The 131,625-nt window shown below is 37.1% G+C and overlaps 1 protein-coding gene and 2 long non-coding RNA genes across 7 annotated transcripts; 1 reads left to right on the top strand and 2 right to left on the bottom strand.

Moving 5' to 3' along the window:
• Positions 1-8,718: 8,718 nt before the first annotated feature.
• AUH (AU RNA binding methylglutaconyl-CoA hydratase) lies at positions 8,719-119,210 on the bottom strand. Of its 4 annotated transcripts, none has more exons than XM_038170193.2 (10): positions 118,919-119,208; positions 109,809-109,876; positions 109,625-109,712; positions 86,984-87,070; positions 67,319-67,411; positions 66,771-66,827; positions 14,622-14,809; positions 12,829-12,879; positions 11,009-11,056; positions 9,139-10,347 (listed from the first exon to the last, which is right to left on the bottom strand). In XM_038170193.2, the coding sequence occupies exons 1-10, from the start codon at positions 119,145-119,147 to the stop codon at positions 10,270-10,272; spliced, it is 987 nt and encodes a 328-aa protein (XP_038026121.2). In that variant the 5' UTR covers positions 119,148-119,208; the 3' UTR covers positions 9,139-10,269. The 4 variants fall into 4 exon arrangements, with proteins under 4 accessions (XP_038026122.2, XP_038026123.2, XP_038026121.2 ...); XM_038170196.2 differs by lacking the exon at positions 118,919-119,208 and adding an exon at positions 118,589-118,823; XM_038170194.2 differs by lacking the exon at positions 86,984-87,070 and having other exon boundaries at positions 8,719-10,347; positions 118,919-119,210.
• On the top strand, positions 44,459-58,738 carry LOC106017763 (uncharacterized). Of its 2 annotated transcripts, XR_011805690.1 has the most exons (4): positions 44,459-44,584; positions 44,849-45,085; positions 46,675-48,975; positions 55,103-58,738. It is a non-coding gene; the product is annotated as an uncharacterized lncRNA (long non-coding RNA). The 2 variants fall into 2 exon arrangements; XR_001191423.5 differs by lacking the exon at positions 55,103-58,738 and having other exon boundaries at positions 46,675-50,162.
• LOC140000623 (uncharacterized) lies at positions 113,661-118,582 on the bottom strand. The gene is made up of 2 exons (XR_011805691.1): positions 116,011-118,582; positions 113,661-115,517 (listed from the first exon to the last, which is right to left on the bottom strand). It is a non-coding gene; the product is annotated as an uncharacterized lncRNA (long non-coding RNA).
• Positions 119,211-131,625: the final 12,415 nt, after the last annotated feature.

Here is a 131,625-nt window from a genome sequence, read left to right on the forward strand (position 1 = left end):
TCTCACTGCAAATTACACATTTATTTGGAATGCATTACAGGAATAATGTTACAGACTTAAGACCTGATCCAAATTCCATTATGTAAATGGAAAAGAAAATTTTGTTGTCTTAAAAGGAAATTGAATTTAGTTTTTAGTTCCCAGTTAATGAGATACTAATAAAAGCAAAGAACTGCAAGGAAAGTGATCAAAGAGAAATGCCCCCACCCCACCCCCCTTTTTTTCTCTTTTATTTTTTTTTTTTTTTCCTTTTTTCTTTTCATATTAAATACTTACCTAAACTGCAATTTATTCATATATCTAAAGTGGCTCTCAGATCCAATAGAAAAGCAAGCTGCAACTGACTTAATGTCATCCTTAATGAATGAACGGAAATGGGGCATATCACAGATTCTAAATGTGCAATTAGTGTCTAAGGATAAGCAAAAAGAGCTATGTAACCTGTACATGATCCATTGGTTATTCCATGCAACATAATCCTTTCTTCAAAATAATGTTAAGATTGTTGCTATTATTAAGGACATATCTTGTTTTGAAACAAACACTTCAAAGACTCCTCTTTCTTTTACAGATTGGACACTTTTGTGATTTCATTTCTGGTTGAACCTACTACAGTTGCTTACCTTAGTGAATGGAACCACCTAAACAGGCCCCAGATCTGCTAAATGATCTCACAGACAGGTCTTCTTCTGCTAAGCTATACATAGGGCAGTTGGCTACGTATAGGTCAACTGGTCTCACACTGTGTGCACATCTCCTAGCACCTGAATTAAGCCCCACGATCAAAGCACTGACGTTTGTCCTGCACAATCCTGAATGCTCTCAGCTTTTAGTGGACCCAGAATAAGCTCAAGGTATTCAGAAACCCAGTTTGCACAGCAGGACTTTTGTAGCAGAATATCATAGCCACAAGATTTTTGTTTCTTCTCTAAAGGAATAGGTACGCGCAGGGGACTATAAGTAATGTGAATTTCAAGACAGGAACAGATCCATTTTGATCTGCCAGCTTTATTTAAAATTAATAAATTCAGTCCATGTATAAACTATCCAGTCATATCCTGTAAAGGTTTAAACAGTGAAACCACAAGGGAAAATAAACTAACATCTCTTCCCTTTTTATCTTAAAAGTGTCTGAAATGAATTGGTTGCTAAAGAAACCTGATATAATTGTGACAGACTGTTTTGAAACCCTTAGCGCAGTTCATCTGAAACCTCAGCATAACAAGTGGCCTCTTATCTGCGTACTATTCCAGGAAGAAATGCATGGCATTTCGTCATCACAGCTGAAAGACTAGCTGGCTCTGCACGTAGGCTAAGCGAGAATAAGAGCCCTCAGCTATAATGAGGGCACGGTGGTAGCTAATGCTTAGTCAGAGGCTGTTTCCTTTAGCCTTTGCTACTGCTTGTAGGAGTTGGAATGCAGGAAAAAGCAAAAATTAAAGAGAACATAGAGAAGGTCAATGTTTACCTTCTCTGTTTGTTCTCAGTCAAGATTATTTTGGAAGAAGTGGAACACATGAAGTAATATAGCGACATCTTAAACCATCTTGCCTATTATAAGGACTTTAAGTAGTTTTATTTAGTGTGACTATTTGTGAGAAGGATTACTTACAGAAGAGAGAATCATAAAAAGCAGATGTATTTTTTTAGTCTGACATTTAAATGCAAATTAGTAAGCGGAAGTTTAATATAGTTATTTCCTTGTGAAAACTGATCTTGAATTTCCAAACAGGCAAACAACTTTCTCCTTAACAAAGCCATTGAATCATAGATAACCAGTAGCAATTATTTCAAAATTATTTCAAAAACAAGGGTACACCTTTGTAAGTGGAGGAATATGGTGAGGAACATTTATTTTTACAGGTTTTTCCTCTCTTCCACATCCTTAAGATCGTAACATCCACAATGCTCTGTCATCATGTTTTTGAACATGATGACGTTTTTGCAGATAAGAATCTGCAAAATTTGAACATGGAATGACTGATCAACAGAAAATGAAAATGTTAAATGGGAACGTGTAGTAATGTTCAGACTGTAGGTTTGAGAGCTGATTCATTCAGGACAGCATTTTGTTTTGTTATTTTGGCAGGAGAAATATCACAGCAACTATTGTGAATTTACTCTGCTATAACCAAGCTCATTTAAGCACATGACTGTATGCACTATAATACTGAACACACTGGACTGAGTCATTTACACTCATGCAGTCGCTGATCTAAATAAGGGCTAGATTTAACTTGCTCTGTTTAACTCACTGGCTGAACACTTTAAATTGTTGGCACGGATATTTCTCAGGAAACTCAAACTTACACAAGCAGAGGAAAAACATTGCGAATGAGATGCTGCTGTGTGCAAAAATTCATCTTGGGTAAAACTTTAAACCCTAAAAATAAATCTTGTGTGCAGTTCTCCCAAATAGGCTTTTCTGTTCAACTCTGAAGGTTTAAAGCAGTTGTTAATCATGTACTGTACACAGTGCTAAGCAGGAAAGTGTTCAGTTATTTCTGAAACACGTTATTTTGAGGCTATATTTGAATCTTCCATATTTATGTGATGAGAGTTATGTCACAAAGTTAATCATTCCCAGGATGCTAGCATTCAGGGTAATGAAAAACTTCTTGTGCAACCAGCCATTAATCAGTGAGTATAACATTGCATAATGCTTTCTGAAGCATGTGTTATGTGATCAGAGTACAAGGCTGTATAATACAGCAAAGTGTTTATGCCATATGCTGACCTTTTCTAAAGCAGAAACGGAGCCATGTGATGTGCTGCTCTTGCCAGCAGTTGCTTATTGCCAATAATTAAGTTTGACGATATGAAGAAACACAAACTTGTATTGCTTTAGAGTTCTAAAAGGAAGAAGCTTTGAAGTTTTTGGCACTGCAAAGCACAAAGATTGCCAACTTGGCTTGCATACACTACCGTTGTCCATTATAGGCACCGCCCATCAAAACTGGAATCAAGTGCCCTGTTCAAGTGGTTACTGGCATTTGTGTAAAGGAAAACATGCTCCGTCGTTACAGGACTGCAGTATTATCCAAAAGAGCACAAAGGTCACAGGAACAAAGCAGCCAAAAGCATGCCTGGTACCTCAAATCTCAGTACATCACAATAACATTTGATGTTCTTGTGCAATAGTGCTAGTAAGCAGCTATTACTTAATCTCCTACCAGTATTACACAAATGTATACTTGCGAAATACTTCAGATAAATATGCTGTAATTATATGAACTATAAAAGCATGTATAGTACAAAATGTTTTTGTAACTCAAAACACACATACCTGTGGAGACGTGGTTTTAATGAGCTATTTTAACAATGGGAACAATGCCTCAGAAGCTTCCATGAACAACCATAAAACTATGTGCTGGAAGCAGAGTGGACATACGGACATGCACTTTATATATTATGTATATATATACACACACCAAGTGATCAAAATTTTGCCCTAAACACAGTTACTTTGTGCTTCACTGTTGGCAGAATCAGGTTGCAAAGCTGGAATAACCAGCTTCGTACAACTGCTTTAGCACAAGCAACCTTTCTGGTAGTGTAGCTATGACATGGCTGCTCCTGTACCACCTCCTCCCTGACTTGCTTGGGTTTCCTTTCACCTAACTGATGACAGCCAGACTACTTAGGGGAGTGCGTAAAGAAAGAGGTAGCTAGCTTCCATAAGCATTACCACCTGTTGAGAGCAACACAGTTCCATCATGGGACCGACTGTATGTCAGCAGTGGTTGAAGTGATTCCTGATATACCTCTGCTAAGGAACTATTTTCAAGCTTAACTAACAGTCCTAAAGCACAAAGCAGTCTAGAAACACAATCACAAAGGTGCACATGTAAGAATAAGACTATGCGGGAGCTTAGGTGCCCAAGCCAAAAATTTATATTCTCAAAATTCCTGCTTAACTGTTGAGATTTTCCTTTCCCCTTTGAAGCCGTACTTCTGATGTATTAGACAATGGCAGCCATGCTGTAAGACCTTCCAGGATTTACGAATTAAGACTTCCACAGCTAAGGAATCTGAGTCAGAAGGTATCTTCACACTTGACAGACAGGAATCCACAGAGTACAAAGGAGATGTTGGGGCTGAGTGCAAAGCCAGCAGGATTCTATCCTTGCTCCACAATCTATTAATAAAAGTGTAATACTCGCTGCAAGACAGGTCTTCCCTTTCCAATCTAATAGGCTAATGGTCATTATTACTATGTCTCAACAAGACAAATGGCAGACTAAGTAATTAAAATAAAAATGTTTAATCAGGATTGACTGAGAACCTCCAGTGATCAGGTCAGTCTTGAAGGAGTGTTCAGACCAATTCAGTGAAAGGAAGGAGCAAAAATGGATTTGAGCTGAGTTTCACGAGTACTCCAACTATTCAGAAATTAGATCGACCAAATAAGTGAAGCATACCCTCTTCATTTTTTCAACAAAGGACTGATTTCAACCCAGGTATGAAAAAGTATGTAAGAACCCAAAATGAATTCGCTTTGTGAACCCAAACTGATGAAAGGAATTCCCTTCAGCAGAAGGTGGATAAAAAGAGCCCCAAAGCACGTCCATGTCTTCATTTATGAACTGATTAAATAGATAGAACCCTTCTCATTATGCTGTCTTTTGTGGACCCAAACTTTTTTCAAATACTATGTATAGACAGCCTAGGAATCATAAATGGACGTTACGATCTCTGTAAGTGATTAGGGTATAGAACTGGCTGAAACAAGCCAGAACAGAAAGATCTGTGGAGTTGCTCACAAACATATCAGAAATGACTGTGCTGAACTTAAACACTGCAGCCTGAACACACTATACAAACCATTGCTTCTATCCATCCTTACAAGACCCACTACATTTTAGAAGCATGGTTCTTGGCTCTCTCCTCCTTTCACCACTACTTTGAAGAGGAGGCTGGCCAAAATAACATATCTAAAACAATATTCAATGTTAATCTTTTTTCTTTTTTTTTTTTGGATCAGTCCTGAGTGGTCACTATCTGTGAATGCTTACATACGTTTATGTAAATAGTTCAGCTACATATGAGCTTTGGAGAGAACAGTTCTGGCAGTATGGACTTATTACATAAAACAAAACAAAACTAAACTAAACAAAACACAGAGTCAAACACAAGCACATATATGCATTAGTAACATTTATATGTAACGAAAACACAACCTTCAAAACTCTGTCCTTATAATTTAAATTTTAAACTTCGTCTTTCTAAACTACATGAAAGAGAAGCTTTTTAAAGAATCTGTACAACTGGCATCAGATTTTTGAACATGCTAGAAAGAATTGAGCCAAAGATGATATCAGAAAGTCCCTTATGCTTAAATGAAAATGTTAAATCAATTAGCAATTGCTAGAATAAAGAAGCAACTATTTGCTGTATGTTCCCTACAAAAAAAAAAAATCAAAATCAAAATCTTCATGTTCTTTTGAAAATGATTATATTATGCAACATGAAAACTGCAACACATTCTCACCTCTTTAATGTTATAAAAGCTTTATTAGCATACACTTTAGAAATTATAATCAAAGAGTAGTAGTCACTAACGAGAACTTTGAAGAGTCTACAAACATACATATACAGAGTATGCCTTTCAGGGTTAATGTATTATTTTGAACTGGAGTATTGCAATAGGGCTTAGCTTTGACACAGAATGTTCACACCCTCTATAATAAATTCTTTTAACATATTTCATATTTCTTCCCATGTGAATGACTGTCCTTGGAAGAATTATCTACTAGATAAAATTTGAAGATGAAATCTAAGTCTAGACTTAGAAAAAGGAGGAGGGGGGAGTGGAGACTGATCTTATAATCTATGACAGTTGTTGATTAATGAGCTGCTCATGATTGCTGTAGGCCTGTCCAAACTACAGAAGCAAATGGTTCTATAGGGTTGGGAGGAATGTGCTATCTGGTATGCCACACCTTTGTTTAAAGTTAGAAATCACTGTGACTTCTGCTACATTTATTCTAGCCTTGAACTACCAGATGTGCATGATGAAATATACGGTAACAGGCATGGATGTCCTAGCTACTTGACTGCTGTTCCTACAAAAGAATTTCTGTATTACAGAACTTCCACGCTGCAAGTATTGCCACTTGGAACAGTCACAGCACATACTTTATGGGGTTCAAGGTTTTGCTGGTAGTGCTCTTGCACAAATAAATTCCAGACTTCCTGGAGTACAACAGTACTACCACATCCTGGAGAGACTTGGTCTTATCTGACAGTCTGAAAAATTGTATTTGTATGTAAACCTATGTGCACACATACACATACATATGCATGCATACAACATGCCAATATATACACATATATATTATAACGCATAATAAATACATTGTATAAACACAGTGCATTCTGCCGAACTAAGTGAACTTATACTAAACTTCATTCCAAGGCTGAAACTGAACATGATTAGAATCTATAATAAAAAGGTATCTTAGCAAATCTTTGGTGATAAAATGATTATATGTAACCAAATCTCTCAAAAAAACCCTTTTGTTATAACTTCTAAAACTATTTTAACTTCAGTTATAAAACATCAGTGTTCTTAAGGTGAAAAAAAAAAATGTTGTACAAAAACAACATACAAATTATTAGAGGGGCACCCTGACCCCTGTTACTTGAGTTCCAGACTGAGACAAAATGAAAGCCAACAGAAAAAAGGGCATAGACATAAAAACTAGTATTTATAAGCCCTCAAATCACATAAAAAGAATTAAAGAAATTTAATTACCATTAGCTGTAGGTATGTCTTCTGTTGGCTTATCTGTTTGCAATTATTCTTTTTTTTTTTTTTTCTCATTTTTGGAGATGGTTGTCTTTCTAGAATTGTGCAGAAAAAGAACATCTTAAAATAACCACATTGTCATTATCACACAGTAAGTACATTAACTGTACAATCTTAGACAATGAAGCCCTATGAATTTTCAGTAGTGCCACTAGGTGTAATATGTGTAAAATCCCACAATTGAGAGATAGAAGCACATCTTGTCCAATTTACACCAAAAAAATACCAGTCGTATTCAATTCATTTATATTTTTATTGTAAATCATCTCTCTAACCTCAGTAGACATGTTTTCAGGGATTTGCTTACCTACAAAAGCAATGATACAAAAAATAAGTTGGTGATAAATTAAGATGTTTCAATTACTTTTTTCACTGTGCTTCTATTGGTTTTGTTACTGTGAAGTGGCACTAATACTACACCTTACATTACACCCTAAATTTCCCAAAGCCAAATTCAAGCTAGCATGATATTCTGCCCTCTCTTTTGTTGAAGAGACTGCTTAGTTTTTGTTACATTCAACAAATCTGATTATGATTAAATGCATCATAAAACAATGACCAAAGAAAAATATGAAACAGCTGCAAATGATACATCCTGGTGTTTACTGTTTTGAATGCAGCTGGTTAAAAGCAGTTCTAAAAAAGCACAGATATGAACCCTGAAGTAAGACTATGAGTAATTCTGAATAGACTGACAGGTTTTCAACAACTATTTGGCACAAATGGCTCCGCAATCTCATAGAAACGTTCCACAGAACGACATCCTCCAAGTGCTCTTAAGTGCATTATTACACAATCTCAGAATAAATAAAACATGGAATTTCTTTTCAGCAGGTGAGATACTCAAAGACACCAAAGTAACTGAAGTAATTCAGAAAATTCTGAAAACTTTAACCAGAAATTTATTAAACTGGAGAGAATGCAGAGCTACTTCAATATTAACACAGGGGAAAACAAAAACAAACAAACAAAATAAAAACCCAACGAACAATAAATGCTTTCCTAGATTAAAGCCTGAAGGCTAAAATGACATGGGTCATATAAATTGGCATATTAATTTCTGGAAGGATTTCTGGGTTATTTATTAAGTTGCACTTGCACTTACACTGCCAGGAGGCTCAAGGTAACTGACCTACCTGAACTATCACTTTTCAATATTCATCTCAGTATTAAAGTGCAGAAGATCTCACTACCCACTGGAGCTCAGCAGAAGCAGGAGAAAAAGCTGCTTATGCCTAGAGACCATGAAATAACCTTTCAGGAAACCAGCAGGGACCTGGAGGTCATCTACCCATGAGGTACTGTGCAGAAAATCATGGATTTACCAGGAATTGAAAGAGCTGATCCTAAGCACTTGAAGGAGGATTTGCTAGATCAAAACTTTCATAAGAAAAAGTCAGGCTATATAAGAACATTTCTGTTACAAATCACTCTCTCCTGGAAGCAGAATTCTAATATTGCTATTAATTATGAGCAATGAAGTCATCTTAATGCTGGTTACTTAATAAAAGAGACAGTAAGTGTTTAACACATCTATTGCTAAAATATTGTTCCTTTAGAACTATTCCAATATCACTAGATAGTACCTTTAGAAATTGTGCTATTGATACTCACTTTGAAATAACATTCAAACTCTTGACTTCAAAGAAGGGACTCAAATTGCTACAATCTGACAATATCTCCTCCTGAGAAAAGGAATGGAGAGACCACTGTGACAGCAAAATTATTTTCTGAGATCAAAACTACTAGTTAAAGGCACAAAACTACACAGTCTTGTGCCACAGTATTTCAAGTTATTAGACTTTTTTAAATAGACATTGACAGAAGCTACTGAATCAGGGCTTGTTAGAAAAACAGAGGCAGCTTAATAAGCAGACTGTATATCAAAGTTATGAAACACAAACCAGTCAGCATAGACTTAATATTTTTTTATCCCATTAACATAATTATTTCCTACTCAGTAAAAATGAAAATGACATGTTAGCATTTCAAAAACAGGAGAAAATGACCCTCTAGGCTTTATATGACTATCAAAACAAGCACCGGTACTTTATTTGCAAATTATCATGCATGAAATGATCGACTCAGCAAGTTTACCAGTCAACAAAGTGTGTGCTCTACCAGTTATAATCAATTTACATGTAATGATATGTCTAAATATGAATTTAAATGAGTTCCTGTCATTTCATGTTCAATAGCTGCTTTATCATCATACATATGGACACTGACCATAGTTAATGTTGCAGAAACAGCAGAGCATGCACAAGTTTCATAAGCCAATGGTAACCGAATACGAAGAAATTTGTTTTAATGTAAAAGATAGCCTCTGACTGCTAAGGCATGTTTATTTTCCAGTCAAGTTAACAAAAATAATTTCTAAGAGGTTGTTTTCAAGCATTTGTTGTATATGCCACAACTACATCAAATATACAATATGAATCACAACAGCATTCTCACCTTATAACCTACTGGATTTCTCTTTCAAAATATGAAAAGAACCCTGAGGCCACCACAGAATAAAGAACATTTCATTATCATCCCCATTGCATATAAATATACATTATTTAGACCCTGCAAAAAGGACATTCTAGGGATGAAGAGAATTCTAGTTTCTTTAACAGCATATCAGACACATCCCTGCGCAAAATATTTTAATACAATCATCACAAATTTAAAATAACCAGGGCAAGTGAAATCAAATTCCATAACAGCGGACAGTACTGATCAGATGGCATTTTGGAAGAATGCAAGACAAAGCCAAGTGTAACACACAAAAATGCATTATTAAAGGCTGGCCTCTAAGATGTCTTCATTTAATACAATTAAATGAATATAATAAGAATGACTTCATCAAAAGGACACCATTATGTATTACTCTCAAAGTTACTTTCGTTTTACTTGGAATAGTGTAAGTCAGACAAATAAAGCTTAATATTTCCCAAACAACAATCCTTTTCATCTCCCTTAACTTTATTTATAATGTACATATGCAGGTAGAATTCTCAAATGCATTTTTACTGGTATACAGAATCATTTAAATGCATATTTGGTGCAATTTCTTTTTTTTTTTGGTGTTCAGAAGTCACTTTTATTTTGATAAAATGATACAGCAAATTTATACTTAACATCACACATAGATTTTGACTATATAAAGAATTTATAGAGCTTTTTAATTGTGGAATGGTAAATTTCATACATATGAAATTTTAAAAATGCTGCATGAAATTGTGACCTTGCCAGTACACAGATCGGCCTTCAGAAACTGTAATGAGCATGAATGGACACACATTTCTATCTGGGCCCAGTACAAGTATGGACACATTGAAAATGTAGTAACATCAGTATGATTTGCTTTTACTTTGGTGGTTGTGATATTCTAGGCTAAGATGCAAAGTGCACCTTAATGGTCCTCATATCTGTACATATACCCCATTGTAGTTTAAAGGCATCAGCTTCTTTTATTCTCCCTTGTAGCGAGGAGGTCTTTTCTCTTTAAATGCAAGAAGACCTTCAATTCTATCCTTGGTTGGAATAGTCTGCAAAGGGTAATATGTAACATTTCATTATTGATACAAAAAAAAATACCAACAAAAATATTTTTGTACATATCCCCTTTCTTTAATATAAAATAAAACATAACAGCAAAATGAAAAGTGCAACATATAGTCAGATACGTGAAAGTACCAGTCATTTCATAGGCACAAAAGGAGGCAGAGAAAAAGCTTAGGAGAAGAAGGAGTATCTTTTCTCAGAACAGATGAGAGTGAGAATGAATCTCTCTAGGGTTTGTTTTGGGGTTTTGATGTGTTTGTTGTTATTATTCTGTTTTTGATTTTCTGTTTGTTACCTGGTTAGCACATATACTGTTAAGTTGCACATACTTGTGAAGTGTCCTATATGTTATTTTATGCTAAACCAAAAGAAAACAATAGCAAAGCAGTTCTTGGACTAGGTGCATGCATAGCAGTGTATGACTGATGAGGTATAGGGCTGGCAGTGCTTCATGTAGTGTCCTACACCTCATTCCTTAAATTCCTTATAGAAACAGAGTACGTAGAAGGAAGGCCTAGATCCAATGACAAAATGTTTGTAGAAGGAACCATAAAGCAATTTCTACTTGTATTTCTGCATGTGCCTCACAACATGCTCCAGCAAAGCCTCTTTTCTACATTTTTTTATTTAATCATGGTTACATACCTGAGCGTAACAAGCTTCTTCAATTGCTAAGCCTGTTACTAAGTCGACCTGAGAAAAAGAATTCAACATTTTAAAAAGCATATTTTTGTACATTTCATATACATTATTTCTTGACAGCTAGCTGTTTTTTCCATGTGCCAAATACTAAAACAGTTTACTTTAATGTTCTTCTATGGTACATTAACAAAGAAATACCTCGCTGCCATGTGGTGAGAGAGATTAGTGTTTCTGTAACAGTTTCTGTATTTGGTGATACAATTAGTATGTAATACACTGTCAAAACAATGTATGTTCTTCACTGTACATTTGTAATCATTTCAACTACTGCAAGGGAAAAGATTTACTGCATGATTATTTAAAATTTGTTCTGAAATAAATATATTCAAAAAATTCTGTAAGAAAATAATATACTAAAAAGTAAACATGGATTCAATTTTAAATGGATTTTAAAAAGTAAATTAGGCCAGTGGCAATTCTGCACTGTCATCTAGTTTTGTGAGTTGGTCTGAAAAGCTGTCCTGGCTTTAGCTGGGATAGAGTTGCTTTTCCTTATAGTAGCTGCTATGATGCTGTGATTTTGATTTATGATGAGAATGATGCTGGTAACACACTGATGTTTTGCTTGCTGCAGAGCAGTGATTACACTGAGCCAAGAAATTTTCAGCTCCTCACACTGCCCTACCAGCAAGGAGGCTGGAGGTGCACCAGGAGCTGGGAGGGGACAGACCCCAGCTGGCCAGAGGCATCCAATGTTGATTTTTCTCTTGGGGCTGCTGTGCTTGTTCTCAGAGTTGTGCTGTGTAACACCTTACTTGCGGTCTGTGCTCCCTGTTGTGCTGTTTGTCACCTCTGGGGGCTGGTTTGAGGTTATCATTTTGCTGTACTGTGCAACACTGGCTTATGATACAATAAAATTACTGGTCAGAGCAATTGCATTGTGCATCACTTGTGTTGTGTATATAGTAGTAGTAGTAGTAGTATTTTCTCTTCTTTTTCTGTCCTATTAAACTGTCTTTATCTCAACCCATGAGTTTTACCATTTTTCTGATTTTCTCCCCTATCCCACTGGAAGGGAGTGAGCGAGTGTGGTGCTTAGCTGCCTGCTGGGCTAAACTACAACAACAGCTGAAATGACTGTTCTCCTGAAGTGACTGAAATCATTTTCTCACCAGTATCTCTCTGCCTTTCTAGTGTCAGCTGCAACAGAATTACCAGCTCTCCACAAAAGGCTAGGGAAAAGGTTGTGGCTATGCACCACAAGTAGATTGTTAAGAGAAGATAAGCAACAGGGTAGATTACCACGGGAAGCCATGAAATCAGGAAATAGTAATCAGAACCAAATATGAAACTGGACTCCAGATATAATTTTAACACTAGCCTCTATTAAACTATTTAAAAAAATAGCATGCCTTTTGGCCTTTATTAATTACTAAATACCGAAAGCCTTGATAGACTTCACAGAGTATGACTTTGGTGATGTTTTTCTTTCCAGCACTTGCAATATAAGTTGTTCATAGCAGTGTGTGTTTATTTTCTCCTATCAGTAAATAGCTGAGTGCATTACACCTAGACAGATGTAGGACTCCTACACCTTGTTATGGAAATCAACATCATTCCTAGTCTCAACAGTATGAACTCAAAAAACACAGACATTAAAAAAATGCATTTAATCTTCAAAAAGGTTTTGACCAAATAGACTTTTAAAGAGTAAGAAACACTGAGAAACTAAACACAGTTCTAGAAAGAAAAAAAAAAAAAAAATCACCATGGTAAACCTGTTGCCAGCCTGACTTATTTTTATGGGAAGTACAGATCCTTACCTCCATTCCCTGATTGATGGCCAGCTTTGCAACTCTCATTGCTACTGGTCCCTGAAATGAAAGACAAAGCTTATTTACATATCACTAAATTCTAAAAGATTATGCAATAAAGAGTCAGCACATCAATGTTCTTATACTGGGACCTTTTAGAGTTTGGACGTGTATTAGATAGATACAAAACAGGTCAGTTTATATATTTACAGTAGCTATATTCTAACAAAATGATATTTTCAACATTGAGAAAAAATGAAAGAATCATATAATTTTCAGTATAGAGAACTGAAAGCAGTGTTCTGCATTTCTGTTTCTAAGGTGCTGAGCATATCCACTTTTGTCAAGATTGCTCAATTCCTTTCAAAACAAGGTTCAGAATGACCACCATAACAGGGCATCATTATAGGACTTTATAGATCAATCTAATTATGTCCTTATTATCACACAATGAAGAAACATAAAAAGATTAAACCAATTCAAATGGACCCATACAGCTTCAAACCTAAAATGTGCTTCTGCAAAGCCTGCAGTGGTCAGGTAATGACACTCTTCCATGAGCAGCTGAGTTCAGTAGCAAACAGGAGTTCCACCTTGGTCCTCCACAAGGAGGCATCTTTGGGAATCATCTCAGTCCTATGCCTATCATTGGCATCAGCTTCTGAATGGTAAGAGATTGCTTTGAAGAAGCGGCCTACTGTTTTGGGTAAGTCAAATGCAGTCTCTCAGTGGTGACATGGCACTGCCCTTGCATGAGTTGACAGGGCCTCAGAGCTCTCCATATGCTTTTGAACTGGTTCCAGTGCAAAGCTGTAACTATAAATCAGCCTTCCAGAACCACTGTATGCTAAAAACTTTAGCATATTTTTCAAGTTTGTCTTTCTATGAGGGTTTTCAAAACAATCATTTTACACATCATATTTAATCCATTTTCTATTTTGAATGCAAAGATTTTGCTGTTAAGCTTGTGATATGATACAGTGGTTTACTCATTTTGTTTAATACTACCACCTATGAATTTGCTACCTGGGGTACTTTAGTTAAAAAACAAGTTTGATGATCTCCAAACTCACATTTCTTCTCTGAACAAACAGCCTGCACTCTATGCCAGTAACAGAACAGGTAGCAATCAGCTAACACAAAGACTCCTGTAAGGGTCATAATTAAATTTCTCACTAATTTTTTTAGGTTCTAAAGCACAAAAATTCAGTAAATCCTATTTCAAGTCTTTTAGTAAAAGACGGAGATAAGATGTCATGTAGAATAAAAGACACAAGAGCATGATTCATTCATCAAACTTATACACAAAGGACAGAAATCAAACAGATCACTTTCCAGTAGTAAATGGGTTTTGCTTTAATACTGATATTACATTTAGTTTTATTTTTTCAAAACAAGAGCTATGCTGAAATACATTCACTTTCATAAGGACTTTTTTGTATCTCTTCCGAAGTATTCAACAGCAACAGAATAAGCTATTGAGACAAACAATTTACTAAAAAAAAAAGAAAAAAACAAAGAAAAAAACAACCCTTACACCATTTATTAGTGTTTAACATGTGAAAACCAAAATATACAATGGAAACACAGACCACAGCGCTATGATACATGGATTGACAAAGCGTATTTGCTTTACTGGGAAATATTTACCAAATAACACTTGATCCATGAGAAAAATTTCCATTGCTCTCCACATAGCTACGTAACTTCGTGGCAATTATAACCAGAACACAGCTGAGTCTCTTTCAGGCTTAATATTTGGTAACAACTATTAAGTTAAATAGCAAAATAATTAGTTATACCTGAGGTAAAAATTCTCTTGCCAGAGCTAGTGCTCTTCTGTATGCGGCATCCCCTGCTTCGTTCTGTTCTACCACATGGCTAATCAATCCTATTGATTTTGCTTCCTCACCATCTACAATGCGTGCAGAGAAGATTAGTTCTTTAGCCAAAGATACTCCAATAGTGCGGGGTAATCTCTGTGTCCCCCCTAAAATTTGGAAAAAGAGAAAATGCAAGTATTAGTTTCACATCCCTTTATCCCACAAGTGTAGATGCCTTATTCAGTTCAAATATTTTCAATTCCATAAACATTTATATGAAAATATAGAAATTACATTAGACAGTCCAAAGTGCCTTTTTCAGTTTTGAAACTAAATCTAAAAGGAAATCAATTGTTCTGTTTCTTAGAAAGACATGAAAATAGCTGAAAAGAGCTAACAGTAATAGAAATTCTGTTTGACTGCAAGCAGGATACCTTACTCAAAATCAGCCAAATACTGAAAAAAGCCAGTAAATGACCATACCCAAGCATTTTGCTTCTTTTTAACAATCTGTATATTTACATTATATTACCATCTTGAAAACATTTTTGAAGAACTACACTCAGGAAAAATATATACTGCAAGAGACAGAACGAGGCTGTAGCCAATGCTAAACTTTCCATGTATTAGGGACAGTAAAAATTCCTATCTAACATGAACTAAAGACAAGGTCTTTAAAAAATCATGGCCTTGTCTCTCCTTACTTTTGTCTTACTGTTGAAATCCAAAGCCTGATCACAAAAATTAGAAAAGAGCAATGATGGATGCAGGCCAGTGGAAAAAGGCACCTAACATTACTTAGCTTCTCCTACTGTGATAAAAAAATTTTGTTAGATTTTGAGGTCAAAAAGTAGTTACTACATTAACCAGACATGTGAAGATAGATTACTTGGTTATATGAAGAATTAGCTTTCTAAAACTGATGAACAATGATAACGTGAGTATAACCGTTATCAAAACTGAAGACATAGATTGAAATCACAGAAGCAGATATTTGTATGAACTAAAAAGAGTAGAAATGGCCTTCATCCAGGAAAAGGTATTTTGAAACTATACAAGGTACTGTTTTGACATGAATCTGAAACAAATATTCCATTGAGACACGCAGTCTGAAAGTAAAAATTTCTTTCCAAATAGAGCTATTTCTGCAACAGCATGTTAATATATTAAATTATAAATGTATGTATATATGCAGGAGAAATATTTACAGGTGTTCAAGGAGAGCTGGTACAACACCGGACAAATGCATGTTCAACTGATATAAAACATTGATTTCCACTAGGTAATTGTAGACTAAGCCAGTACTGTTTTGAAACCATTCAATTCTCTTAGTGATGCTTCCTGAAAATACTTTAAATATGTTTCTGAACCATGATCTTACTGGACATAAACAAAACCTTATTGTGATTCCACGATTCAGCTTTCAGATATTATTATTTCTTAATGAATCACAAACTTCAATACTACTGTATTCCTTTCCATAAAAACAGACCTCCCTTTGAACACATTGTAAGAAAATAAAGGAGGTTTGGGGGGATTTCTGCCTTATGTCTTCTAGAATATTACAAAATCATGATATAAAACAAAAAAGAGCTACTTTCTCCAGGCTGAAATTGAATGAATAAAAATGAAAATTCTTACACTCAAAATAGTTTTAAACATTAGCAAATACAAACACTGTGAACTTTCTACAGACCTACCATTCTGGTATGACTGTACTTAAGACCATCATTGTGGACAAGGAGGACAGGCAACAGAAAAATAAACTCATGTTTGGAAGTTCTGCTAGTTCAGCTAAGCAGGTGATAGTGCTATCAGGAAAATTTTGCAAACAGCTCCCACCAGAAGAACTGAGGAATCAGAATTTAAAGAAAGCTCCCATTATAGAATATTTTTATGACAGGAAAAAGGAAAAAGGAAAAAGGAAAAAGAACAAGGAAAAGAAAAGAAAAAACACCCAAACAACCCCCTTTTTAAAATACTACAAACCCTATTAGTCTTGGCTGCCTAACTGGTGAGATTCACTGAGAATGACTTAAACTCTAGCTATAAACATTTAAATCCCATCTACATGCCATAAAAACATGAGATGTATTTTCAAGAAACTTGCTGCTTATGATACCAAGCTGTACCACCACTTCCACACAGAAACATTTACTGGCATTTTTTTCATACTGAACATGTCTTCATTTCTCACCCAACGAAGCTGTCATACCCTAATCAATGTCTATCCTCATACACATTTACGTGTACATCAGAACACTGCAGATGTCTACTCTGACTCTTTAAGAACAGTTTTTTCATAAATTATCCCTTGCACCATAGTAATAAAATCCAGAAATGTATCAAGTTTGGCTTTTGATTAAAGAAAACTTTGTGTCCAAATCATAAGACTTGAAACCATACGAAACTGAATCTACTTATTCCATATCTTCTGTTCCTTTTCTGTTCGCTATGCCTCGTATTTTTTTCTGCTTAAATATCTCTCCTTTCTTTACTGCTTCATCTCTTCTATTACTGCTTCTACCAGGAAATGTTGAAAACAAAATTTAATTGTGCAATAATATTTCATAACTTTGACCAAGCAATGGGTATGTTTAAGCATGAAACACTGTTTATAGATGAAAAAAAAAAAAAAAAAAGTGTTCTTGCCAGTGTCTTACACAATAACGATTAAAGAGCAAAAAGAAAAAAGAAAAAAAACAAAAAACAAAAAACAAAAAACAACAGACTATAGTCTATGTTGTTTGGCTGCTTCCCACACAGCAAAGCCATTAAGCAGAGGAGCACGTACTTTGATTAATATTCACAGAATACAAGCCAACAGTTCAATGCATCAATCATATATATTCAGTAGTAGCAATAAGATATATGCATACACAAAAGCAGTAAGACAATTAATCAATTACAAACAACACACCAAAATACACATAAGTTACGTTCATTTATGAAGAAAATACAGAGTATGCTGCAGATGAATGTTGTGTTTTGGTAACACACAAAGAACATATAATGCCTGCCAACTACAATCAGAGCTAAAGGAAGTAACACCCAGTCTTCAAAGACATTACTTAACCAGGGCATTTCATCTAAATGTAGAGCAATATTTAATGGAAGAATAGTTGTTTCTTTTTCACAAACTTAAGAACATCTTATTTCAAGGACCAGTGATCTGGCATTACACAGTGTGTTAAAAAAACTTATTTGACACAAAGTTGCAGTGTAAATGCATTCTTATCTAAGGTAGTATATATTCAATGTTGTAATAACTGTAAACACCAGTTTTAGATGACACTCCAGTCTGTGTGAAAAGACGCATTGAATACAAGACTACAAGGTATGAATATTGTTAAATGTATTTTTTGCATGCCTTATTTTTTCTTAACAACCAGTTGATTTTGTATGACTGTTTATTTACTGACAGTAATTCATCAATTACAAAATATGTACACAACTGGTTTGGATTAAGGGAATTACGTGATAAATTCCCAAGCGTATATCCAACAAGATGAAGCAACTAGCTTACTGGAAATAGATTCATCATTCTGGCAGAGAAGATCTACAATCAGTAGTTTCTCATAGCTCAAGGCTCTGTCAAAATGTATTGGACAAAATCCTGTTCTGACAAAAAAAAAAAAATCCAAACTTTAATTTAGTAATATTCTTGTTTATTAAGTTAAGTAAAATGATTCTTTCTATCCTATTCTTTTCACCACAAACTTCATTTGGTTTGCATTGGATTGATTTAACTGGACCAGTATCTAGCTTTCTCTTTTTAACTACTGTATATTTCTAGTGTTTTATTAACAATAAATGGTGAAACCAGAGTCCATCAGCCACAAAACTTCTAATTACCCAATTCAGCCAAAAATGTCTTGTAGGCATTGTTGTGGTTCTTTCACAGAAAGCTGTGAGGAGTAGACTTTTTTCCTTTCCATTGAAAGATATGAAAGAATGGAATATGGGAACGTAGAAGCCTGCTGTTAATAACACCCAATCCTTGACAATAAGTATAGAGCTCATAAACATGGCTAAAAAGACTATTTTAATGTAATACTTTTCAGTCATGTATCTTGTATGTAAAAAGTATGTGTTACAAATGTCTTAAAGTACCTGACATCCTTTGCTAAATAAAGAAATTTTCAAAATACAAACATTCTGAAAGCTATCAAAACAATCTTTAACACCAATTCTCCAACAGATTATTTACTAGATCAGGCCTTGATCCTGCAAAGACACAAGAGTTTCAGCTCACTTAAATCCAGGAATAAATCCTTATGGGATCAGACATCCCAAATCCTTTCATAAAAGAAAACATGAAGAGCCTGCAACTGGCACAAACTAAGTAACTAACAACTGAAAACAGCTTCGACCAGGAAGGACATCAACAAAGATGTAGGACAAAGTGAAAACCACATGGAGATAAAAAGAAACAAAACGTTATCTCTGTGACAACAAAAAAGCACCGAATTGACAAAAAGTAGGCGAGGCCTCTCTCCTGTCTGGCCATGTAAGTTGTTGTTTGGAAAAAGAGTAGAGACCTGAATGAAGCGTGCCCAAGACAGTGGCCTGAGATTGACTTGGGAGTTGTGTTGGGGTCTGTGATAACTGAGGACAGAAGCTGTATCCAGAATGCATTTAGCAGGAGGCTGCCACAAGGGCCAGTGGGAGTTTATTTTGCCAGTCAAGCCAAAGAAAGCTCAGCAGTGATCTAAGTCACAACTGCACATGAGACTGGAGGTGAAGGATGACCCGCTACCTACAGCAGCATGGCGGCTGCAAACATCAGCTCCAAAGCTGCCAACCAAACTTGCAAATCAGTTCTTAATTTTCACAGTCTATTTTATTCATTTACGTCTGTAGTTTGGTTTATTTAAAAACCTATCTGAAAAATGCCTAGAATACATCAAAACTGCATGCGTGGGTGACTTGAAGGTGGCAGCTTGAGTCAGTAGAACATAGTACTTGGCTTGAAGATGTAACACTTACAATTCATGAGAGAAAGTATAAATATACTCTCAGAATTCACTAGCAGTTTAATGATCACAGCTTTTGTATGGTAAGATGAAATCGTTGGGTAATTTAGAAAACATGATTTATTTTCAAAGTAAGTAATCCTCTTGTAGATGGAGAAAGATTAAAAATTGGTATCCCAGCAGACAGTTGTATATGTGAAATGAATGGATCAAAGAATGAGTCTGGAACGTTATTTTTATAAAATGAACTCCACTTCAGAAGAGATTCTGTATCTAGTTATTTACTGCACACTTCCCTCATGACTGTTGGACATTCTGCTACGCATCCAGACCTTTAGCACTCCACTGTCAGACCAAACACTGCTTGGCAAGCACAGATCTGCATTATTCCACACGGACTCCCTGGACTCATGGCTTTAGCAATGCACACATTGACAATCCACTTTATCGCTTTCACATGAATTATTTAAGGAAGAAAAGAGAAGTGCATAAGGCCATTAGTCTAGTTATTAAATTTTACTTTAACGTAAACAAATACAATAGAAATGAGCACACATTCAGTAAGGCCACGCACCCTTCTTTTACTCCAGATAGAAACTTGTTCTTACTGTCCTTTGGGATAAAATGACAGAAAGCGAAGTTACGCAAAATTAGAAAGTACGTACACATTATAACATAACTCATCTTGCTGCAGATAGAAATTAATGGCCCAGGAGAAGGCATTTTCCAGTTTCAAAATTACACCCACACGTTTATGAAGTCATTACTCAGCTGTAACAACAGGTAGGAGGTTTAGAGCAGTGCTGTTCCATAGGATCATACTTAACAAATCATGTGGACTTTATGAGTAATATTAGGCAAAAACTTTTTTTAAAGTTGCATTTGAAATAAATAATTTTGGAGTCCATGCTCTTACCGTTTTGGATTGATTGTAGCAGCTAAAATTTGACTCATAAAAATCATGACATAAAAAAAAATGACATAAGAAAATCTATCATAAGTACTTAAGACAAGCAAATTACAGAAAAATGGGTTACCACAGTGGTATTCTATTCTTATTTACACTTAGAATGAGATCACAGTCCCAATTTGGGACACTTCCTTGCTTTAGCATTTAGTAGCCACAAAAAAAAAAAACACAAAAAAAAACAGTAAGCAAAGCAAAACCAGACTATTACGACTGAAATCTCCACTGCTTACGGGTGAGTTACTTGAATGTTTTCCCTACTTCAGTGCTTTCCACATAGAAATCTACCATCTCATCCTTCCACATAGCAAAGTAATACACTGCATTACTAACTCCCTACACCCAACTCCTATTCCTAACCCTACATCTTCTCCCATCCTGACTAATATCTGCTTTCAACAATTCTGAACACTGCTTGAGCAGTCCTAAGGAAAAAATAATCAGTCCAACTTAGAACGGGAGTCCAGGGAAAACTCCAAAGCCAAGACACAGCAACTCCTGGTTCAGCTGTCTAACCCCAAGTGACAGACTGACAGCAGTGGTGAACAAGGGAAGAGAAGCTGATGTCATCTACTCAGATTTATACACAGCCCCTGATACAGTCCCGTACAACATCCTTATCTCTAAACTGGTGAGGCATGAATTTGATGGATAGACTACTCAGCGGATATGGAATTGTCTGGATGGTTGCATCCAGAGAGTTGGTTTCAATGGCTCAGGTTCCAGGTAGAGACCAGTGATGAGCTTGTCTATCAGGGGTCTGTACTGGGATCAGAACTGTTCAATATCTTTGTTGGTGACAGAGACAGTGGGATTGAGCACACTCTCAGCAAGTTTGCAGAGGACACCAAGATGAACAGTGCAGCTGATACACTCTATACTCTGGTCCTTCCAGAGGAATGTTGGCAAGCTTAAGAGAGGAGAACCATGTAAAACTCATGAAGTGTTCAAGGCCAGGTTGAGTGGGGGTTTGTGGAACCTGGTCTAGTGGGAGGTGTCCACTGGGGTTTAAACTAGATGATCTGTAAGGTCCCTTCCAATTCAAACCATTCTATGATTCTATCTCTAAGAATAATTACAACTTCTATTAGGAATTAAAAATTAAAATAAATCCATCATAAAATATAAGAATGCATTCAGAATATGCTCTAGGATATTCTCCCTTGCTACTTCTGAGCACTTGGATATTCATGTGCCTGGCTTGAGACAATAAAAGATTTTTTTTTTCACTAAACATTCTTAGTGATTTCAGATTTCAGCTTCATGTTTTCATGCTCAGTGTCTCCAAAATACTGTAACTTGTGTCAAACTGGCCATCAAAACATGAAAAACACTAGTCAGTGAGCTGACACCTGAAAAAATGTCATTTGAGAGATCTGAACATATGAGGTTAGAATCCTCTGACACAGGCTGGGATAGATGATGCTTTTCCGAAGCCAAGAACACCCTTTACTGGCTCTTCAGAGAAATGAGTTATTAACTATACAAATACAATTCAGCCTCTACTTATATACTGAGAACAGCAGATATCCTCAAGACGATATAGAAGACCAGGTTTTCAAAGGTTGAAGGTTAAAAATGCAACATAAATGAAATCAACAGGAAGAAAATTCAAATTGCTTGTTTGTTCATGTCTCTATCAGGAAATCACATCTCCTTACTATTTTTGACTGACACTTGGCCCCATCTATTGCTGTTCAGGATGAACTGAGAGAGTGTAGACAGGACTAGCATACTGTTTTGAGGAACAATACATTAAAAGGATAGACGATTGGTATTACATTTAAAAGTCCTTCATCTTACTGATAAATACTATTTTGTTTAATTCACATTGTTAACATTTTATGAATGAGTTTTTAAAAAGCTTGCAATCCAAATTCAGGAAAAAAATTCACTTTAATTTCGAAATAATTTTCTGTAAAGATATACAATAACATTAAATGACAGTTACTATGCAACCAGTGGATCCACCCCAGTAAGTGTAAACACTGTAAACTGGATATTTTAACATTTCATTGTTTGGGATTATTCTGATGTTTTCCCTCAATAGAAATATGTAACTCTTCCAACACCTTCTGGTCAAGTTGTAATTAAAAAAAAAAAAAAAAAAAGGAATAAAAGCCAATAACTGACAGGAATTTAACAAAGAGCGAGCTGAAATAAGTGATTATTCCCAGATTGTAGCCATCTGACTGTTAAAACACTAATGAGAAGGATTACATTAAGAAAGGCTCTTTCATATTCGTCTCACCTGCTGCTGTGACACAAGTAATATAGAAAAGAATTCACCGCACACAGGATGCAATGCAAGAGGGCTGTATGCAACAGTAATTCTTCCCCTATATATGGAGAAGCTAGTGCTAATTAGATTCTTCTGCCACCTAATCACACACAGATGAGATGGAATTCATGGACCTTTACAGTTTTGAGGATCAAAGAAATTAGATATGAGTTTTACTTTCCTTACATCCCACTTGCAAATTACAGGAAAAGAGACATTTGGGGCTACATACGCAGGATGTAATGAAGAAATAAATTTGTATCAGCACAGTGACCTAGGACAGCAGCTGAGAACACTCCGCTTGATAAAAAGATGTATCTTTAATTAGCGTAAGTCATTAAGAATAGTTTACTTCAAACACTGAAAATAAACAAGGTGGGTAATATCACTCGCCTACCTCTCACTAGCTGTTTACATCAGGTAGGATCTTTCTGCTGCGAGCAGACCTTGGTGCTGAATGCTTTCTGCTTCTAGGTGCAGCTGCAGCCTGGTTGCTGCTCCTAGTTACGGATATCTCAAAGGAACTTTTACATGGAGATCCTTTGAACCTTCTTTAGCAACAATCCACCCTCAATGATAGAGCTCTCCCAAGTCCCTAGCAATTTTGTAACATTTTATTGGAGCCTGGACACTTAAAAAGAGATTTCAAAAGATCTCTTTCTGTGTAAGCCCTTTAGAGAAAACAAGGCACAACAACAAGGAACTAACTCAAAAATAGAATTCCTTTAGTAATGGACAATTTGCCCTTGAAATCCAGAGAGAATCATGGATTCTTTGAAAAAGAGAATATGCTGAATGAAAGCCCTTGTAGATTCAATTTGCCTGCAAGGTTTAGAATTTGATGAACAAGCATAAATCCACATCATCTTCTTTGCTCAGTCTCTTTCTTGCTCAGAAAAAGCAGTATTTTTAAAAATCATCTCTATCTGCCCTTTCTTTCTAATCCTGAGATGTATTTCACCCTTAGAACTGGTGAAACCCTGAGAGCCTCCTTTCCCAGCCAGCCTTCACTGAAGCATTTATTCTTTTAAGTGGACCACTGAAATGGAGCTCAGAAATTGAAAGCCTTTTTCAGATCTCCATTGTTAACTCTAACCAAGCAGGGCTACATCTTCCCATGTAACTTAAGGCCACACAGCAAAGTAAGTGTTCTGCGGAGACATCTGATCAAATGCCAAAAGCTGGATAAGCTTGCTACTTGTTAGCATGGCCCTTACACTCTTGATCATATAAAACCTAAATATGATTTGAGACAAATCTGTGTTGTTCTCTCGGTCTCTCTTGTCTGAGTTTCTTGTTCATGCATCTGTCTCCTAGTTTGCTTTGTTTGTTTGCTTTTTTTAAGAGCCTAAAATATCATTTCTGGTGAAACAAAATACTGCATTTAAACTGAAACAAAACACTTTGCTTATATGACTTGATTTTTGATTGATAATTTAGTTCAGCCACTCAACTGAACCTTCAATTATTTTAATAGCCCTGCCTACACCTAAAAATGTCTTACTAAGAAAAAATTTACCTTTCTTCACTAGTCTGCTGCTTGTACTCAAGCTACATACTATTTCATAACAGTGAGACTTCATGGAAAACAAAATTCCCTGACAAAAAATAAAGGAAATCAATGAAAACAAACGCATGACTTTGATGCCTATCTTATATGCTACTTTCACTGTACCTTTGGAACATTCTTGAGCAGCAGCATTTTTAATCATTTTGTGCCAGTAAGTTATAGCCCCTTTGGTATGCAGATCAACTCCTTACTGGTTCTAACAGGACAGAGGTCTAGGTGCACACCTGTGATCTCAAGCTGGTAGGTTCAAATCCCACAGACAACCTCACCCTGCGTATTAGACTAAACACTGCCATGATTCCTCACAGTATTGTTTTTTATCATTTCCTTCTCTTCCTCCTAATTATGAAAGCAACGGTGTTTTCATGCAGGTATGCTGGATAGGAAAAGAAACAACCACTTTCTCCCCAGAGAATAAACATTTTGCTAGTCTAAAATTTTTAATAAACATTTTGCTAGTCTAAAATACAGAGAGGCTGATGCTCAAGGCACACGTAATAGAAGACGGTATGGGGGGAAAGAACTCTTTTAGGGTAAAAACCCTGAGCAACTGAGTATATTGCAACTAAGTTGCAAGGAGCTGGAACATACCATTATAATTGGAAGTGGGGTTTGCAGTGACCCTTTGCAAAGCTCCTGAATTTCTTCTTTTTGTGGAAAGATCATCACTACATTTCTGAGACAAGAGGCAAATGAGGGCTTCCCCTAGCTTGTTTCCCTAGCTCGGCTCTTTTCTAGAAACACCTGGAAAAAAAAACAACCCCCAGAAGTTTATTATGAGGATTGCATAGTCCAAAGCTAAAAGGAGAATTACACTCCATATATGAAGAACTAACTAATGGCTATCCTTCTGGCAGGTATTAATTGTATTAATATATTAAGCTAAAAGGTCAAAATTAAACTATCTTCTTTGATCCTCTTTTAGTTTGGATAATTTAAATTTCAGTATAGTCATTCCCATTTCTTGACACTCAAATGCAAAATGTTAAAATATGACATCAAACTAAACCCTTGAAAGACTGAATTCTATGGGGTGTTTTTTTTTTGCTAAAAAACATTCATATGTATGCCAAATACATCGTATCCTCTGTTCCTATTTTCAAAAAACTTCCACAGCGTAAGTCATGAGAAAACTTAGATTAACTCAGTCACCGATTAACACTGGTTCCTTAGATCTCAAATTACATTAAACTATAAAAAACATTAATATAAAGCTGCAAAGGATTAGTATCTTTGAGACATTTTTTTCCTACAACTTCTTTTTTTCCTCTGTGTCTGAGAATCGAGGGAGAAAAAGTCACTCTTGGTCCTCTTGGTCATAACCTGAACATACCTGATGAAGAACAGAGGTAGAGAAGGAGGGACAGGAATCTAGTATTTCTGAAATTCAGAGATTTGTAATAGTTGGCTTAGATAAGTCTCCAGTGCCAGAGAGGCTGTGAAATAATTAAGGAAACAGCACTTCATAAATCATTTTACCCAACTTTCTTTGTGGTGAACTAACTTGTGCAGCTGTTCTTTTAAGGCAGACTACACAATTACCATTTCATTCATTGAATCTTCTGAAAATTGCTGAAAAACACCAGACATACAGTGAATTAACTATTAATTTGGAAGCTATTTTGCCTTCTAACATAATATAGTCATAACTGAATATGAAATGAAAATAATTGAACTCTGTATTATTACTCACTGATGATGGATCTCAAAATAAGTAAACTATTCAACTAAAAACTGACTTGCACTATTCATGTCTATATGAGTGATACATTTTTCCTTTGCTTCAAATGTAATGTTGATCATAAATAGAACTGATTTTGTCTTTACTTTGTATTATTATCTTGGCATGATATAGAGCCTCTACTCACTTGAAGGTTTTCAACCACATGACACCTGAAAATGGGGCCATATTTTCAGAGTCAATTAGTAAGCTGTGTTTTAATTTCAGAGAACTGTAGTCATATTTCATTCATCCTTTACCCCATACTTTGTGAGGGTTCAGCAGTTGGATTAGTAGTGTTTGCTGAGAAAACCATCACTAAAGTTCAATGATGAGAACCACACAATATACTTAAATACTGAAGATTGTGTTTCATATATTACAGTGTAAATGATGCATGACTGTTTTTTATGAGTATTCTAAATTCAGTTACTAAACCTCTAGAAGAGATCACTTTATAGCATAATCAATTGTTTTATTTATACTTTTATATCTTTTTAAAATGTTCACTTATTATTTTTTTCATCCCACCCTTTACAATGGCACCCACAGGTGCATGAATTTTCATTACATAGAACTGTGTGAGCAGTTGTGTTAAGTGTTTCCTCCTCGATTATTATTGAAGTGTATTCCAACTTGTTACTTAAATTGCAGTTTACTGAGGAGTGATTCCCCCCTCCACAAGACATTTAGTTTACTGCTTTGTAATTGTGGATATTACCAATCTATTTAAAGAATGACACCCATAAAACTCTATTTCATAACTTGCTTTTTATAACTCATGTCTGGACCAAGCTTACTTCGATGGTAATCAGTCCTCCCTCTTATCAAAATCACCAAAGGTCTGCAAAACTAATGGATTTAGCTCAAGGCTTATGTCCCTTTTGATTTCCATACCGCTTGATGGCTAACCATTTGATTTAATGACGCCTAATGCTGATGCTAGCTTTGCAGCGGAGATTTGATCATTATGAACAGTGGTCTTTCTCTTTTTAACTTCAACCCCCAACTCCCATTCAGCTACTCTAGACACTCAAGAATACAACTTTAAATATTTCATTAGGTTCAAGATGAAGAAAATTTGCTCTCTGGAAGTGCTCAATCCATTTGCAATACCACACATGCTTTGCTCTTCCTCTTAACCCTTCCTCTGTACAAAAAAGATCTATCTAAGAATAGGAAAAAAAAATGATTTTAATACATTTGACTTAAATAATGTGATGGATAAAAGGACACTATAGTAAATTATTTAGTAGAAACAAAACATAAATCTAGTATTTTTCATCTTCTGTGCCGCAAAACTCTTGAATAATAATGCTGCTAAACACAGAAAGTGTCCACTTGTGATATTAAAATAACAGAATGTGTTTTTTTGCTGTTTTTATTTATTTATTGACATCCAAGAAAGTAAAAGATTGAATATGCTAATAAAAGTATTCCTTCTACTTGTTTCCTCTCCCTTAGTAATAGCTAATTATTTTACTCAGAGCTCCCCATGCACAAAGACCAATATTTCTTTTGATCAAAGAGTAACATTTTCAAATTCAAACCAACTGTTCTAGCAAAAAGAAATAGGTTTTAAATTTTCATTTAGCTCTAACACATTACACGAATACCTGAGAACAAGAAAACTGAGATATATCAGAAAGTGTTTTGTAACTTCTGTAGTCATTACTAGTCTAAGTCTGGCAATCACTATGTAACAGGCTAAATTGGCCCTTCTAACAGCAGAAGGATGGAACCTAGCACGTTGTGTTACAGCAGGTACAAAGTTCCCAGTATTTACAAACCTAATTTCATGTTATGATTTAAAAACTACACAGGAAAAACATCTCAGTGTCTTGTTTCATCCAACAATCAGATTTTGTTTATAAACTTAAAAATATTATTTATCAAAATATAGAGAATAACATTTTTGTTAACTATTTAACATATTCTCTAAAGATAAACCATGATCAGGAGGTGAAGGAAGCTGTTGTTAGTTGGATTTTTACCTTGTTGACGGAACAGGACTATTTAGAGTCTTTCACTTCACAGGAGTTTTGGACAAATAAACTTAACATCTCCACAAAATGGGTGTCCTTTCATAGTTACTAGTGATGCTTTGTTTTGTTTTGTAACATTCCTGCAAGATTAAGTATTATCATCTTAACTTACCTGCACACAAAAAGGGAAAAATGAACAGTCATGTTCCCAGAATAAGCTTGAAGGATGTACAGTAAATGGGGAATTGTGTTTATTCTACATAATGGGAAACAAAATATACAAAATATTAAATAGCAGCTTATTAAAGAACCATCTATCATATGGAGGAGGATATCCATTAAAAAAAAAAAAAAGTGGTGATGTAATTTATCATGTTTCATAACGCTTATGTACAGAGCAGACAATTTCAGTCATGGGACATTATAGTGACAGTCAAACTGGTTACACTTTTTCTTATAATCATTGGAAAATGTGAATTCATCAGTAAGTGAAGTGTTTGGTATAAACACCCTTGTTTTCATTCAGTGGAACATAGGTGGGTTTCCTCTGAAAGCAGCTCTGTTTCCTGTCATTTAACATGCATAGCTCGATTACATCCACTAGACTTTTCAGCCTCAGAAGCTTAGCCATGATGAATGTCCAACCCCATACACTGCAGGACTCAAAAGCTTATAGCTTTGTGGTAGATTCACCAAGCAAAATATGCTAGGGCTAAGACTTGAGAAGCACTAGGCTGCCCAGTTGGCCACTGTACACCAAGTTCTGGCCAAAGAGGAAGTCCGAGACCAGTAGCAGAGGGAAAATGGTGGCCTAGGAGCTTGGCAGTTTTTCAAGTTCTCCTAGCAGAGGCCCCTGTATCTCTGGCCACTAGGTCAGAAGCTCCAAGGTCTCATTTAAGGTGATTCTTAGGTTTTTCATAGGGAGTGGGTAACCTATGCAAAAGGAAGGCAGGTTGGGGAAGCAGTCAGCCAAGCATCTAGACTTTATAACAGACTTTATATAATTGATTTCTTTATTTTTTCATTTCTTTCTAATTCCAGACTCAGATTTATTAGTCAGAAAACTTCCCATTCTTTTTAGCCATACCAGCTATCATTAAGTTATTAGGTTTTTCATTTGCCTTTACCTTTCACTCCAAAACAAAATAGGCTCAGTATACTGTATATAACTCTGTTTCCCTCCTGAAATTATTGTCCATTTTGTCTCCTCCAATCTGATTTCGTTATGAGATTAAGCTTCCATTGAAGGTTCAGCAGTTTTAAGTTGAAGGTTAGTAACTTTCCTGAGTTCTGACAATTTATAAGAAATGGGCTGAGGCAGCAATTTTACACCATACCACTCAAATTCTAGAAGTCAATATGAAACCTCTATACGGGGATCAGGTAAGACTAAGAGAGTTTGCAAAGGAGTACGTGTCAATTATCTCATTGGAGGAGGAGAAATATCTAAATGCTACTTGGTTCAATTTTCTAGTACCCCCTGCAGGTTAATACAAAGGAGTAGCATTTGGCTTCAAAGTGAATGGCATATACATCCTGGCTAATTAAAATGAAAATAAGACCAAAGGTCTTTCATGTTGTTATTAATATTTAATAAAATATTTCTAAGCTTCTGTGTGAAGAGAATACCAAGGGGAGTTCTGTCTCTCACCCATCTCTTAATTTCAGGAAATGATAGTATCTTATTCACATTACCATAGTACCTACTGTTATTGTTGGGATTACATTTTAACAGTCTTCCTTGTTTTCATGCTTCCTGACATCCAGATTAGGTTATCCTGACCACTCACACCACTCTGTTCAAACAGATAAAACAGACTGCTCATCAAATTTAGATGCCTCAAGTACAAAGTAATCTTTTTATGTTGATCGGGATTCCAAAACAAATAGGGAATATTGTGCATTCCCTGCATTATGCTGTTATATTTTTTTCCTTTTTTTTTTTAGTGCATCTTCTAACAATCTTTTCCTTTCCTATGCAGTGAGTTGTCATTTCACATCCACTTAGTTGCCTTTGTAGATACAGTAGGGTAAACAGATTAACATAGGTCTATCTTTTCTTAAATGCTAAAAAAGTTCAAAACTGTCTAATATTAATCTTTATAGCCTCTTGGCAATACGATCCATTTATATTTCTATTTATAGTCAATGCTGGTAGCATCTTTTTTAGTATCACATAAAATTTCCCAATATAAAGTGTTATTTTTAATTGACTGTAATTTCTCAAATGTTATTATTGATCTTCCTTTGCAAGTAGTGCCCAGCAAATGATTCTTTTCACTAGGCTGTTGATTTTATTTTTATATTTTTAATTCAGCCAAAACAGTACAGCTGTATGTAATAATGTAACTAGTGGAAAAACATGTTTTGCTCATAATAATAATTAAAAAAAAAAAATAAAAGGCTTTATTTTGAGTCCCTCTAACACCTCAGCATTGGCATAAAGAGTTAAATTTGGCTTGACATTGTCAGTAATGTCTGAGGAACATGTAATTTGCAATCCACAACATGTATTTGGCCAACATTCAGTCTTTTAAAAAACCTCAGTGTGAACAGCACTGGCAAACACAACCATGAAATGAAAGAATTTACAGAGTAACTCATGGAGACAAGCAGCAGGCTTAGAACTATGCAAGCTGTATCAAGCAGTTTTGTGCAAGGCTGCATATAACACTAGCAATTTTTGAGTGCTTCAATTTTCAATCCCTTCTTCCAAAATACATATTATGTATGCCTGTATAATAATACAGTGTTCTGCAAAGTACTGGTCTGCACTGTCTCAGATGCTACAAGGTAACAGTAACATATTCCTACAGCAGCACTGAATACCATGAAGAGCACACAGCACATGTGTAGTTGGGTATTCTCATGACACAAGAGTAATGCAACTTGGAGGATATTTGTATGGGAGCACTCAAACGTTAGACTAATTTATATTAAGGTAAGAAAGTTCAATTTCAAAATTAATTAAATCAAATGAAGTTAAGTTCATTTTAACTTAGAACTATGTACGTCCACATAGGAATTAACCTAGCTTAAGTAATACTACAAATAAGTAAATTTTAAATTTGCATCCCTCTTCCAAAATAGATAAACCTTTAAAAAACACTGGCTCTGTTCCCAGCTCTGGAAGGGGCTATGCTTCAGTTGGGTGCTGCCACTTCTGATATGTCACCATCCAAACATCAGTCTTTATATACCATCTGCCCATTTTCACACTCATCCTATGCCCTGTCCTTTTTCCCACTTGCTCTTGTGGGGTCAGCCCCATTCCTTTCCCCAGTGTTATGGCTCCTCAACGTGTTATGTTTTGTTGTTGTTATTGTTGTTGTGTTTCTTTCCATTAGCAGAAGGTCCCTTAAAATGTTGTCCTTTCAGTTCCAGGATCACCAATCAAAATTTTCAACTCGAAAAGCTAAGGCAACTCCTCCCAAATCCCCATTCCTTCTCCAGTTCCACTTCCTCATGAAGTGAATTCCCCATTGTCCCACTAAACAGATCCTGAGCTGTGTCGTCCTTCCTCATGCTCTGAATCAACCCTGAACCTCGGCAAGGTGCTGGGGTGCTCTGCAGCCACCCATTCACTGTGCTGCGGTGGGCCCTGCAGCAGGAACAGGCCTTAGATTTCTGCCCCAGTGCCCAACTTCAACCTCTGAATATAAGGAAAATGCTATTCATGTCTTACTAGAAAAAATAAATAAATATATAGCTAGATTATAGTTAGGGAGTTCCAGAAAAAACAAAAAAACAAAAAAACAAAACCAAAAAAAAAAAAAACACGACCAACCAAACAAAAAAAAAGAACTATTAACAGCATGTGAAAGGAGTCATTTCCCCACATATAACACTTAGTCAAACTTCGTGTGCCAAAAGATACCTCCTTAAACACAGGGTCCTCTGTAATGCCCTCCAACCTCCCCAGACAAAAACAGTTTGTTTTAACTAGCCCGTATTTCCATTTAAATTCTCACTAAAAAAGTCTTGAGATGGTTACTCAGCACTGGAAATTTCAGCCCAAATGGCTGGAACTGGTCAGTTGCATAAATCCATCTAGAGATTCCTGCCTAAGGAATGCTTACAAAATGTGCACCTTGTTAGGAAGCCCAGCAAAGCAAGAGCTTGCACAAGCACTATGCACTGGCATTGTGCACTGAATAGAGATAGTCACATATATACATATATGTATGTACATACAGAGACGTTTAAGTATGTATATACACACAGCACTCAACCCCAGTGTCTACTTAATAGAAATACTTAGCACCACAAGTTTTCTAATGTTATTTTCATCTTTCCAGGCCTAAATATAAAACAGCCTGAATAATAAACACTACTTAGTAATACCACTTCATGTATTTAAAAGTGTTCAGATCAGTGTTGAAGAACGGATGACTAATTCAGTAAAGTTTTGTTGTTGTTGTTGTTGTTTGTTTTTTTTCCTTTAATATTATTCAATAGATGCCATGCCATGCAGCTATAACCTTCAGATGGACTGGAGGAGTAGAAACGGACAAAAGTCTAAGCACACATCTTTGATTAAGAATAAAAAGCAGTTACCAAGCAATTCTGTAGCTGGTATGAAATATCTTCACTGTAGAAGACCTGCTGCAGGAATTCTTTTCCTATTAAACCACACTGAAGCCCTTAAGCTACTTTTAAGAAGCATATTAAATGAAGTCCAGGCTACTTATAGTACCGGGAGATTTTGAATGATGAAATCTAGGGCAATGCTGGTGAGATTTATCATACGTTTATATGTGCACGGGTGCAGCAAAGTTAGCACTCCAGAATCAGTGTACTTGCACAGTGGAGTTAGTCTGGTCATGTCCAAAGAATCCAACAAAGCTGGTGGGAGATAAAACTATTGATGCACAGTTTAGCCCCGTGTAGTCAGTAGTCACTTTTTTAGAAGTTGAGCAACCTGGGTTATCGAACCTCTGAAAATTATGCAGATGCCACAAAAACACAGGAAAAAACATATGCTTTTGCATAAGGTCAGATCCTGTAATATTACATCCTGTAATATATAACATTATCCACACAATGTAACTGTTAACCTTATCTGTACTAGAATGAAAGCCATTCCAGAGCTTCAAGCAACACTAAAAAACTTACACTGTGGTAAAACACATCACTTGGGTTGGAACTGGATGATATTTAAGCTCCCATCCAACCCAACCCATTCTATGACTCTGTGATTTGCACTGAGGGGAGGCTTGTTCCAGCTGAATTTCACTACACCTGTTTGTCAGAGGTACTTTGAACAGCCCATCCTCTTGCCTGGACTCTATTTTGTTTCTGAAATCAACTTATACATGCTAGTTTGCAAGGCCACAGAGACACAAAACAAAGCACAAATCTGATGTTAACAATGTCAAACGACGACATTTATAGGAGAAGCTCTTTACACTTACATCACTTGATTACTGCATTGTATGAACTGCAGTGCAAGTTTACCCTAAAAACTACAGGTTCTGCTGGAGATTATTTTTGCTTAACTAAAGTCTATTTGAAATGTTTTAATTTAAAACCAAAAATGCACGAAAGAAACAAAACGTTTATATTAAATACAATGTAGGAAATGATCATACAGTTTTCCCCCTTACTTCAGAACAGGTCTCAAATGTTTTTATTCCTAATTAGGTAGTAAATAGGTTACTTTTTTAAACAATAACCAGTAAAACAATATGCTCATCTCTTGTACTCTGCATCTCAAGGCAGACAGCATAAAACAGACCTTATTTCAATGTAACCACAACAATGAAATCTAGATGAAACAAACTGAGAGCTTACTAACGCAGAGTGCTCCACTGAAACTTAGCAATTCTCATCAGTGTTACATTTGGGTTTCCTTTTTTCCTTTTTTTTTTTTTTTTTAATTTGTATTCTGTGGGTTTGTGTTGTGTGTGTGTGTTTTTGGGTTTTTTTAGCTTCTTATTTGCTGCATGTTGTGATGTGGCAAGATATCATTTTGAACATCTCTTGCCTGAAGATTTCTTTCAGGTTTGCTGCCCAAATTCTTAAAACACTTTCTCTATCAGATGGCTTCTTTGTTCTGGGACCTTTTAATTAAACTGCTGAGTTTTATTTGTACTGATCACAGATTTATGATAGATTATTCCATATTTACTAAGTGCTTAAACAGCACTTACAATCCCTAATATTTTTCTCAATATATATTGGAATAAAATATGTTCAAAAAAGTTAGCAGAGGCCTCTTCCCCTTTAGGATAAGAAACCACAAAATGGAAAATTCTGGAGAATAGAGTGAGACAGAACTCCATGAATGACATAAACTTGTGGCAGAATGAAAGCAAGAATTTCCCAAGTAATCTCATGTCTCCCCATCCAGAGAGGCCAAGTATGCTCAACCTGCTCTTGTATTTCCTTCCTTACATAGTGGTCCTCTCTCATTCTGTTAACCATAGTACCATTTCTTGCAATAGCCTGCCTTCTTCTTTATAGGGGGAGAATGGAACCACAGCATTTTCTCTTCATAAGTTGCTACCACCAGAACCTGAGTGTCACAACCTATTCTGCAAAACACTTCAATTAAATATAGTATTTTCATTATGTCAGCGAAGCCCTTTCAGACACAGAAAGTTACAGTGAATAGTTCTTATTTACAGAATTCATTAACAGTGAAACAGAAGATCACTTCACTTACAGGAATATATTTTGAAACAACAGAGCAATATAAACATTAGAAAATCTATTTCATTTTTTAGCTTTTTGGGGTTGTATTTCCCAAGTTAGGCAACCACTGCTGCCACAAATATGTAATACATAGACACAGTATGCATGGATGCATATTTAAGTAGCCTTAACATAGCACTAACAACTATGTTTGCATAGAGCTCTTTCTTGGTTTCTGGAGTTCTTTGTGCCAAGAGGAAATTATCATTTTTGTTGTTATTCATACAAAAACAATGGCTTATGTTTGAAGTGAACGTTACACAGGGAAACGTAGCACTGAGTTTGTAGAAAGGCCATTAACCCTTGAATCCACAAAGTACAGGAGTGTATGACATGAGATGTATAGATCCACATCTCAATGAAACTGGTTGATACTGTATATTTAAAACAATGCTTACTTTTGCAAGTTGCTGAATTGAAACTTTACATTGCAACAGTAAAGAACAACTTTTCATCATGCCTGCTGCTTGACAGCACCACTGGTCTTCTTCAAACACTACTGACAGGCTGGTTCAAAATGAGAACTTTGTCGATCACAAACAATAACCAAGTCCTCAAATGGATTATAAGAGCATTCCAACTGGAATACTGAAAATGTCAACAAATACAGACTGTAATAGGCAAACTTTCTTCCTGAGCAGAGTACTCCTTTAGAGAGTTTCCTTAACATCCTTTAATGTAGAAATGTTCTCTTTTTAACATACGTGTATTTGTATCCATCTGAGCGTTTCACTTTCATTTCTGAAGCTGAGATGTAATGCTATGCTCCAAAACTTTGTAGTGTGATTCAAGACAAAAATAACACATACTAACGTCATATTTAAAAATACCAAGCCACTAGTACAATCTTGCCATATACTTATGTTAAAAACATGTATCTATTGGTTAAGATGACCTTTCATGCTTAAATTCTGTATGTGTCATTGAATTTATCAGCACTGGGGACTTTCCAGTTATTTTATTATTAAAATGAATGGAAATGGAAACTTAAAAGGGCAGGCTCTACATAACTTTGGGCAGTGACACATGTTAGCAGTAGATAATAAAAATCTTTCAGACCAATTTATGTAAAAAAAAGCTTTTTCCTACTCAATACAATCTGTAGTAATACAGTTGGATGATAAAATGTCATCCATCTGCATGCTTCTAAACCCTCCAATATCCTCTTATATGTCAAACACCTTCTTTTCAAACTTTTCACTTCTGTTGACACTTCATTAGAGAACATTTTGAAAATTCTTATGTGTTGAAATACACGCATTTTGAAACACATATAGTCTCGGGAACAATGTATTTGCAATTCTCTCATTTTGGAAATCAAGTTTATCTTGCATTTTCTAAGTCTAGTTTAATATACCTGACTAACACAAAGACCCACGCTGACAATTCAGTGAGCACTCCAGATGACCAAAGAATATGAGTTGGCCTTTTACACAGTCTGAAGAACTGTGTAGTACACTGTCCAAACAGGAGGATTTAGTGTGATATACATGCAAAAGGGGAAAAGTATGTAAGTTATCTCAAAAAAAGCCGCAGTTATTTTTCCTGTTCTTCTGACTGCAAGCTATATTCATGTTGGGAAAAGATGAGTGACCTTACAGAATGTTTCCAACATTGGTTTGTAAGAGTACATACAACTTGAATAACCTAATTCACACAACAGGCTAAAACAAAATTTTGCCAAAGATTGTCAATCCTTCACAAGAAATCAGGTTTGTTAACACTTGTCATTGTGTATATGAAATCAAACGGACAGAATATGTTAGAACTGGTGTAAGTATCTGCTGCTTTCCAGCACATCACTACAGACAGCAAATCACATAATAAAGCCCTAAGATAACAGGCAACAGGACAAACATTTTGAAAGAAAATAACTTTAAATACTTTGTTTTCCAAAGTTAAGATAAACCATGCACAGCAGGTTTTTTCACTGTCTACCATATTATCAGAATGAAGTCTGCATAGGTTTTGTAAGTTTTCCAAAGAGCCTTCCCTGTCTCCTTTCAAGTTGCATCTTGATGACAGGGACAAGGAACTTTTTAGGCCTCCAAAAGACCTCCAAAATCCAAAGCTTTGCAAAAGTCTTGGAATATGATTTTTAGGCTTGTCATAGCTGAGGCGCACAATCCATCTAGGTGCCCTACTCCAGAGCTAAGAAACCTTACAGGCTCTGCTACAAATTTTAAAAACATATCATAGATAACTTAAGTCAGGACTCTCAAGCTCCCTGCTGAAAAACTAAGAGCCTGTTTTGGGCTGGTATGTGGGTCAGGAGTTTTGAGGTTCCCTAACTCAGAATTGTGCTGAGAAGTCCAAAAGCTTGATGCATCAGATTCAGTACTGGCTTCCAGTTCTCTGATAAAATTACTGCAATTTTCCCATTCCACACATAATTCTTCAAATCCCAATTTTAATCCTGAAACACCATGGCTCTCCACATAATCACACAACTTTGAAATTCTTTCAGTGAAGAAATAATCTTTAGACTAGTGCTACTAAGGAAATCAAGTTTTCTACTGTTTTTTATGCACTTTTGATAAAGCTATCATTATACATAATTAGGGAATTTTAATTAAAATGTGTCAAATCCATTTAAGAACTTCCAATAATTTCCATTATTTGAACTAACTGTGATGACTTCTTTTAAATACCGCTAGTACCAAATTCATCAGGATACTGCACAAACATCTAAGACCCATACTACCTACATGTATATACATCTGCTACATAAATAAAGGTAGTATCCACAGAGAATCAACAACTGAGAGAATGTTTTAGAAAGCTGTACACTATTTGCATCCTTCAATTGTCCAGTGTTTTTCTTGTGGTCATAACAATGCTTGCTGAAGTACAGTTTGTCCTCTGAACACAACTTCTAAAGTTCTTCTTATAATTCACAGACTAAATTTAAACTGGATCAAAAATGGATAGGTTTTCAGGAATGTCAGGACTGTGAATTCTCAACACCAACAGGAATTTCACAGAGGCAGATGCCAGTGCTTTATTATTCATTTACCCCCTAATTCAGAAGTTACTGACAGAGTAACTGAACAGCAGAAGTCTGTCTACTAGTCTCTTTGTTATTCCATCTCTAAAGTTAACTTGCCAAAAAGAAATAGTTGCAATTGTTCAAAAATATCTAGTAAAAGAGGCTTTTGACTGGAACATGAATAATTGCATTTTAGGTTCAACCAGAAGCCACAGAATGACAACAGCATACTGGGGTTTTTCTTTTTTTCTTGTTACATGTCAAATGTAATTTGCTATAATAATTACACCGTCACTATGTTTTGTTGCTTTACCTCCTAAAGATCATCAAAAATAGCTTCAAGTAATTAGTCTAACACACATATGCAAACTAGAATACGGAAATAGCATATATTTTAAATGCCTCAAAACATAATGCAGTTGCTCTTAGTAAGAAACAATAATAAAAAAAATAAACTGTATTTGTTGATTTAGGCTGATTATAAGAGTAAGGATTGTAATTAAAACATGAATTACCTGAACTTGAGCTACAAGATGTAAGTTGTTTCACTTATTACTACAGACATCTCAACATGTAGCACCATCCAACAATGAGTTACTAAAACCGTCATGCTCTGAACCACAACTGAATCATCATGCACGTCTTAAGTTCCATCCCTGAAGATCAAAGCTAAAATTTCACTTTGTTCAACATGAAATCATCAGAGTCTAAAACTCATTTTACTTCATCACCTAAAGCCTGAAACTGTCACTGAACATCCTATGTGTTTGTAAACTATTATATAAAATTGTTTGAAAGCTAGTATCTGTGCCTTCTAAATCGTCTTACACCAAGAGAGCAATTTGTCTCCTTAGACAAGTGATCATCTCATAAGACAATGTTAGGGAAAGAACTCTTTTTAGGAAGTATATGATTAAATGGCTTTGGATGCAGTTAAACTCCTCATTTAAAAAACCACTACAGCTGCCTAATTTAAGACGCTGGGGAGAAAAAAAAAAAAAAAAAAAAAAAAGCAGCACTCTATTTTAATACACCATTCAAGATGAAAAATACAAAATTATTGTACATGATAAGTGCTGCAAACACAGTAACACTATGGGAGAATTTTGATCAGCCCATTAAACTGGTTAGTGAGGCCTGAACTGTGTTAAACACATATCTATTACATCTACAGACTGCTGTAATTAAGCTTGCTGGATTTTATTACCATAAAATAATTCTTAATGAACAATGCAACATTTTTAAAATTTATTTCAATGAAATAAAATTAGATATATATTTGCTAGTAAAGCCCCTATAAGAAGGACATTAATAGCAACTTTCATAATTCTCTGAACTGCTGTTAAAAATAAATTTACATATCACAGAATGACTGATTAAAAAAAAGTTATAAGCTTTAAGACAGGTATAAAGTGGTGCCTCTAGGCCAGGTATTCAGTGCTGCCTATTTTTAATATGATGTCTCAAATCCAAAAAAAAAGAAAGAAAAGGAAATCTGCTTAAATACACACTTGAAACACTTGAATGCCACACAGTATTTGAACAATTAGACTAACATCAACAATTGGCTTTGTGCTTTTTATGAACAGGCTAGACAGAAATAATCACTCAAATAAAGAAAAGATTAATCTCATTTTACTTCACACTCTTCCATATAAACTGATGATTATTAATATAGGGTTTTGAACTGCATTCTAGCTGTAGACTTTCACAACATAATAGGTAAAACACATTTCTAGTTTCACATTTCCACGTGAGATAGCATGAACTGAAATTATGGAACACACAACTTACTCAGCTACTTACACACACACAAACTTCAGATTACTGAATTATTTGCTTAAAACCAGGTAATTCTCCAGCTGAAAGCAGACTAAATTTTGGCAGCAGTTGTTTGAGAAAAAAATGTGCATGCAGAAAGCTCAACAATAAACTTGTTCTGCAAGCATGAGTGCAGTAAATGCAACACCTCGAAGGAAAATGAGAAAAGAGAATGTCACACAGTGTATGTAAGGTGGAACGGGCGACAGGTACTCAAGAGGAATATGTAAACATCACCCATGAGCACAAATGGAATATGAGCTGGAGTTGGCAGGGAACAAAAAGACCTTACGTAAGTTACGTAAGTACAGTAGCAGCAAAAACTGACCAAGGTAAGAGTACGTCTGTAGTGAATGAGGCATAAGACCAAGAAACAAAAGAAATGGAGTAGGTATGAGAAAGGACATTGAAAAGCTGAAACTATGCAATGCTTTCTTTGCCTTGCTTTTATTGATAAGCTTTCTTCTCAAGCTTACCAGGGTTCCTGAGCCTCATGGTAGTGCCTGGAGGACTGAAGTACTATTCACAGTAAAGGGTGGTTTAAGCAAAAAACATCTGAGCAAACTGCACATAAACAAGTCTGAAGGGAGAAGAGGGGATGCACTGGAGGATGCTGAGGCTAATGTCACAGTGACATAGGGTCACTTTGGTCTCTTCTTTGCACGGACACAACCATCAAAATACCCGACTGCAAGACAACCAAACTGCAAATATCATATCCATCTTCAAGGAGGAGGACCCAGTGAACTTCAGGACAGCCAGCCTAACCTATGTCTATGGAAAGATTACATCACCCATTTTCCTGGAAGTTATCTCTAAAAACGTGAGAGGCAATGCCTGACCAACCTGACTGCCCTCTTATGTTGCAATGTTTGATTCAGTATATGTGAGGAAGGAAGAATATTTACGTCAAATGTAACAAGCTTTTGAAGCAGCCTACCAGCAGATTTTGCAGCCAAATTAGAGGTATGGATTGGATGAGTGGACTAACAGATAGGTGGAAACATGACAGTCTCAGGAAAAGCTCAACACGATACAGCAGTGTGTGCAGTTAGAGCCCAGAAAGCCAATCATATCCTGCACCTCATCAAAGGAAGCATGACCAGCAGGCCCAGGGAGGTGATTCTACCTCTCTCCTCCACTCTCGTGAAACACTCCCTGAAGTGCTGAGTTCAGCTCTGGGGACCCCAGCACAAGAAGGACATGGATGTATTAGAATGAGTCCAGAGGAGGGCCATGAAGATGATGAAAGGGCTGGAGCAGCTCTCCTATGAACACAGGCTGAGGGAGTTAGGGTTGTTCAGCCTGGAGAAGAGAAGGCTCTGGGCAAACCTTATGGTGGCCTTCCAGGTCCTCCTTCCAAAAGGAGGCCTACAAAAAAGCTGGGGAGGGACCCTTAATCAGGAAGTGTACTGACAGGACAATTGGTAATGGCTTTAAAGAGGGGAGGTTTAAATCAGATATAAGAGAGAAATTCTTTATGCAGAAGGTGGTGAGGCACCAGCACAGGTTGCCCAGAGAAGCTGTGGATGCCCCATCCCTGGAAGTGTTCAAGGACAGGCTGGATGGGACTTCACACAACCTGATCTAGTGGGAAGCGTCCCCGCCCACGGCAGGCAGCTGGAAGTTGATCTTTAAGGTCCTTTCCAACCCAAACCGCTCTATGATTCTGTGACTACTCAAAGCACATCGACAGCATTTCAAAGTCCCAGTCCCATTGCAGGTCTTTATTTGTGGTGTTATTTGAGGGCGTGGAATGTCAATACTGCAGTCCAAAGCAGTAAACTAAATTCTAAAAATAGAAAGAATCAAAATCTTCACAATGAGGGTGGTCACACCCTGGAACAGGTTGATCAGAAAAGTGAGGAATAACCAAGCTTGGAGACACATAACATTTGACAGGAAAAAAGCACGAGCAACCTTACTAGCTTCAAAACTGGTCCTATTTTAACAGGATAGGAGCATGTGACCTTCAAAGCACCCTTCCAACCTAAGTTTCTCTATCATTAAAAAACACAAATGTGAAGTTCATCTCATATGATATCAGCTCTAGTCAATCGGGTCCAACTGTGCCAGTAGAGGAGGTTATAGCTTCTCTTTAAATACCAGTGATACTGCTTCTAAAATTGACCCCTAGAATCAGAATTAGATTTCCTGAGACTGCTTTCATCAAAATCAGCCTGAATGGCTTGAATTTTAGAGTCTTTGTTAGTGCCTTCGTTTCAACTGTAATAAAGAAAAGTTTGCACAAGCTGTTCTGCAAGCAGATCTACATGAGTGATGACTTCTGGCAAGAGGGCAATATATGCAGCTGAGGGCAGGATAATAAGCAATAATCTCTTTTCTCAGCACAGCTGCTTGTAATATGCTGACACCCTTCCATGTAACTATTTAAATTGTTTAACCAACCACATCAGGAAAAAGTGCATCACGGCTAGGTCATCAGAACTTGCATTCAAAGAAGCAACTGTTCTTTGTCAGGTAACACAGAGACTCAAATTAGCTAGTGTGAGTGAGGTAAGGAGCAAGGACTGAGGGAGCAGAGTATCAACAGAATACATGAGTTTTGTCAGCACTTACTGGTCTTGCACTGACTGGTCCCTTACTGCTCAGACAATCCACAGTTGTGAATGCCAGCAATGATGTAATGGTTAGTTCAAAAAAGAAAAGGTACTTAGATCACATGAACATCACTCAGCTATCAGGTCGCTGCTGCATTAGAACCTACAGATCCTGCTGTGCAAAATCAACTCAGTTGTACAAGTACTGAACAAAGCAGGGGCTTACAGGGAGGAAAGACCAGAAAAATTAATAGAAAGAAAATCCATGGAGAGTTATTAAAAATACATAAACTATATCCAGCTCAGAAAATCCCTAATCAGAAAACTGAGACTAGGAAAGCAATGAAGTGAGATATCATTTATATATATATCCACCCTGTCCTAGGAACCTACTTCTGTCTTCCACAGGAGAAAGGACACTGGGCTAGACAGACCTTTGGGGCAGACCATACAAGCTCCTTGGTTCTAAAGCCTCACTTGCTCAGTTAAGTCCCACTTGTAAACTAGAGAACCATATCTGGAAAATTGTAACATCTATTCACTTTTGTGCTTGAAAGTTTAAATTGAACTTACAGACTTCATCCAATGCTTAAAGTTTTTTGAGGCTGTCCAATCAATTGCTGTTTGTTGTTTTTTTGTTTTGTTGTTTGTTTTTTTAGACTGTGTGAGTACCAGGAAATTAAATAATTAACAAACTCACAAAAGTTTAGCCTTCTTCACTTCAGTAATAACATTTTTTTTTATGGGGTGTAAAATTTTCTTATTGCTTCAGTACGGGAGAAGCAAGACCACCCTATAAAACTGAGAACCTAAGACTGGGTCAGGAACAACAGCTCTAGTAACATCTGTATCTGTGACTCAGGGGAAGTACACAGGGAAAAAGAGTGAGAATCAAGGAAGCCACGAAATGATTTGTACAACTCTGATAGCTCAAAACTTTCTTTTATTCTATTGCATTTCCACACTCAATTGCACCATCAATCAGCTGTTCTTCAAATCAAATTACATTCATTGTAAATATCATAAGCAAAATTCAGGAGTATTGAAGAAAAGTTATTTTTTCTCTATCTAGAATATGCTGGGAATGCCTCTGGCAGTCTAGTCCTGCTGAAAGGTACAAGGGGTTTAGATTATGGTGTACATGGTCAGCCTTCAAACCTTTGCTCATCAGAGTATGAAGATGAAATTTCAGCTGATTTCATTCTCCAAATCACAAAGAAAGTATGTCTACCTCATCCTTCTCATCTTGCCATTCCTCTCTGCATCTTTTGTTGACTCCAATCAACTTCTATTGAGTAAAATATCAGTGTAATGCTTTTCAGTTGTTAGTTTCATTATATCCATTAAGTCTGATTCAGTACTGAGTGGCTGAACCTGGTCTTTGAATGACAGCAGGAATGTCAATATCCACAATTCACTTCTCAAGCTCTGAAATAAGCACCTTTTTGCCTTCTAGAGAAGAACAATTATTCTCTTCAAATTCAGCCTCAAAATTTTCCTTTACTCTGACACCTAACAGAAGCTGAAGATATTGCATCACTACCAAAATCATTTTCTATCACACTGAAGAATATGGTCTCATGGCTTCCTTATATTTTGAAACCAATACATTGCATCTTTTCTTAAATTTACACTTTACACGGACAATCACTTTGCTCCCCTTTGGCACTATGCCTTAGACAACAGGGTTCTCATCCAAAACCAAGGTATTTGTGTGCTACAACACTATAAATGAATGATACCAAATATTTTTCAAAATGACCTTTTTGTTATTAGAGAGTCTAGCAAATCTTCTCATTACTTAGATTCTATTTTTAGCGTGCTAGATTTGCAGTTATATTAAGAAATCCTACCTTTTTAATGGAGAAACAAGTGGTAACTTCCCTTTTAACATTTATTTAGGTATCAAAGAGATAAAGTAGGACATGCACAAAATTTTTATTTATTTATTTGAAAATCACATTCAAAATTGAAGTGAGTTAATGAACTTCAAAGTAAATGGCAAATTAACAGTTGCCTTCCATTACATCATTGCAGACCAAGAGTCCAGGTATAAATACATCACTTTTTCCAGCATGTAACATAACAGCATAATTCTACTGCACTAGCTTCATGGTATGAATAATATAATGCCCAAACACTGATTCATAAGACTATAAAACAAGAGACTGATGTGGAACACAGTTCAGCCACTTTTTATCCCACTGAGACAATGTGATTCATATAATAGACATTTTCTAAATGTCTGAGAAACTACTCCACATGAACTCCTCCATAAAAGAAGGATTAAAGTATGATACAAATCCTTAACTATCCAGAAGGCTTGACACACTGAGGCATGACAGGATCCAAAGAAGAAGTGCTCTAACACAAAAGGTATTTAGTTACAGAGATTTAAACAGAAGTCCTAAAATGACCATCTTACTTTTACAAATAAGTGCTGAGGTAATTTACTAAATTATGTGTTATTTTGATAAATTATATAAATTGTATTGGTAGGATACATTGTCATATCACAGTCCATTCACTGATTTGGCTGTTTTCCAGTCACGGTATTTGACTTCCCTGTTTCTGCTTAAATTCTACATTTCATGGCACAAAACAAAACTAATGTGGCTATTCCCACCTTTCTACCTACAGTTGCTTCCATAAAGTGACTGGTCATCTACAGAAGTGTCAGATGTTAAAAACCAACGTCTCATTTCACTACTGGACCTATAAAGAGCTCAGTGCTTTATGCAACCAGCTCTGTCTCAGAAGAGCCATAATGGATGAAGACTCTTGGAGAGGCTGGATCCTGCACAGAGACACCAAAGTCAAAAGAGGAAAGGTTCTTTTCACATTCACCACTTCAGATTTGCGTCCATGTGGCTTCAGGTAACACTTTGGCCTTTTCTGCAGACAAAGTTTATGCTGTAGTTGTGAGTAAGACTGTGTATAAATAACTGAATACAAACTGATTGCATCTTTTTTTTTTCATATGCATCTTTTCTTTCTCTGATTTATATTAATTCTCAGTTATTTATAATATCGTAACAGTTAGCAATTTCAGATTTTGTAATGTCTGAGACCTGCAAACAACCCAGCACAATCCAAGATAACAGTGTTTTTTTGTTTGTTTTTTTGCTGTTCTTCCTCACAGCCCTTGACTTCCAGCTTAATATGCCCATATATGCAAAAGTAAAATATCTCGAAAGACATGTCATACCACAGTAATTAATCACATCTTGATACTGTTCTAACACATACTATGCTGGAGACAATGTCACTGTCATAAGCAAAGTTTCCCTTACCAGCTACTTCACTTTTCTTTCTGCCATAGTCACTTGAAGACCCTTTTGCCTTTTTTGAACATTAAGATAAAAAGAAATCAGGCTTGAGCAAAGAGCTATCGAGATTGCACAGTAACATCATCTGTTTTACTGATGACTACAACACTGGCAAAGTTTCGTTTTTCAAGTTTTACAGTATTTTTTCTGCCTTTGCATTTCAATAAACAAAGTTTCACCTGTTAGATCTTCTGAAATGTGAGAAAACGGTCTCGTTTCTGAGATAACTAAAAATTCCATCTCTTCTTCACTGATGCTCTTCTAGCATTAATAATTTATCATTTCAATGTGCTAACTGTTATGAACTAATTGTAGGGCTAACTGTTGAGCCCATTCAGCTCTTTCTTCCTCATATCCTTAAACCTTGAATCAAACTTCTTGTTCCTGAAATTAAATATGAAAAACTAACATCACTGTCTTAGAGATCATCAGAATTAACATTTAATATAGCTCAAATGAAAACTAATAACCTGAATGCCATGCCAGTGGGGAATAACACCACTAAGATCCTTTACATGATCAGAGCAAATTCTTTTGATATAATTGGTAGTACTAAAGACAAAGAAGAAAGAAGGATGTTTAACAGTCATCAATAACATACTTGCATTTAACATCAATAACACTTCTGCATTTTCTTGTTTGAAAATTTTAGCGGGTAAACATCTTTTATAAAGAATATCAGTCAGCACTAATCAAAATATAGAAAATTTGCTAATCTTTTGGAATGTGTAACTGTCAGGAAATGAAAAGAATCTTTATTTGACTTCTTTGTTGTCAACCAGAAATTGGATCTGGTAGCTTGCCTACCATCACTGAGAAAGTTCAAACAATCAAATTTTCAATGATGCCATGCACAGATATAGAATATGGCCTTAATACTATGGATATTCATCCTTGATTATCTTATCTGCAAAATTCTATTGACAAATTATATACAAGCCTAGTATCTCTGTTCTTCAGAAGACTAGATGACTAAAAATACAGTTACCTGCTTTTTAATACTGTAAACATGAGCTAGAATAATTAAATAAGCAGAGGGCTTCTAACAAGCTGCTGCATTTTCTCCAAGGCATAGGCTTTTTAAAGTGATTTATTATTTCACTGCTAACTCTCTACTTCTACGATGTTAAACTACAGGAACGATGACAGAGTATTATGAAACAGCATTTGCAACTACTCTACAACAACTTTACCAGCTGATTTGAATCAGATTCCACCTAGTCTCTCATTCAACATCCGATTTCCTCATAAAAGATACACAGAAGAGACTGCTACATCACTGAATCGATCTGAATTTTCCTCGACCCTCCAGTGTAAAGATCAACTTAAGCACAGAGGTTCAGATCTCATTCAAATAATTCAGTCATGATTAAAATAAATTGGTCATTTCAAGAAAAAAAAAAAACTTTCTAAACATCTTCATAAAAATATTTTGTAGAAATGAATACCTTGCTTCATTATGATTTCTGCTTAAAAAGCAGTAACTTCTAAGTTTTTGGGTTTTTTTTTGACTTAGATATTATATGAAATAAGCCAGAGACCTGCTTAGGAGGAGAAAAAAAAAATAATGGAAACCAGCCCTTTCCAAAATGAGAACAGCTTAAATAATCGCAGAGAAAAATTATACAGAGATAATTGCCAGAATGGCAAAGGCAATCAAAGGCAATAACTGACAAAGAAACACTGAAAGTATTTGACTCATCATAGGACAGACAGAAGAACAGAATAATGTACATTATTTTTAATTATTTCTGTACAGAAATAAAACTTAGCAGGCCAGCATTTCTAGAAGACAGAGTCACAAGCAACTTCTCACAAAGAATGTCAATTATTACTAAAAATGAAAATATCAGTCACATGGAGGTGTGTTCTATTTAGATGAAATGATATTCAAATGTAGTTAGTTCTTGGAAAACATTTTCCTCCTACACACATTCTTAAAGCTGACTTTTTCATTATGGAAATGATTACTACTATTACACTACTTCCATATTTCTACATTGCCACCCCAGTGATTGATATAATTTACCTTAATCAGACACTCAAAAATCGATGAGCTGCACTGCAGATAGTTTAAGTCCCAATATGCCACTTCTGCAGTAGTGCAGATTAGTCAGGGGTTACTTTATCTTTGCAAAACAAGCAAAAATATACTACCCGTCCTACACATATCTGCAGATTAAACATAAATCAATAGAATCTTTTACAGATAACAGATTTTAAAATTCTTTAACAATACAACTTATCTGCCATAATCCATACTTAATTCAAAAATCATCTCTATACTTTGCTGAAGTTGACTTCTCATGGCTTACATTGTAAAAAGATACCATGCTCACCTATACTTAGATCTCTAAACACCAGGAAAATATCTAAACTTTCCCCCTGAGATGACTTCAATGCCAGTGGGCATCCCAATATTCTTTTTGTAGAAGGGACAGTAAAGGCCATACATAAAGCAGAGAACTGCCACACCTCACTTTCAATTAGAGTCAAAAGTGATTTTTTGGTCATGTAGAGTCAGCCAATTTAACTCTATACTCGTTCTGTACTTAATACTGATATTACCTAATCTATTACAAAAATTATACTTAGTGCCACCCTTCACAATCTACTGAGCTGTGGAGTACAGAGCCCCTGTAATATATTATCTACATTTACTTTTTCATGAGCCTGTACTGACAAGGATGCTATGAGAATAACAGAAATTCTTATTATGATAATAAACATTCATCTGCCTTTGTGAGAAAAATCCACATAACCAACCAAAGAAATAATGGATCTATACATTTGTAGAGACACTTCCCAAAGCTCAGTGCTTATTGACGTGTTTATGTAAATCCCTAAAATTAACACAGTTCCTGACGGAATTAGGCTATGTACATATAAATAGAAGAACACAATTTCTTTTAGCACTGAAAATGTGACATTTGGTTGCTTTTTCTTCATATCTGCTTATTTGGGCATTTCTGGATGGACTTCAGTTACATTTGCTCAGCCAGTGCAGAACCTTACCTCTGTCAATGGCCTTTGTCAGAGAATAATTAAAACCTTTCTACAAGAGAAAAAATAAATAAAAGAACAAATTTAAAACAACAACAACAAAAAGCCCACACATTGTTTTTCCTGAATCCCTGAAAAAAAAAATCTCAATATTATTTTCAAAAGGAAATTTTCTAGCCAAGATCATTCCCTCTAGTCTTTGCATCTGTGGAAACTTTAGTCAGATGCTAAGAATGTAGAAGCAAGATTCCAACTCCATGTTTGTCCTTTGTTTAGGAGCAAAACCTAGAGCACCCCAGCACAACCTAGCAAAACCTTGGGAAAACAACAACAACAAGAACAACAACAAACAATGAAACCCAGGACAACCTGGAACAAACACCCTAATGCAACCCAGTCACTGATATCACTAGTGTATACCAATGCTCAATTCAGGTGAGCAGTTACTCAACCACATATTTAAACTATGACTCTAGTAATACATTACCAATCTCAGAATGCTTCTCTGTTCAACTCAGTTATGTAGTTTGAAGTCAATTACTAGAACAATTACATTTTTAAATATAGATCCACAACCACACACAGACCAGAACTGCCTATGATACTATGGTATCTTTCAGTTCCTTTTACCTCTCCTATCCTGACACTCTCTGGACCAAGAATCACTGTACCCTGTGAGTGTCTTGCTCCTGAAGTGTGACTATTCACAATAATCCTGTTTTCAATAAGAAATAGCCTCTTTTAAGATAATTTCAGAAAGCATTTCACCTTTAGAGCATGGAAAAAATCTGCAACTGAACTTACAAATTCATATTAACCTTAACCACAGCATTGCTATCATTTCACTATTACTCTACACATATTTGTAAAGATAATGCTACTTCCTTTCCATTTTAGTCAGCCTGGCTTGCTGGTGTGACAGCCTAAGGCAAACTCCCTTCATCAACCCTTTAACTGCATACCCTTTAACTTGCATATCTTTAACATTATATTTAACAACCCTTTAACTTGCATATCTTAGGCTTGGTTAAGCAGGAATACAACTAATAATTTTCTTTTGTCTGAGCCTGTTACCATCAATGAGAGAATATTAAAGTGAGTTTACTATCCATAACTCACAGAGCAATATCAAAGAAGGAAAAAATCATAAAACACCTTTCACTGAAAGACTAAACTACCACTCATACTACGTATAATGAAACTTGTGAAGTAGAGATTTTGTCAGAAGTGATAATCTGAAGTCCTAGAACGGCAGGAAACAAGAGAAAAAAAGATAACAAATCATAAAAAAAAAAAAAAAGCAAAAAAAAAAGCATGAGACTGCAACAATATTTTGTTCTACAAATTGTATTTTCAGGAAAGTCAATGATCTTTCCATTGACCCACTGTATTTCACTAAATGTCATTACATTGATCTACTTTGAAGATACAACTTCCTTTTTCTATGCAGGGGGCAGGATAGAGGGAAAATAAACAACAGCAATATCTACAACAAAAAGCTGATTTAGACTCACATATACGTATCACACGTTCTTTATGTTGTGCTATTACTTGTGCTTATAATATGCAAGCTCACTTTACCATGATTCTGGAAATCAAAAAAAAATAAAATCAGTATGGTTTTTGCTGTCTTTGATACTTCATCCAACTAACCAAAATCACAGAATCCCTGAATGATTCAGGGTTGGAAAAGATCACTAAAAGTCATGTTGTCCAAACTCCCTGCTCAAAAAAGGTCACCTAGAATAGGTTATCCAGGACTATGTCTAAATCAAAGAACTCTGAAAAAGTGAAGACCAAATATTTTCTGATGCATTGGATGTCTCCTGGATGACTGGATAAATGAAAACAAACCTTCTAAAATCTGTCACCTGCACATAGTCACAACATGTTAAGCCAAAATTCTATTTTAGGACACATCTTTTAAACAGCATTCAAGGAATTATCGTGGGTCTTAACTTAATTTAAAATGAAGCAGTGTGATGAGTTCAGAACAGAAGGCCATTAGATTCACTTATCAGCCTATGGGTGGACACTATTGGGACTTCAGATACTTCCAAGTCCTTTTTAATTCACAGCGGTGGATGTTTTTTGTTGGTTTCCTTTATGAATAAAGAGCCAGGACAACAATAGTTGTTTTTTTTTATGCTTTATGAACCTTTATTTTTGTACTCTTCCTGTTACTCTCTACTTATTTCTCACTTCAAGATTGAAGAAGTTGAACTTTGGGTGCTGTTTTTTTTTTTTGGCACAGTGCTATGCTCTGGGTCACCTACTATTCTGTTGAAGAGATGATATATTTTGCACTTAAGAGTTCTTAGCATGAAGCCTTCTGATCACCTGCAGCAGTCATAAATCTGGCTAGGCATAACCTCCTTATAAACAACCGAAATAACAAAATTCAAGCATTCGATTTCTGCCTCTAATAGCAAATTTTGGAGGAGCAGTGAGAAATCCTTCACTAGTATGGGTCCAGTCTCAAAGGAAGTCACAGCACAATATCTGTGGGTTAAAATTGTCTGTTGATTCTCAGTGTAAAGAAATTTAACCTACAAGCCATGAATTACCTTATGCATTGTCAAACTCACAGCAATTAGTGCATAAATCTGGCATGAAACTTCAGAAATTTCAGTAAAAGATCAACAGTTACCAGGTACATTTCAGATAGAATTATAATAGTAAAAAGCATTTGGTCTTCAAATTATCAAATTTCTCTTCCATACCGACAGCAATCAAGTCTATATCCAGTCCTTTACTTTGATTCGTGTATGTGTATGGGTGTGTGTGTAAAATACACATAACTGGAAAGCAAAGCTTATAGTCACAGGATAGGAAGAAAAATATGAGCAACAATTATGAATTATGATTTATAAAAGAGTACTTGCAATCCTTTATGTGAGCTTTCATATATCAAAATTCAAAGGAAATTACTGGCTAAGCATATAGAACTTGTATTTACTATTTATTGAATTTTATTTCTGAAGCACACCTCCTTCTGTCTGATTTTCTTTGTAATACTTATGGTTACGTACAAGCAGAGCTATGTTGTACCTTTGTATATTTCAGCTGCACATTCTGTTCTTATTATTAGGACAGTCTGTGAAGTTTTGGTACTGCCTACAAAATGACCACATACTCATTTGCTGTATTTGTCCAGAATTCTTACATTTGCATGACTTTGATAGTAGTACAAATTAAATGCACATTTGTAAGTTGTCTGTACTTTGAGAGTTAAAATATAAGTCCAGGTCCAAACTAGCAACAAAAACTAACAGACATCTCTATCTGAATGAATGCAAAAATATCAACATGTACTATGCTTTTTATGTTCTGCACATCTAAAATCTGCCCTCAGAACCTCCTGTTCTTGAAGCCTCATAACACTGACATTATGCATTGGATTGAAATTACTAAACCTACGTATCGAAAGCATTTTAGACATCAGATTGTATCTACAACTCCTGTTCTGACACAGAAAACACAGAAGTAACAGGAGCCCCATCCAGACACATGGGACACCTATGTTTAGGGAACTGAATCCCACATGCTAGCAGGAACACCCTCCTAGGAACTGAACAGAAAGGTTGACTACTGCTTCAAGATACACCACCTCAGAAATACCTGTGTCCTTCAGCTATTTTTATGACCCTCATTTTGACAATTAATACAAATATCTTGTGTCCAGATGCCCAAGAGACTTCAGAATTGTCCTACCAGTTCACAGTACACAGAAACAGGCTGGAGTTTACATTTGCCTGTCTGAATGCAGGTGTGATAGTATGCTAAGATTCTTCCAGAAACAGGGTGGTAGATACAGAGAAGATCAGCTTTCAAAATTAAAGTAGCTATTTTTCACCAATCTTTCCTAAAAGGATGGTAACTTCTCCCATGTTTATTAGTGCATTGAGGATTCTACTGCAAGAAAAGTGGTAGGGAAGTCTCTACACTGTGAGATGAATTTACCACGAAAATTTTTCATCTGACTCAGCTATGATCCATCTCACTCATTCATATATGCTATGAAGCAGCATTCATATATGCTAGATGAAGCAGCTTGTCAGAGGTTTTCATTTTTCCTTCATGTTTCCTGAATATTTAGTAGTAATCAAACTCAGTGCAATTTTAGGTGTACTTGAGACTGAGATACCTGAAAACAGCTTGAAGATTTTGGAGGCAAGGCTTATAACAACAAAGTTCTACAGTATACAGTGAAAATTACACACATGAAATGTTCGTAACTGTGAATGCTCAAGATTTTTAACTGGCTATCTTTCACCTACTTTCCACCAGACCTACTTTTATTCCAGCTCTGCTGGAAGAAGTATCACCTGCTGACCCCCTTACAAGGAAACAGAGCCAATATTATTTTCCAAAGTACACTCCTCAGTAAAAACAGGGGGATAAAAAATGACATAATTACAGAAGAAGAAAACTACACTTAGCTTATGTTCCTTTTAAGTACAAACCTTTGGCAAATATGTCACAGAATTTCATTTGAAACAATCAATAAAGCAGATGTTAAGCTGAGCAAAGTGAAAAACCGCAGGCAGTAGTGACAAAAAACAATGAACTCGTAGAATACAGACATTTTCAAGAATGACAGTCACATGAATGTTTACAAGATTACATTGTTCTACTTTATGCTTTCTACAGTATAGGTGAACTAGGGATTCAGGCTGAGAGATTTTCCAAACATATGTCAGTGTCAACGCCCCAAAACAACTATGAGTTTAGAAAGCCATCAAACAGTAACACGTTCCTATATTTCATGTTGAAACATAAAAATGGGATCAAAAACTCTATCTGAATCAGGATCATACTATGTGCTAAGAACAGAATAATATAGCAACACTACAAAGTATTAATGGGATTTCCTTGTAAGTAGTTTATAAATGAAAGGAACCAAAAAGGCTTCAACAGCATGTTTTGAAGGAAAAACGTCTGTGTGTCTGGAACACAGGAAGATATATCCAATCAGTCGCACTGGTTTGCCCGGCATGAAAAGACATGTAAGTATGTTCTGCTTCCATGCAATTTACTAGATCAAAATGTTGTTTTATATTGTTCATAACTTTTTTTTTTTCTGGTTTTCTCTTCTAACATATTTTAGAAAGTGACTCACCAGGAATTTACTTTGCTTTTATTCTCTTTTTTATTATAAAGACTTTGAAGGACAGTCAGTAGACATAGTGAACAGAGAAAAGATTAATTTACTGTGTCATTTGAAAGAACTTGAAAACAAAGAAGACATCAAAAGATGTAATCGGTCAAGTCATCAAAATTTGCTAGTATTCCATATGCTGAAGGATTGAATATTATACAAAGCAGACAGATTCACAGTCTGGCATTTTCTTGTTCCATACAGAGGAATAACATAGCTAGCAGTTTTCTATGATAAAGATCACTAAGCAGAGGAGTATGTAGTAGCTACTGCCTTTTATACAAGTCTCTTATTAGAAAACACTGGTTTTAAAATGACTCAGTGAAAAAGCTGCTATTTTCTGTCCTATTTATCATTTTTGGTTCAAAAACTGCATTTTCCTATTATATTTTGAAGCAAAAAAAAAAAATAAATGGTCTGAATTTCACATATTCTAGCACTTAAAACGGGATAAACATTTCTATGGACATCACAACTTCATCCCAAAAAGGTGTTCAGGCACCTTTCAGATACATCTCAGAAAGCTAGAATATTTTAAAATACTAAGTTTCAACTAATACCTTCTCACTAAACAAGATTTCCAGTGTTTTCTCACCCTTAAACACCAGAAATAGTTAAGCAAGACTCCTCCCCAAAAATGGATTAGAAATAAATGCACACATTCACTTATACTGACTTTCTAAACCATTACAAAGCAACACTTTTTCAGCCATCATTGCCTGACTATGAAATTTGAGGCCACCTGTTGTCCTCTGAAACAACAGCTTCAAGAAAAATTTTACAAATCATGAAACCTGAGACAAAAGAAGTGGCAATTCCTTCCATGATTGCAATGGGAGCAACAGTAAATCAGCACTGAGCACTACTGAAAGTAGTCCCAACATAAGAAAATTAATAGACTGTAGTATTACATGAAGCACTTTAGCTCAGAAGCTCCTGAGCTGTATTAAATTAGACACGCAGACACACAAAAAGCCCTTTCTCATTATTAAGCTTTAATCTATGCCCAACAATTGGTTTTGTACAAATCTGTACAATAGCCTTTCCCATACATACCCAAGAGTAGGGTTTACTACATGCAGTGTTGGTGCCTGATATTTTAATCAGAGCTAGTAAGAAGCATTCAGATCTAAAGGAAGGTAAAAGGCTCTGAACAAGGAGAACAGACAGAACAAGGCAGAGATCCCTTTAGAGCTACAGTTGATGCTTCTCTACCTTAGAAACAGAAATGCTGAAACAGTGGCAGCATTGGTAGGAACAGCCAATTGTGATGCTGCACAGTGAGAACTGACTTCAGACCCCTGAATCCTTCTCCATCAATGGCAGAAGCAAGCTCAACTCTCCAGGTCTCTGGCACACACAAAGTAGAAAAGGGCTAACAGCTATTTTTGCTATCCACAGTAATTTACTGCCATTAGAAAAAGAGAGAAGAAAGAGGAAAGAAGGAAGAAGAAAGAAGAAGAAGAAAGGAGAGATGAGAGAGGAGAGAGGAGAAGGAGGAGGAAAAAGGAAGAAAAGAAAGAAAAAGAAGAAAGAAGAAAAAGGAAGAGGAAGAGGATGAAGAAGAACAGGAGGAAGAAGAGGAAGAAGAATAAAAAGAATAAGAACAGGAAGAAGAATAAGAAGGAGAAGGAGAAGAAGGAGAAGAAGGAAAAGAAGAAGAAGTTAATTCATTTTATTTATTAAGTATAACAGTAATGCAATAATGTGCTTGATTCAAACTACCTTTTCAAGACATTGTACATCATCTACATATGCTGAATTCCTATACTTTTTCAGATGTAACTGGGATGTGTCTCAGATATGTTACAGTAAAATATGGTATAGAACAACCACTTCATATCAGTTATCTCACTCCAATATTTGCTAATTGCAAGTATTTTCCTTTTGATTAAGTAGCTGGTTTGTTTTCATTAGCAGCCAGACTCTTCAACATGATCAAAAACAAAAAAATGTTACACTAAACAGAAATCCTATAACTAATCACCTGGTAGGGTGACCATGACTATTTCCAGACACTTCCTCTGCCTCTATAAGCCAGTGACGGATTGCAGTTATTAACAGGTCAATGAATAAATTAATTCCAGGGCACTGGAAATTATGTTCATGAAATGAAAAGTGGCCTTGCTGACATTGCATCACTATTTCTAGACAGTGAGCTTGAACACCAAATAAATCTCACAGCTTGGATGAGTGCCAAAAACAAGTGACCTAGTTTCATTAGGGTGGGAAAAGAATAGCAATTGGTCCTATGAGAGCAGATTACCAAAATAACTTCAGAGTCAAAAACATTCCATCGACAATTTTCTTTAAATCAAACATTTTCCAATCTAACAGGTCACTGAAAGCCCTCTTTTCCTCCAAAATGCTACAGTCTGAGATCCATTAAAATTTAAAGTTAAAATGCACTTGCATTACTCACTCTGACATTCCTATAGAACATTCCCATTAGAGAGAATAAATATTATCTTCTTTCCATCTCATTATCTCTTTCCATCTCATTCATAATAATTTAATACTGTTTTAAATCAAAACAGCTTTTGCATTTTCAGTGAAAAATGTAACACTTCTGGCTTAAACAAAGAGTTTTTTTACTAATAAAAGTAAGTCTATTTTTAAATATTCAGCACACAGTAATCTGCCCAGTAATCTTCCTTGATTAAAAATTCCTTGGCTTGTCTTCAAAAAACACTGACTACGGACGAGCTCAACAGCTGTCGACATAATTTTTAGGAACTTACCAAGCATTGTTGCGTCTATACTAGACCCCATTTATATACTCCAGCTGGTACTCCACAGCCCCACTCCTTCGCCCCCAGTTACATCTATATTGGGATGGAGACATATTGAGGAGAGGAATCTTAATAACAATACGCAGTAGAAGATATTTCATCTTCTTTTTTTTTTGTCTTTGCAAAGCCTGTTGCCTTCTGCAAATTGCTTTTCATTGACTAAACAAGTGAAGTACGGAAGATAAACTGGAATACTGCAAGAAGACTATTCTTGCACTGTTAAAAATCCCACAACATTCTTTCATAAACCACACTTTAACATGACATAACTAACACGATGTATTAATTTCACCCAGCAACTCCTCTTATACAATTCCTTGCTGACACATGCCAATGACTAAACTGCAACTCTTATCTGTGTGCTATGTGCAGTGAGGGTCACTTGCATAAAGACTCATACAAAAGGTCTACAATTTAAAAGACGGTGACATACTGCCCATTTTACCTCCATACTATTTCAGCTTTTGTATTTTTCCTCCAGATTCACTACCTCTGGATTCATTACTAATTGATCAACTCCTAAAGGATGATCATAGTTTTTGCAGTCCTTACTGAGGCAAACACTGATGTCAGTGGAAATTTTGACCAAACAATGACATAGACACTTGTAACTAAGTTAAGGACATACACATGAATTTCAAATAAACTATGGGAGAATCTGGTGGGGGGGTGAGGGAGGGAGGAAAGGAAACAGAAAAGGAAAAAACAGACCAAAAAAAAAAAAACAGATAAGTGAATATGCTTCTAAAACCCTTAATGATTATTTCCTTTCTAAAAAAGCATTTTTTAAGAGAACCAATAAGAAGTTTTGGCATTTTACACCTTTCTCCTTATTTATTAAGAGTTTTTATGTCCTTGGGTTTCTTGGGTTCAAACGTGTCTTGTTCCTCTGTCAATAACTTCCTGATCAGCATGCATATCTTTCTCCTTCTTTTTCTTTTTATACCTTCTATCTCTGCTTGAAAGCTGTATTGTTTACACAATCTCTCTGTAAAATCTTTTGGAAGATTCCATAACATACAATATGTACAAACTGTGGCATTATCACCGGTAGGTTCTGTGAAAAAGTAGACTTAAGAGAAAGGAGGGAGAAGAGGTTGTCACAGAAGCTGAGTCATTTAAAACTATATCAAAGAGTGGGTTATGAGTTGTTTGATTCCTGTGTATTAATGTTGCTCTTCCCACCTGTGAGAATCATGCAGATCTGCTGCACATACTTTTTACCTCAGCTTCTGCAACTGAAAAACACCTTTGGTCATCACTCCTAAAGGAGTGCTCAAAACTACCAAGTGATACATAACATAATTAGCTACACATTTTAGTGTCAGTCATCTCACCTTCATTTCCTATTAAACTGTGTCTATCACTATGCAGATTACCAAGATTCTTAACACTACAACGAATATTTACATCACCATTTTTTTCTACACATATTACTTAGGGACAAACCAAGAAGATAAGGACTTTATGTTTCCTGGGCCATCAACAATGCAGAGACACAAGTGATGCACTGCAACTAAGACTTCCAAAATTGCATTATGGTTATGAATAGTCTTCTTCACTTCTCCCTTTATTTTGCTGTGTTCCACTGCCCCGGTATTTTTTCCATGCATACATATTGACAATTAGTAATGAAACATTTCTGCTAGATTTTGTCACTCACAGACAAATTTCATTTTTTCCCTCGCTATCTCAAGAAATTAAAACTTAACTTCCCAATGCAGATTGACTGGAGCATGCACTTTCATTCATCACTGATTCTTTAAGGTGTTTTCTGTACTAGACACTTACTTTCACTTGCTTACTTTCTCTGTCCTTCCTAATTTGAGTCCTCCATTCAAGTGGAGTTCTTTCTCCTTACAGCTTGTGTTGTAGAGAAAAAGTTTGACAGAATGTAAGTAAAACAACAGGAAGGACACTATTGAGAAATATTTTATCTCTGAATATCAGCTGAAGTAGCAGCTAATCTCCTCAGCAGAGGAACATAGTAAAGATAATCAGACAAGATGGTAGAGAACCTTAAAAAGTATATATGTGGAGGAAGTTGACCATAGAACTTTGAAGCTCAGGATGTTTTAATTCCCAGTCCACTGTAAAATGGAAGTCAAGTCAGCAGATATTGAGTTTAATTTGTCTAATCTTTATTTCCAAAGCATGACTCTCCAGAAAATCAATTTTTAAAATAAACTTTTATGCAGTTTTATTTTCAATATACAACCAATTTTTATTTTCCACATGCCCCATCTTCCCCTAGAAACATCAGGAACCAGTTAGTCTTCCTTTAGTTTTCAGATCAGCTTGAAAGTCATAGAATCATAGATTCACAGAAAATTAAAAGTTGAAAGAAAATAACAGAAAAAATTTACACTAAGATATGTACTCGGACATTTTATAATGATTTTGAGTATACATAAAAAAGCTCAAGATAGATATCAAATGCTGGTTTCAGGACATGTTTGGGGGCTGAAAAGGGTATTCTTTTAAAAAGTAAAAAAGGTGGCATTATATGAGGTACTTTTGGCTTTCTACAATTTTTTATATTAATTCCAAACTTCATGTATTTCATCAAAGGCATTCTTGAACTCTGCTGGATTCCCATGATTGAATACAAAACTCATCTACCTGATTAGCTGCCAGACAGCGTATATAAATCATTTTAAATTTTAACCGGCTTTGGAAAAATAAGAGGTTCTTTACCTTGCAGCATTTTCAATCATTCTTTTCTCCATTTACTTTATCGTCCCCATCTCCTTTCACTAGAGTATCCCATGTGAACATACCCTAGTTTGTGCCTTGCTATAAAACTTGGTATTGTTTCACTCTACCTAAACTGTGGTTTCCAGTCAATGTCATACTATTCTATACATGGTCACAAAGTCAAATTGCAAATGCAAAGTTCAGGTTTGCCTTCTTTTCAAAGCTTCGCTCCTTAGTTTCCAATGTCACACAAATGGTCTGAAAAAGATATGAGTGTGATAGTACAACCCACGCTAACTGAAACAGAATCTGAATGGGACTTAAATCTACATGATTTAAGGAGGATCAAAGAAACCAGACCTTTCGTTACACTTATTCGTATTTCTGGTTGTCATTCAAAAATGAGCAATCCATCAATCTCACAATGCAATTTTCAAACTGATGAAAGCCCATCTACTAATGTATCTATGAGAATAACGATTGATATCACTCAGGTTGTAAGAATGAAGTTTAATCCTAGATTTCAATAAAAACCATACTCCAAAATTCAATCTCAATATGAAAAATAATGATTTTATACTCATAAGACATGAAAGAGGTTACAACAAGACTACATGATTGTTTGTTGCTAATATCTGATTTCTCCATGTGTAAATTACAGTAATGCCAGGCCTCCCATGCTTTGCTTTCCAAGGTCAACAAAATTTCCTTTCTCTCCTCTTACACTTCCTGTAATGTTCAGCTTGGCTTCTGGGGCCTTCTTTTATTCTTGTTTTATTTTATTTCTGCAGCATCAAAGGACAAACTTTTAACAACATACAGTGGGGCATGCAGTGTTGCTCCTTATGATATTGAAACTTCTGAAATACATGACAGTTAATTGTTGTAAACAACGTATTTCCAAATTTAGGTCAGGAAGAAAAATTCTGCAATGCATGCAAGCAGAAACAACTGGCATGTCAGAAGCAGTCAGTTTCTCACACTGAACTTGGTATTTCAAACACATTCTATATAGTTTCAGTCACTGGGTTCACTGATGATAACCTTGGTTAACTCTTTTTTTCTGTACAAATAATCAGTTGTGTTTTTAATATGATTTTGGAAAGTGTTCTATGGCTAGCACACAAAGGGAAAAGCACAGATTATTCTGTGTATCACTGCAAAAGTACTGTATGTTTCATGTGAATATGGGGAACAGCTTTGATTATGTGGCATTCTCCTATCATCTTCTGCTCTGCAGTACATTACCACTTCTTACAAAGTATTCTGTTTATACGGAGATACTGTAAATAAAATTTGAAAAACATTAGTTTTATGTATGGAGCTTTTGCAGCGCTGGTATTGCATGACATTTTAAAATTTCATCTCAACATCATCACCATTAAAAGGGATCATAAAGCTAGGGAGAAAATGAGTCATTTGATGAAAATCAGCTTATTTTTATTTAAGAAGAAGAAAACATAAGAACCACAATTCTCCCTAACTTACAGAAGCAGAATTGATTTACTTCTCTCTACCAACATTCTATATGTTGCATTTAATTACTTTGAGAAAAGAGTGGATGTACAAACATCTGTTTTCTACGCTATTAGGAATTTTTTACTTGAGGCCATCTATTCAACAAGCTGCATAAAATAAACATTACAAAATATTAAAATGCAAATAAAGCTTTCTAGACTTCAGATGATTGAAGAAAATATAGATAAATGTTCTTAGAGTAACTAATTTAGTTTTTTTGTTATATCAAATCACAATAGGATTGTAAATACATAGCAGGCACTATTAGACCTCAATAAAAAATAAAATAAAATAAATTTAGAAGTATTTTTAGTTGTAAGGGGGGGGGGAGAAAAAAGTTTATTTTCTTGGTTGTTCCTCAGTAAATAAAATTTAAAAAAATATATTGATGAAATGGTAAAGACATTGATTAAGAAGCTTCCTTTAAAATGTCTTCGATCAGTATTTAATTTGGGGAATTTACAGTATTAAAACTTTGACATAAGATTGGAATAAGGAAACAGGAAAAGTAAGAGAAATCATAACAGTTTACAGATTAACTGAAAATAAAGAGAAACAAACTCAAAGCTGCTTTACTTTCCCAGTCAGTCACTTAATTGTCATAGGATTAAGAGTTGAACTTTAAAAAGGTAATAAGACTCAAAGGGTGTCTTCACGTAATAAGAAAAAACTGTATAAGAACTAGAGAGAGTTTAAGGAAAAAGTAAATATGATGATGCGAATACATCCATTGAAGGCCAGAATAAAGATGGGATAGAAAGGCAGAGGATCCTTGGGAAAGAGGTATAAAGTTATACTAAACAAGCACATTTTTCTTCTAGGTATCTCTGTAATGATGCATCATCACGTAGCACCTACATCCAGAAAAATTACAATTAATGTTCAAAAACCTTTAAGTCCTACCACAATACTTTAATTTTTCAGTATTTGTTAAGCACAATTATTCCTATTAGTGTAGAACTAACTGAAGTATACAAATCTAAAGAACATGCTGACAATATATTTTAAGGTGCATCAGATTGCAACTTGAAATGTCTGACATATTATTTAACCTTTACACTTGGATGAATTGTACAACTTCTGCTGTTAGCAGTATCACATTCTGTATGAGTTTTTCACATCTGGAAACTCCCTCGACACCTTTCTCATCCAAAGTAGGGTATTTTTTTTCAACTCTAAAATAAATCCTGTAACAGAACCCCTCACATTGTTTTTAAAAGTGAATGATGAATAATTCAAGAGATAAGGAAAATACACAATGATTACCTACATTCAGTTTTCATTCTCACTCTCTTTTTCTTCCTGTGCAATGAAAATTAATTTTTAGTGTTTTTCCTCTCTCATCAAGTACCATAACTTCCTCAAACATATTTTAAAGTCTAGAAAAACAGTTAAAACAATACTGTTACCAAAGTAGAAAAAGAAGAAGAACACATAAATCACATAAATGCTGCCATTAAACTTATCCCTTCCTATGTATTTTAAAGACAAAAAATAGTCCAACGTGCTATGCAACACAGCTTTGGATTCATCTCTGGAAAAGAAGGTTCAAAGTCACTGTAAAATGCAAAACAAAGACACAGACAATCTACATTAACAAAGAAACAAAGATTTTTTTTAAGCCTTCCTGGCAAAATATGCTTTTAAACTGAATATTGTCAATGAAAACATACTCCTTGGGATTACGTGTTGGATTTTTATTTCATCTTTAAAGAGTCTGCATTGTTCATCTTGAGTGTGAAGGAGAGCTCTGTAATGAAGTAGTGGGGTTCTTTTAGGTTTGGAGGGGAGAACAAAGGCAAGATTTGCTTTGATGATTTGAATGAAGTCTTGCTAATTAAAATGTCTTCAAAACAAAATAAAAAAGAGGAGTGAAAGCTGTAAGTATGCAGGCCAGTAGCTACATTTTTAATCTAGCTAGGTCATATTATCTGCTGACACGAGCAGATTAATTCCAATGAAGTTCTGTTACCATGTCTTTTTTATGGAAGCATAATCATTGATTTACACCAATATCTCAGCTTTACACATAAATTTTACATGAAAAAAAAATTGCATAAAATAAATCCAAGTTATTTTTCACCTGACTTTCTCACTTCCTATTGGCACAGAGTACTTTCCTCTCATCAAACAATCATGTCTCATTCTATTAACATAATAAGAATGTTTAAGTATGTTGTTTACAAGCATTTTTATCTTCTCCTAACAGATCTATTACTGAGTGGTATCCAAATAAGATACTAACAAATAAAAGCAGATCTGTCAGCAAGGCATCATGCATCTGCTGCTGGCCCAATATGATATCTGTAGTGAAAGACTAATTATAAAAAACAGAAATGAACTATGGATGGAGATAACTTTAAAAAGCCAGAAAGTGGAAAAAGAAGGTCCCTGTGAGTACTCCAAAAAAAAAAAGGCAATTTTCAGATAAGAAACTTGTCACTGTGAAATTCTTCTTTTGCAAGTAGATAGACACTAGAAACTACATTCAGTTACAGAGAGAGGTTGGCTTCCTTTTTACGTAAGTTTTACAAGTAACAACAGAGAGAGAAAGAACATGTTTTTTTTGTGTAAAAAAGCTTTCCTATGCTATGTTGAGTCCTGTGCAGAACTACTGTGCTACACAGGTGTTCAAATGGCTTTTTGACTAAGAAATCAAAAAAAAACAGCTCCTTTAGCAAACAACTGAGAAAAGTCACTCCGGCTGGTAACAAGCATCTCCTTAAACAACAGAGTTAATAAAATCTGGTTTCCCATGAAATCTGAACTCAGTGCTGTAAAGTGAAACAAGTATTTTAACTGAAACATTTGCCACAGCTAGGACATCAACAATACTTCCCTCCTGTGCCAATTCTTTTATGTCCAAGAATAGGTTACTTCATCTTCCTTTTGATACAATTCTAGGGACTATCTCTTTTTGCAATCACTGATCTTTAGTCAAACCAGACTGCAACTCTCCAAGAGACCCAACATACATAGGGAAGAAAACTGAGAAAGGCAAAGGGTAGAAAAGACAAATACGGATAGTCAGGCATACATGCATGGTGTGGTAATGTAAGACTACCTGTGTAATAAACAGCAACTGGGGGACTTTGTAAGGAAAACAAAAATATTAGTGTTCATGCTCAGGTAACTTACCCAGCACTGAGCTACCAAGCTGTTTTCTCTCTGCTACACATTTCCTTCAGTTTACCGAATCTTGACTTACTTCGTAGACACTGGGATGTACTTAATAGGAAAAACTGAAAGATTTTCTACCTTCCCTAACTCACAACTTGGCAGCTAAGGCTTTTTTCATAGTGGAGAGAGAACAGGGTTTAAATTTCCAAAGACAGGAGATTCAATCTTTCTCCTTCACATTTTGAGCTGGTCTGTGAACAAAGCTTTTGTATAAAAGGAGGCTCCACTATTATTCCCACTAGCTTTTGCTCTGCCGTCCACCATGAATGGTATTTCTGAGGAGACTCAAGCTGCTAGCACAGACAAGGCATGCTCTAGAAATGCCTACTTGGTTGAAATCCTTAGCAGACTTAGAAGGAACAATTCATGTCTTTATATTAACCAGAATTCAATTGCTGCTCAACCTGAGCCTTTACAATGCTGCGGTACATTGTGCATACTCAGAAGCAAAACTTCTCACACTTGGGCAATTTATGTTAAAACTCGTTGCTCACTAGACAGCACCTGACTATGTCCTTTCTTGTGCGTATTTCAAAACGGGATGGAATTCAACACAGCACACAACAAGGTCCAAAACACTGTAGCTGATCTGCTCAGATACTTTAAAACTTGGCTATTACATTCTAACAAAATGCTTTTAATGTAACTTTTCGTATGTAACTTCTAAAAAAAGAACATTAAAAAGAAGTTTTTCATATGACCTTAAATGAACTTGTTCATTATCACCTAATTTAAAATCTTCACATCTATCCCATACATGTGACAGTGCAGTAGTATAAAAACAGTAGTAGCTTGCCACACTGTATGGACCCACTCAGAAGAAGCAACATATTTTGTCAGTGAGTTTCACATGAACTAGATGGTAGCAGAAACCTGTCGAGGTCTCTTAATGGCTACGTTCATCTTTTCAGCTGCAATTCCCAGTCCTCCTTCAGCTCAGAGCAGCTGGAATTAAACACTATAAGAAAATATCTGCTTTACCCATGAAGCCTAAGGTTCAAGTGGACATTTCTAACTTCTCTACCTAAATGACGTACATACAATTCTTTCATTTTCTGAAGACACAAAGCATGACCAGTTGCTACTTCAATGACAGGAGGTGAAAAGAGCTGAAACATTCTCAGTGCTTGGTAAGGGTGGAGCAAGTGCAGGCTGAACAGGAAAAAGTTGTGATAAGCTCAAATACACTCAGCAAAAATAGTCTGACAGGCTGATAGGAGCAGGGAAAAATTAATCACTGAACATACTCCAAAACTTCACAAGTTTAAAAGGCGCTGTAACTTGCTGAAATATGTCATATTTTCAAGGAGGTGAAGACACATCTCCAAAGTACGATTTTAGGAGGAGAAAAACAAAAGATTTCTCAGACCTCCATCCCTGGGTAGTAATAACACATTCTGAATGAAACCCCCAAAGAAACTCATTATGAAGTCAGTTGCTTAGCATTTTAAGGTGAAAGCATTACAAATTTAAAACATCTATAAGTAACAGAAGATAAGGAAATCTGAGACAACCTCTGTAAGTTGAATTCCAAAACTATCTGGAGAGCATGACCTGAACTTCTTGAGCTTGGGAGCACGTATGCAATACCAGCCTGCAAGATTCCTTGGTAGAAGGTGGAATGGATGGACAAAGTGGAAAAAAATTTCCCCCAAAAAATGGCATTTTCTGTCTTTTACTTCACCAGAACATACTAAAAAAGGTATACTATCTCATGACAACAATGCCAGAAGGAAATATATCCTTAAAATCATCTACAAAATTCATCTTTACCCACTGCTAAAAAGGGTCTGGTCATGGACTCAGTTATGCTTATGCAAAATGTAGCTCTGACCACAGAGAAAAACATAGATAGGGATAAAATATTGACTGAAATCACAACTCAACGATAACCGTAATAAAAAAGCCTTTCAAATTGGACAATAATTGTCTGTATTAGTGATAGGATGGGAGTGTTTCCTAGACAAAGTTTATATCAGTGTTAACATTATGGCAGCTTTTACTCTCCTCTCTACACAAGCTGCAACACTGTTCATTAAAATTAGATATGGTACTTCCAAAATAGCTTCCACTTATTACAAAGAAAACAGGTGTAAAGAAAATGTATATGTAGTTCCAGAACTTCCAGAAACAATGGCCAAAGCTGAGTAGGGTCAGGAGGAGACATTTATGTTCAAGGTATTGCCCCTTTCCAAAAAAGGCAGATATCTTAATGGGAATAATTTACCCATAAAATAAATAAATAAATAAAAGAAACAAAAAGGTGTCATAACACCAAAGGCCTTGGTAAATATTATTTATTCTGTAAATTTACTTCATTATGAATCCAGGAAAAAAAAAAAAAAAAAAAAAAAAGAAAAGAAACAGTGAGCTGGCCTTACACATAAAAAACAGAAAAGAATTTTTGGCAAGACAAAAGATCTATTCCCACTATACATTCAGGTTTTAAATTCTTTACAACCAATGTACAAGTAGCATGAAAACAGAATTTGTACTGGACAGTACATAAAAGTGGATCATTAATTAAATTACCATTTTTGTACACTGATAGTTAACACTACCTTTTTTTCCTAGCCTGATCCTCAAAAAAATTACTCAGCCTTCATATCTAGACATAAAATCTCATTTACAGAATCACTTAATACTGTTTTAGTTAATGTAATTTTGATTGAAAAAAAAAACACAAGTGCCACTCCCTGAAAATGAGCAAAACACTTTTAATTAATTTTCAGTAAGTAACATGAGCAATAACCTTTAAACACAGGCCAACGATCCATAATGGAAATATAAAAATAAGCTGAAGTTTGCAGACAATCTAAAATCAAGTATCAAGAGCATGCATTGTTTAATTTTCTGTGGAAACAAAAGCAAAACTTTCATACCTGCACCTGGAATGATTGCCAACTTTGTTTCAACTAGGCCCATCTTAGCAGAAGAGGCTGAAAAAATAAAAGTGTAAATGATTTCTTACTATAATCTATAGGAAAACAACTTGCAAAATAAGCAATAATGCCCTGCAAGGGTATTCATTTGTTACACTTCCTTCAAAAAGAATAACAAATCACTCTGTAAACACTCACTTGTGAAAAATATCTTTAAATAGAATTAATTGTTCTGCCTTTATTAAAAGATCTAGTTACTCCCACCAAGGCAAGTTCTGTAGTTTATTAATTACACATAACAAGTAAGGTAATACGAGAAATAAGAATAAAGTAAAACCTGTAGCAAAAATACTCCAGTTATCAGGAGTAAGTGTTATGAAATTAAAAATCAGCAAGTACTTCAGCCAGGTTTCTGCTAAATCCCTTTATTGGTTATAAACATTGTTAGAAACAAAATCAGATTTAAAAGACTGTTGCCAAGGCAAAGATTAGTCAAGCCTTCTGCAACACTAATAATCCTACGTTTAATAAGCAGGATTCATACTTACCTGCCACTCTTATGTCACAGGCTAAAGCAAGTTCAAGGCCACCACCCAATGCAGTTCCATCTATTGCAGCAATGGTCGGTACAGGAAGATTAGCTGGGAAAAAAAAAAATAGCACTTAAGCCTATCTCGTAAAGAACATCTCTAAAACCAAAACAGCACTTCATTACGTTTTGTTCAAAGTACAGTCACACTGTGGAATTAAAAATGGTTCATAAAACAACACAGGTCTAAAAATTGATTGTTCTGCAACACTTTGGCAAAGAACTTGACTCTCCCTTCTGATTATTCTGTGGCTTGATTGGTTTGCCATTCTTTTTCCTTCCTTGTGGCAAAATTCTGAACAAAAACATACAATACATAAGTAAACAAACAGGAATCTTTGAAGAGATACACAAGAACAGTCCCATTTGAAATACAGACATCCTATCACAGTTAACTGTGATGATGGCATAGCTGGAAGTGCTTTAGTGCTTTTAAGTTTTAATATTACCAGATGTGGTGTGGCCACCACTATTGCCCCCTTCTCCTATAAAGCAGCAGCTAACAATTTAATGGAGTGTGGCAAAGTTTTCAATCTGATAAACAGATGCACATACAGCCAATATACACAGCAGGCAACAGGGCTACTGAGGCCTGTGGGACCATGGCATGATTTGTATTTAATTTATTGTCAGTGTTCTGACACAGGGAAATCTAGCATTAAACATTCAACTTGGGGTATTGCTTTTCACATTGAGTGACTTTAAGTTCTTTTCTGCCCTCGACACCACAAAATCTAAGAAGTTTGATGAAGTTTGATGATATTTTTGATGATATATAGCATCTTTGACTACATTTGATAGTACATTTTCCACAAGCAATAAATAATTTTAAACTATACTCAATATTTGAATATAGTTTTCCTACTAAAATTTCAAATATAATCAAAAGCAATCCATTAGCTGAACACTAGGGTATACAGCTTGTTGAACAAACTCTTTACAGCAACACATTTTTTCTGCTGATATTAAGAAAATAGTTTCATTTTATTTTTTCAGCTACTTGAATTCAATGACCAGTTTATTTAATCTTAGCTGAAAATTGAAAAAGACACAATTGCTGCCTAAATATAAATGAAAATAAAGTGTGACAGAATGTTGTCTCCCTTTAAAATCTGAAATGATAATGTCACCAGAAATTATTAATGTATTAATTATGTATAATACTTCTTTTCTTTAGCACAATAGTTCTAAATTTAAAATTTGTTCCACTAAACTTACCGTTTTCATTTCTGACAGTTACACTTCAGATAACATTTTTTTCGATGAATTAAATCTTCACGTGCATCATCATAAATAAATTTTTACACTAACAGCTACAAATATACTAACAGTCTCACAATGGTTAACAAAACAAAGTATTAAATTAAGTGAAATACTATTTTTGGTTGTAAATCAACATCTTTTTATGTAAATTAACACCTAATGAAAATCCAATTGTCTTCTAAAAAAAAAAAATACTAGCAATGCTATTCAAAATTAAAAGAGACGTTTTAAACCGAAGTCTCTTAGTGGCTGGTTTAGATCATGATTCAAAATGATTATCTGAAGCAATTCCAATGTCAAAAGAGACTTATTATTGTCTGAAACACTATCCATTTGCAGTCACTTAAAAGAGCTGAAGCTATCTATATGCTATCTACTATAGAAGGCATAAGACACAGAAGAACAGTAGTAAGACCTGTTCTTTCTCTATTTTTCCTTAGTTAGATGTGAAGGCAAGAAAAGAAGGCAACTATCTTTTCTAGTAGAGCCAGGCTGCTGACCAAACCCAGCATAACCCTATCACCATGAACAATCTGCTGAACTGTCTCGGCAGTCCAAGTTCAGAGCTGATACAGGCAACATGTCACTTAAAGGAATCTACCTTTACTACAGTTAAATGAAAACTCATTTTTATAAACACAAAGGCATGCTCATTATTAACTGTAGTTTCCAGTGGTTACTGCCTACATTTATGTTCCACTTCTGAGAGGCTAACATTGTTGACACCATTTTTGCAGTACTCCAAGGCAGCCTACTTTCTCTATGATAAATAACTTCCCATTTTTCTATGGTACAATTTAAGTACACTATTGCACACAAAAAAAAACTAACATAGAGAAGAGAATATTTATAATTTATAATTATCAGCTTGCTTTCAAGAATTATAGCCAGCAGTCCAAACAAGAAATATTAAAATTCATAATTCACAAGGTGAAAAATAAGCTCCATATCATGTTAAAATCACTGCTTACCAAGGATACTAACATTCAAGGATCACCTGACATGTGCCAGTTGACAATGAATGAATAACAAAACACAAATGCTTTACAATCCTATTGTGCTGGGGACATTTCAAAAGTATTGAAGAAATTAATCTCTTTAACATTGTTTTGTTAACCATTAGAAAACATCATATAAAAATAAATTAGCAATTGCTCTGGACTATAAACTGTATGTCTAAGTCACTAGAAATTAATACTGAGAGTAAAGCTGCTTGGAATATTGGACTTCTGTGGCAAGGGTTTGGTAGCAAGGGGGTGCAAGGGTGGCCTCTGTGAGCAGAGACCAGAAGCTGCTCTGTGTTAGGTAAGAGTTAGTTTCAGAGAAGCTCCAAAAGGGACCCGCTGCTGGCCAGAGCTGAGCCAGGGAGAGACACTGGTTGGGCTTCCGGGAGGGAAGATTTAAGAAAAGGAAAAAACCTGATGCTTAACAGCAGCTGGGAGTGCAAGGAGTGAGAAGCAGCCCTGCAGCCCCCAGGTGAGTGCCGCAGGAGGGCAGGAGGTGCTGCAGGCAGGCAGGCAGCAGCAGTTCCCCTGCGGGCTGTGCAGGGAGAGGCCCCTGGTGGAGCAGGCTGTCCCCCTGCAGCCCATGGGTCCCCCATGGAGCAGATCTCCACGCTGCAGCCCCCCCATGGGTGGAGGAGCCCCCGCTGGAGCAGGTGGATGTGGCCTGGAGGAGGCTGCGGCCCATGGAGAGCCCCCGCAGGAGCAGGCCCCGGGCCGGAGCTGCAGCCCGTGGAGAGGAGCCCCCGCAGGAGCAGTACTTTTATAAAAGACATAAAGCAATGCAAGTGTAAAAGGATGTTTACTGACCATTTGAGACATGATACAGGTGGAATAACCAACAGGAACATGGAAGAAAAAAGAAACTAATAGCATACAAAGAAAAAAATTCAGAAAGAAAAACTAAACAATATGATAGAGCTAGTTATGTCTAAGTAACCCAGAAAAAGCTCCAATAAAAGTTAGAAAAGATGCTATCAGCAATATAAAGAAATGGACGTGTTTCCTACTCTACAACTGTGGATCTGTAGTTGAGGAACTTTAGGAATACATTCCTCACAAACATGTAGCTTAATGGAGCTTAGGTTAGGCTGACCAGCAGCATCTGACCAGTAGCCTTAGGATGTCTCCTCCTTTCTCACTACTTTCCATTACTGAAAGACACGGATGGAGTAAGCTCAACTCTCACACAATTATACCAGCAATAAGATTGTCACATGAGGGTGACTTTGTATTTAAGCACGTAAGGACAAATGTAATGTGTGGGCAGCAATCTCAAAGAATCACACAACTATATTTAAGAAGGTAATTTTTATTTCATTTTCAAGTGAAGTTCCTCTAGATTTCCACTGCTGGTGACTAACACAGGATTTCCTTTCTGCTTAGAGATGATTATATGATGAATGAAAGACTAGCATATGAATATGAAAATCAGATCCAGAGGATTCAACCAAGAAATAGTTTCTCAGATGTGCATCACAAAGCCAACACAACTGATTCATATATTGCAGACACTGACATTCCCCACACAGAAAGTTCAAGTTACCTGGATTCTAGTGATCCGGGTCTTATGTAACTATGTAGTCCTCTAAATAATTCATTAAAGAAATGTGTATAAAACTATAGTTATGTAAGGTAGCATCTGAGAAGAAACTGAATTACACTTGACAATTTCTTAGTGACCATCAAACAATCTCCTTGTATTCCTGCACTACCTCACTTTTTGATTGACAGATATGGCTTTCCCCAGTTGAGGGAGGGAGGGAGGGGAAAAGGGAAGGAGACAGGATATGTATGTATATACATATAATGTAATGTAAATATAATATATTCCTATATAATGTAAATACAAATAAATAAAAACAAAAAAGGCAACAGCTTATATAAGAAAGTAGTCTTGCCTTTATGAAACGTTAAATAATGCATATTCTACATAATAGGTAAGAAATATGTTCTCCACACAGTGGCCAAGGCCTCAGAGGAATATCTGTTGCTATTATCAGTTCTTCACTGAGGGTTCCTGAAATGGGCAGAGGATGAATAATACGGTTATCCAGAATTCCACACTTCATGAGTTCTCGTAACTTAAAACCTTAGTGTATTCCTAGTCAATCCACAATTTGTCCAGATTGATTTACTTAGAATACAGGATATTCAAAAAAAGAGTCACTGGTTTAGAAGGTATCAAATCCAAAGACATTGACCTCGTAAGAGTGACTTCCTGCTGGCTAAGTAAACTTATACCTGTAGTATTCTGTTAGCAACTGTACTACATTTCTGTACAAAAGGAAAAAATATTCTCAAGCTAGATACAATTTTTTGAGATGTACCCTCTTACGTGTCAATGAGCTTTGTATGAGATCCATGTATTTGTAGCTTGACAACAGTTTCAATCAACATGAAGAACATCACCTGTGAGATTACTTCCTATAGCTAGGATATCAAGACACCACAGAACTGCACTTGGAATTCATAGTTTCTCTGAGAGTAAAAGGTCACTACTGTTCCTGCAGCAACAGTTGCAGTTCATAATTTCCATGAATCAGAAAAGAAAACTCTATGGAATTCCATTCAACCCCTAACAATGCACAAATTATATAAGGTCCCCCAGATATAATTAACTTCTAGTTCTGAAATATTCTGCTAAAGATTAGGAAAAGCAATTTCAATTCAACTAACTACAGCAGTCTGAATGTAGTATTCAGGAACATTCAAAGCTCCACATTAAAGTCTGCCTTGAAAGCATTCGTATATACCAAAATCAGGAAGACACAATCACATTACTACCCTAGCTGTTGCTGTTCTCTACCTGTACAATGTTGAAAAAAGTCACTATTGGCCATTTCTATTCCTACTGCACTGACTCCTGGCAATTAGTTTTCAGAAAGAACAGTTACTCAGCCATAAACCAGAACATAGTCATTTCCTCTGTCACCTACCTGAACCAGATTCACAAGCCTGACGTGTCTTTAATTATCAATAGAGAGACAGTGGCCTATGAATTCTTGTTGGCCAGTATTGATGTGAAGATATTTATGAAAATACTCTACTTCCCTCAAAGACTGGATGTCCCAGCTAAGATGGAATTTGGAAGAGAAGTCATATTTACTTGGCAGAGAAACTGACTTCACACAGAATGGCCTGCGAATCAGCAATACAATATCCAAAATACTTTCCTCAGCCTGTATTGTTTTCCCTCTGGATGACAACTCCGGTACATCAGCCACTCCTCCCAGTTTTGAATCACCAGCAAAGTTGCTGAGGGTATATTCTGCCCTATCAACCAGATCATTAACGAAGATTTTGAACAGCACTTGACCCAGTACTGATCCCTGGTACACACCACTAGTTAATGGACTGTGACTAGACCTTGTACTGCTGATGACCATCCCCTGGACCCAGCCATTCAGCCAGTGTTCAGCCCATCTCATTGTCTTATCTAGTCCACACTTAATCAATTTCTCTATGATGATCTTACATGGGACAGCGTCAAAAGCCTTATTAAAATCAAGGTAGAAAATATTCACTGCTCTTCTCTCATCTACCAAGACTGTTATCATAAACTGTAAGGTTGGTCAAGTATGACTTCCCTTTTATGAATCCATGCTGACTACTTCTGATGACTTTCTTGCCCTTCATGTACCCAGAAATAGTTTCCATGATTGGTTATTACAACATCTTCTCAAGTGCAAATTTTAATGCATTGATATGAAATCTCCCTTTTTGTTCCTTAGTGTATTCTTTTTAAATGCAATAGTAATAATGCCTTAGCAAAAATAACAGTCATGTGCCGCAAAAATGTCTAAGCATGGCTGGAGACCTATTTGTAGATTCCATAATGGATGGGCCAGCCATTAGGAACGTAAGCAAGAAAAAATAAATGCCACATCACACAGTGGAAATAACTCATTAAGCTAGAATATAAACTTTGTATTCAGAGAGGAATGTCGGCTGTCTCAGACACGTACCTTATCTCATAAAATCTGACATCAAGTCACTACAACGAAGTTTACTTGTATTTTCAGTTGCAAGCAATACCATCAAAAAAGCACTTCCTATGACCATCTACTTCAACCAGCATTTTAATTCCTTTTTCAGGGTAACTGTAACAATGAAAATCATCAAATATATGTAGCAACAAATGCAAATGACTAAGAGAGACTGCAACAGCTATCAAGACTTCCTATATGAACCTAAAGGCAAAGAAGATTGGTCAGACAATTTTGAGCAATACAAGTAAAGAAATGCTACAAAGCTTTTCCTTTAATTGCAAAAAGCAAAAAATAACAAAAAAGTACTCCAAGTAATTTAGGTATTTACATCTGTTTAAAAAAAAAAAAAAAAAGACAAGAAATGCAAAAACAAAGCCACACATTTAAGTTTGGATGGTCTGTATGTGCGATAGGATACACACAATACTTTTCCATACATTTGCTAGCTACAGCTGTGAAAGGCTTTTATCTGCCCTCCAATTCTTGTGCTTCAGCAAGAAGCTTAATAGACTGCTACTGCTGGTAGATTTATTTGAAAGTGATTATCTTTGCTTTAATACTTCAAAGTTCATGCAGATAATCTACAGCAAGAAAGAACCGCATAAAATACAATATATATTTAGTACCTGGAATTAACTTCTGCTTTTTAATGAAAATGGCTAGTGTACATTGTTTACAGCTCATTATTGAGCAAAAACTTTATTGAAGTTTATCTTCCCTTCTTTACAACAGCAGCTAAAGGGTTTTCTTAAGGTATCTCTACCAACCCAATTAATTTCCCAGTTTCCTCCACTGATCCTTGCGAATGACCTAGAAAAATACTTTTGAGTTCACGATTAAGACTTTATATAGGAATACTATGTTCTTAATTTTAAAAAATTCTACTTGGTACTTTGTTATTGACAGATAGTTGGAACTGTGTGCCTTATATACTTTATGATAATAGCAAAAGCTAGAAAACTAATGGTAATGAGATAAAAGCTTTTATAAAATCCTTTAGCTATAGTTGTTGCCAACTCTCCCAAAATTCTCTTCTACCTTTTAAACTATATAAAATAATTTGGACATTTCATCCATCTTCAGTGGCACATTTCAGTTTCACAGACAGATTCTTCTGTTTCTTCATGTTCCTTCTTGTAGTCTTATTCTGCCCTCAGTAAAACAATAATGAAATAAACCATAGATGTCAGAATCTACTTTTTGTGCAAATGGAGAAAAGCTCTGGTTATAAGACGAATGAAAAGTATTTCCTTATCCTTTCTACATACATTTCAAAACTTATTACTCACACAAATAGCATATCATTCATGTATTCAAGTACCTGAATTTAAAAAAAAAAAACAAAAGAAAGATGCCAAGGATAAATTCAGTTCATTTTTACATTCTACTTCTGTGTAATTTTTTCCAACTTACAAAACATATAGAAAATACAATTCAAACAACAGCTCAACAATAATCTCTACTAGCTAAAACACTCCAGTGGGACAAGATTTTCATTTGTTTATTATCTACCTGTTCAGTAACTAGCATGAAGTTAACACACACAATAGTACCAGTAGAATTCAACTGACACAATACAATGAAAATCCCTAAGACTGTGATCTTTTTAGCTGAACATTTATATTTTTTTCTCCTATATCAATTTTCAGCAGTTTTTTATATACTGCTTGCCTTATTGTAATGCTAAAGTTAGTTTTATTTCTATATTACCTTAATGTAACGCACAATACTTTCAATCAGCTCATACACTGAACAATACAGAGGAAACAGTCTCTCTGATTCACAGTAATAATAATAATTAAAACAAACAAATAAAAAACTAGCTCTACAATATCATCAAAGCAGTTCTGGCCAACCTCAACAACCAGCACACACCTAGACAAAATTCATGTGCTATGTAAGACTTGACCATGTTATTCTGAAGTCCAAGACTACAGCTGGGCCCAAGCAACGAGCTTAGGATTTTCTGGATAGCACACAGCAGCGCAGTACTTCCTGTATCACGTCAAGAGTTGCTACCCTTTTGATACCAACTGGTTCTATGAACAGGGCCTGAGACTGAGACAGGCAAAGCAAAAGAGCTAAAAAAAAAAATAAATAAAAAAATATTCCCTCTAATTCAGGGATAGAACAGTACAGTACTGTATAGTACAGTAAGTACAGTAGCAGGAACACTCCTAGTGTGCTAGTGACTGCCCACCAGCCAGACATATCCTCATTCACTAGAGCCCTTTCAGCTCTACCATTGAGCCAGTTAATCACCCATCATAGGACCAACCTGCACAACTCACAGTTGGACAATTTGCCCAGAAGCATTCTGTAAGGGACATTATCAAAGCCTTTAATAAAATCCAAAGGTTACATCCACCACCTTCCCTTTGTCCACGACATGGGTGACCTTTCAGTAGATTAGGTTATGAAGGCAGGACTCGCCCTTGATGAACCTATGTTGACTATGCCTGATAAAAGCTTTGTCCTTTAACTAGCTTCTGATGTCCCCCAGGAAAATCTTTTCCATAACTTTTACAGGCTGTGAGGTTGGACTAACAGGTCTGTTATTATTATTATTATAGAACGCAACTTCAAACCCTAACATGGTAAGGAATAAGCAGAGTTCCCCAATACATCAAAATGTGTAATGTGGTTTGCTAGTGAGTGAACAGACAGACAACAGCTCACAGTGGAGGATTATTTTAATAATCAATGTGCAAACTAACTACATTAATCTCAATAAAGCATTTGAACAAGCAGCACCCTTCTTTTTCCATAGTAACTTTTAGTGGAGGAAAATTAAAGACCCATTTCCAGGGCAGTCTCTTTTTCTCACAGACCTTTGGAATTACTACCAGAATGAAAACTAAACGACAGCTGGATCTATGTTAATTTATGTCAAGGCTGAGAAGCACTGACAGAGATCAAAGCAATGAATTGACATTGCAAAGTCACCTCCTTCCTGAATCCTCAGATCTATGAAGGAGGACAATCAGCTCCCCGTTTTTTCTGGTCCTGTTTCTCAATTTTTATTTTTTAAATTTAGGAAGTTATTATGAAAAAAAATGTATTAACTATTGTGGAAACAATGCTGTCATATAAATAGCTAATAAACATCTTTGTATAGAAGTTTAATGTTGCATTCATAGGCTTTATAATGGTACAGAGTTTAGCATTGTGTTTTTTAATTAAAAACAATCCAATGTGATTTGACAAAGCCCGTAATTTCAGCTCTGCAAGGACAACACTATCTATTTAGGAAACAGACAATACTTAGTCAAAGGGTATCTTAAATTAATTCAACGTCAAGAGAAGCAGTAAATCAAAGCTACTACTGGAAAATAACCAAGAGTTCAGCAATGCATTCAGAATGCTAGCAGTCTTGGACTGCATTAACTATGTTCTGCACTTAAATGAACAGGCAACCACGTAACATAGCAAGGGAAATACTTTGCCAATAACTCCCTTTCACAGTTTCATCAACACAGGAAGACCATGATGCCTGAAGTTGGTTGCTATACACAGCACTGCAAGCTACAAATTTGTCCTTTTTCAAATATGATTTGCATCTGCTATATTTCATTCAGTTTCCCAGTTAATATTTTTTTTCATGTTATAGCCTATATCTGTTCTTCCCTGAGACATAAGCTCATAGTCCTTCCCTTTGATTTTCCATGCTACAGCATTCTACCTTTGTTGCCCAGATTTACCTCCAGCAGACAGATTTGGTCAATGTTACATTAGCAGTTGTTATCTGAAGTAGCAGTCAGGAGATATAAGCGTGTCCAAAACAGAATGTGATACAGGTGATAGGCAATATGATATTAATACATGTATATCTGCAACATCACAAAGATGCAAACTTTAAAGTAAAAATGTCTAAGCATATAGTTTCTCACTTAACCATAGGACTGTCATTCATTCTGGCAGGTTCTATCTCTCTCAAAAACCTTACCAAATCAACCCAAAGTCTGGGTAAGACAATTCACTTACCAGGTTTTGAACCACCCAGCATTCTTTCACAGTATACTTACACCTTCCTAAAGTGACAATTTTATATGCATTTCAAATGATAGTTGCTTCTTAAATTGATCATTTGAAGTTTCCTGAAGTTTTATGCATCTTCATAAACCTAATCAAATTAATTTACATGTCTCTGCCACAAGCAATGGAAATCAGCTTTTGTAAAGTGGGCTTCTACTATCTCTCATTTAGCAATGAACACTGAATTCTGTCCAAAACTCTCAATCACTAGTACAACCTGCAGCAAATAGCATATCTACACATTTTGAAATGAACACATCTAATTCCCACACTCTTCCTGAAGCTCTAAAATAAGCAAATACTCTATCTCGACGAAATATTTATATTTTGTTTAGTCTCTTAATGTGATGTATAATTTTAAAACTGTATTCACTAAAGGAAAAATACTTAAAATGGGTGAGCAATTGGATGATGGCTAGGGTTCAAAGGGTTACAATAAATGGGATTACATGGTGCTGGCCACCAGTCACCAGTAGGATTTCCCACATCTCCATTTTAAGGACAGTTACCGTCAATGTTTTTATAAATGATCTCAACACAGGACTTGAACGTATACTAGGTCACTTTGTAAATGTAAGCAAATTGAGAAGAGCTGCTCACTCCTGAGAGGGTGGAGAGGCCTTGCAGAGAGATCTTGACAAATCAGAAAGCTGGGCCATCACCAACAGTATGAAATTTAACAAGTGCCAGACTCTGCACCTGGGACATGGCAATGCTGTATATATAAATACGTACAGACTGGGGGATGAGAGCTTGGAGATCAAGCTCAGCAGAAAAACATCATGGGGTTCTAGTTGACAGCAAGCTGAGTACGACCTAACAGCGTGCCCTGGCAGCCAGAAGGGCCAGCCTTACCCTGGGGTGCATCAGGCTCAGCACTGCCAGCAGGTTGAAGGAAGGGATTGTCCAGCTCTGCTCTGTGCTGGTGCAGCCTCACCTCAAGTACTGCATGTAGTCTGGGGTACCACAGTATAAAAAGGACTATTAAGAGTGTCCAAAGGAGGATTATGAAGACGGTGAAGGGTTTGGAGGGCAAGATGTGTGAGGAGCAGCTGAGGTCCCTTGGTTTGTTCAGCCCCAAGCAGAGCAGGCTGAGGGGAGGCCTCATGGCGGCCTGCAGCTCCCTCACGAGGGGAGCGGAGGGGCAGGCGCTGAGCTCTGCTCTCTGGGGACAGCGACAGGACCCGAGGGGACGGCCTGGAGCTAGGACAGGGGAGGGTCAGGCTGGGGGATAGCGAAAGGGTCTGCACCCAGAGGGGTGTCAGGCACTGGGACAGGCTCCCCAGGGCAGCGGTCACAGCACTGAGCCTGACAGAGTTCAAGATGCACTTGGACAATGCTCTCAGACATATGGTCTGATTTTTGGGTGGTTCTGTGTGGATTCATGAGTTGCACTTCATGATCCTTGTGAGTTTCTTCCAACTGAGGGAATTCTATGATACATCTTAGTAGAGAAAGAAGGATAAATTTGTTCACTAGGGCTGTGTCTATCTGCTTGTCTGTGTGAAGTGAAATTTCACAGCAAAACAAGCACTGTGGAATGAATTTCAGGTGAGAATTAATTATGTACACTTTTATTGCATAACATTTAAATGTGCAGTTGCATATGAAATTGGGAAATGTATTTTACTGCATCTTATCTAGAAAAATGTAGATATCTCCCCCCTTCTGAAAAGCCTTGATGAAAATTTATGGAACATTATTCACACAGTCCAAACTTTTCTAACAGCTGTGTTTTTCACACAATATCAGCTATTTTTAAAAACTCAAACACATCCTTAAAGTGAACTAGATGAAATAAATTCTCCTTTAAATGCAGGTGATGGTCATCAAGATATCCTTTGAATAACACAACTAAGTGAAGGAACTAGAAGGTTGCACACAAAATATTTATCACAGCAGAAATGTTTATCAAAGTGAAGAGTAAGTATTCTACATTTTGAGGATAAAATTCCATTTACAGTTTACTATTCAACAGAATATTCTTTTATCATATTTGACCTACATGTTTTGACATATGCTCTGTAGAGAACAAAATATCTTTATGCAGGAGAACTCAACAGTGAAGTCAGTTTCTTTTGAGTTTCTAGTACTGAACCAGAACTTTTAATAATTAACCAAGGTTTCACAGAAGCCCCAGAAACTCAAATACCTACATAAGACACTGTATTACAGAATCACAGAATGGTTAAGGTTAGAAAGGACCTCTGGAAGCCATATGGTCCAGCCCCCCTGCTCAAGCAGGGACACTCAGAGCAAGTTGCCCAGGATCACATGCAGATGGTTTCTGAAGATCTCCAAGGAAGAAAACTCCACCACCTCTCTGTGTACCCCATGCCTGGGCCAGTGTTTGGTCACCCACACAGTAAAGAAGTGCTTCCTGATGTTCAGAGGGAACCTCCCGTGTTTGTGACTAATGCTTCTTGTCCTGTCACTGGGCACCACTGAAAAGAGCCTGGCTCTGTGCTCTTTGCATTCTCCTTTCAGATATTTGTAGTATTTATGAGATTCCCCCTGGGCCTCCTCTTCTCCAGACTGAGCAGTCCCAAGTATTCACCTTATCAATGATCATTCTTTCCTATTTTTCAGATTTTGTCACGAAAAAGTGGGCTGGCAGTAGACTAGAAATCAAGTGAAGCTTATACAATCCTGATTCCACTCTTGGGACCTTTGAGATCATGTTTTGACAGCTTGTATAAAAAAAAATCCACAGTATGTAGCTTGGCACAACCTAGGATTTTCCAATAATACATAACCTTTAATCTTAAAAAAAAAAAGAAAAAAAAAAAAGACTGTTTTGGAGAGTAGATTATTCCCTGAAGGATGAGCGAGAGCATTCTTTTAGGTAAATTAAAAGTTTAGTGATGACTAGAAGAAGCCATACTGACAGAGAATTTGTAAAGAGGGAAAACAAACAAACAAACAAAAAAAAACACTAAATATACATTTGTATCTGCTTTGAATAAAATAAAAAGCACCTAAGAAGAAATGCCATTCATGAAACAACAATGAGTAACCAACCACAAAGTTCTTTTATTCAGGATAGTCACCTACAAATTGGATTATGTCAAAAAAATAATCACAGCTGTGAGAGTTATGTTTAAATAAAGTTATTAAATACTATTACTTGTTGAAGTCGTATCACAACTTACAGAACCAAACTCCTTAGATGTCATAAACAAAGCAGTACAAGATTTGTTAGAACAGAACACGTCCAACAGAAAACAAGTCACCTCAGTAATTAAAACTGCTAGTTCATTGAACCACAATCACAGAATATCCTGAGTTGGAAGGGACTCTCCAGCTCCTGGCTCCACACAAGACCACCCAAAAATCAAACCACGTGTCTGGATTTTCACATTTCATTGACATAAGCTAAGAAAGAAGACATTTTTAGATCTAAGTCCCATCAGTCCGTTTGAAAGGTGTTTTCCCTCCCATTGGACAAAAAAAATCAAGCCTGACCACACTTTTAACTAGGACTTTTGATTTTCTTGAGTACTTTTAATCTCCCTTTTTTTTTCCTCTCATTTGTGGAATTACTTACACCTATGTTGTTTGTACAGCTTTGATAAATAATTGTGTTCTTTACTTACTAGTGATTGAGGCTGAACTTCATTGAGTAATTATAAAGATACATCAATCCAAATTCTTTCTTTAGTTTCATTTTTTCTTTCTGTTAAACATGTGGGGTTTTTTTTGGATGGTTGGTTGGTTGTTTTTTTTTTTGGGTGAACAGTGATTATTGCATTCAGCTTCACAGCTAGCCTTAAACTGTTTTGTAGCTGAAATCTCAATTGATAATGTATATACAATAGCAGTATCACAGCCTCATCCCCACAGCCAGTTTAGAAGAATAACATGGATTTAACAGAAAATATAGGCTGAAGATCTGATCCATAACAAGAGGATTTTTCCCCAAAAGCAAAAAAACAAGGTTTCTGGGAGTCAGTGAGATTTTATTTCATTTAGTCCTGCCTGTTCTGTTGTACATGGCTTGAAGAGATCTATTAAGGTTTTTCTCTCCTGTTTTTATTATTATTATTGTTTTTGTTGTTGTTGAGGGTAAAGACAGCATTACATAAGTAATAAAGAGCCTCAAAGCAGAATACAGTAATGGACAAATAGTCTTATAATTCCTACTATTTAATAAAAAAATAAAAAAACAACCCACACAATTCTGGTATAATTTTAGCAAAGCAACCACGGCTAAAAATAGAGGCTGTTTTGCTTTTTTTTCCCTCTCAAGTTAAAGCTCTAAGAACTGTAACTAACAGCTCAGTAACATGTTTTCAGCTTTTTTTCAGTGCTTATTTTTATACCATATTTACTGCAGTCTTAATGCTTCACCCAAATTTAGCAAGTTATAAATTAATCCCATAAAGACAAATGCAGTATGCTTTTAATTTCCAGAAAATTCTCTAACTGTGTTCCAAAATGATGCTGCAGCCTTTCACAAAACCACTAGCGTAAGGATTTTAAACATAATGAAATTGACAGGAATTGAAGAAAGCCAAGTCATGTCAATTCTAAAAAGCTAAGTTTATCCAGTTGTTCAAGATGTAATTAACCTTTCCTGCATTTTGTCTGCAGAGGTAACTTAATGTTCTTCTTTCTGAAAATACTGTTAAAAAGAAGCATTTCCTTACTAGGTCAGACATCTGAACACAAACACAATTATCAAAACATGACCTATTTCTGGAAACCAAAAAGTAGAACACATTTTAAATGAGATTACAGCATTAAACTTGGATAGAAAAAGAACAAAGTGGGAAATTGGCAAATACTGTTCCCTAGCTATACAGCATTCTGCAGTTGCAAATCATTATTAGGAAACTGTTTTCCCTCTAAACATTTCACTACATTCTGGTTGTTGCTGGGCAGGAAAACTATCACATTTTTTTTCAATATACTAATTCATTGTGAGTAATCTAATGCAAATACAACATCCCACTAGTTCTACTAAAATTAGGTTCTGTAATGACAGACCACTTCTTCAGAAGAAGAAAAGAAGAACTGAGAAGCTCTGACTTGCTACAGAATTAATGTTCACTTCTACTCATAAGGGCATCAGACATCATCACACCATATGCACCAGTCTAATCTAATCCGATCCCCAGTTTATAAAATCCACTTTCTATATTCTCTATCAACTCCTAACGCAAGGAAATATATTTCAAATTGCCCTTTCAGAAAGATAATAGATTAATCCTATAAATACATGTTGGCATAACATGTCCAAAAACAACATCTAATAAGTATACAGTGGGAATACATGAAATGGAAAAACTACTTAAATACGTGACATAAAAACAGAAGAACATTAGAAGTGCTATTTCAGTACTTCTCTAATCCTGAACAACAAATTGCCATCAGTTTGCTTGTGAAAAAATAAACTGGAAGATAGCCAAATATCACGTAACAGTTTTAAAACCTCCCAGCGATTGTTTCATTTAGTGGTTTCATGAAGAAATGGGGGGCAGGAGGAACATAAGAAAGGGAAGGAGAGAGGGAGAATGCAAGAATCTTTCACCCAATCTATGCAAAAAAAGTGTTGTTACAACATCTAGCAAAAGCTATGTTCAAATTCTTTTCCAATCTGCAGCTTATCTAACCACTATTACACCAGCCCCTAATAAGCCTTCTTGTGGGAAAGGAATTTGCAGGTAGCTTCGCAGTGTTTCTCACATCCCTGGATTAGAAATAATGAGGAAACAAGCAAGGTAGAAGCAAAAACTTGAGCAAGGTTGAGATAAAGTAAATTGGCTACACCTTTAAAGATGAGCTTTGGGCAGTGGCCAATTGCTCGCTGGCTCCAGGCGCATCTGAGGGTCTCTGACCAATTTTATGGTAGCTTCGGACACGTGGACAGCGCGTGGGGCTACAGGGAAAGTATATGTAGTAGTGAAAAAGGGCAATAAACGTCTTCTGTTCAAGAGCCATCAGGAGTCTGTGTCTTGCATCCCTTCACCTTCTTATCTAGGTATTTCAGTAAATAACATTCTGAAATATTAATTCCACTTGACCACAATTTCATGTCTCTTTCTTGAGAAAAAAAAATCAACAGATATCAATGAATGAAAACATTCCTCAGTACTACTACTGATTTCCTACACTTCAAGAAAATCACTGTTGTCATAAGTAGCCCACTGTAAACCTCTTAGATAACACTGAAAATTTTCTCACATAAGCAGTACTTAAAATACTGTCACAGGAACCTTTAAATTGATCAAACATTTGTCTTAAAGTCTTTTCAACTCTAAAGCAAACAAAAGCATCACCACACTGCTTATCTTTCTCAGTTATTCAGAGAAAAATGCCAAATACCAGTATTCAGGTTTTAGGAGTTTTCTCCCTCAAAAAAAAAATTTAAAAAATCCTGGTAAAAGGAAAATATTAATACCAATTATTCCTATTTAAATAGTAATAGTGGCCCAGAAAGCATTTTCAGTAACTTAAGTCCAAGAAAGGCTCAAAAAAAAAACCAAAAAAAAAAATAAAAAACATCTAAGGAATTGTCCTAAAAATCTTTAAAGTAACTTTAAAGTAACTAGATGGAACAACTTGTTGCCTCTTGCTTTGCATTCCAGTAAGAGGACAAGACCCAGCGTGAAATACAGTATCTGCTACAGGAAATTAATGATCTATTCATTTCCAGGTTTTTCAATGAGCCTTGAGGATCTACTTCAGTTCAAAGACAAGATATTAATTCAAGGACACAAATATCTCCATGAAGTACCTAATTAGAGACTTATTCTTCAGCAGTCTGTCATTTACCTGCAAAACACACTGGTTTCCATCCATTCTGCCAAACCAAGATCTGACCCAATGCTATTAAGAAAACGCATACAAACTTGCCCTCTGAGTAATGATGTATTCCTCACAGTTTTGTGCTGTTCTTTGTTGTGTTTTTCTTATTAAAAAAATGGTATTATTAAAAACTGGTACATATCAATTAAAACTAAAATCCCAAACTATGAACAGGTTTTACTACACCAGAACAAGTGCATATTAACAGAAAAAGGTCAAGGAAAACATTGGGTTGATGCTTGATGAAGATAGTCACCTAACAAGTAGGGAAGAGGAAAAGGTAGAGGCATTTAATGACTTTTTTTCCCCTCAGTATTTAGTATTAACGATTTTTGGTTGCCTGGTCCTCTGAGATGGAGGACCCATGACGGGGGTGGGGGGTTATCCAGTCTGCAGAAGAGGAGGCAAAGAGGCAATCTCTTGGCTCTCTGCAACTCCCTGAGTAGGGCAAGGGCAGAGGGAGATGCTGGCCTCTGCTCCCTGGAAATCCATGGCAGGATGTGCAGGAATGGCACAAAGCTGCACCAAAGCAGGTTCAGACTGGACAATAGACTTGCTAATGTGACACCCATCTATCAAAAGGGTCATAAGGAGGACCTGGGCAACTACAGGCCTGTCAGCCTGACCTCAGTGGCAGGAAAGCTGGTGGAGCAGGTCATCTTGAATGCAATCACACAATGTATGTGGGACCACCAGGGGATCAGGCCCAGGCAGCATGGATTCATGAAGGGCAAGCTCTGCTTGACCACCCTTCTATCCTTCTATGACCAGATGACCTGCCTGGTGGATGAGGGCAAACCTGTTACCTAGCTTACCTAGACTTCAGAAAATCCTTTGACACAGTCTCCCATAGCATTCTCCTGGAGAAGCTGGCAGCCCATGGCTTGGACGGGTACACTCTCTGCTGGGTTAAAAACTGGCTGGGCGGCTGGGCCCAGGGAGCAATGGTAAATGGAGTGAAATCCAGCTGGTGACTGGTCACCAGTGGTATTCCCCAGGGGTTGGTGCTGGGGCCCATCATCTTTACTATCTTTATTGATCATTTGGATGAAGGAATTGAGTTACTTACTCCCTCAGTAAGTTTGCAGACAAACCAAGGTGGGGGAAAGTGTCGATCTGCCGGGGGGTAGGAAGGCCCTGCAGAGGGACCTGGACACACTTCACTGACGGGCAGAGGCCAGTGGGAGGAGGTTCAGCACAGTTGAGTGCCAGGTCCTGCACTTTGGCCACAACAACACCATGTAAAGCCACAGGCCTGGGGCAGAGTGGCTGGAAAGCTGTGCAGAGAAAGATCTGGGGGTGGTGATCGATGCTCACCTGAACATGACCCCGGCAGTGTGCCCAGGTGGCCACGCAGGCCAACAGCAACCTGGCTTGTATCAACCTCCCGTACTCTGCTCTGGTGAGGCTGCACCTCGAGTACTGTGTTCATCTCTGGGTCCCTCACTACTAGAAGGACATCGAGGCCCTGGAACATGCCTAGAGAAAGGCTACGAAGCCGGTGAAGGGCCTGCAACACCAGGCCTATGAGGAGGGGCTGAGGGACCTGGGGTTGTTTAGTCTGGAGAAGAGGAGGCTCAGGGCAGACCTCATTACTCTCTACAGCTACCTGAAAGGAAGGTGTGGGGAGCTGGTGGTTGGCCTCTTCTCACAGGTAACTGTGATAGGACCAGAGGGAATGGCCTGAAGTCGTGCCAGGGGAGGTTCAGGTTAGAAACGAGGAGGCATTTCTGCTCAGAAAGAGCAGTCAGGCACTGGGACGGGTTGCCCAGGGAAGTGGTGGAGTCACCGCCCCTGGGGGTGTTCAAAGAAAGGTTGGACGTAGTGACTGGGGATATGGTTTAGTGGGTGACATTGGTGGCAGGGTTATGGTCAGACCAGATGATCTAGGACATCTTTTCCAGCCTTGATGATTCTATGACTCTATGATTAGGAAAAAATTCTGTACCATGGGGGTGGTCAAACACAGGAACTGGCTTCAAGAGATTGAGTGAAATATCTCTCAAAAAATGTAAAGCCTTATTTTACAATAAATTTATTATTCTAGTATTTTAATGTAGATTCTAACATGTTCCTTTAAGAAAATCTATATAGCTGCTTGGTGATATTAAACAAAGTTTTAGAAGACCTTAGAAGCACGTCTCCTATCTGTTGCTGATGTTTAACATGTTTCTAAAATGTATTAAAGACTGTATTAATGAAACCAAACAGAAGTATGCAATAATGAAAATCAATTCCAAAGCACTTGGGTGTCACAAAACAATACATCCTTTATAAAAACAGCAGGGCAAGTCACCTCTATTTCAGTTGAGGTTTAGCTTTTTTCTAGCATTCTAAAAAACAAACTTCAAATCATTTAGTCACATTTTAAAAGATGTAATGCACCCCATGATCTATATATCTCATCAATACAAATATTTGTGTGCATCTTATTATCTGTCAGGAACTAACCAAGCATGTTTATGTCATTCGTTTGATCCAGTTTATAGTTAAAAACCATAATTCAAGTGAGAGTTTACATACCCATTTCATTAATAGTTGCTCTTGCTTTTGAGACAAAAGAACCAACTTCACTTGAGTGCATTTTTGCTCTTTCTTTAAGGTCAGCACCTGTAAGTGACATTTCACATATATGTTAGCAAACTGTATACAGTACTGTAAATTTGTTTTCAGAAGTGAAATATAGCTGTGTGCCAGAAAAAAAAAAGTCTGCTTTGAGACAAGGACAGTTCAAATTGTCCACATTCATCTTCCACAGATTTCAAGGAAAACAGAGAATCTTTATCACAAAAAAAAAAGTAATTCAAATTACCCAGCAGATTTTCATCAAGTATATTCTTCCCAGTGGCATTTCTTCTCAAATTAATGAACAATAAAATCTAGGTGGGTTAATATTTCTTCTGACACATATTTCTATTTTTTCTGCTGTGTCACAAAGTCTGATAATTATGTGGTTTTCTTTATCATGGTCTTGTTGTTATTCTTCTGCTGGTAGATCATGAAGTAACTAGGGTGCATGTTTTTACAGTAACAGACAATATTTATCTAAATAAAATCTTCAACAGTGGGCCAAGTACAATTTTTCAACTAAGTTTACTGAAACGTATTTTAGAATGCTGCATATGGCACTTTTTACGTTAAAAAAAAAAAAATAAAAAAGTTTTAATCTATTTCTTCATAACATTATGAAGATAATTCTGTTTAAACAGCACCCTATAACTAGAGGTAATTAGAATTCACTGGTAAGAGAAATTGACATTTTTTCTCAAGAACGAGTAAGGAAAGTGAGAAACAACAACAACCAAATACAGAGTAAAATATAAAGCCCATCTTTCTTACAGAGGAAGAATAACATTAAAAAGACAAAAATTACATATACATTTTCCTAAGAAATGCAACATTCCCAGTTGAATTTAGTGTATATATTTTTCCGTTTTGTAAAAATGAATCTATTAACTTAGTTTCTTGGCATATGAAAGACTAAACAATGAAAGGAAAAAAAATAATCTGTATTTCTCTATCCTCAGAACCAAAATGCTATCCATTCAGGAAAACGCACTGGACTCTAATCCAGTTAAAACAGTAACTCTGATTTAAAACTAAGCAGTCATACGTTCCCCTTTCTGGGCTTAATTGCTGCTCAATGCAGTTCACCCTTTTCATCAAACATTTAGAGAGCAGTAGTCAAAATTAACAACTCTAGCCTACCCCCCCCCCTTTTTTAAATCAAAATTGATACCTCAACCTGACTTTTTTACTAATGTGCAAATGCCATTTTACAGTAATATGTCCATTAATGAAGCTCTAAATCTCCCTTTGCAAAGCTTCTCATTTTACATTTGTTCTCCTTCTATGCATGTTAATATAAACACAATGAAGCACACATTTGCATGTTTCCCACTAAAAAACATCAAGGTTCACCTACACCTTCAGACATTTTTCCAAAAGCTTTCAAGGAACCTTCTATGATGTACCACAACTGACAACAGTGTGACAGGCCAGCCGAATAGTCTGCATGTACTTAGAAATACTGCAGCAAAATTGCTGCAACTCTGTTGCAATTGCTACCTCATTAATTCATAATTAATGCCTACAGAAATCTTGCCAGGAACCTCAAAAGCAAACAAAATTTGTATTCATAAGTCTGGACAGACTTTTAAACCATGTAAAGCCACAGAGAAATACATTTATATACAGAGTTCTGTAACTGAAAATAGCATTTACAAAATGCAATGATAATACCTGCTTTAAAAGCTATTGATAAAGCAGGTGAACAAATGAAAAAAAATATTCCTACTCTCATGTCATTTAATGTTTGGGATTAACTTCTACAACTTTGTCTAAAAGCATATAATTGCCTATATAACAATAACAATAGGCTGCATGCTCTAGTAACGAGAGAATTGTGTACCTGTATAATCTGATACAAAACTCCCATGCACTGAAATCCTGTTCACTTGGCATGCTGTAGAAAACTAAATTTGAAAAGAGAAGCAGTGGACCTAAAAATGTCTCTAGTATTACTGTTAGAAAAATCTACTGTCAAGGTAAGACTAAGGCACTTCTTAGGTTTTACGTTATTCAAACTCATAAAGAAAGTGGATTCAACCTACCATCCCTCCCACCCTAGGAAAAAAAAAAATAAAATAAAAATAAAAGAGGTCACAGATTCAGGCCTTCATTTGTAATATATACACTTATTTAAATGTACTTACAGAACTCTAAGTTTTCAACAAGAACTTTCATACAAATGCATTAAAAGTTAGGTGGTAATTTAAAATTAATTAAAAAGTGTAAGAAGAATTTCCAGCACAACAGTTGATCTCACTGCATTAACCAACTTCTGTAACCTTACGTTTCCTTTTTTAAGTATTTCTCCCTCATAACTGTCAAGGAAATGGACAAAGTTCTTTTCCTAATCCTTTTCTATTTTAGCACTCCAAAGTAAAGTAACCGAAGATCTTTCTGAGAAGACTTTTAGGCAGAAACCATTTGCTTCACTCCAATAGTTCACAGGAAATGGAACTGCCACTGACCTAATACTTTTGTTCCTGTTTTAAGATTAAACTGCTGATCAAAGAATCTTTGAAGAATTCCTTGATCCACACAGCAAAGAACTATTCACATGTTTCTTCGAAAGCTATTCTCAAGTCAGAAGTAGGTAAGGTTAAGTTTCTGAAGACAGTCATGAAGAAGAGTGCAGGTTCAACCAGAGGCTTCTGCTCTCTCAGCAGCTGAAATCAAAGATCCCTCCTGTCATCCCAAGTTAAGTACTTTAAAGTATCTGCAAATATTATTTGCTAAAGTCCTGACAGCAACAAAGTAGCTAAGATTTTCAAACTAAAAAAAAAAAAAAAAAAAAAAAAAAAAAAAAACTTAAAGAATGACTCTCTGCGCCATTCCCATGGACCACAGCTGAAATCTGCAGATATGCTGGGCAATCTGCTTCCCCACATCCACTCCCAACAGACTTCAGAAGGTTGTACTGCGGGTCTCTATGTCACACAAATGCAGGGTTTTCTAAGCCTTTCTGCCCAAAGATGCAAGAAAGGGGTATCTTAAGTTACCAGTGAGCTAAGGCAAACTAAATGTTACAGATTTGAGTGTACACTGTAATTACATCCTCATATCCATCCAGTTCATGCTAAAATGTGAATCATTGCTTAGTCCATATTGCTCTTTCTGGCATTTTGATGTTTTGTCCCACCAATTGAACTATATCCACGCAGAAATATAGCTAAAGCTAGTCAAAACTGTGGTTCCTGGGTCATGCTCACCACTTCCCTGCCCTCTGCTCCCATCCAGTGCTTCACAAGCTCCCTTTTAAGGACTATACACTTCTATTTTCAAATTACTAGGAGCTGGTAGTACCTGCCAAAAGAGAAGTATAATAGTTCTCCTAAAGCTACATTAGGATTAGAGCAAGGAAGAAGTTCTACTTGAACCAACTTAATTCATAAAAATATCACGTCCGAATTTATGGGACAAGCTGATAGGAGAGGACTTCCCTGAAGACTTCTCGTAAACAGTCCTGTTTGCAAAGTAGCAGTCCAAACAGCATTCCTTTGGAGATCTGCTAAGCAGTAAGTACATAAGCAACTGGTATACACAGATCAATCCTTAACACTACTCTGAGGAAATGCATGCTGTTTTAACTACTACCTACACTCTCCAAGGTTTTCTCAATCTGACTTAAGGGTAAAAATATTGATGCAAATAACCTTTTTTTTCTTTTTTTAATTTGGCTATTAAATGCTTGGACATTGTACACTGTCAGTCTAGAGAGTTTTTGCAACATGTGTTTTGACTTGCATTTCACAATGATACCACAGAAAATATTTATTTGAAAGCCAAGTCCAGCAAAATAGACATATTGCTGTTACTCATTAGAATTTTCCCACCTACACTTCTATATGCCAAGGATTGGCTATTTAACTTCAAAAACACACCAAAAAAAAAAAAAAAAGAAAAGAAAAAAAACACACAAGTTTTACAGTGATTGCTCTGACCCTTATGCCTTTTGCCTTATTTGGATATTTTCACACACTTTCTGAACATAATTTATATACTGTTGAAAAGCTAAGTGTTGTGTTCAAAAAATCTCTTCTGGAATCTTTGCGTAAACCTCATTTTCCAAATGCCACACTTAAATGTCTAGAAATTTTATTGCACAGTACTATTCCATACTATGCTTTAACAAATACTTCCATAACATGACTCAAAAGACGTAAACTAAAACGGTCAAAACTTTTCAATGAGGGAGGAAGGAATCCCACGATATTTAGTCTTGCTCGCTCTCCATAAAGTTTCATCCAAACTCACATATTCTCTAAAACTTTTCTTTGATGTTCATTTTTTAACATGAAACTAAACAAAGATGATCATTACTTTTATGTAGCTAATAGATTAGTAAGTATGACTTGAATCCCAACATTTTATTGCAATTCATACTGGGCTTAAAAAAAAAGGCACTTTAGCACTTTATCAAACACGTTTAGTTGGAAACAGAAAATGAAGGTAGAGAGGTCAGTAACATCAGAAAAAAAAAGTACCTAATTTTTTCACATTAAAGGAAATGGAGAAACTATAATGGTTACACATAAAGTATTCAAAACCCAAGTTCAAATTTCTGATGCAAAAAACTGTTAGAAAGTACACTCTACAAATCCAGCAATTAAAATCCAGTGAGAGTTTGTACACACTTATGATCATTATGAAGAAAGAATATAGAATCATAGAATATCCTGAGTTGGAAGGGACCCTCAAGGATCATCAAGTCCAACTCTTGACACCGCACAGGTCTACCCAAAAGTTCAGACCATGTGACTAAGTGCACAGTCCAATCTCTTCTTAAATTCAGACAGGCTCGGTGCAGTGACCACTTCCCTGGGGAGCCTGTTCCAGTGTGCAACCACTCTCTCTGTGAAGAACCCCCTCCTGATGTCAAGCCTAAACTTTCCCTGCCTCAGCTTAACTCCATTCCCGCGGGTCCTGTCGCTGGTGTTAATGGAGAAAAGGTCTCCTGCCTCTCGACACCCCCTTACGAGGAAGTTGTAGACTGTGATGAGGTCTCCCCTCAGCCTCCTCTTCTCCAGGCTGAACAGGCCCAGGGCCCTCAGCCGTTCCTCGTACGTCTTCCCCTCCAGGCCTTTCACCATCTTCGTAGCCCTCCTCTGGACACTCTCCAACAGTTTCATGTCCTTTTTATACTGTGGTGCCCAGAACTGCACACAGTACTCGAGGTGAGGCCGCACCAGCGCAGAGTAGAGCGGGACAATCACCTCCCTTGACCTACTAGCGATGCCGTGCTTGATGCACCCCAGGACACGGTTGGCCCTCCTGGCTGCCAGGGCACACTGCTGGCTCATATTCAACTTGCTGTCTACCATGACCCCCAGATCCCTCTCTTCTAGGCTTCATATAGCATGTGATGTATAAGGAACAAAAAAACAGAACATGTACATTTACATTGGGACCTATTCACAGAATCACAGAATCATCTAGGTTGGAAGAGACCTCTGAGATCACCAAGTCCAACCTCTGACCTAACTCTAACCAGTCCTCCACTAGTCTAAAGACTGAATTAATGTACAGTATACTACTAGACTTAAAGCTGGCTCTGAAGCCCTAAAGCTCTACAAACAGACATTAGTTTAAAAAAAATGAGACTTTGACACTGGGCCTACCTTGTTGGTTTGTCTCTCAGTGTCTGGTACTTTGTTACTTAAAAGTATTAGGGCTGTTACACTGTTGTGTTAAACCACAACCCCTGGGCAGCTAAACACCACACAGCCCTTCGCTCACCCTCCCCCCTCCCTCTCTGGGATGGGGGAGAGAAACGGGAAAGTGAAGCCTGTGAGTTGAGATAAAGACAATTTATTAGGACAGAAAACAATAATAATAACAATAATATGTACAATACAAGTGATGCACAATGCAATTGCTCACCACCCGCTGACTGATGCCCAGACTATCCCTGAGCAGCCAGCCCCCCCACCCCAGCTAGCCACCCCTATGTATTGCTCAGCATGACCCCATATGGTACAGAATACGCCTTCGGCCAGTTTGGGTCAGCTGTCCTGAGTCTGTCCCCTTCCAGCCCCTGCTGCACCCCCAGCCTGCCCGCTGGCAGGACAGTGAGAAGCTGAAAAGTCCTTGGCTTGGTGTAAGCACTGCTCTGCAACAATTAAAACATTGGGGTGTTATCAGCACTCTTCTCATCCTAAGCCAAAACATAGCACCCTACCAGCTACTAGGAGGAAAACCAACTCTATCCTAGCTAAAACCAGGACATACATCATTTTCAAAATTTTCTATTAAATAAAGTTTTCACTTTAACAAAACAGATTGCAAGACATGGTTATCACAACATCTGAAAAAACAAGACTTTATAATTCACTCATCATAACTTAATAGTAACTACTTTCTCTCATAATTGTTTGTTTTATTGTCAACAACCACCACGAATCCTCTTGCATGCCAGTACAGAAACAAATTTTTGCACACACCACCTGAACAGAGTAAAAACATGTAACTTTGATAAAAAGCAAGGCATATTCTGCATTTCTAAACAGTAAGAAAAGGATGCTGGCTGCAGTCACTGTAGTCAACAGAAAAGCAATTTGGTATGAAAGATACTGTGCATGTTTCCTATACAAGGAGGTAATTTAAATGAATGAAATGATTTATTTTTGATGCAAGGGTTTATATTCATGAGGTTTTCTAAACCTGGATATATGACTCTTAAGTCAAAACTGGTATTCAGATTCTTCTGTGTATGATTTGCTGTCATACGCTGTTACAAGCATGACTTTGGTATCTCCTTGTTTTGCACATATCCCCCTGTGTCACAGACAAGTGCCTGAGAGTCACCAAACTGTGAAGAACAAACAAACAAAACAAAACAAAACGCGTTTGCAATTCCTGTCTATTTGTGCCTTTCGCAGGATGTCAGTCCTGAACACACCCTCCTGTAAAATGGCAGCCTTGTAGATCTACTGCTACAGATTATCTCATATTTTGCAATAATTTACACCCAGATCTACTGATTTAAAAGTAGATTTAAAGTACTAGCTGCTAAATAAATTGGAATAAGTGGAATACTTTAGAATGTACAGCATACACTTTTTTAAAGCTTCAGAAGCCCAACCCTTTCTTAAGGGCCAAGACGCTAATTCAGACAGATTTCCTCCTCAAATCCAGGAGTGTTGAATATAAACTCCATTAGCTTTATATACATAGATTTTACAATCCCTTTTCTATGCCTATGCAAACTCAAACCAGATACGGATTTAAGTCAGCTGGTTCTTTCTTCACCTTGTCTTTTCAGGTCTAATTTAGAAGCACCGAACAATATTCCTCCTATTAATATTTTTGTCATAAAAAAAAAAAAGACAGCTTATGCTTCCACTTCATATTCCTTTCCTGCACTCATCTTCAACTGGAGAGGCAGGGAAATAAAAAAATAAATAAATAAAAACCAACACTTATCTCTTGAGAACAAAGCACACATTTTCCCAAACACCAAGTAATTTTCCTTATGACACTTCCTTCACCCAACAACTGTTTCGGTGACTCCATAGGCCAGCAGTACCTGCTTCTGGAACTAAAACACTGAAAAACTATCACAGCAGGATTTTCTGCAGTTTCCTCTGTAACACAACAGACCAGTGGCAATGGAAAGGTACAAGAACATGACAGTTGCCTGTGTCCAGACAGTAATTCAAGACAGTATTAACTTTGATTCTGTGCTATGCCTCCTTTCTAATAGGCTTTGTTAGGCCTTGCAGAAGACAGGCACGGTAGCTGCAGCATCCATTACTCTCAGACAGATAGAGAACCACAGAATCACCTAGGTCATAAAAAATCTTCAAGATCACCAAGTCCAACTAACTGTCAACCTGACCTATCAAGTCCCATAGCCAAAGTCCAGACCCTTAATGTTTCATTGCTCTTCTCTGCACATGCTCGAGCAACTCAGTACCAGTACAGAATATTCAGGAGAAGGAGACAGTGATGGTAGCAATGAAGGCTGCCTAATAAATGGTTAGGAACAACTAAATCATGACAAAGCCTGTTTATCCCAATCTTCAAAGAACCCAAGAATTCCTCAAACATCAACCCAGCTATTTAAACACTGCAAGGGTATAAACTTACTCTTCAAATCATTGTGATGATAAATACTGTAATTGAAGGAAAAGCAGTGACTCTTGCAATTATTATTCAAGAGGGGAAAAGGGAAAGGGGAGAAAACAGAACTGGAGTCTTACACAGAACAGTATGGTACAAATTACACAACCATAGAAGTTTTGTTTTCTAATCTACTATTTAGTTAATGATTTCACAGTTAGTTGGGAGCTGTGATTTTTATTCATTCCACACTTTCCATGTGAAAATCATTTGAAGAGACCAGCACCAGAGTTCTTGGGTTTTAAGCTAAGAGCTAGAAAAATCTTAGCCAATACATGTATATTGTAATATATGTATTAACACCACTACTGCAACAAAATAGCATTAACATAGCACAGCAAGTTGTCTATATTACATGCAAGACCTTTCCAGTGAGTCTGCTCATACTTATCCATGTAATGACAGCTGAAAAACTGCTTTGTATTGTTTAAGGAATATGTAGGCATTCCTAAAATTTGCTAGTGACAAGGCTCCTCATCTTTCTTAACTTTAAATTATTAATATTCAGACTGAGTATTTTTTGTAATTAGTACTAAGCCTTTCAATTCAATGAAATGTGAATACATTCAAAATGATGAGCAAGTGGTTGTTCCACTTTGATTTCTAGTAAATCAAGTAATTAGAAAAATACAAATTTCTCATTGCATTATTACAGATGACTGAGTCAAATCTTTTGCATATATACTGTACATATGACCACTGCACATTATTTTTTCTGATGGTAAAAGGAATTGATACTGCTGGGTTTATCTATTTTGATTAGTAATAATTTAAGAATACTTAACTAACAGCACACCCAGTTTTATGAGCTGTAAATAGAAAAAGGGGAAGTGTGTTATGCGGTAAAAAAAAAAAAAAAAAAAAGACAGAACCCCTTCTGAAGAAATCCTGAAGTCTGTATTCAGGCATAAATCCTATTAAGGAAATGAGGAGCTCTTCCTGAGAAAAACCACAATTTAAATTATTTTATGGCCTAAATGTAGATAAGTGAATGCCTTTTTCGTCTTTTAAAATTGAAAATATTCCCTTCCATCCCATCTTTTGATCTAAAAGACACTAACTAGTATCTACCTGTTTTTTTATTTTAGAAGATCACTATTAGCCATATTGGGGTATCACCTGGAAGCTTCCAGCAGGTCAACACTTGATGATACTGGATTCTGTGCAGTTAAACAACACTATACGTTCAGCGGAACATTCAAACAAGCATGTAAATGACACATGCAGCACATGAAAATAAACACACCTTGAAAACAGTATCTTTAGCAGTTGTCATGATTTGTTACCTCTCAACCACTACATACAGCAGACCGCACAGAAACTTGAGGAAAGATTAGAAGTACTGACCTTAGAAAGACTTGATGATGTGGCTACAGAGTTTGACTAGAAACCTGTCCAAATTACAGCAGGTGAAAAGAACATGTACGTTTGTGGGGAAACTTGAACTGAGAAAAAAAAGTCTTAAAGGTAAAAGATAAGGAGCTCAACTTTGGCCATTTTAAGTCTGTCCAGAAACACTCTTCCTCACCCCTCTCTGCCCCTCCACGCCCCCCAAAAATGCATTAAAATGGCTAGCATTCCACAAACATCTTTGTCTCATATTAACACTGGGCCAGCACTGAAGGCTAAAGTCTTGCCATTCCACACAGGACTGTGTGGACGTATGGACTAGTAAGCATTTGAGCCATGAACAGGAACATCTCTTAATTATGCTTTGTTCATGCAGAACCTAGACAGCAAAACAGCAGCTGCAACTCTATTTCTCTTAAGCAACAAGTTAAACTGCTCATAATCAGTACTTCCTCTTATTCCCACTGTCCCCAAAAGCTTCGAACTGACACAGAAATAAATGAAAGTGCTTGCAAAGAGCAAGATTTCCCATCCACTGAATCCATTTTCAGCATGAATGTTGCAAACTCAATTGAATTTTCTAAGGACTTGATATTTTTAAATGCTTCAGAGATACTTGATCTCTTCTATTTTTAAAAGACCATCCAATAGACTTGTCAGCAACGTACTACAGAGAAAGTATGAGGACAGTGATCCAACACTGGAACATTACCTGCCATCTGGAGCGGATTAACAAATTATATGGATTGGTGGTATTTGAGCACAGAGCTCTGTCACTTAAAGACCATGTCCGTCCACAAAGTCACCAAGTTCCAGCCGGTGACAGGAACTCCAAAGATAAGCATTAGAATACCAACAATAAACTATTTTAGACCTTAAATTTCTTTTATCCAACAGAGCTCTAATGCTTCACTATTTACATAAGCTACTGGAAAAAAAAAAAGAAAAAAGAATAAAAGAGGGACACTGTAAACAACCACATATCTGCACTTTTTCATCATTAAATAGCTGTTTGGGAGCTGTTTTTTGCCTAAAACAGGCAGGATCAGATGATGAGCCATGCAATTTATTTTACTTATCTTTTAAATTTCTTTTGGTGTAAGACAAGAGTTACGATATATTTTAATATCTGATCTGTATATACAGAAGGACACATACATTTCTCTATTCAAATATACATAAAAGAACTTTTAAACAGGAAAAAAATAAAAAATTTGCAAGAAGACAATGATCAAGAGATATTTCATAATTTTTTCACTTTCATATTACTTGTATTAATTCTACAAAGGGAACATTTTAAAACTTACAAAAGAGATGACCACTGATGGCTTTAGTAGGCTACCTATGATATACTCAGAATTTTCATTATGGCCAAGCATCCATCTGTTTCTGTATCATGGTATGAGCATATTAGAACTGTGAACACATAAGCAACTGTATGCCACATTTATGTCAATGCAGTTATTTTGTTCCCCTCTAGCTTTCAGAGTTACATATCTAATAGGGAAGCTGAAAAAAAAAACCTTTTTTTTTTTTAATTGCAATAAACATACAACAAAGGTGTCCTCACAGGAAAGCATTAAGTGGCAGGCAAAGCCAAGAGATGAGCAAGTAAAAGTTTTAAAGAATTATTAGAAGCTTCTTTTCATTTTTATGGCAATTAGTACACAATGCATAGTTCTATTGTGTGTTACTCTATGCCGTTTATAGAAATAAGTAGATATGAAACAAACTGTTGTAAATTTTCTTAAAATGAAGATGACAGAGTCAGATATGTCTAAATACCTCTGCTACATGATCATTTTATTCTTTTCAAAAGCAAGTGGAAAGAAATTCTGTACCATGCAATAACTATTTTTGCCACATATTTTGCACATGTATTTCATTTCCAGTATGCATTACCACCAAGCACATGAAGTCAGATTATTTTTGCCATCAGGTTTTCTCAGCTAAGGATATAAACAGCAAAGCAGGCTTAGTTCCCTCACCAACAAAGAAACCAGGTGCCATGGGCACTTAGTACCAATGTAAATGGTTATTTAAGTTGTACAGTGCACTACAACAACTTAGTTCAGAGAACTGTGTAGAAACTTAACAGTCTTCCTTCATAGGTCAAGATGTCAAATACATACAGATGTGATGTGGGTATTTCAAATGGAGGTGACTACTTAAGTTGACTTAATAGTTACGGAAGAGATCTGGACCTTGGAAACTGCAATGTTAAGTCAAATGTTCAGAGATATGTAATACAACTTAAATAAAAATATTAGTTCCTTGCCTAAGCAGAAATGCATTTACCAGTGATGCCCTGGGTAGCAGAGGCCTAGCCAAAAGCTGTCCTCATATCAACTTAGTCCTAACTGAGGTACTCATAATCTGTATCTTTCTATTTTTCTATTAATCTTTACCTGATTTTAACCATCTTATACGGAGCACAGATGACAGAGTATACCTTGTGACAAAAAACAAAACAAAACAAAAAACCAACACACACATCCATATGCATGCCCTGAAACCATGTAGCAAAAACTCTCACCAACACCTGAAAAGAAGCTTACTGCTTTTGAGAGGATCTGGGAGAATACTGCACACACAGAATTTACACATAACAACCTGTGATTGCTTTCTTTTAACCCGGATTTGAACTTGATGAAAAGAGCTGGAATTACATGAACCAAATTAGCTACCCTCTATCATCATCACATTAAAATGGGTTAGGCATCGTGCTGGAGTTTACGCAAAAACCGTTCCATGCTAGAAGTGCCCTCTTACCATCCCCAAACCACAAACGACTTGATACTACTACAAGACAGAATTCTGTCTAGCACTCTTCTGTGTTTCTGTGCAATAAACAAAATTCAATCTCAAAATATGCAAAACTGTCTTGGGAATCTAAAATGTATTACAGACATGAACAAACCGGAACAGACAGCCGAAGTTCCAGAAGAGAAGTATCTTAAGGTTAGGATACTAACTCAGGTTTTAAGAGACTTGAAAAAAAAATGAAATACATTTCCTCGTGTACAAATAATTTTTTCAGCAACACAAGGTTTGACTTAAAGGAAAATTATGCTGCTGATACAGGCCTATAAAGAAAGACAGTGACATAACATTTTGTAACTTAGAAACCTCTCTCAAATTGTTTATCTAATACCTAAAACACTAAGGCACCAAAATTACAGACTTCACTAAAAAGAGCAACTGACAAATGGAAAGGCAGTGGAGAATACAAATTCCCTTCAGGCATCAAAGTTTGGCCAGACTGCCAGACATGAAGGGCTGGAGGTAAAGAAAGAACCTTTTTTCCAAAAGGTTTCTACCTGAACAATGCTAAAGATACTTTTAGATGAAAATAGGTAAAGCACATCTCCCTAAATACTGAGATCTTAGTTAAGAGCTCATCACTGCACTCTGAAGATGGAATGGAAAAAATAATAACCCTCTAGGGCTGCAACACCTGCTGGAACAAACCTAGTGATTTCAAGCATCCCCCTAGAAAAGTCAAAGGGGAGTATGGTATCATCATCCTAATGCTGGTATTCACTACTGTACATGACATTCTTGGAGCTGTCCCAGCTAATGACTCAAGATTTCACTGCAATTGTCAAATGAAACTACAGTTTTGTTTAGTGACTCTGGCTAGAAGGTAAGACCACAACCATGTGCTCGCTTGGGTTGGGAGCAGGGCAAGAAACAGACAACCTAGCACTGAGCAAGCACTGTTCAGCTCCAAAGTTACAGTACTAACTTGTGCTTTCTTTAAGTAAAAGCATGCTCCAATACAGAAAATAAAACCCACTTTCAAAATTTTTACTCAACTTGGTGTAAATTAGATATAAGACTGTGTAAGATACATGGAATCCAAACATACATTTCTCATATACCTAAGCATGGTGACTACTTCACAACATAGTAACAGCATAATTTATATTTCATACTTGAATTTAACAATTTTAGGCATTCAATTTGTTCAATTTTTCCCAAATAAAAAAAAAAAAATAATTGCAATAAGTTTTAATGGTTTTGAGAAAGTCACTCCTGCTTCCTGTTACGCTCCACTGGTTAAAATACAGAACTAACCAGATTCCACCCTCTCAGAAATGCACACTTTATCTAGAAGTTAATAATTTAAGGTAGTTTTCAATGGAAAATATATAAATATATTTCCAGAAAATACCACATTCATTATATTTTTTCTAGCAAATTAGAAGACAAGACAATGCTTTAAACTACTTATACAGGACTACAAAATAAGCGTAGCATTTTTTTAATCAGCAGTTGAAACTATGACAAGCTTGCTAATTCAACAGCCAAAAATACATAATTTAGCTATGCTTGGATACTTTCAAGAACACACAAACCTGTGAAAGGACACCACATATAGCCCCTCGTTGCTTAAATTTATTTCTAAATATAGATATCCATTTCATAAGTAATCCAGTACTTCCAATAACAGAAGTTGTTTTGTAGTTTCATGTGATAATATTACAGAAACCAACCTTCAGCTCTTACGCCTGCACTAGTTACCAAGCTTGATCATACCTAATAAGTCACTGTTCACAAAACCTTCAATTCTACTTGGCAAGTTTATAATGTGAAGAATCACCACAATAAGCAGAGGACCATTCAGAAATTTGGGTTTTTAAGTATATTTTAAGTAATAATATGGATGCCATATCTTAGACAGCTTCAGTTCTAATAGGGAAGGGGGAAATAAGAATGTTTGTGTAACCAGGGTTAAGCAACTACATTAACATTCATTTTTGAATCAGGTACATCACACACAAGAAGGAATGGTCAAACACTCTCCTTCATGAACTGTAAAAGGCAAATCTCAAAGTTGTATTGATCAAATAAGAATAATGCTAAAGAGATGGATCTCTAACTGGCTGGCTTTCATAATTTGCCTTTCCCTAATAGCCTGATCTTAAATATGTTACTTACCAGCTTTGTTCTCAGTGAGCTACGGTCTACAGCAGATTCAAGACCAAAAAAGGAAGAAAAATTGCATGGAAATATCCTCAACTGGCATCCCAGCTGAATACAACCAAAGGGGAAAAAAAAGTTTATGGTAATTAAGTGTTATGCTGTTGCAATATTAGCAATGAATAAAATTGCTTCTACCTCCACTATAGCCTATGAAAAGCTTCAGTCATGGAGAAAAGTACACTGTGGCTGAAAGTACTATCCAACTAGTCTTCAACCAGTGGCAATATGGAGTCTTAGACATAAAATAAAATGTTTTAATAAATTGATCCCAGCACTGAAGGAAAAGCTAAAGGTCTTACTAGAGAACATTGAAAGAAAGGAGAGAGAAACACAGAATTTTGTAAGTATCTCATAACAAGCGTTTACAGAACACAACATAAGAAGAGACACCTAAGCAGATGCCCCAGATAAGCTCAAGGAAAAAAAAAAAAAAAAAAAAATCTTCACATCCCTGGCAAGACACCAAATAATGAACCAAACAGCTACAGACTTAGTCTCCTCTGTTGAAGTTAATCCACTTTACTTCTGTACAGTACTGCATTAGCAGTCACTACACACTCAACTGGAGATAAAGCTTCCCTTCTGCTTTTATTTAGTACCTTTGTAAAGCATGTTCCTCTGAGACTTTATATAGCTGGTCCACTCTCAATTTCAGAGTTCCTCGAGAATAAAGGCTTAGCCTCAGTCTTATTTTTGAAAAATGGCAGTAACTGGTGGGTCTACTTTGGCTGACTGCCAGGAGCTCACCAAGCTGCTCTCTCACTCCTCTTCAGCAGGAGAACAGCAGAAAATAAGATGGGAAAGTTTGTGGGTTGAGATAAAGACGGAAAGATCATTCACCTTTTACCATCATGGACAAAACTTGGGGAAGATTAATTTAATTTATTGCCAATCAATAACCAAGTAAGATACTGAGGAACAAAACCTAGTCCCCTGGGGGTTCTTCCTATGCTCAGCTTCACTCCTGACTGCCCCCAGTGGAACAGGAAGGATACGGAATCACAGTGGCCACCAGTCAGTAAAAGTTCATCTCTGCCACTCCTTCCTCCTCACACCCGTCCCTGGCTCCAGCAGGGGGTCCCTCCCACAGGATGCAGTCCAGCTCCAGTACAGCTCCAGCATGGATCCTTCCCACAGGCCGTGGCTCTTCATGACTGCTCTAACACTGATCCTTTTCACAGTGCAGCGTCTTTCAGGAACTGACTACTCCAGCATGAGTACCCCATGGGCTCCTGTCAGGAGCCTGCTCCTGCAGGGGCTCTCCATGGGCCGCAGCCTCCTCCAGGCCACATCCACCTGCTCCAGCGGGGGCTCCTCCACCCATGGGGGGGCTGCAGCGTGGAGATCTGCTCCATGGGGGACCCATGGGCTGCAGGGGGACAGCCTGCTCCACCAGGGGCCTCTCCCTGCACAGCCCGCAGGGGAACTGCTGCTGCCTGCCTGCAGCACCTCCTGCCCTCCTGCGGCACTCACCTGGGGGCTGCAGGGCTGCTTCTCTCACATTTTCTTACTCCTCTCTCTCAGCTACTGTGGGGCTGCATTTTTTCCCCTTTCTTAAACATGTTATCATGGACATTTAACCAACATCACTCATGGCTCAGCTTCAGATAATGGCAGGTCCTTTTCGGAGCCACTGGAGCTGGCTGTGTCCAACATGGAAGCACCCCCACAACCCTTCACATAGGCCATCACTGCAGCCCCCCTACTACCAAAAACATCCCACATAAACCCAATTCACTGGATTAAAAAGACTCTCTATTCCTGACTACAGAGTAACATGAAGACAGCTGAATATAAGAAAAAAAGCTTTGCCATAATTTTCTCAAGTCAGACATCATAATCAACAATGAGAAGGCAGACAAGTGATCCTTAGCTGAAAGTTTCACACACAATTAGAGCTGATTTGAAAAACTGCACTGCTGCTGACAGTCCCACCCAACTTTCTAATCCATCCCTTGTGTTTGCCTCCTCAAGAGGAATGGATCCCTTTTTTGGAGACAAAGAAAAGGAACACAGCTATATTCTTGAGCTCATACTGAGAAAATTCCTGGAAACCTTCCCATTTTTATTTGTTCTGCAGCTAAAAGGTATCTCTATAATTATCCGTCTTCACAGCATAAAGTAATGCATACAGTTATTTCCTGTGCAAGAAACTGCTGCATTAACTACAAGCATTTATTATTGTTAGTATCATTATTTGCTAATTGCCTAGTACCTCGTTCTACTTACAATTAGCCACAAGGTTCGAGTAAATAAGTGCAAGATATAAAGAATAACATGGATCAAATAATATGTTGATCTCATCTGAGCTACATTCCAATGAAAGGAATGCACAGAAGCTCTGCCATACTTAAGACCAATCTTCTGCTTAAAGATGAACTTTTCCAGTCCTCAAAAACCTACAGTTGTTCCAATTTCTTCTAAAATTCAATGTACATCTTCAGGACATACAGTATTAGGAGCATTTGGAGTTATCTGATTGAGGTATTTCCAAAAGGAAGACCTTTAAAACAATGTTATCTTCTTTGACTTTTTTTTTTTAATGTACTAGGCTATCAAATTCTGTGTGTACTCTTTATTGGCTCAGTTGCTCAACATGTGCACTAGAAAATCATGGCAGCTATCAGTTCTTTCAGAAAAACAACATCAGAAACAACATTAAGAAGAAAAATAACCAGCACTGGGCAAATGCAAGCTTTAGACACCAAACTTAACAGATTACTATGCACCCACTCACAGGACAAAGCTGTCGCATGGCTGACCACCTGCCACTGAGCCTTGTGGACTACAAGCAGCTTACATCAGTCTGAATCCAAACCTTAGTAAGAGTTTTGAGTAATAAAAAGAGAACAGAGGCTAGCTACAGGATATCACTGAAGGAATTTACTGAGGGGAATTAAATGTATGTACAGCAACAAAAATATTGAGAAGGTGCTAAAGTATTTTCACGTGTTATCTGAATCCTCAGGAGGGAACAGTGGAGTAATACATTAACTCTCTTCTCAGTTTCTGTGTATGAGCTGGAACCTGAAATATGCTCTAGGAAAACACTACTCTCTCTCCTTGCTTACTTAACAGAGACTGGGAAGAAAAAAGGAGACTCTACCCACAGTTGTAACTCTGCAATACTCTTGCTGGTTCTACAAAAACAAGCATAGGTAAAGAATTTGAAGACTATTACAGAACTTATTTCCTCCTTCGGCATTTTCCTTCAGTCCACATCAAAACCTTATAGATGAAGTATTCAAGGATCTGCTCTCCCAGGCCCATCTACTTCATAAACTTCTGCCAGAAAAACTACACCAGCTGGAAATGGCAGCCGGGAACCACGCACCATATAGCCAATTTAGCTGTGCTGGAAACAAAACTTTGATGTACGCAAGTTATGCCAACAGAAAAAGCATTTGTGTTGGCTTTATTCACACCACAGACCCAAGCGATGAATTTTTTCTGGCAGAAAGATTACTTCTGCATTTCCAAGAGGGGGTTGTATTGGCAAAGCTGCAGTGACTGAAGCTGTTTTAGATCAAAGCGGTTTGAAGAGCTCCAATACCCAAATTTTTCAAGCTGCCTTGAAAGCTGGATACAACAACAAAAAAAGTTAACTATCCATATTCTGATACGTCTCAATGATTTCTGAAAGGTCTCTAAGGAACAACATTTCTTCAAATCTGTCAATTATAAAATTGCCCTCAAGCCTTCTTTGTGTTCACAGATATACAATGCAAGTAACTTAACAATCCCACAACCTCTATTTTAATTAGTGCAGTTCTCTTCAGAGAAACAATACTGAATAGTCCACTCTTCAAAATTATACTTGAGCAATAATTATTTGAGCAATGTGATCTAGTGGAAGGTGTCCTTGCCCTTGGCAGAGGGTTGGAACTCGGGGATCTTTAAATTTCCCTCCAACCCAGACTGTTCTGTGATTCTGTGATACAAAGTCACCCAGAAAATCACAAGTTACAGGTTCCTACCCCTGAGCTCTTCCAACTCCCATTCAAAATGAAACCCCAAGCTGGTCTGTACTGGTAGGGAACCACAGCACTTCATTCTCCCCTGTGAGGGGAGAGAATTTTTCTTATCAGCAGAGAATGGATGGATGTTGGGAAACTGACAATTACTTGGATATGAACTTTTAGGAAATGCAAACAAAGCAATCTCTGACCAGACTGGGAAAGTCTCAGTTAAGCGATTGATCTGGTTGGCCAGGCAACAGAGACGGGAAAGCAAAAGGGTAATTACTTAAAACTGCTGAACACGAGTAGCATGAGGCTCTATTTAACAGTACTAGCCATAAACTGATCCAATGGACTATGGGACAGTAAGTTACTACCTAACACAAACACACCAGGAGTAAATTTTTTAAACACATACAACTATCTTCTTGACAAAGCATGAAAATAAGGAACCTGACAGGCACAACAACAGGGTGAAATTAAAGAAGAAAGGCTATGAATCTGACAGCATCCTTCAGCTTGCCCAAACAACATTCTACACAACTTCAGCAATAACAGAAAGTTTTATTTTTATGTGTATACATATATATATAATTTATATTATTTATATTATCCTGAAATAAATTTATCTTATTACATAATATATAAGTTGTTTTGCCTTTTATTGAAAGCCTTAGAAAACTGAACAGCAAAACTTCTACAGTATAGAATTATGATCAACTCTGAGACATACAGAATACTGTCCAAAAAAAAAAAAAAAAAAGTAGCTCCTGTCCAGTTACTTCTGGACTATATAAAAGTACCTTCTTCTATATAGTTTAGATCAGAAGAACCTGTAATGCAAGGCTATCTCCCAGAATACACTTCTACTCCAAGGTAAGGTTTTGCAACAATTTGCAGATAATCCTTCCTTCCTTCCTTACAGTACTGTATCTCCGAGAAATTTTTTGAAAATGAAGATCCCTGAAGATCTGCTGACAAAAATACCCGAGCAGTACCACTAATACTACATTAATAATGAAAAATGAAACTATTCAAATTACTGATGTAAATGTAATTCAGCCCACTGCATAAACACAGCACAGCTCTTAATGAGTTGATCACACACTTTTTACCCACGGGACACCTGCCTTACTCCATGTACAGACTGTACCTTCTTTGAGGATGGAATACTGCCACGTAACAAAAACAATTCCCGCATGGGCTCAGCTGCATTGGCTTCAGAACTGGGAAGGCATACAACATAGGCTTACATAAACCAGGACTCATCATGTATGTTCACTCCAGGAAGGGTAGTACTTTATTTATTTACTTTTAGACAGAGGAAGACAAAGGCTAAGAAGTGACCTACAGCCAGAACACTTTGGAGAGAAACAGGAGAAGACCTCATAGACATAACGCAACCTTAACACTGTCCAAGCTCTTACTGATTTCTAGGTGTTCTTTTTGATCAGTGCATTAACAGGGAATTTCCTACATCCATGAAAGCACAGATCATAAGAAAGTAGATACTAGGGAAATGAGTAGCAAAAGATTCAAAGTGAACATTTAAGCAGAAATGAAAGGATACAATCGCTGGCACGTCTCTACATTCTTTTATACAATTCCTCTTTTTTTTTTTCTCTCCCAGCTCACCATGTAAGAATCCCGTAATTTGGAATCATACTCAAATCCACATCAGTCATCAGCAGACTTTAAATCTTTTAATCAACCACACTGTCATTTAGCAAATAACAGTTGGATGTCATCTTTTGTGGACTAGCCCTTAGAAGGAAACAAGACACTTGGCTTGTGGCTTTCACAGATTTTTGTTGATAGCTGAGGAATGGCAAGATTTGAGGACCCTGGATTTCATTCCACACATAAAAGGGAATTACATTCTAGGACAAAGTTTCTCAATATGTGGTCAGTAAAACATCAGATGGTGATCCAAAAAATCATCATAAAAAATGTATTTTTAAAACCATACATTCCCACACAAGCAAGCAAGAAAACATAATTGAGGAAATCAAAAAAATTAAACAAACATTCAAATCTTAGCCTAACTGAATTGCACTATAACGCAAAACAAAATGTTACAACATTTCACAAGATGATCCTTCCTTTTTAAAAGAAATTAAGTGATCCTGAAACACACTGTCCTTTAACATTTGAGTTTGAAAACACTTTCTTCTGCCCTACTGAATTTCCAAAGCAACTCCCCTACAGATAATGCTTTGTTAGATCCACAATGCTCCTCCCTTCATCCTACTTCCCTAAGCCATTATCTGTTTTCTCCATATCCCCCTTATGTTTTCTCTAGTTTCACTCACTTTACAGACTTCCCTTAATGTCTTTTACAGAAGCAATCCATCCAGGCATAGAGCTTTTCCTGTCCATTTTCATTGGTAAACTCTGCCTCAAGTCTTCTGGTTTGCCCTGAATTTCAGTTACCACTGTGGGAACATCCTTAATTTCACTGGTTCAGCTGCAGGAGCTTCTTTTCTCAGGCCCATCTCTATCTGACATATTTTACTTTTTAAAATTACAGATATAATTGGTCCATACCCTGTCTTCACTCCCTGATTTAAGATCCTGATACAAGTATCCAGCCCTAGCCTTTTCCACTCTTCAGAGTTAATTTCCCTGCCTAATGTCCACTCATAAACACCCTTGCATCTTGTCTACAACCAGTTGTGTATACATACTCTAAGTGGTTTTTCTAAGCCAGGTAAACAGCCAATAAAGACATCTTTAAATCTTAATAACAAAACAGCTTTGCAAAACCAACCAACATGGAATACTGAAGAAGTATTTGGAGTTCAGAAATACAATTTTAATAGCATACCTCAAATCCCTTCCCCCAAATCAGTATGCCTGCTCTCAGATTTTCAATATTACAGCTACCATAAAATTCATGAATATTAAAAAAAAGTTTATAAAAATCATTTGTTGACAAGTGTTAACTAACAACCATGTTTTCCTATGAATTACATAACTTGAAAACCCACTTGTACGTGCTGATCTGATGCTGCACATTCACCACTTCTCATAAGTTTAAAAACTGCAGCTTTTAAACCTGTTTATTTTCCTGAAGATTACTGTAAATTACTTATCTTTATAATTTGTTCTTTCAAACCAAGATGAAACTTTTAAATCAAGTATGCTTATCAATGCATACCTATTTAAACTACTGGTATGTATTTCTAAACACTGTATGGACTCCTTTTTTTTTTTTCAAGAAGATTCTTTTCACAAGCCTGGTAAGAAACAAACTGCAGCTGGATACAAACAGATTTACTAAAGACAACAACAACAAAAATTGAAGTATTCTTGTTGAGTTTTATTATGCTACATAAGTTAAAAATGGAGAGAATATTTTGTGTTTAAAATGGAATTAATTATGCTATGTGTGGTTAGCAAGCTTAACCACTGCATAATGACCAAAAACATAAGATTTTAGAACTGATCTTCTCCTCTATCCTTACAGTTCTGTTCACATGTTAGAAAGAAGACTGACTTCTGTTTTCAATTTCAAATGGATTAAAATTAAATTCAAGCAAAGCACTAAATGGGACATCTCAGTATAAGGAGCCTATTCACTTGATATCCACAAAAGACACGTCTGCTTCAAATGATTTTGACTTGTTGACAATTTTTGCTTCTCAGTGTTTGGTAGTTGAGAGCTTTTGCTTTCTCAGGACTCTGGCAGGACACGTGTATTTGGGTTGTTTGTGTGCCTTTTTTTTTTTTTTTGGGTGGGGGGGAATACATTTGGTCTGCACTAAGATTCTATTTCATAATGAATTTTAATTTAAAGTTTATTTAGGTCAACTTAATTTAAAATTGATTTTATTGTCTTTAAAATATGTTTCAATATAAACTTCTATACAACCCTTAGCATTATTTGGTCTTCATTTTAAAGTAAACACAAAAATTTGTAAGAGCTCTATTAAATATTTTTTCACCACCACAAATATTATCTATTTTGAAACACTTTATGACACAGAAAGAATAAATGACATATTCAATCCTTGTCAGCAATTGAGGAAATTCATCATACAAAAACATTTTGTTTGCTACTGAGATGAATATATATAAAAGACATGTTTCCTTGGAATCTGGGCTTTTGTGTGTGTGTGTTTGTGCAGTATTAGATACAGATTTCCATCTTCTCAGGAAAATTAAGTTTGCATACCAGCACAGAATATCCCTGGGACTTCACTCCGGAATATAACAGTTCGTACTTTCTTATCAGATTTCAAAGCATCCACAGCTTTTGACATCTACAGAGAAAAGGAGGAAGGGGAATAACCAAACGCTTTTGAAGTATTTAATTCCAATATTTCACCTTCATACTAGAAACTATTATTTTTACTTACCATTTTTAAAAGATTTTTGTTAAGGGCATTCTTGGCATGAGATCTGTTTAACCCAAGCACCACAATTCCTGGAGGGGAAGAAAAATTGTATTATTGTTACAATATAGAAAATAATATCCCTATATAATTATTTTGATGTTATAAAAAAGGCGTAGTTGAGGAGTACAAAAATAGAAAAAAAAATGTGCTACTGTAATCATTTAGATACAGAGTTTTAAAAAGAAAAAAAAATGACTAAAGTTTCCCAGTGCTGAACATTTCAGTGTTCAACAGAAGTGACGTGTATTTCAAGAACTAAAATACGGCCCTAACACCTCAACGTGGAAATAGTGCTTACAAGGGCTAAACATATAATTCCACTATTGCATGCAAAAATTTCATGTTTGTGTGTGAAGTGCTGACATGCAATCAGGCAAGACACTCAACTGTAAAGCGTATGTTTCCATAGCTAGACAGCATGCGTTGAAAAACTTCTTAAAGCAAGAAGTGTTACCACAGCTAAGCAATTCTGATACAGGTAAAGGGAAGTCACAAACAGACAGAACACTATTAACAGAAAAACTTAACTTTTGTTTAGAAAGAATAAAAATCTTAAGAAATTCTACCTCAGGACACAAACTGCTCAATGCTTGGCCACACAGCTCCAGTCACACATCTACAGCTCCCTTAGACCAGTTACAGCTCAGCTGGCTCAGTGACTGATTACTTGTGCTGGTTTGAATGCTGCAGAAGGAACAACATTTTTTTGTCCTAATTCCTTCTCTTTCAGTTTTATAGGCATGACAGTCAAATGGGAAAATCCCAAAGAGTTTACCTTGGTAAGTGTACCTTAGTGTACCTATAGTAATCTTTTAGAGAATTATATCCTGAATGCATTACAACTCCCTGAATTTTAAACAGCAGCACACCATCCTATGAAATTGATCCAGCCTTGGTAAAGTCTTACCAATCAGGATTTTTTTTTTCTTTACTCGGGATGCAAAGCGAAAAGGAAGAGGACAAAAGACTAAGGCAGGGACCAGGAATGGAAGAGAGAAAAGGAGATCCCATTACCTCAGACAAAAATGCCTACCATATCACCTTCAATCTACCAAAAAAAAAAAAAAAAATCAGTATTTGCCAGTGTATTCACTACAACACCCAGCTCTGTATGTATAACCTATAAAATTTGGCACTCTTAGTCATCTTCTGGAGGCCGTATTGTTTTCTCAGTGTACACCACTTCTCCTTTACGGAAACATGTCCTTCCAAAGGACAGACTTAATTGCCCTTGAGCCCACTCCTCTTCCTTTTCTTCCTTCCGCATGGATGTGCCCCTCCACACATGCAATTAAACTGAGGTCTTGTTTCTCCTGCAGCTACCAAACTGAAGCCATTGTCTAACCAAAGTTTTCTGAAGACTACCATGCTCAATGTTCAATGAAAATTGTTAAGGCCAAATAGGAGAGCACACATTGCTCTTGCTTGTTCTCAAAGTCCAGCTGATCACTATCAAGAAACAGAGAAGAGGAGCCTGGCTGACCCAAACAACCTTCATCCCTTTGTTCTTAAGCCTGAACTCCCACCCGTTCATCAACATGGCTGGAGGTCATCTAGGACCTTCTGCAAGGTCCCTCACTCAGCACTTAAGCTGGAATCTGGTTGTTTTATTAAACAAACAGGACAAAATTCACGTAATGCTTCTGACCATAGCACTCTTCTACTGTCACAGTTTATTCTTCAGGAGGAATATTCCAAATTCCAATACTTCACACGCTCACACAAGTAAATTAGGCAAAAGCAGCACTGCATTTTAAAACAACAAAAAGCGATGTGACTTGGCTTTGATTTTAGGCTCTACGGCTGGCACCCTTGCATATCCAGTGTCTGAACAAACTGAAGAGATCATCATTCCAAACTATTTTTTAGTTTGGAAGTAAGGTCTTTTATAGAAGCATATGGGTTTTTTTCAGTGGCATTGACACTCTTTAATTTCCGCCACCAATATTAGTGTATTCAGAAGGTACTCTCAATTAACATTAAAACACATTTAGTAATTTTCCTACAAAGAAAGGCACCTTGAAGATAAATCATACAGGTTGATTCTTCTCAGCAGTGTCACATCTAGTCATAAAACTACCACTTCTGCCTCCCTTTCCAGAAAAGTGAGGTAAATACAGATGACACCCACACAGCTATTCTATTTCTCAAATAAGAAGAAAAGAGAAGCAAGAACTACAACCAGAAAAGCATGAGATTAACACCAGAAAATCCTACTACTCGATTACTATAGTATCTGAGTATCCTTAAATCCCTTATGTTTGTTTGTTTGTTAATATTGCAGTAAGTCTTGGGGTTCCCAATATATTTATCAGTGACCAAACTACAGACAGATTGGGTACCTGCTAAAGTCACATAACTGAAATAGAAAAATAGGCTTCCTGATTTCCAGCTGAGCAACTCAATCCCAAGAATATACTTTCTCCCTTCCCCTGCCCACCTCAAGAATCACAGAAGAATCTCCTGACAGAAACAGTTTAATGCAAGTCTTCCTGCTTTGGGCATCCAACAAGATTTAAAAGCCTGGTCAGACAGCCATACAAATTTTAGATTGGAGGAAGCTCCCTAATCAGGGCAAAAAGGAATAATCAGGTTCCATACAGCAATGCAGAATCCCAGCAAACCACTTAAAAGAAAACAAAAAAAAAAAAAAACAGCAAAGTTTACACATTACCATTCTGAAGTAACCATTATGACAAATATTTAGCAATATGAAAAGATGAATATTGGCATATATTTTTTGAAATATCTGTTCCGTCTTCATCTGAAGCATTTAGTCATCATTCTTTCTTCCTAAAGCCTCCACATATCGGCATGCTTTCCAATATCTTAAAAAAAAACTTTTGAAAAAAACTATCCAAAAAAAAGTAAAGAGTCATCATCGTATTCACCAACAGATATCAGAAGAAATAATAGATCATTTCTGATATCTTCACAGCATCAAAGAAGGGTAGATATATTGCAAATGTTGATTACATTCAACAATGCTGAATGTAATATTAATTTCATATTTTTTCCTGGGAGTCATACCCGCATTACCCCAGAACACTCTTCAGCAAATATGGTGTTATCTATTAAAAATTACAGACACATACTAAAAAGAAATTTTCACCCTATTAGATAGACTCTCCAAGGGATTCAGTTGACTTCCAATGCTGTCTAAAAAAAAGTAGTCATGCTTCCTCTGCATTACTTCTCTAGCAAACCATCAGAGGAAGAGCATATGCAAACATACAGTATGTTCTCTTCTTATATGTTATATATGCCACCAGAGAAAGCTGTTATATAATTCTTAACATATAAGAGAAAAATATACTGAAGTCAAGGGAGAACGAAACCAAAAATGTTTTAGTGAGACAAAATACATATAAATGAGTAATAACTTCAAAATACCTTTAAATTCCTCACACACCCTCATTTCATAGTGTGCACTAAATTTGGGATTTTTATATGAGTAAGTAGATCATATTCAAGCATTCTTGTGTTTTGATAGGGGCAGCAAAAATGCATGATGCTATCATTATTTAAAACTGCTGAAAGAGAAAATCATATTTCTTCCTATATTGTAAAAAAACAGGGTGGGCCAATTTAAGTGAAGTGATTAGATCATGTTTTAACTACAGTTTATATCGGCACACAGGAAATATTGCCTTAAATAACAATTTTTATCTGTTCTATCTTGTGCTTTGTACTTTTCAAAAAATACTCATCCTCAGTGTTTAGTAGAAACACATTTAAATTATTAGTTACAAATAAGTCCTCTCAACATTCATATCATTAATTTGTCTTACTAAGATTCACTTGGTCTCTATAAAAAGTACTTAGAAAAACACATTTATTTGCATTATATATACACAATCACACACACACAAAAAATGTATCCAAATGTTCTTTTACATAACCAAAAAATACACCTCTGCATTGAGGAAGGGAAGAACGAAGAGAAAAGTTTTAAGTTTGTCTCACTTAACTCTCACTTAAATACTCAGATAAACCACAGCAGATGAGTTGACTGAGATGCTTATTAATTGTACAATATTTTCTTAATCATAACAAGAATCCATAGGGAGTATACCATGGACAATTCTGGTCATTTCCATTGATCATATTTTTCAAGAAGCTGTTATGTGCAAAATCATACAGGTATGTGTTGAGCAGCATTTTTTAAAAGCACCTAAGCACTTCTCAAAATCCTAAGCACCTTCTTATCTCAAAGTGTAACTTCAAAAATCTTTCCTGCACTTCTTAAATTAGTACACCACATCTGCTCTAACTTTTTTAAAGACAGAAAAAGAAGAGAACGTAAACTATTCTGATTTATCAGCTAGCTCTTAAGTTTCCAGCCTCTGAATAAACAACCTCTAACAAGACCAATTTGTTCTGCTCGTTTTATGTACAATAAAATTCTAACTGATGAGGTCAAAAAGCTGTCTTATCCCAAACTAAAAACAGATAGAAAATATAAACATCAATAGTTATTCTAGTGGAAAATCTAAAACTTACAAATACTTGCATCACTTTCCAGTAAGTAACACTGCAACATATCAGTCAGGATTGCAAAGATATTTCTGTTAATTTCATCTACAACCTATAGAGCAAAAGCCCTAAATTAATTCAAATTTCTAATGGGCTTGCTAGTGCAACTTGCCTAAAAGCTCTGAAATTCCAGTAGTGATAATACATTTCAGACCTAACAATGATAATCAAATACAATTTCAAATAGTGTAAAAGACAGGTATTTAAATAAAAAAATAATACACTGACATTTAGCCACACACATACATAACTCTGATACTGCAAGCAACATGAGCTGCAACGTGTTGTTCAGAAGCATTTTATAACCATATTCAAATCCTACATCTTTTGTATTCTTGTTAAGTTCAAATCTGGAAGTTGGAAAGTCTTGAATAAAAAATTCAGTAACTAGCCCTTCCAAACACAGTCTCATTGCACTAGATGTTTAACAAGGTCCCAAAACTGTGGTTCATGAGTCACTTGGAAGTGTTACGAAGCAGGGCATTTTGCTTCTCTGCCTGAAGGGTGAGATTTGTCTAGAGCTACAGGATACACAGCTCTGTGTGAGGCAGCTCCTGTCATTTTCCTGTCTCCCCAGAAGTCTCTGCCGTAGCGGCCCATGCAGCACTAGGGACGATGCATCTTCCTCCAAGCAGCTCAGACAGCCTGTGCATGGACAAGAGCATCACAGCAGCATCAATGAGCACGGGCTTGCCTTGAAGGGCAGTCGGGGTAGACAGGGTCTGTCCCTGCGTGCAGTCAAGAAGCATGAAGTGGAAGAACGTAAAGGGGCAATGGCACTGGGGTCCCACTCGGGAAGGTCTGGATCATGAGCTGCTGGAGATGGGTACACTGTAAGTGAGAGAAGAGTGAAGGAGACCCCTGCGGCGTGTATGGAGTAAGCATCCTGATGGAGCAGAGGTACTGCATGCTGTAAGCAAATAGAAACAGATGAACTTGACACATGGGGCGAGGAGGAGGGTGTGCACTAGCGGAACAGGGAAGAAGCAGACAGAGACATGTTTCTTCTTTTGCAAAAACATGTTCTGCTCTTCGTGCTGCTGAGGGAGGCATATGAAGCGTATGTCTCCTGGCTTACTTCTAGACCCTTGTTTTTCTCCTTTATCAACAAACAGTATCTGTTTCCATGTCCTCCTGAAAGACAAAACCAAAGAAAATTCCTTCTCTTTGAAGTGGATCTGTGAATTAAAAATAGTGATTGGTCCTTCCTTAAAATATCCAGAGCTGATTTACTACTCCAAATTGCACTCCAGGTTTTGGGGCAGTTTTAATGCCACATTTAACAGATTAGTATTTTCTGAAAACTAAAAAAACTGCAGGACGGATTTTTCATCAGGAAAAATAAAAACAGACTAAGCTACTGACATGCCAAACTTTAGCTATCTCTGCAGTGTCTCTTCAAAAACCTCCTCCAATTCTCTGCACAATCTATGGTATCTGAATGAAAAACGCACAGCAATGAACTTAAGATTGATACAATGTACAATACAAACTAATAACATTATAGAAGTAATAGTTGCTAGCCATTCAACAGCTGGAACACAGCAGCAGTAACTCTATTACTAGCTCCCTAATGGCAGAAATAAAAACCATGACCTTAGGTAGTACTCAAGTATCTTCTACTGACTTGTGGGAAAAGCACAGACGAAACAAGCAAATCCACCCTCGAACATTCTGTCGAGTCTTCTTTGCTCCTGCCTTGCCTCCACCTAGGTTTAAAATAAGCTTAAAAATAAAATAAAAGTTTAAAACCAATTTCCAGTACCACAGTTGGCTGAGAAAACAGGGCTAGTCAAGTATTGTCTTTAAGGAACTGCAAAAGAGTTGGGAACAGGACAGTCACTCAGATAAAAGTGGACTGCAGGATCAGATTACGTTATCAACCTTATTGCCTCTTCTTAGCAATCAGATGAAGCAGTACATCAGTTTTCCTTCTAAAAAAAAAAAAAAAATAAGAAGAAATCTAACCTTTGAGTGAAAATTCGGTTTTAAAGTAACATCTCTGCATGTGCATACAAATCTGTATACATGTATGCCCAATTCAAAGATGCCTGACCAAGTTTGCAGATGGTCTCAAACAACTGTGTTGATGTTCTGAAAGATGTAAACCAAACCTTGAATCTCAACATATGGTTGTTCCACCTACGAGCCACCTGAAGAAATCTATACACCTCAGAAGGATAGTGCTCCACACTAGGGCCTTCTCCATACAAGCAAGTAGAACATCGTGGCTCTAAAAATAAACCCTCAGGATCACAGAATATCCCAAGTTGGATGAGACCTACAAGGATCAGAGTCCAACTCCTGGTGCCGCACAGGTCTACCCAAAAATTCAGACCATATGAGCACAGTCTGAATGCTTCTTAAACTCTAACAGGCTTGGTGTCACGACTACATCCCTGGGGAGCCTGTTCCAGTGTGAGACAACCCTCACGGTAAAGAACCTCTTCCTGAAATCCAATTTCATAACAGGAAATTAAATTTGTTAAACAGGACCTATCCTTCATGAACCCATGCTGGCAGTAACCTATGACTGCATTGTCCCCCAGGTGCATTTCAATAACCCCCAGGATAACCTTCTCCATAATTTTACTGACATGAGACTGACAGGCCTGTAGTTTCAAGGGTCTTCTTTCTTACCCTTCTTGAAAATTGGCACAACATTTGCCAGCTTCCAGTCTACTGGGACCTCTCCAGATTCCCAAGATCGTTGAAAAATAATTGAGAGAGGTCCCATGATGACATCAGCCAGCTATTTAAGCACCCTGAAATGAATCCCATATGGACCCCATGGACTTGTATGGATCCAGGAAGAGCAGCAAATCCCGCACATGTTCAGGGTGGGTTGGGAGTTTGTCATTCCCACTGTCACGGTCCTCCAGCTCAGAGCACCCGAAGCCCATCATCAGCGTTAAAGACACAGGCAAAGGCGGCATTAAACGTCTCCGCTTTTACTATGTCCTTGTCAGTGAGGTGACCTTTCCCATCAAGTAGCGGATCTATGTTTTCTCTGGTCCTCCTTTCTCTGTTCTAAAAAACCCTTTTTATTGTCTCCCACAGACATGGCCAGCTTCAACTCTAATGGGGCTTTGGCCACACGAATTTTCTCCCTACAAACGTGAACAGCGTCCCTGTATTCCTTCCATGTTGCCTGACCCGGCTTCCAGCAGCCAAACACTCTCTTTTTTTGCCTAAGCTCCAGAAGATCCCTTGTCAGCCAATCTGGCCTTCTGCCCCTCCTGCTTAACTTCCAATATATTGGAATTGCCTGATCCTGTGAAAGAAAGCTTACAGCTACTCTTTATCCCAGGAAGCCCTAAGGTGGAAGAGACCCACAAGGACTAATTAAGGCCAACTCCTGGATCTGCACAGGACCACCCAAAAACCAAACCATGTGTCTGAGGGTTTTGTCCTAACACTTCTGAACTCCATCAGGCTCAGGGCCATGATCCCTGCCCTGGGAGCCTGTTTCGGTGCCCAGTCACCCTCTCAGTGAAGAACCTTTCCCTAATGCCCAGCCTGACATGCCCCCATAATGAAGCTCAATGCTGTTCCCTTGAGGTCCCATCACTGGTGGTCTACCATTCCTAGCCATGCTGCACCCAAATTTGCAAGTGGGTGATCTCCTGGCACCCACGGAGATCAAATCTGTCCAAAGGATAACACCTGTAAAATCTAGTAAGCACCAAACCTAATGAGAAATACAAAGTGTTGTTGAGAACCATAGAATCATTACAGCTGGAAAAGATCACCATGAACAACTGGTCCAACCATCCCCCTACCACCAATGTCCCCCACTAAACCATATCCCCAAGCACCACGTCCAACCTTTCTTTGAACACCCCCAGGGACGGTGACTCCACCACTTCCCTGGGCAACCCGTTCCAGTGCCTGACTGCTCTGTCTGAGGAGAAATGGCTCCTCATTTCTAACCTGAACCTCCCCTGGCACAACTTGAGGCCATTCCCTCTGGTCCTGTCACTCATTACCTGTGAAAAGAGGCCAACCACCAGCTCCCCACGCCTTCCCTTCAGGTAGCTGTAGAGAGCAATGAGGTCTACCCTGAGCTTTCTCTCCTCCAGACTAAACAACCCCAGCTCCCTCAGCTGCCTCACACAGGCCTGGCATTGCAGGCCCTTCACCAGCTTCGCAGCATTGTTGCGATGCGTGGGGCTGCAGATTAAACCGCAGCACTGCCTTCTTACCCAGGGGCATTAACGCCAGCCTCCTGGCACAGCTGAGGAAAACAAGACCATGCGCAGCTGACACCAACAGCAGCAAGGCGAAGTAACGCTGCCTAGGGATGCTGAAGCCACGCTCTGCAGACACTGAAACGTGGTCGGAGCCTCCTGCCCGGTGCCTGTGCCCGCCAGCAGCTGCGGCCGTCAGGCACCCCCCGAGGCCGCCCGGCCCGGCCCGGCCCCGCCTCCGGTGGCGGCGTAGGGGTGACCCCGGCGGGAGGCCCTCATGGCACCGGGCCGGGCCGGGCCGAGCCGAGCCTCGTTACCTCGTTACCGCCACCTCCCCCTCGTCACCTTTGTGCTCGTCGTCCAGGTACCGCACCCGCAGCTCCTCCTCTTCCCTCGCCTCCGAGCCGTAGCTCCTCCCGGACGCGGCCCGAGCGGCGACAGCGCCTCGACCGAGGGGCGATGAGGATGAGGACGACGAGGAGGAGGAGGAGGAGGGGGAGGAGGCGCCCAGCCGCAGCCGCAGCCGGAGCCGTCCCCTGAGGAGGCCCAGGCCGCCCAGCGCCGCCGCCGCCATGCTGCTGCCGCCGCCTCGCCGCCCGCAGCCGCCGGCCCCGCTCCCGCCGCCCACGTGACCGGCGGCGGCACGCACGGCACCCCCGCCCCCCCCCCCCCTACCAACGGCCGCCGGTGCTGAGGCAGCGGGCAGGGGGCGGCCGTTGGCGCTGAGGGGGCGAGGGGAGGGAGGCAGCGCTGAGCTGCAGGGGTGAAGGGGGGGGGATGTGGCCCCTCCGAGCCTCCTTGTGTAAAAACAAAAGGTGTGCGTGGCAGCTGTGTCCCGTCAGCAGGCACAGGCGCAGCCCTGAGGACCGCACTGAGCACCTTTTCTGGCCGTCTCACTGCTGAGCTCCATAAGTTCTCGAGGCAACGCCACAGCGTTTTGTTGGGCTGGGTGTAGATGCGTGAGATTGTGGGTACAGCCCTGCATCCAAATCCTCAGCTAAGACCTGCCAAAGGTTTAGGTGCCTGCCAAACCCGGGGAGGTGGTGGAGTCACCATCCCTGGAAGTCTTTAAAAGACGTTTAGATGTACAGCTTAGGGATATGGTTTAGTGGGGACTGTTAGTGTTAGGTTAGAGGTTGGACTCGATGATCTTGAGGTCTCTTCCAACCTAGAAATTCTGTGATTCTGTGAAAGGCTAAGCTGCCTGCCAAAGGCTGAGGTACCTGCGGCTAACCCAAGGCACTAACGAGGCCCCCAAGGCTGAGAAGTTTGTCTCCCTAATCTGCGTGTACTTTGACGAGTTGGAGCTTGCGTATTGAAAATGAGCCTGTTCCACACACACACACACACACACACATACACCCCTCACCCCTGTCATCTTCAGCAGTCAGCGTTAATGGTGAGCAGAGGCCTGATGGAGCCCCTGTGGCTGCCGCTTGGGCAGCTGGCCGCTGCCTTCCCCTCCCTCCCGCATTGCTCGGCAGCCCCTCCGTTGCCTTCCTTCTGGGGAAAGGGACGGCTGGAGATAATGTCCTGCCTGCTCTTGTAGAGCACCATGAAGGGCAAAGGGAGGGGGAAACAGGCTATCACCTTGCATTTATTATGCTTTACTATTTAAACAGGACCATAGCTTGCGATTAGCAGCCTGTTTCAGTAGAGCCTGCAGTACACTAAAGACTTTTCCAACACAAAGGAATAATGAGTGCCTGTCCTGGAAATTTTGTTCACAGCCAAGGAACATTTTATTTTATGAGAATTAATTTTGAAAGATAATACCCAATTATGTCAGTGGAAACTGAGAGGCAGCACTGTTCTAAAAGACACAGGATAAGATAAAAAGACATTAAAAACAACTTGATTCAGTACAGTACCATCGTGCTGCCTTGTAGCTGAAGGCAGACGTGTTGTCCCTGCACAGCCGTCATTTGCAGGCGTTTCCAGACTCCTTGACTCAAGGACTAGCAAACACTTTCCTGAGCAGGGGTCAGCATATGGAATCACGCCTAATAGCCTTGTATCCCTTGTACAAACACCCACAATCACAACTAAAACTCAAACAATTTTTAAGTTCAATTTTCTTTTACATCATCAATGTTTGATTTTACTTTCTTAGCACATGAAAAGATATTTAATTTTTATTATTTTTTTTCTGACCTCTCTATCATCTGCATTGCTAGAATGTGTTTACATTCAGATAAAAGTTTAATTTCCAATGACCTCTTTAGTGCTTTTTGAAAACAGAATTGTTGAGAAAATTTGAACTCTACTTAGAGTGTTTTTCAAAAAATCAAATTATAAGGTGCTAGCAACATAAAGATGCCTGCTGGAATAGGTCATGCCATTCTTTGAACCGTGTCTCTGTGTTAATGCTTAAAACTGCATGATACATAAATGCGTTTTATTTTGGTGGTTTAGGAGTACATTGCATTTTGCAATACCGTATGCTCAGTTCCTCCCATTGCACTGCCAGTCGAGCATGAATTGGGACTCTTGGATGGAATCAGAATTTTCCATATTCTTGTTCCCTGTTTTTTCACTGTGGTTTAGTTATACCAAAACAGCTTTAAAAGTCAAAGTAGGACATGGAAAGCACATTTAGTTACAGAGGGGAAGAATATTGACATGCAGATTGTTATGTAAATCATGTATACTAATAAGAAATGAAACTGGAGCAACCAGATCAAAACTGTTAAGTAACTGCCTAAATTACATATGACATTGCCTGGTAACCTGATCACCTCTGCTCACAGAAATCAAAATATTGATACTTGGCAATGGGTAAAATAAATAGATTGAGCATGGTTGTATAAATCTTGACTCAGCCTCCCTCATGCCCAGAGAAGCAATGTTAGCATGAATGAAAATGGAGCCAATATAGATGGAGGATAGCCCAGCAATTCTCTGCATTCAGCTATTACTTGTAATAGGATCAGTCAATCATAATCTAAGCAGGGGGGAAAGACTCGAAGGTCCTTCACCCTTACTTAATTTTGTATTTGGAATTTCCCCAGAAAGCCCATTCACATCAGGTAGCAGCTTCTCGCCGTGCACAGAACTGAGAGTGAAAAGAGAAATGTGCAGCCCCCTTTTCAGCTTCACACGCAGCTGTTGTCTGAAAACAGCATGCAGGTCCAGAAATTAGGAAGCATCCTGCATGGTTAGTGGAGAGAAGTTTCTTACAAATGTAATTCCAGGCACTTCAGTGCAGGGCATCTGCCATGATTCACTCTCTTAATTAAGTATAATGGAAGAAAGTGGCTTCCAAACTTAAGATCTAAATTAGGTACCTAAAATCAAGGAGAGTGAAAGTACTTGTGGATGTTCAGTTAGGCATTTAGTATTATTAAAAATAATAATAGATCATTTGAAATGAGACAGGAAAAATAATTGCACATGTATTTATACTAATACATGACTTTACAAGTAACAATAAGATGTACACAATGTATACAGTAAGGCAGGAAAAATGATGGAGAAAAAAGAAACTCAGATAGGTCTGAGTTGCTTAAGTTGCTCTTACATTATAGAACGTGATGTGCGAGGAACAGTTTCATTTCTCTTGGGTGACTGTGTCAGTGGTAGTGTGTAGCTAAAGTGAAAAGTGAACGTGTTTTACAGAGAAAAAAAAAAAAAGCACCAAATTTCTGCTGTTCATGGCAAATCATGTCTTTTTGCAAGCTGTAAATTAATTGTCTCTGTAAAGTGACTGTTGATGTTTCAGAGTAAGATCCATTAGCTACCTCTTTTTTTTTTAAGTTGGTTTACAAAGGTTATCCCAATTTCATGCCACCTGCCAGGAGATCTTTTCTCTAATTTTCACCTATTTGCTTTTAATTAAGGGCAGGATTTTACTGTTTATTATGTTGTGCAGTTAACACACTTTATTGCATTTCTAACTTATTTTAAAACCTTTTGGTCATTATACTATTAATGCACAAGCAGTACACAGCACATTCTCTTTCTGGCACCAAGCCTATTCAATATGTTTCACAGGCAGCTGTTTCCTTAGATTGTCTATTTTCTTTCTGCTTAGTGCAGCTTTAGGATTATAAAACTAAGACACGCAATGTTTTCACAGCTTACTTTTCCTTTGCAGAAATTATTCTTGTTAAACTCAGCCTACCTGGGTACGCTTGCAAGTTTGCTTACATAGTGCTTGTTACCTGGTTCCAACAGTTATCAATGAAAAATGTGCTTATGTGTCTCAGTCATGCCTCAAAATGCTGCACAAGTTTTGTCTCTGCATTCCTGCCTCCTCCATTTATTTGTGTTTATACTCTTGTGTCTCAAAACTGGAGGCAGCTGTGTTGGGTTGATTTAGTGGACAAGTGCCTGGCATATGTGAGCCACTTAGACATGAGTCATAGAATCATAGAATGGCTTGGGTATGGAAGGGACCTCAAAGATTATCTAGTTCCAACTCCCCTGCCATAGGCAGAGATCCCACCCATGAGATCAGGGTGCTCAGGACCTTGTCCAACCTGGTCTTGAACACCTTCAGGGATGGGGCATCCACAGCCTCTCTGGACAACCTGTTCCAGTGCCTCACCACCCTCAGAAAAAATTTCCTCCTAACATCTAATCTAAATTTCCCCTCTTTTAGTTTAAAATTATTTCCCCCTCATCCTATCATTATCTGACTGAGCAAAGAGCCATTTTCCATATTTTTAAAGCCCCCTTTAAGTACCGAAAAGCCACAATGAGGTCTCCCTAGAGCCTTTTCTTCATTAGGCTGAACATCCCCAGCTCTCTCAGCCTTTCTTCATAGGAGAGGTTCCAGAGACAGAGGCTCCAGCCCTCTGATCATCTCTGTGGCCCTCCTCTAGACCCACTCTAACAGATCCGCATGCTTCTTGTTCTGGGAGCCCCAAACCTGGACACAGCACTCCAAGTGGGTCTTCACAAGAGCAGAGCAGAGGGGGACAATCGCCTCCCTCTCCCTGCTGGTCACTCCTCGCTTGATACAGCCCAGGACACAGTTGGCTTTGTGGGCTGCAAGAGCGCACTGCTGGTTCACGTTGAGCTTTTCATCCACCAGAACACCCAAGTCTTTCTCTGCAGGGCTGCTCTCAGTGAGTTCTTCTCCCAGTCTGTACTCTTGTCTGGGACTGCCACAGCCCGGGCATGGCACCTTACACTTGGACTTGTTGAACCTCATGAAGTTCATGTGGGCCCACTTCTCCAGCCTGTCCAGGTCCCCTTGGACGGCATCCCTTCCTTCTGTTGTATCAACTGCACCACTCAGCTTGGTGTCATCTGCAAATTTACTGAGTGTACTCAATCCCACTGTCCCTGTCATTGACAAAGACATTAAACAGTATCAGTCCCAGAACAGATCCCTGAGGTACACCACTCATCACTGGCCTCCACCTGGACATAGAGCCATTGACCACCACTCTCTGGGTGTGACCTTCAAGCCAATTCCTTATCCACTGAATGGTCCACCCATCAAACCCATACCTCTCCAATTTGAAGACCAGGATGTCATGTGGGACCAGGTCAAAGGCTTCACAAAAGTCCAGGTGGATGACATCAGTCAGTCTTCCCTTGTCAGCTGATGCAGTCACTCCATCGTAGGCCACCAGATTGGTCAGGCACAATTTGCCCTTGGTGAATCCATGTTCAGTGTCTCAGATCACCTCTATGTCTTGCATGTGCCTTGAAATGGCTTCCAGGAGGATCTGTCCCATCATCTTGCCAGACACAGAGGTGAGGCTGTAGCTCCCCGGGTCTTCCTTTCTACACTTTGTAAAGAAGGGAGTGATATTTCCCTTTTTCCAGTCGCCAGGGAGTTCACCTGACTGCGAGGACTTCTCATGTAAGATGGAGAGAGGCTTGGCAGCTATATCAGCCGGTTCCCTCGGGAATTGAAGGGGGCTTTTCAAATCAATCATGGGGCTTTTCAAAACCCTATTTCCCAAACATGGAGGGTGGAAACAACCAAAAGGTCTGCCCATTCTCCACAGATCACAAACAAGGCAGGATGCTAAAAAAGCCACAGGAACACAGACGTGCTGAGCAAGGACTCTTACATGAATAAGTTGGCAGTAGCTGCCACAGAGCTACTGCCATGCAATAGCCACAGATCAGGGCCTAAGGAGGGCCTCGGGTACTTGCAACAGGAGCTGAGCAGGCATTTGGTGAAGAAAATGTGCAGAACATTTTCTCATTGGGCAGGGCACACAGCTTGGAAAAAAAATATATATATATATTTCTTTCTTTGGGTCTAGATATAAGCAGAGATAGTGGAAACAGAGTATTCATATCAGTGGAGATTCCTCAAAATTGAGATACTTGAGGTATTTAATTAAAACCACAAGTCTTTTAATATGTCTGCTTTTGGCAAAGCTTTTAAAAAACATGCTTGTGATTTTCCAATAGTTCAGCAGAACAGACATTTGCCTACCCAATTAAATAACTAATGCGTGCAGGCAAACTGCGACCAGAACATCACTGGAAACTTTTCTTACGATAAATGTACTATGTTCGGCTACTTATGAATATTATTAAAATCATGTATTTTCTCCACGGTCAGGCTTCTAGAAGAGCCTTTGTATGAAGCAGTGCTCACTTTCCACCCTTGTGTCCTTTTGAGGAATTCCAAGGCCAATGTTACTGTTAATTCTGTCTTAGAGGCTCTCAGCTTTGGCAGCTGAGAGGACAACTCTCTTATGGTGTAACGGGGTGGGTCAGTAAAAGCTGCACAAGAAGCACACAAACCAAGCTAAAACCCTGATGGTGTATTTGATATTCGATTTAAGATGGTTGATAAGGAATTCTAGTAAAGAGTAGATTTCCCAGTTTTGTCCATGTGCCTTTATATATGGTAAAACCACCTGGGCTGCTGCTAACAAGGCAGTAAAACAACCCTACTATATGCTATCTAGAAGAATTAAATAGAGCTAAATATTAGCTCAGTTAAGCAAGCTTTTTACAACAAAGAATTACTAACCTTTTCAAACCAATATCTAAATTCAGAGAGTGGGGTTTTCCTCCAAACAGGCATTTGGTGAAAAAAAGATATGCACGTCATCTGTTTTATTTTATTTTATTTTTTTAATCTTGAATTGAGGTAGTGAAGGACATTTCAATGAAATAAATTAATAATTATTGGCATCACTGCAATCAGGAGGTGAAAAATACTTTATTACTTCTGTCCTGATATAATGTTATTTTCTAGTGAAAACAAAAATTACAGAGAAACTGCACTATTTAAGCACAGTGCTCTTGCCATGAAATGAACATTCATAATAGGAGCTAAGAGAAACCTGGTCTTTTATACTCCTTATAAAATGTTATAGAAAAATCAACAGCACTTTATGGACTGTTTGTCAGATGTAATTCTTTATTACTGCTCATGAGCAAGCCAGGAGTTAAGCTGTATATTACATTTCTGAACGGCATAATTACATTTCCCTTCTGTTCAGCTAATTTCTTTTTCTTGTTTTCTGAGGTGGCTTATGCCTAAAGGCAATAACTGATCTTACTGTGGACAGACTATAGATAACACGTGAAGTTTAAGATATTGTTTACCTTTTTGCTAAAAGCTGCAGCATTTTTGAGGAAAATCACAGTTACTGCTTGAAAAAATATGATACTTTATGCACAAATCACTCTGAAGATAAATTTTAAGCTGTTATGATGTAAAATGTATTTATGCTCATTGCTTTTGCTTTTTAGTCTTTTATGATTCACAGTATGTACTGCAGAGATCTACTGAATATATTTCATTCTTTGTAAGAAATGCCTCACATTCATTTTTACACCATATGGGGAAAGCAGTGGGGGCTTTTTTGGTGTTCTATTTAGTTTCATTAGACTAGGTTATCTTCTACATGCTAACCTTAACTGTATTTTCTTACATTCTTTCCTCTGTGATGAAAGTGATGCAATTAAGAGAGTCTAATAAGCTGAGTAAGCATTTTCAGTGAAAGCTTATTCCCTCGCGTACAAAATCTCTTTTAATGTCAAAGAATCTGAATGACCTTGTGACCTGCATTTCCAGGACAGAGCAAAAGGTTAAATAGTCACAGTGTCTATGTCACATATGGGTACAAGAACAGAGGAACTGAGATCTACATTAGCTAAGGACTCTTAAGTTTTGTCAAAATAGTTTAATCATATCCCTTTTTCTACTCATACTTCCCAATATAAGACATTTGCCTATGTAAGATCAGGAGCAAGGAGCCTAGAAACTGGCATGTGAAAATACATATATATATACACTAAGTGGCTAGTATTTTATTTGCCTAGGCACAGACTGAATACAGAGATAATCACCAATGGCAACAAACACCTGTTTCCAACAACTTTCACATTTCTGTTTTCTTAAATTTTCTTTAAATTTGTAGTTCCTCAAAATTAGTATCTCATCTAGGAGTCAGTCTTTGCAATTTGTGAAATTAAGCATCAATTAAAGAAAAATTATGTACAAAAATTAACCTCTTCTCGGAGTCATAGTCAACAGTTCTTTTCTAGATAGTACCTTTCTGTACACATCACTTTATGTCTGGAAGTTAAAATCGTATTCTAATTGTCTTATGCACTGTAAAGTATGTTTTATCTCCTAAGTAGAAAACAATATACTGTGTCTTCTCAGCCCTGGCAGCAGCTGGAGAAAAAAAAAAAAAAAAAAAAAAAAAAAAAAAAAAAAAAGGCATATATATCTAAGCAGCTCCTTAAAATGGAAGACTTAGAAAACCTAAACCAGGTTTCTAAGACTAAGCCAGTAAGGTTGATAGTGCCTGCAGCTTTCTAATTACAGAAATGGCCCATAACTTGAAAAGTTTTGTGCTCTTTCAACAGCATACCGGAAAAAAAATTACGAATATGGTTAGTTAGAAAAGCAAAGTTTCCTCCTTGAGCAAAGTTCTTTAAACTTACCATTTTCCTGTGATAAGTGCAGGCCAACAATAGGTGGAAGAAGTAAAAATATGAACAAGAATGGGACATTTCCATGTTCTGAAACAGTATTTTGAAACTGCTTATGTAAAGAGGTTTCCAAGATGTTCAGAAAAGCTTGTAAACTATGAACACTGGAACATATATTTAATACAGTTAAAGATGTTTTGACAAGTCTTGGTGTTATTCTTAATCCACTTAACAGTCCAGTCATCACCTCAAGATTGCTATTTCTTGCAACAGAGACATAAAGCGTCTTTGGCATCCTTGTGCCCCATCACCTTGCAGTGTGCCAGTGAAGCTCAAAGATGGCATGCTGTCCTCCTTTGGATTCCCAAATCTTGGGCAGAGTGGTCCTAAAACTGTCAATCTTTCCAGTAGCTACTGCATGAAGGAAGCATGAAGGAAAACTGCAGTTTATTTAGAATAAAGCTTCTGTAGTTTTCTTTGTAGCTTGGATATCATTACAGCACCTGGGTCCTGTGTGGCCTTATAAGCTTCAGCTGAGCTATTCAGTACAGGATGAGGTGAGAACAAGGTGGAAACTCTGAGGAGATGTCACTGCTTACCAGGATCTGTTTTGACCTTGAAATAAGGTTTTCAGTCCAACATGCAGTAGGAACTTGTCCTGACAGAAACCCACATGCATATTTCTTCATTGCACTCAAGGCACTTCAGCTAAAGGCTGTATCATTTACATAACAACATACAACCATACTTCCCAACAGTTTGCTATGTTCCAGTTTTTCAGAAGTTAACTGAAACGTCCTGAGCATGACTTTTCAGACATGATGAGAGCCTGCTACCTCCACTCAGCTCATTTACAACTGCAAGTAGTCATGAAAACCCACTGTGTCTTATATTAGATAGATAAGAACACGACTAATTAATATGTCTAAAACTTTTGGCAAAAGTGCAAAAAATGAGTGTAACATCTGAGTGCCACAGATGTTAGATCAGATTTTGTGAGCATCTGAAATAAATAAATATAATGTACGGACCGTCCCACAGAACTGTAATGTTGAAAATTAGAAGTGTATTCGGCATTTATATTCCTTTCTCCACTTTTTTTTTTTTTAATTGAATATGCTTATTCTTTAATAAAATCTTGCTTACTCATTGTCTTGTTTTCCTTCTACTCAATCTTGTGTTGCATTCAACATAATGTTATGTTTAAAGCATCAGTCTGTTGCTGTAGAAATCACTGGTGTCACAAATTCAGTTAGAATTTCATGACAAGATCACATATAAAAAGTAAATGGGGCTCAAAAAGAAGGAAACCATTGTTGATATAGCAAAGCTTTGGTCACAGGCTGAAAGGAAAAAGTACAAAAGGATATACAAAGAGTAAGGCAATTTAATATTTGTGTTAAGAGAAAAATCCTTTATTTTTTTCTCTTTCAAATGCAGAAACATAAATGCTGTTAGAATTGTGTGTTTTTAAAAAACCCGATAGAAGCATATCATAAAACCACATTTTATAAGCCTTCAAACTATTGCATATAACAAAACAGAAAGACATGAAATGGACACAACAGTGAACAAGATGAATTGACAGTAGGTTTTATTAATGGAAAGAAGAGGAAAATGAAATTTTTATTAAGAGGCGACATATAAACTCCATATTAATTGCTAGAAGAATTAATTTAAGTACTGTTTAAAGATTTATTCAAATGAACGTCACATTCACAAAGCAACATTTCTCTGAGATCAGATTTTTCATCTTTTTAGTCATTTTTACTGCATTTTTCTAAGACTTTGATTTAATGTGCTGGCTAAAAACATCTTACTAGCTGTATTATGTGGTCTGTCAGACTTGTCAGACATAGTACATCTTGGAGAAAATATGTGCTTACAAGATGCTCTGTGACAACAAGTGACCTGCCTTGCTGTTTCCAGTATGGGAGGTAACCAGATGTTACACTGGTATTAATATAAAGCTAGCAACAAAGATAAGAAACAGATTAAAAATAAGGATTTTAAGACACAGCATTTTTTTTTTTTTTTTTAAGAAAGAGGTAAAGTGGTGCTGCTACCTTATGAAAATATTTGTAAAAATCACAGCAAAGCTTTCTCTTTCATAATTACAGCAGTAAGGAGCCCAATGAAGAGGGTAAACATTTAAAGAGATAGTGCTTTTCTGAGCATTTCCTACCGAGTTGCTTAGGTTGTTTTCCAGTGATGCTGCTTTTTAGATATCCCATTCTTAAGTTCCACCTTCTCTCATAGCTCGTGTATGTAGGAATGTAGCAGAAGTCCAAGGTATCCCAAAGGTTAGGTACCGAAGTGTTCTCTATCATGTCACTCAGCTCACTTTTTGAAGAATTCAGGCATGAAGTTATTTCCTTATTCTTGAGAATATTGATGAATGTAACACTTCCATGGAGTAACAGATGCCACAGTGCTTACCTGAAAGATGCTTCATACCATTATACTTACCGAAAGACAGAGGGAAAGCATTGTAAACCTTTTCCTTCTGTCCATTTTCTAATGGACAGGAGGGGAAAACAATATGGTCTTACCTACAGATTTTACCTAAACTGGGAGCCCATCAATAGCTGGAATGTGCAGCTGGACTTAAGAAAGTGGAAACCCCTTGTTGACATATGACTTGGGAGATCTAAGGAAAAGGAATAGCCACTTGTCCTCCATCTTCTGGGTTGGATTATTGTACACAACACATTTATAAACCACTTGTTATTCAGTTTGTCCCATATTTGAATATATACCCTGTATTTGCAACAGCTGCAGCTGGGCACTGCTTTTAGCTAACCTATTCCACCTTCAGAATAAGGGTTTATGCTACCTTAGATTAGCTTCTTAGTATCTAATTGTAAGGCAGGCATAAACTTACTTCAGTCAGCACTTCATTAAATGTGCAAGCATTTCCAAGCACACTCTTGTGTGTGGGATGCAGAATAGATTAGATACATTTAACTACTTGGAGGCTGCTTTTGGCACGGACCTATTCATCCAGACCCACCGTTGTTTCTTTTTCCATATCTGAAGGGCAAAAGCAGAAACTATTTCATATTATAGTCAGGTGCTGTTTAAATTTGTCCACCCGCCCACAACATAAAATGGTTTACAATTGTAATAAATGTAACCATTCAGGCTAAAATTTGCCATGCTGAATGCCTGCCTCAGGCTTTGGCTAAGTATAAACTAGAATGGCCCTGTCATTTCTAAGATTGCTCTTGTAGGAAATGTATTGTCTTGAAGAAATTGCCAGCTAGTGTCATCTCCATGTCTTGTTACAGAGAACTACAAGTTGTAAGTGACATCACTGAAATGAAGAGTTCTACCTTTTCACTTTTCTGTGAGAAGTCCTGCAAGCAGCCTAAATTGCAGTGTTTCCGCCTTGGAGGGCTGACTGTTTAGAAATGGCCTGCATGAAAAAATGGGTATGTTCTGGATAAAAGTGGCACCGTGTGGTAATATTTTTCTTACATCACTGTCCCTTGTTCCCGCCCCCCCTTCCCCATCCACCTCCCTTCGGTGGGGCAATGAACTGTTCTAAAATAAGCTATTCATACGGCTGTGCAAAATTCTCCAGTGTAACATGAATAACTTTTTATGACCTATCAGAGTCAGCTCAGGTCATGTCTCACATGGAAATCTTGTAAGCCGTTAAAGAAAAGTGAGGAAAAAATTCATTTACTTTGATGTGGCACAGTGATCCATGGAAGAAACATCAGGGATAGAGAAAAGAGAATTAGGAAAATCAGAGTCTCATTTTACGTTGTCCAAACGCACCTCCTGAAAGTTTTTAAGAAATAAGTTTCAAGATCAATTTATTCTTTTCAATTCTGAGCTTGTCCTTCATAATTGTAAAGTTGCTCAGGGAATTTTACTTTGCTGAGTCCTCTAGTCTGTCCCTCTAAGAAAACCTTGTGTACAAGAATCATATGTAACATGGTTTCCTTGAGGTCAAGTGGAAAGAAGTAAATGCCATATGACCTCAGCAACTACAATAACCTGCAAGACTGTAAGACTTTCAGTACATTAGAGTGCATATTTTTTCATCCTCTCCCAGAAGAAAACACCAAAAGGGATTGTAAGACCTGCAATTTTCCCTTCTGTTAGTGCTAAAAATACAGGAAAGGACTTCTTGTAAAATTAACCTCTGACCTACATATTTGTTTTCTCTT

This window comes from Anas platyrhynchos, chromosome Z (genome assembly GCF_047663525.1).
Source record: "Anas platyrhynchos isolate ZD024472 breed Pekin duck chromosome Z, IASCAAS_PekinDuck_T2T, whole genome shotgun sequence".
Taxonomy (NCBI): domain Eukaryota; kingdom Metazoa; phylum Chordata; class Aves; order Anseriformes; family Anatidae; genus Anas; species Anas platyrhynchos.

Bases quoted from the DNA above. Each gene is read 5' to 3' on its own strand.
- AUH (XM_038170193.2), bottom strand. From the start codon at position 119,147: ATGGCGGCGGCGGCGCTGGGCGGCCTGGGCCTCCTCAGGGGACGGCTC. The intron at 67,412-86,983 runs GTATGTAAACTC...TTTTTTTCCCAG, and splicing joins AGCAACTATTAATGAAATGG to CTAATCTTCCTGTACCGACC. The intron at 10,348-11,008 runs GTATGTAACCAT...TACCCTTTGCAG, and splicing joins AAGAAGCTTGTTACGCTCAG to ACTATTCCAACCAAGGATAG.